The sequence below is a fragment of the Amblyomma americanum genome, chromosome 2 (genome assembly GCF_052857255.1).
Source record: "Amblyomma americanum isolate KBUSLIRL-KWMA chromosome 2, ASM5285725v1, whole genome shotgun sequence".
In the NCBI taxonomy this organism is placed as follows: Eukaryota; Metazoa; Arthropoda; class Arachnida; order Ixodida; family Ixodidae; genus Amblyomma; species Amblyomma americanum.
Window position 1 is genome coordinate 189,054,468 of NC_135498.1, and position 144,179 is coordinate 189,198,646.

General features: G+C 48.0%; 1 protein-coding gene, 1 long non-coding RNA gene and 1 pseudogene across 2 annotated transcripts in view; 1 reads left to right on the forward strand and 2 right to left on the reverse strand.

Annotated features, from left to right (window-relative positions):
• The window catches only part of LOC144122097 (myeloid leukemia factor 2-like), a gene marked incomplete in the record, with an annotated part of 42,345 nt that extends 41,334 nt beyond the window's left edge, over positions 1–1,011 (reverse strand). Inside the window, 1 exon segment of the mRNA XM_077655620.1 lies at positions 756–1,011. Coding sequence (XP_077511746.1) covers positions 756–808 — 53 coding nt within the window.
• A 22,034-nt stretch (positions 1,012–23,045) lies between these two features.
• LOC144119382 (uncharacterized) lies at positions 23,046–116,396 on the forward strand. The gene is made up of 3 exons (XR_013312344.1): positions 23,046–23,187; positions 32,591–32,872; positions 113,057–116,396. It is a non-coding gene; the product is annotated as an uncharacterized LOC144119382 (long non-coding RNA).
• LOC144119380 (uncharacterized) lies at positions 61,121–65,052 on the reverse strand (annotated as a pseudogene).
• Positions 116,397–144,179: the final 27,783 nt, after the last annotated feature.

A 144,179-nucleotide genomic window follows, 5' to 3' on the forward strand; every position in this document is an offset into this window, starting at 1 on the left:
CGCTCAGCTGGGAGCTGTGCAGACGTGGCGCCAGCAGATTGCGCTCGGCGCATCGCATATCAGTGAAAACGATCGCGAACAGAATCCATCCACACACACACAGGCACGCCGCGTTTTTGGCGAGCGTTGTAGCCGCGCGAAATAGTCCGCAGAGTTTCTGGACCAAACGCAATGATAGTAACGGAGGAAGCATAAAACTACGCCAAATCAATGAAGGGCGTTCGACCAACTCGCATGGAGAAAGATAACCCGGGAACTTAAAAAGTACCTGTTGCGGGGCTCATTCGAGGGTGCAAGCGACACTTGGAAGGCGCACAGTGTACCCGCATCATGACTTGCGTGACAGCGAGGCTGACGCATGGATCACACAAATTCCGACTAAATGGAAAACAGCTCGGGGTGGCTCGCACGGGCAGCAAGTGACAAGAACGAAAAGCCATTTGCTGCAGCCACCTCGTAGAACGTAAGGAAAACGAAGGAGAGCCGGCACGCTCCACCGAGGACGCGATCACGAAACTCCGCCGTTCAGGGTCGGAGCCCGCGCGCGTGCCAAGATGACGCCAAGGTTGGGAACGTGAAGCGAGCGATTCGAGAAGCTTCGCTGCTGGCAGAGAGCTCGCACCCGGGCCGCAACGCTTCGGCCGTCTCTCGTCGCGTGGGGAGCGGAGGCGGACTCGAAATAACGCCGACCGTGACGACTACGGCGCTCGGACAACAACAATGCTCGATCCCCGAGAGTGGGAGACGTCGCTTACCCGAAGAAGGGGTCGCTGTCCAGGTCCCTCATGAGCGATCCGAAGAGGGCCATCCTTGCGCTCGTTCGGCCAGGGAACCGTGCGACGACGCCCCGTAATCCAATGCACGACAACCGCACCGACGACGACTAAGCGCGTAGGCCTAACGCACCCTGACGCACAACGACGCACAGCAGCCACCGAGTGGAAAAGTGATGACGCGATGGCGACGCTGCCGCTGGGGCTGACCCACATCCCAAGAGGGGGGGACTCGGCCTCTCCCTCTCGCGGCTGCTCCGGGAGGAGCTGATGACGACAGCTGGCACGCTTCTCTTCTCTTTCGCGCGCTGCGCTTTTTTTCCTTCTTGGTTACTTCTTCCTCGCCGCTGTCTGCCGGGTCAGTGGCGGCCTGCGAACAGGCCAGGTGCGGGCTGCCCCTCTCTGCCGACAGGTGTGATAGCGGCGCGCAACAACATGCTGATCACGATCACGGCTGCTGCGATAAATCGTCTGGCGCCGCCCGGACGATGCTGGAGAAGCACCGTGCTCTCCACCAGTGCTCGGAGCTGTTACTCAACTCAGAACGGCAGTGCGAAGGAAATGCACTGCTAATTAGCAGTCAAGCGAAGTCCGCTTGTCCCACAGACGGTCGCCGTCGCCCTGGGCCTGCGCTGTCGGGAGCTGCTGCGGCGCAGTACCAGTCCTGGCACCCGTGGCACGAAAGCGGCTCGTCTGTGCTCTCGATAGCGGCGTCCGACTGTGGCCGCGGAAATCGCATCGACCCTGGCCTTCTGCGCACGGCCAAGCTCGAGCACTGAAACGTGTCAAGGTTCACCAGTGGTAGTGAGCGTGGCCTCAGGTCCACGAGCCACAGGCATTAGTCGCCGGAAAGTTCCTTCTGAAGCCACGCTCCTTGCCTATGTTATTTAGACGTGAGGTCAACCTTGACAGCAAAAGCATGGACAAAAGAAAAAAGAAACATTAAAAGCAAGGGTAGCGCTTCGAACATGTGCTGTCGTTCCTTTTTTCTTTCTTCAGTCGTAAAATCCTACTACGTTGGAGTAAACGTAGCGGAAAAAGGGGTTGTTAACGGGCTGTTCGGCGGTGGACTAGCGGTGTACTGTTCGTTTGTTGCTTGTATCCGATCGTTGTCTGCTTTCAAGATGAGTACCGTGAAGGCATGCTTAGGAAACGCGAATTGCTCTCAACCCGAGAGCTGATAAACATTCTTGAACAAAGGCCCCCTTGTTGTACAATAAAACAGCACCTTTGTTTTCGGATAAAACCCAGCGTCATGCGATTTTTGCACTGCAAAAAGATTTCGTAAAGATAGAGTTAACGCGATTTGTGCCCTCCACTGCGTCCTCAAGAAATTGTAGTCTCCCAGGGAACAAAACTGGTCACCGCACGCAAATCAGCATATGCCCTGTACTTATTCGACAACAGCGTTTTCGCGTACTTGCTGTTAAAATTTGTGCTCTTCATAAATATGATCATCCGTGGCATGGCTTAATCTGAGTGTAAGTGCATCATCATCATTCATAAGCTTCAGGTCGGAAAACAGGTATTTTCCAAAGTCTTTAGTGGCATCGCTGTACGCAGCGCTACACCCACGCTAACGACGTCCCGGCCGCTCCAAGGCTGTTGTGTGTTTCGGATGGCACTGTGACATTGACCATTTGCGGAGCGTGCAAACATATATCTAGATGAGTCTGGCAGAGGCGTGGCAATTCTGAACTGTGAATGGTAATGTACGCGGCGAGGTAATTTCACAAATGAAAAAGAAAGCATCTAATTTGGCAAACAGTTCAATAATAATAATAATAATAATAATAATAATAATAATAATAATAATAATAATAATAATAATAATAATAATAATAATAATAATAATAATAATAATAATAATAATAATAATAATAATAATAATAATAATGATAATGTTTAATTCACCACCAAAATGCACATGGTGGCAGGATGGCCACAGTAAAAGCTGCCTCTTGGACAGCCTGACTCAGCCGTGGACACCCAGCCGCTAACTTTGGCAGCAAAACAGTCGGTCACATTGTTGGTCACAGTGGGTCACACAGTGGGTCAAACTGTTGTTTAATAAATATGTATTAAACAATATTACACGCGACTACGACAGGCACGTGCCTTTGTTGTGCGACCTGCCATTTCTGGCGCATTTACGAGAAAAATCAGGAAGAATTAAGTAGAGCACTGCATGTTCCGCACGAAAATGAGCGCTAATAATTATTTATTTTTGCCCAATAAAAAAAGTCGAATTGCAGAATGTTTATCACGTGATCTGTGCCTTAATTTGAGCTCACAAGATAGAGCCTGACATCGAAAAGGTTTCCCGATTTTATGTACCCTGACATATGCTGCTTAAAATGGTGTGCGGCGATCTGGCATAGCTTTGATCAAGAAGCTTCCTGAGGCCTTTCGATCTCAAGCCTGATACCGCCTAAAATATGAAAGATGGTGTCCGGTAGCGAGCTGCGCTGCACGAAGGGCTCGGACTGCTGAAGTTGGGTCCATTTCGATGCTTACTTTTGAATTGGGTGACTTGTGCCTTGTGGGAAACAATACGTGTCAGAGCTCGAACACAGTGTCGCGACCGGAGTTTTAAATAAGGAAGGTGATTACGATGAACATTAACGCAGCTACATAAAGTACTCGCGGGTGTTCATATAGGCTTGTCATGGAGCAACTTTGCAAATTGTCAGCCCTTTGCTATTATTCAAAAGGTGTATTGGCGCGTGTGATCACGTTGTAATATGCCATGAGAGCTACCTCTTTTGAATTTTAGCTATTCTTGTTAGTTTGAACGAGCGTCGCGGCATTCAAACAGCCGGCATCAAAAAGTATTCGCGGATATAAGTGTCTGAGTTTATTCTTTTAAGGCTTATGTAAGACGATTTGATTTGGCTTTACTCAGAAACAATCTGAAGCTGTTCAGCTTCCGTCGGACAAAACATAGAATTCGGAGTCTAGAAGCAGATGGCCTCAGGTTAGAAGATCAGGTTGTTTCTGTCAAGTCCATGTGTAATGCTTTCAAATTAATGTCTCGTAGCGTTGTGCGAATATGGGGACTGGAGTTTGCACATAGGGTTATAACGTGGGTTCAGAACCTTTAGTGTTTGCGTACTGATTTTAATAAATGTGCTCGTTTTAAAACTATAGAAAATATATTAGTATGAATGAACAACTTCACGCATGATAACTATTCGTACTTTTATTACAACAACTATTGGCGACTTCTTTTCGGAGTTCTTTCATTCACACTTCTGTAATATGCGTGTCGATGGATTGCCAGGATTCTATCTGTGGGATACAACTGCAGAAATGAGGCTTCGCTTTTGAGGCACGAAACTTCCCTTTTAAAGATACTACAAGATATCACCAACTTATTTCATTTTTGCGAAAAAAATGGTGTTTAATTTTGTCCACTTCTGTCCTACGAAAAAGCGCTTTTGTATGGACCTCATCAAGGAAGCAGCTCATAACGGTAGATATAAATGGTAAATATGGTGGCTGTAGCATTTTGCGACGCTGCCAGTCACTGCTACGCTGCTGCGTCGGCCGATTGTCCTGATATCGCAGTTAATTTTCCCCGCACCTCCCAGAGTCACATCGCAGGGGGCCGCCAGGTTCAAGAGGATTAACCACGGATTAACAGGATTAGCCGCGATGTCATATCAATCGGCTGACGCCACTGGCTTGAGAGCCTCCTCTGAGGAGCGTTTGCATCTGTCCTGTGAGGATGTGCTGTACTCATTTTAAGGAATCAATTTTCCTATTTTACCAGTATAAGCGATGATTTGCGTTACCTCAAGCAGCTTGCTTTTGCGATTCATTTTCTTCCTCAAAATGCTATGAAACCGTGTAAAATTTTTTTCGCGATGAGCTAGGTCAAAGGATGTTAAGCGACATCAGTTAGAGGGGGAAGTAAAATAAAGATAAACTAAGAGTCCTCACGACGCTAGTACAGACACTAAATTGCAATGATGAAAACTAGAACAGCCCCCATCAATGCATTCGTTAGGACGGGCAATAAAAATCAAAGAGAAACTCCCTCACAGATACAGTCAAAGAGAGAGAGATTGGGGGGGGGGGGGGGGGGCAGAGTCTTGCACACGGCGCCGAGTGATGTAATTCCGGCTCAGAACCTAGCCGCTATGCCCACATTTCAGCGGACGCGAAACGCATGGGCCATATTTACCCCAGGGGGTCGAATAAGATCGAAGTGCTCCAGTCCTTCATAGCCCGTACTCTTGCATCTAATTCATTTAACTTTCCCCAGTTCCCAGGTTAGTCTGCCTGTAACAGCTTTTATTTCTGTGGTCGCATGAAAAACTAATTATACGGCACTGAAGAATACTATCGCATGCTTTGACAGCAGCGGTGTTTGGTAAATCAAGCAAATACAAGCAAAGAAAAGTGAGGCTGTAGTTGCAGGGTATGGACGAATGTGGTTCAGCATATCAATGGTGCTGTATTTATAGCATGCCACACATACAGCACACCAGCGAACAAGCCGGCATAAAGACGACGTCAAGAATCCGGGGTCACGTGAGGTGGCACGCTCACGTTTTTTCCCCTGTTGTCACGAGTAGCCTGTCAGAAAGTAAACATCATGACAGAATTGCACTTCTGGAATTGTGTTTTGCCTTATGCCCAAACAGGTTGTTGTGTAAACCAAAGCTTTCCTCACTTTCTTTAAAGCAGGGAGAGACATATCCCTGGTGTAAACAGTGTAACGTCAAAGGGGAAAGGCCGATGGGCAAAATGGGCAACTTTTTCTTCTAAACTAACTTTGCACGTGACGAGCCCTTGCTGCCCATGCCGGTCACAAGGCGCATGCTTTGCGAGCCAGCCCAGAGACACGTGCGCCGGTGACGTATTCAGGGAGAGGTCTATTGAAAGTTGACGTTTCCCAGCACACAAGGGCGGCTCTGGAGGTATCTAAGAAAGGATGGATCGCCTTTTTTTCACGACGTGACTGCGCATGCGCCCATCCCCTGGCGGCGGTGTCGCGAAACATATTGGAAGGGTCGCGCGCTCCACTCGAGACCGGCCGTGGGAGTGTAAACAAACCGGCTTCCTACGCGGGGTGCGTTGCTGCAGCCGTCGGGCGTTCAGCGCGACGCATTTGGCGATACCTACGAAATGTGTTGCATACGGCAGCAATGACCAATATGTAAAGGGGAGCAAACTCTGATTTTTTCGCTTTCCGAGCGCTTCCCGGGACAGCCTTCGACGCGAAGCGTGGATAAAAGCAGTTCGCCGGCTCGACGATCGTGGCCGCCCTTGGGCACCGTCAAGCACGTCAATACAGTGCGGGAATCACTTTGTGACAGGTACGGACGAGGTACTGGGTTTAAATGCGTGTGCAGTCTATCACGAAGTGTTTTATTCATGGGCAGGAAGGCCTCGAATGTCACCGCGGCACCCAGACTTCGTTCCGACGCTTTTTGCTTTCTCAAGCAAGAAGGCCGAATGGGCAAGTGCTGTGAGCCGCTTTCAACGCGCGATGGAGCGGACAACGAAAAAGAAGCTACGAGAGCATTCACGCATGGTGCTAAAATTTTGTCATAATCTCCTATGGATATTTTCTTGTTTACGCCACTACACCCTGACCAATCCCCCGGTGTGGGTATGTGCCATGTATTAAGAGGCAGAAGAAGAAGATGCGTTATGCGTGTGTTCGAATCATATCCATGATGAAGAGCTCTGTGCGGTATCTCCGGAATGGATCAATGTGCGCCTCTCACGCTCGTCTTTATGGACGCGCATGCTTGTTTAACCTATGCAGCGGTGTGTTGTGGGAAAATACAGTGAAATGCTAGCAGAGCTGCTTTGTTGCGAGAACGCTTGTGCTTTGATAGCTCGTGTAGCTATTCGGCAGCGCTTGAGCACAACGATTGCTTGTGAAAACTTTGTCCCCAGTCGTTTTCTGTACTACGGCGTGCACGATGTAGTATCCACCTTTCATGAATGGCAGGCATATACAGCGGAAAACGCCAACCTCACTGATCGGGGATATTTCATTGAACATTATGTTCCGAATGTAGCCTTCATCTCTGAAGCGGCGGCCCTTGCTCAGCTGGTGTTCGCATCGCATGCCGGATGATCGGAGATACTGAAGAATTTGCTCTTCGGTGGGCACAGCAGCCTGCCTCGGACTTCGCACCCAGCCATCAGTCAACCCTAGAAATCCTCCAGGTACCAGGTGCTGCCCAGGACACGCCATCGTTGACAGATTCCAACAAAACGTGCTCCGCAGCGGCACTCAGTCCGGCCGGGTTGGGCGCGCAGTACCCTACCAGTGAGCTTCCAGCGTTGTACGCGAGGTGGCAGCACAGGAAAATGAAAAAGGCGGAATACGCGGTGCGGGGACGACCGGTTGCGAGAGGGCGGGGAAGAGGCTCTTGAAGGAGCCTGGCGATGTCTAGTGCTGTCGCGTGTCATACAATGCATTTAATTGTTATCTACATTTTCGCTTCTTGGAGTATACGGCAGAGAAAAAAAAACTGTGAGGTGGGTTTGACGATTGTATTAATCGGAATTTCGCTCAGCGCCTGTGTTTTGAGAATGCTTATAAGTGGATTGCAAACGTGGAAGCCTTGGACTGAAATTTTGGTGTTTAGGAAAAGAAGCGCGTCCATTGCTCTAGAAAATGCGGTAAATAGCTTGCTAATTGCTTTTTTGTAATTTCTAGAAGAGTGCGGTTAACTTCACAGGAACGTTTTATTGTAAACTTAAGAACACACACCACTCACGTCCAGAAAAGTGCAGCCTACACTTAAACAAACGAAGTATTTTGTTTCAGCAAAACACAGTAATCGGAAAATGTCGTGCGGGAATATTGAATAAACTTGAAATCTTTACAATGTATTTTTACGGTTTTGGTTTTTTTTCTCTTTTACTTCGGGCTAGTATAATTGAACAAAGAAGCGCAAACAACGGTACATGGATTTGTTTGATAACTACGTAAAATAACCAAGAAAAAATCCTACTCATGCTCGATGCAGCTAGTTGGGAGAGCAGTGGTGATGGTTTCCATGTAGAGGCGGGATTACTCGTACTGTGATCAGTCGGCAATTGCTCCATCTGAGCCCCTTAATTTAAACAATGTGTTTCCACCACCGTCCCGAAAAGCCAGCGTTCTCGAAAAACTTCAAGTGTCTTCATCACTGTTGGCCGCTCAGTTCGTGAACGCTAAGGGTACATGATGTGAGGGACGGCGTCCAATAGAACGTTCAGTCTCCTCAGATTGCACAGGAGTGTCTCACTACCATCAGAAAAAAAACCTGGAGTGCACCGCTGTTTGTGGTCGCGCCAGTTGATGTTAGATACGCCAAGTTCCGGATACAAAGTTATTTATTTATTTGTTTATATATTTACACAATACTGCAGACCTTTTGCATAGTTCCGAGCAGGAAGGGCACAAAGATATAACATACAAGTGCAATCATTCAGGAATAAAAGTATGCACGACAAATAAAATTGAAGAATATGCCTCTACTGTTTCTAAAATACAATGAAGGCCTTCAGAAAGTCACCAACGGATATCACACGCTTAGGGAGCGCATTCCAGTCGTTAACCGTCCTCGGAAAAAAAGAGAAGATTTAAAAGCGTTAGTTTTCGTGAAATATGGCGATAAACTGTGATCGTGGGGATGCGTTCGACGCATTTCTGAAAACTGTACATAGCATTACGCCGATAAAAGAGCTGATTCATTGATCCGCCCCAAAGACAGGCGACAGCAATTACAGAACCAGGACGGCACCTTGCAACTCCCCAGATGATTGTTGAGATTGGCCTTTTGGACGCTTCCATTGCTTTCGCCCAAAAAATTCTTCTCCAAGCATCCGATATCCTGCTTTCGGCGTCCTTGATTCTTTATTTCTTTTTTTTATAAATTTTAATTTGATTTCTAATCACGAGTCTAAATCCTGGAGTTCACTAAGGTGGCATTTTGGGCTGGTTGGTATGACAGCGAAAAGTAACGGCGCTGGAGAGACATGGCACACTGTGTACCACTGCATCCTGTTTCTCCCGGGATGTATCTCTTCTCTACCTGACAACTCGTAAAAAAACAAACAAACACGGAAAGCATCAACAAGCCCTGCAACCATCTTGCCGTTTCCGTCCCCTCTTTCTTTTCTCACTGGGTGCCTTTCTCAATATCCTGCTACTGAACATGCGTTCCTCAGGCGCACAGAAGGCTTCACGCCACGTTGATAGTTTTCTTTCGCCCACAAAAGCCTTTCCTGCTCCCACAGTGTGGAAGTTGTGGGGTCACTCTGCGTCCAGCCGGCCGGGAAGGCGAGCTTCCGTGCAAGCTACACGCAGGCGTTATTCAAGTACGCAACACGTTTCCCCAACCCGTGGCGCAGAGTCGCAGCCACGGCAGGTCCGGACGAAATAGGCAACGGCAGGGCACGCTAGGAAATAGTTTATTATCCTAATGCGAGGTAAAGCACATTGCGGAAGAATGTTCTATCCGTAAAATAGATGTTCAGTAGCTCACCAAGTCGTTGACGTCGACAGGCGTTGGTGTTCGGGTGCCGGCGGGCAGCGGAAGGGGTCCGTGGGGCACTTAGGTAAGGTCCGGCAGCGAGAGTCCCTTCCCGCCGCGCGTTCCCCCTTTCATCCCTTCGGGCATTGCCTCCCTGGCAGCAAATCGTTGCCGTCAAGCTTGCCGTCAACTGCGCCTCTCTATTTCACTATTAAAACCATTGTTTCCCTTCAGTATATTCATATCTTGGTGGTTCTTCTCCCCCGTTGTAGCATAGACCTTGTACGCGAGGTCCGAGATGGAACTTTGCCGGAGACAAAAAGCTGATCTTGGAGACGATCGAAGGTTCTTTCAGTAAAGAAAAGTTTATGTAAACTTATACACTAAACATAGAAACATAAAACGAGGAACAATACTTTGGAACTAACTTTGGAGAGCCTCCCCGATCGGCAGAGCACCTAACCTTAGACCAGAACCCTGACCAGGCTCTGGGGCTCAGTTTTTAAAGCCCCAGGACCCAGCCCACATTCCCACTGTACTCAATCAAATTAATTCAAAATAATGATTGGCCCAGCGACACGAGTTACGCCCCTTGCACTTTTAGAATGTGCCAAATTCTCTTTTCACATAGCGAAAGCATAAAAAAACCAGGAACTCACCTTTCTAATTTGGCCTGCAGGTTTTTTCGTGTCACGTAAGCATTACAAGTGTAGAGCATTTAGAACTGCTGACAGCCTGACTGTTCTCAAAATTGCACTACACGCCGATTAGTAATTAACGTTGCCTGCACCCGTCATGTTTGCTTTGTCACCTGCTCGTCCAGTTGCGCATTATCCTCGCGACGTTGGTGTGGTGACCTAACTTTGTCGTACACTGTGCTCCTCGCCTACCTCAAGAAGGTCGTTACTGCTCGTTAAGGGAAAGATGTCCTTTATAGATGGATTGATCTCCGCTGTAATGTGCTATCTGACCTAACCCGTCGTCCATTGTGTTCCTTTTCTGCCTCAAGCAGGAAGCTCGACAGAGCGATCTGACCTAGATGTCCTTTGTTAGTGTGCCCTTTCTTTCAAAACACAGAAACCGCCATCCTCGCGAGCACAACTCTCTTTTGTAAGGTGTCCTTGGAGATCAGCTCATGTGAAAGTTTTCACAGCTAAGTACGTGTAAGGTTTCTTGCTACTTACACGCGTGCTTTTCCCGGCCGGACTTGATGAGGGACGCGCAACTAAAGTTTGCCCCCCCCCCCCCCCCCCTCCGCACCAGCGCCGCCTCTTCCCTGGCGGTCATTTCCGAACTTCTGTCCGAGCACGTCGCCGGCGGAGCTCATTGAGTCAGCAACATGGATGAAGGAAAACTGGGGAGAGATCCTCGCCATCCGAGGTGCACTAAGATGCACGTCAAAAAATGTGCCGGAAGTCATGTGTTTTTGCAAAGACTACTGGGAGTCTTTGGCCGACGGCACAGCCAGTAGTACCGCTGGACGCAGAGGCGTCGTCTGCTACATTGTCTGCTGCGCATGCGCAAGCGCGCTTAGACGGCGGCCAAGTAGAGGGGGGGGGGGGAAGCAGTGGAGAGCCGGCTTCAAAAAATGGACGTAACCGCTTCTCCTCTTCCCTTCCTGGATGGCCAGCAACGCCTCGACTGCCGGTACGCGTGCTGCTCGTACTGCTGGCACTCTTTCATTGCGAGCACGTGCAGTCCTGCTCGCAAGTGCACAAAAGAGGGGTTGCCGCTCGTTGTGAGTCATGAACCCCGCCGCAGAGCTCGCGCACGGGCGCTCCACAGACACTATGGCACGGAACCGGATGCCGTGTGGGCGGATGCCGCCTGCACAGGCGAGGACGCGGTTGCAGCCATCACGAACCCCACCATAAAACCGATTGCCACCCTTCACCTATCCCCCACTGCCACTTCGGAGGAGGCTGAAGAGGCCGCCATTGCCCCATCCATCACGCGCACGGAGGCCCGGTATATACTATCAGACTCTAAAACGGCCATACTAAATTTTGCTCGCGGGAGAGTTCACGTCCTTGCATTTCGCATACTGAACTCCCTCGCCGCACACCCGCCCCGCCACACGGAGCTCATATGGGTGCCTGCCCACTACGGGAATCCTGGAAACGAGGCTGCCAACGCTTTAGCCCGAGGTTCTCTCAACTTGGCACTGGCGGCCTCCGATCTAGGGTTCTCACGGAAGCGCATGCATTAATTCAGTGAACTGACGCAGGCCTGCAAAGCCGAGCATCGGGTCTATCCCCCACCCCATCCTCCCCTTGACAATTATCACCAGACACTTTGGAGGCGGCTCCCAACACGCACCTTACCCTTCCCTTATATACGCTCGCGCTATCACCAAGTCCACACACACCCCACCTGTACCCTCTGCCACCATCCCAAAGCCACTCTCGATCATATCCTTTTCCTCTGTCCGGCGGATCCTCCCCCGCGGTGCCTGGAGCCCCTTACCACTTGGGAGACCGTAGTGCGCTCCGAGGACCCGGCCAAGCAAGCCATCGATCGCCACAGGCCGGGCTGCCAGCGTCGGGAGCCTCCGGGACATGAACGTTTGAGTGCAGTGGGGCCGAGCGGGGGCCCGGGGAGCTGCGTGTCCTGAACTCCCCTGTATCTATTGAAGTTTTCACCCCCACCACCAGGCTGGAATTCCGCGGCGTTCAGAGAGTGGAGAAACTTAATATTATGTGAGGGCTGTCGCAATAGTTCTCTGAATACCAAGGGCCAACAGCTGCCTGTGGAATTCTACAGATTTCCTGGGCATGTACTGCATGCTTGGAAAAAAATTGAATATTGGTATATTGTAAGGCCCTGTGATGGAAATATTGAAGGTAATGGTTCATACTTTCAATGTGCTGCATCGCCCGCACTGAGCAGTTGACGATAGCAAAAATGTTAGTACGAAAAAAAATGCAAGCCAGTAGATAGGAGATTGCTATAGTCGCAAAGCAGGCAGCCGGCACGGATGCTCTGCAGATAGGAAATGAAAAGGACCTTGAAAAGATCTGCTAGGCAACGTTTAGAGGAGCGCAGCGATACCGCGCATCTATCGAAAATGCGCCATCACGAGTTTTTGCGTTTCCCCAAAACATAAAATTTGAACAATCCATACAAAACCCTGTTTTACATATCAACACACGTTCTGCTTGTAACAAGGATGAGTGCATTAGTAGTTTTCTAGATGAATTTAATTAAGTTTAAAATAATATTGTTGACAGAAACTTGGTACTATGAGCAATGTAATATATATGCTTTACCTAGAGGGGTATAGCAACTTTTTCTATTTTTTGGTTTGTTAAATGCGGCGGTGGTATTTCTATGTATGTCGATTCTGCCCATGACTATACGAGATAGTTTCAGGATTTTCAAAATCATGTTTTATTTAGAAATTAAATTTGAAATATATGCAGGAAGCGGTTACAGTTGTGTACCGGCCCCGGATTGCAATGTCTCAAATTTTCTTACCTTCTTTGACATAGTTCTTGACTACATGGGTGTTGATAACCTCACACTAAATAGCGGAGGTGATATTAATATAAACACTTTTCAACATATTAGTGCTGCAAATAACCTTATCACAACGTTTAACAGCTCTGGCTTCACAAATGTAATTGAAAGATCAACTCGCGCCACGTCATCTAGTACGGTATACTTGATTTACTGATAACAAACATAGAGGCGGTCATTTCAGACGTTGGTACTATTACATCAGATATTAGTGACCACTGCCCGGTCTTTATGATCTACAACTCAGAAACAAGAGCTAAAACTGATGCTTCTTGCCCGATTACATTGCAGTACATAACAGACCTGGCTTTGCAGTCATTCAAACATGATATCGCCATTTATGATTGGTCGTTCATACTTCACATTAAAGATGCAAGTGATGCCTATATGTACCGCATTCATTGAAAACTTCGTACAGATACACATAAAACCCTTTCCATTTAGGAGCTTTAAGAAACCAAAAAAGATTAGGAAAGCATGGATTAAAAGGGCTCACCTAGGCATGATCACAAAAAAAAAATATTCTTTACCATGTCTTTCTGCGCACGCGCTCACCTGCCGACCTAGATCGTTTTAAAGCAGCCAGAAACAGGTTGAATGCTGAATTGAGGCGGGTTAAGAAAGTGTACTTCCAGGAATTATTCGCTGATATCACGCGAAAGAGCCCAAATATCATTTTGAAAGTAGTTTATAAACTCTTAGGTCGCGGAAAGAACACAGAGCCAAATAGAATTTCTTTTAACAACTGCTAATTGACTGGAAAAGCACTGGCGGAACATTTTAATGGACATCTTATTAAATATGTACCAAGAGACAATAACCCAGTAAGTTTAGATATGACTCTTCATGGTGTTCCCGAAATTATGTTTTTGCAGCCAACGAATAAATCAGAGGTATACACAACATTTATTCATTTGAATAACAGTACAGCATTAGATGTAGATAATACGCAAGTAATATTAAGTCTGTTAAATATGTTTTGGAGCATATTCTTCCGGTTCTAATTCATATCTATACCATGGTCCTTGAAACGGGTGTATTTCCAGTTGCCATGAAGAAAGCTAGATTAACTGCATTTCATAAAGCAGGCGATAAAATTAGTTTCAAATTACAGACCAATATCTAATTTATGATCGAGTAATTCTTTTTCTAGATAAGCTTAAACTGCTAGCCAATGCCCAACATGAATTTCGGAAAAGTAGATCAACAGAGACAGCCTTATTGACTCTGAATGAAAAATACTACAAAATATAGAAAATAACAATTATACCTTAGGTTTATTTGTTGAAGAGTACAGTTAGTTCTTGGGCTAGTTGGCATTCTTGATTGAAGCTCATTTGCTGACTTCACGAAGATCTTTGTTTTTCTTAATAACGATATACTACTGCATAAACTTTCACTCTACAGAATTCGGGGCATACCACTGGAAATGTTTCGATAATATGTGAGTGGTAGAACTCAGTGGGTATTCGTCGATAGGGAACAGTCAAATTTCTTAACAGTTACACATGGTGTGCAGCAAGGAAGTGTTTTGGGGCTTTATTGTTTAATTTATATATAAATGATATTGTTACACTAGACCAAACGGCGAAGTTCATGATATATGCAGTGTGGGGTTGGCTAGGGGAGATAAGTACGTTCTCCCCAATCAATCACGGCTGACACGGTTCAAAGCCGCCCAGACCCCACCCCGTGATTGCGTACGCTACCGAGCGCACGCCGACCACGGCGGGCCTTGCTCTGCGGGAACAAAGGAACGACACATTGGCTGACACAAACAGGCATTTATTGCTACAGAAACAATAACGCCAGCTAGCAACAAGGTACGCTAATGAATCGAGGACGTCCCACTCACCAGCAAAGTTCCGAGCGAATGTTCGCCCGCGCTAGGGCAAGGGATATATCCTCCGAAGACCGGACGGGACGAGTACGGGAGCGAGGCTCCCCGTCACTTCCTTGCCCCGCCGTCGAAGAGCGGAGCCGCGAGCGACGCGTCCGCTCGAGCGGACGATCCCAGCCGAAGCGCCCCATCAATATCACCTAGACTATCTAGGTGGTATTGGCCCCATGCCCCCTCTCCTGCGCGAGGCTTTGGCAGTCTCCCGCGCAGCGATGCTGGTGCCCTCTCTTGCCAGTTCATGTAACTGACAAGGGAATGCGTTCATCCTCGAGGTGAGACTGCCGCTGCACGGTGCCTCGCGGTGAAGCAAACACAGGGGGTTGCAGGGCAGGTCCCCACAGCAGATGACGGCACAGTCTTTATTTCTGGTCGAAGTGTACCCAAATTAGTATTAAAATGCAATGATGTGCCTGTCAAGCTCTTGCTCTGGTCGCAGCGCAACAAGATAAATAAATATTAATGCAGCAAAAACGAAAGGAATTATCTTCTGAGTAAAAAATAAACCAATTAAAATTAAACACGCAATTAGATATGCTGATAATGAAATGGAAGTTGTGCATGAGCGCACAATTCTGGGAGTTGTTTTCTCATCTAATCGCAGCTGGGATACGGAGGTGAATAACATCTGTAAAAAGCTAGCTGCGAGAACAGGAGCACTGTCACGATGCCGAACGCTGCTACCGTCAAAGGTTAAGCGACAAATTTATTATGCACTCTTCGAATCTCATATTAAAACTGTAGCTTAATATGGGCAACCACTACGTACACAAATATCGCGAAGATACTTCGCCTCCAAACGAAAACCCTTCATCAAATCGCAAACGTACACTACTTATCCCCAACAAACGTTTGTTCCCATTGTGTCACATTATCGGCATTGACCACATGTATGACTTCCGGAAGCTACGTTTGCTTTCCTTTTCTAATAGTTCTTACAAGTCCTTTACAACTGAAACAGCGTCCCTAAAAATTAAACATATTTCTGCTAATACCCGCAGCACGGATAGATGGTTTGTTCCTCATTTTAGAACTAATTTTAAGCTCCAAACATTGCAACACAATCTTCCGAATGTACTCAACAATTATAAACATACCACAGATTTCAGATTCAAAGAAATGCGACGGTATTTTGTCGAGTTGTGAGGTATTTTTTTGATTCATTACTTCTGGTTCTCTTGGTGCACTATGATGTACACAGACAATTTTGTGCATTTCTTTAAAATTTAGATTATTTCATATAAACCTGATGTGTATATTCTGCTTTTCATGTATGTACATATGTTTAAAATTTGTATTAGTGAACATTAAATACATCTTTGTGATTCTATTACATGTGTATTTCTTGATTACGTATTATTTTGCACTAGACGAGCCTAGAAGCTACAATTTTAACCATACAGTTGTATTTATTAACTGTATTCATTGTTTGTGTTTTACAGTGTGTACATTTGTTGTCCTTTGTTGTATCTTTCTTAAGTTTATTTCCATCACCTGAAATGTCGAAGCCACTGCTATCTAAAAGTATTCCGGGCCCAGTCAAGCTGCAAAAGCAGCTTTTTGCCTGGAAATCCTTCCGGTTGTTCTGGAGAAAATAAATTCAATTCGATTCATTTGAATTCAAAATCTTTGAATATATGAAAAAATGCGTTCATAGACTCTTTCCTGTTCAAAAATGCTTTTGTCCGGAATCGTTGAGTGTGAAATGGTTGAGAACGAGAGACCTGCCAAGCGTGGATAACTGCTGTGCGCAGGGCCAAGGGAGTTTCCTGTCTCTTGCTAAACATGTTTGGTACGTTGCACGTGTAATATTATTTCTGACCAGTTTTCAATGCACGAGGCGAATCAGAAAGACTTTGCTCCTATTTTTTATCAGGCATAATATACATACAGCAATTACAAATATACGTACTATTCAACGTGCTTTGCACTCACTATTTTTCTATATAGTCCCCACACCGCTCCAGACATTTCTCCCATCGAAGCACTAAATCTGAGACGCACCTGCGGCAGAACTCGCCCGGCTGACTGTGGAATCACCGTCGGACTGCTGTCCTGGCTTTATCGTTGCGCGTGAATCGCTGTCCTGCAAGGAACTTCCTCAGCGGTCAGAAAGCGTGGAAATCACTAGGGTCGGAGGTTCAGACTGTGTGGTGGGTGGTCCAGACTCTCCCATAAAATGACCGTAGCTTGTCGGCGGATCTGATTGCCACATGTGGCCTCACATTGTTTTGGAGATAACCGCGTTGTCCACACCGAGAACATTTCGCTGTTTTCGCTTGATGACAGCCAGCAGACGTGACAGTGCGGAACAACTGTCGGCATTGATGGCTGCACCTTGCGGCATGAAATCCAGCACTAATGGTTCTCGGCTAGCACAGAAGACCGTTAACATCACTTTCCGAACAAATGGCACTGAACGGAATTTTTTCGTCACAGGCGAACCCGGATGTTTCGACAACATGCTCTGCTGCTTCGATTTAGGCGTGAAATGCAGTATCTACGTTTCATCGCCAGTAACATTGCGGTCCAGGAAATTTTCACCCTCTTTGGCATGGTGACAGGCAATCATTCGCTTGCCTATCACCATGTCATCTAACTGCTTAGGCACCCACCGACATAAAACCTTCCGGTACCCTCACTACCCGTGAACAATGTCGTAAACACACTCCCGTACGAAATGCCTGCCGATCCGCTTTCAACATTGCATCCACGTGGGAGATGTCCTGAGTCAGCGACGCACCCCCCCCCCCCCCCCCCGCCCCTCCCCGAACGCTCATTGCCAAGCAAGTCTTCACGAACTCATAACAGCACCACCTTACACTTCTCAATTCGAGACTTTTTTCCCCATACGTACGCGGCATTTCTTGTGGACTTCGATGGGCGTTCGGCCCTTGCTCCATAGAAAACGAATCACACTTCGTAGATCGTATGCCGTGGACGTGTGGAGCACAGCCACCATCTTCGGGTGGATGGATGGAAGGTCCCCTTTGAAACGGAGTGGTCGCAGTTGCCACCAAGCTCGGCTTTTTTTCTTGATTTTTGTGCAACTATGTGGCAATTCGTTATTAAGATTCGCCATTTTCTTTAAAGATGTTTTCCTATCCCTTTAACCTTATGTCACCTCTCTGCTTTTGAGCCACCAAACTTGCAATCGCCTTTTGCTACTTTCCACCGCAGATTTATTTACGTGACCATGGTTATCTCCAAACCCTATAGGGCCTCAGGAAGAGCGGCTGTGCCTGCATCGACATCAGGATGGACACCATCACATTCGCGTTTGAGGTGTTCGATTGTTTCTACAGATTTATCGCACACTGCACATGTGTCATCTATTTCGTTAAATTTCTTTTTGTAGCAGCGCGTTCTAAGACGCACTGACCAAGCCGAGTTTTCGCCGCAAGGCGGGGTTGGCGCAGTCCGTTGTCTGCAGAAGAAAGCGCGACAATGCGAAAGGTTTAGAGGCGAGCTTTGCAAGATGCGCAGATCCTTTGATGGCCAATCGGCTGCAACCCAGTACTGACGGCTTTCAGTTAGTTGACCTTGGCGCAGACGATTACGTGTTTCCATCATGCGCGGTTGAACTAAGTACCGCTGCCAAACTTTCTAGGAGAGAAAAGTTATACTGCAGTACGCAAGCTCTGTGCGTAGTTTCACCGCAAATACGTGCCGGCGGTTGAGGCAAGAACATTTTTTACAAATCTTCATTGTAACGTGCCGGCGGTTGAGGCAAGAACATTTTTTACAAATCTTCATTGTAAAGATGCACCATACTGTATATACACAGCCTGCCCACAACCCAGAGGGCAGGTTTCTCCCTGCCAGAACCAGGCTCCAGACAAACGCACAGCGGCTAAATGCAGGGAGTGGCCACTGCAAGTGCTACCGCAATGAAAAAATACCTCCTGGGATTAGCTGCTTGTGTGCACGCTTACTCTGAGGACTACCTGATGACGAGAACCCCCTGCTTCTATGATTACTATAATTCTCCAACATGCACTGCTGTGTACAAGGGCTATCTGTGAGGGTCTTAAAGTATCTTCTGCGAAGTTCTGCATATTGAGCAGTCTGTTTTGCCAGTCCGCCACAGGTGACAGCTTCCCATCAGAAATAGAGGCTTGAAAGCGTATGATGGGGATATCAAGCTTCGAGTTGTCGAGCACGTAAAGCAGGCAGCTGGCCACAACTTCGGCCGGCTTCCCGAGAGTAGCAGGAAGCAGTTTTCCCAGAATATTGCTTGAAAATTGAACTGAAAAATGCTGCTTTGGGGTAAGGGCCGCACAGCGCCAAAATTTCTAAAAAACAAAAACAGAGTGCGGTCCTTACATCGGAAGTTACGTATACTAGTCTTACCGACTGTTTCCAGGTGATGAGCGAAACTCTCTGGAAAACCAGAGATTTCACAACGCAGCGGCGCGATGAGTGGCAATGGTTCCGCGGGGGTCCTCATCGCGCGATGCCATCGAGCAGCTTCTCGCCGCCGCCAATAATCGCCACGTTCGTTTACCTCTTTGGGACCCCTCAGGCGCCCAGATCCCCTTCTCGTCCCCGGGTGTCATCTTGCTTTCCCGCCCTGGCGCCGGTTCTGTCCGTCAAGACGGCTGATGATGGACAACATTTAGGCGAGGACTTTGTTCGTTAATTGCATAGCGCATTGATTGAATATATAGTGACGCGGACAGGGGAATTGGTTGCTTCAACTTGCGTGCGCACTAGTGGTCAAGAGATGCACTAGTAGTTAAGAGAACAGTCGGGGCACGTGCTCATCGCATGTGTGGTTCTTGGGGACGATGAGGGGATGTTTGGAGAAAAAGGGGGATGCGCAGCCCGTTAATTGCCTCCTGTCTTGTACGGCTCACAGCAACTGGGCTGCGCTGGGTAAGGGAGTGAAAAAGAATAGGGGAGCAGAGGCGGGAAAGAGGACAGGGGAATGGCAAAGGAGCGTTGATGAAGCTGCCGTTGAGGTACGTGAAAAAATACGGACGCGGAAAAGCGTGCACAAGTGGAGAATGCGGGAGCAATTGGGTGCGCGTAGGGTGGAGATTATGTCGAGTGAAGGAGACATGCATGGACCCCCTTGCGTTAAGATTACCGTATGAGCGAATGCGCTCATTGCGTTGACGTTTTGACAAATTGCGCGCATAAGTGCGTTTCTGCCAATCTGTCAAAAAATGCAGATATACTGTTCGTTGCGTCGTTCAGAGTAAATCAACCTAACATTCGTTTGATCGGGGCTGAAATTTCGCAAAGAGGTGGCATTTAATGCTGAGTATTGTTTTAAGCTACTTTCGGTTGTCTTAATTCAATAAAGCGTGTTACTTGCCTAGTTATGTCAGAATTTACCGTTAAATCCTCATCATCTGAGGCGACGGTGGACGAAAAAGGCAAAATTTTGCCGCAATGGCAATGGTAGCGCTATCTCGCGCCTATCGGAGGAAGAGTGCAACCGTAGGGGATTTGTTCCTCCGGTGACCGCGAGGTGCCGCTGCCAGTACTAGTGCTCATATTGGTCTACATTGGGTGCGTTCCAATATTCAGACGTAAACGGCTACTTAAACTATAGTGTTCTAGAAGGGGGTAGTGGGTTCAGCAGCCGGCGCGCCCCATGCATTGCGGGGAGGCGGCGAGTGCGGACGGGACCCGGATGTTAGCGGCGGCGCTGTAGTCGCGTGGGCTGGCTGTTGGTGGCGCCCATGTGCTGCCTTTCGCACGTTTGTTCACGCATGGTTTGCGGCTTAATAATAATAATAATAATAATTGTTTTTTGGGGAAAGGAATTGGCGCAGTATCTGTCTCATAGATCATTGGACACGTGAACCACGCCGTAAGGGAAGGGATAAAGGAGGGAGTGAAAGAAGAAAGGAAGAAGAGGTGCCGTAGTGGAGGGCTCTGGAATAATTTCGACTACCTGGGAATTTTTTACGTGCACTGACACCGCACAGCACACGGGCGCCTTAGCGTTTTTCCTAAAAAAAAAAAACGCAGCCGCCGTTGTTCTCTGTTTTTTTCAGCGCATCATTTTAGTTTGTTTCGCCGGCTGCCTTCTTCATTCGTGAAAAGTTGGAACCGTCAGCGGCAACGAAAATGCTTTGCTCCCGGGTGTCAAACCGGCTACAAGTGGACTAAAGGAAAGCAGTCGTCGTTGTTTACCGTGCCGAAAGATGAGGAAAGACGCCCAATTTGCCAGTACATCATGACATCCAGATTGAGCCAGGATCCACTGGAAAATTTATTTCGCACATTCAGGCAGTCGTGCTGGTCCAACGACCACCCAACACCGACACAGTTTCTAATTGTCGTCAACTGCTTGTCGTTTTATAATCTGGCCAAGACAGTGCGCTCAGGCAATGCTGACCTTAATGGAGGTAGTGGAGAAATAATTTCTCTCCTGGGTGCGTGCGATGCTCCTGCTCAAGAACACAGGGTTGCTGCAATCGTCAGGCTCATCGAGAAAGGCAACCTAGCTTCAGCCGAGCGCATGCTTCAGAGTATTCCTGCTGAGCACAGAGAGTATCTAGAGCAGAAGAGCGACGACCGCCTTATACATTATATGGCAAGATATGTTGCCTGAAAGTTTGACACGTTATCACTGCACGCACTGCAAAGCCTATTGGAAAGCTCCAATAAGGAAGGCAGAAATTCTGAGTTCAATGATATGTGGCAAGGGAGGGTTGTTGTATCCTTCGCAAGAACCTTTTCGGGGAAGTGAAGAAGTTAGAAGATATATATTCACTGTTTTCTTCAGTCGCGAGGAACTCTGCAGTGAGAGCAAAGTAGATGTTGTGCTGCTTGTGAAGGCAAATTTTGGTTATGCCTTAGGTTACAGCCAGCACGCAGATGAGCTCACAACTGCAGAGTTGATGAAGTTCTATGTGCTGACAAGGCTGCACTTTTATGTGAAAGGGCTGAACCAATCGCGACAAGAACGGCGGAAAAAGAAATTACACACGAAGATAAGCCGTAGTTCATAGTGCCTCTCTCGTAGCAGCCGTAAGCAGTGCCTTGAGAAGGAGGTGGCTGCCCGTTTGTTGTACCAACAAAATTGTTTGGTACAGTCCCAGTGGAAAGCAATATTAAGGTTGAAACGTTTAAATAAACCTCTCAAGAAATCGTGCCCACAATATTAAAACTCCGCAGCATTCCATCATACGGCACGATTCAAATTCCTTTGTTCACGTGGCCATGGCCGTGCAAAATAAATAGCCACCAGCCCGCGGTTGCAACAAATGGAATCACACCTCATTAAAAGTCGAACGAGCACTGGACTGTTTATATCCAGGAAAAGTACCAGGCAGCAGAATGTTATTGGCCCAAGCAAGGCAAATCATCAGTGGCCAATGCTTGCATGATTGGAGAAAGGCCAGATACCACATCTGAAGAAAAGCTGCAACCAATTAAAACCAACTGGTTTACCATTTGGTTTGCTTGGGCAACCACTTGAAACCAACTGGTGTACCGTTTGGTCTGCTTGGGCAACCAGTTAAAACCAACTGGTGCAACATTTGACCTCAGTTGGTGAACCAATTCATTCCAACTGGTTGGGGCCCAATGGGTGGCGAAAACACAATTGGATGACCAATTGGTTTCAATGGGAAAATTTCCAATTCAACCCATTGGTTATTTTTGACTGGGGTTCCCCTACTTTTTTTTTTGCAGGTGTATTACGAAATTTCGCGCATTTTAGGAACCACCATGACCGCCTACTAATTGCATCACCGTGGCAGGAATTATCTTTCTAGATTTCAGTGAATGTGTACTTTGGAAAACAAACGCTGAATTTGATGAAATAAAGCCTCGTCGATTCGGGATATCTCTGTTCAGGATGCGTGAGTGCGCGTGCCGCAATTATTTGGCTAACTTTAACAGTGAATGTGATCGCGCCTGGACGTGCATCGAAAATTTTGATTGAAAATAAGCGATTTACTCATCCACAATTTTACTTCTGCCCTGTTTGTGAGCTCTGCGTTTAGAAATGCAACCGGATCGTCGTACGGCGGTTCTGTCTCTTCGTCGGGTCGGCTTTATCTTCGCCCTCACTTGTGGCATGTCCGCCTTTCCACCTTTTCTGGGCTCTTTGCCTTGAGAGGTAGGTTTTAAGAAAGTATGCATTAGAGCTGCAGACGTCCGATTTTCGGTGTTGCACCAGATGCACACAGCTTTCTCGGCGCTGCGAATGCAGCGCGTATCGCGGGTATGTTGCGGGTTCTTTACAGCCAGTGCTCCGGTGGCGCCATCTCACGCTGTCGACGTGAGATGCCGCACCCGCGGGCTCTCCCTGACCCCACTACCCCCTTCTAGAACACTATACTTAAACGTCTAGCCGGACAGCCGCCACCTTGGGACGCGTTCCATTTCTCACGAAGCCGTCTAAGATGACTGCTTCGCCGAAGTCTACATCGATGCACGCTAACTTGCTGTCTGAAGATGGCGGAGCTGATGTACGCGGATGAGCGAGTCGTGCTCTTGCGGGCGTCGGACTGTACACGGAGTATAGGAAAGGAAAAATGTGAGTCATTCCATTATTTTACATGGTACGCAAACTAGTGGCTAATTAACATTCGTGGACGTGCGATTCCTAGCAGTGAATCACGCAGGAGAAAATCGTGCATTTGAGAACTTCGCTACAGCAGCTGACGATGTAGGTCTGTTTACGTGGTCTGTTTACGTGACCTTAATTAGCACCTTTATTTTAGAGATTAATACTCGTCGCTGTCGTTGGGCTCCTTGACGGGCGTTAAGACGGCTGGCGTGACGGTTAACAAATGTGTTCTTCTGTTGCTGTATTAGTTGCACCAACTCTTTCGCGTACATTCTTTTTTATTATCTCTACAGTCTCAGAACAAACACACCGGCATGTTGCGAATTGATTTTAGTCTTTGCAGGATTAAAGCTCGCTGCTATCTTTAGGTTTCTCGCCGTCTCCGACTACCACGTACGGCAGACAGCAGGTTTAAATGGCACGCATGTGTTTTCCTGTTGCAGTGTATATTAGCCGTATTTCATTTCGCGCATATTGATTACAGTCTTTCGTATTCTTTGTTATGTTAACAGGACCGTCTGGACGAGCACGTTCGAGGAGAATGTACAGTTTAGCATCAATAATAAAAGAATAATCGCATATCTCTTTAGCGTCGTCTGCGGAGAGCGGCCCCGCCTGCTACAAGTAGACTGACCGATAGGCGCATCCACGAGTCCGGTTTACGCGCAAAGTCATTGCAGAAAAAATGTGCAAACTTGTTGAAAACACGTTTGTAATGATCGTTATTGCTCAGTTTGAGAAAAACTATAGTACAGCTGTTAATAAACTTTTGTTACGTTATGCCGCGAGGCGGCGTGAGCAGTAGACAAGTTTCGATACATGGACATGTAGACGGCTTCCAAGACGTCACACTAGACGTCTTGTTAGATGGTCTAGAGTATTGGAACGCAGCCATTGCTGCAGAAGTTTGCCGTGTTGGTCCACCGTCAACGCTGACAATAAGGCATTAATGATGAATTCTCACCGAATAAGGCAAGCAGCTCACCCAATGGGTTATTAAGCAAAAATTGCCGCTAATTGCCATGTATATGCAAATGTTGAACCCAAATAAATGAGCGGTTAGGCAGAGAAATTTCTTTTAGAGTTTCTCTGAACGTGGATTATGGATCAATCTGTTATCTTACTGCTGCGAGCATTGCCTTTGGTGTTGAGGGTTACTGCTCCAGCCTTGAAATAAGTTCAGAGTTCCGGCCAGCGTTAATTGAACAGTCCAGTTTCACAGCTCCGCCAGAAACGTTGCCACTGCGCGAACTGCGGTGCAGTCGAGTCTTGCTTCCGGCAGACCATATATCGTCTGCTACACGTGGAGAGGAGCGGATATGCGCTGCGCATATGTGCTTTATTGTGATATCACTGTAATTTTGAACGAAGCAGGCAAGTCACAACTACTTGATAATGCTGTGTGACGCGAAACTGGTGCGGTGTCCTTTTTTACGTGTATGCACTGTGCCGCATACAACGTGAAGGTGATCACTTTCGCGAGGCTGACGAGAAGCAATATATATATATATATATATATATATATATATATATATATATATATATATATATATATATATATATATATATATATATATATATATATATATATATATATATATATATTCTGGTAAGGCAATCCTCCGTTCTCGTAAAAACAGAGGAGTTGAAGGATGCAAGGACGAAGGAGTGAACCAATTCTGATATTTCGTTCGGGCGTTTCGCAAATAGAAACTCCGGCAGGGAACTTCAGCATTGAGTGTGACGTGACTGACGGTTGCTGAATTCCGCAGTCCCTTTTATTTTCTCTTTGCTGGCTGAGCAGATGTACGACATGGTGCGCTGCCCAAGAAGCCTGTTCCTCATCATCAACAACAACTTTAAAAACGGCGAAGAGTGGCGGATTGGCCTGGAGCTTGATTTCGAGCATATGGACAAGCTGTTCAGTGCGTTGCACTTGGAGTGTGTTGTGCATGGAGATCTTAGTGCGGAGGAGAGTAATCGCCTTGGATGTAACTGGGCATGTCATATTGGCATATATCGCTGAGATGAACTTCCGAAACTGGCACTGGTGTCAAATCAAATCAAATTTATTTCAAAATCACAACGTATACATTGCAATAACGCTGCGGGTGCAGGCAAAAAACCCTTCAGGAGGCTTGACGAGACCGGCGCCCTACTAACATAGACTTGGCAGAAATAGCAGTGGTGTTCACTATATCAGGAATGAACACAAAATAATACGAAAATTCGGGAGAACACGAAAGAAACAAAAAAAAATCGAATGACGTGCAATCTGCTTTCAGAGTGAGGAGATACATCCCGAGTTAAGAGTGGCTGGCAAACAGTATTTTAACATTTGACGCCCGTGATTTGTTCGAGTGCGAGGAACTGCCCAGCGGTCAGTGCTACGCGTGTTGGATACATTTGATCGCAATGTTTATGAAGCAGGCTCTTTGAGGTATGTGTCATTTTTGGATATGCCTTGGTGGTAGCGTGAAGTAAGCATTGAATTTTGCAATGCGGTGACGGGTAGATGCTGAAATTCATCAAATATTGGTTTTGTGTGGGCGTTAAAGTTGGCATTTTTAATGACACGTATTGCTTTTTCCTGTAGCCTAAAAAAAAAATGTTAATGTTAGTTTGTGTGGTAGTGCCCCGAATCAGAAAACAGTTTCTCAGCGTGAAAAAACAAAACAAAAACGTTGAATTATAGAGTATAAGTTCAATGTTTTGTGGAAAAAGAAACCGTAGTCGCGACAACAAGTCTACAGTGCGAGCGAGTTTAGAACGAATGTGGGTGGTCGGTGAGTTCCAACACATATCAGAGTGGCTGTTCGGGCGAGTTGGTTTGCCGTGACGGAAGATATAGCGCTACGACACCAGGACGAACAAAGAAAGAGACAACACGAGCGCTAACTTTCAACTGAAGTTTATTCATTGCATGTGAAGTTCTTATACAGGCTGAATATCGCAGAAATACTACCAGGCTATCAAGCCGTGAGTCACCACATAACACGCACTTACTTTTTATTTACATCATCAAGGAAATCAATTTATTTCTTTGAGAGCGAGATAGATGCTGCACTAACACATTTATCGTTCAGTTTTCGTGTCTGTCTGGCTTCTACAATCTCACGCGTTAGTTGCTGTTTATTTTTACTTATGATTCGGCATTGTTTGAAAACTGGATGGCATCCCACCGGCTTGCAATGCAAACAGTGTTCGGCAAGGTTTCCTTTGCCGTTCTCCAAGTCCCTCTTATGTTCTCAGAGTCCTTCATTAACACACCTACCGGTCTGACCAATGTAATATTTTCCACACGACAAGGTCAGGGAATATACGACGCCTTCTGCACATTCTACACGCTTATTTTGGTGCTTTATTGTGCACGTTTCTTTTTTAACAGCAAAGGGATCGGTCATCCTACCAAGTTTTGCCAGTTTATCGGGTGCTGAAAACATTACTTTGACTTCAGCACGCTGCCCGATTTTTTTGAGATTATGCGAAATCTTGTGGATATGCGGAAGCACCGCTACTCGTTTATATTTCTCGGGTAGGCTTTGACCTGGTGACTGTTTTCTTCCGATCAAACTTTCAGCTACTGCTACAAGGAGAGCACTAAGATAGCCTGCTTCTTGTAACCGTTCAACCTGCTGGCAGAAACTATTGCTCATCATGTGCTGGCATGACTTGTCCAGCGCTTTCTTAAAGGTGGTTTTGATTACGCTTCGCTTGACTAGTTTTGAATGAGATGAAGTGTACGGAAGCAATGGTTTGCTAGTCCTAGGCGCATAGATCCATCATGTGCATGCGATCTTCTGCAAATGTTAACTTGATGTCCAAAGAACGAATTTCATTGTTAGCTGGCATTTCATACGTCAGCTGAAGCGGGTTCAAACATTCATTGAATACTGAGATTATCTCGGAGCTTGCGTTCCGAAGGTCGTCTATGGTACCGTCGATGAGGACCAGAAAATCATCAACATATCGAAACACTTTTCTTACTCTTGTACATTTAAGGCGATCATTAAGAGTCCTGTCAAGATGAGATAAGAACAAATTGCTTAGTACTGGTGCCAAGCAAGACCCGATACATATATACCCTTCTTTTTACGGTAGGGTTTTGCCTGCCAGTTAATAAATGTGGACCGGAGATACAAAACTAAGAGATCTATAACTCCTTGTACCGACACACCAGTAGCGTTCTGAAATTCAACGGCCCCGAATTCGTCAATGCTTTTTTCTATGCAGTTTACTAAGCCTGTCTGGGGTAGTGAGTAGTACAGATCTTTAATGTCGACAGACAAGGTGTGGACACCCTTGTCATGCTGTGCTGTGAATAATTCTAAGATTTTCTCCGAGTTTTTTTTACAAGGAATGGATCTTTGAGAGTCAAAAGGTTTAGTTTATCTCTTAGAAAGGAAGCGACTGACTTCTGCGAGGTGTAATTTTCCGATGCAATTACCCTTAAAGGCATGTCATGTGTGTGCGTTTTCGCGCTAAAAAAGCGCTCGTGGTGTTTCTTTCTTTGTTTGTCCTGGTTTCTTAGCGCTATATGTTCCGTCATGGCAATCCAACTCGGCCGAAAAGCCACCCTGATTGAACAATGATACGATTTGTGCTATGTCGTGATGCTGTGCCCATGTGAGACATGCTTCAGCACATACTTAAAAAAGGACATTGAGATCACGCCTCGCACTATAAGATTCCAAGCTTTGATAAGAGACGTTACAATTCCGTGTGAACTTTTCGTGTTAATAGATCCGTTCAGCGTGTAGAAAAGACGGATGATGGATAAACAACAAGATCAGCCGCGTTCAGTGTTCAGAGAACAGGGCATCTTAAAGCTCGGGAGGTATATGCTGTGTAAGTTTAACCTCCTGTCTAGTTGCCTTTTCTCGACGCGTGGGGTTTTAGGAATTTCGTTGTGCGACTTAAGTAAGGGAGTGGTGCTGGCGTGAGGCCGTATGACGACATCGCTCAATTTGACCCGGTCAAGGAGAGCACGGAAAGGGTCAGGATTGTTTCGAATATTCCATGGAACAACAATTAAGAAGAGGCTTCGGAAATGGCCGAGTAGCCTAAGACACGGTAAACTGAAGCTTATCTATTGCGCCGTCACTATTTCGAATCACACTGGGGTTTGGATTATGGCGCAGTTAATTCTTTATTGCGTGAACCCTAAAGAGAGAGAGAGAATAAACTTCAATTTGAGAAGAGGATGATGCTGGAGGCGTCAGGGAAGAGCCTTCAGTCCAGGCCCCCTGTGGCCCGACCTGTCAGCTGGGCCACAGCTATCAGCATCCAGGCCGAGCTATCAATCAACTGCACCTCCCATTGATCCCGAAGTGGAGGGCGTATGGGATCAATAGCCCTACGGAGTGGCGTCGCGAGGAGGGTGCGGTCGGCACCGGGTCTGCACTCAGGGGGTGTATAGGCGGGCACAAGGAAGGAAGGGAGGGGGCATTGTGGCGAAATGAATTATTGCACGAAAACGGGAGAAGCCGCGGGATGCATGATGCCGCTGAGACGCAGAGTGGCAAGTCTGAGCTTTACGTACAACGAATTACACCCTTGTGAGACTGATGTAGAATGCATGCTTTTAGTCAGAGCTTCTACGCCATTGTATTAAAGTCGGCCCGGGCATGTGTTCATGCGCGTACCCCGGAAACGCGAGCACTAACCCGATACTCATCGGAGGCCCCAGCGCGGGAGCGGGCCGCGCCGCCGCATCGCCTCTCTTTTGTGTATGTGCAGTTCACTCCCTTTTCCAAAGCGAGGCCCGCTGGCAGGATCACTCCGGCAGTTTTTAGAGTCTCTCTAGTTCATTTATCGTCTGTGCTTTTCTTGGACCTCGACCCAGCCCCACATCTTCCTCACACTTTGAAAGCGCGAAAAGGCGCGGAATGCCTGTAGCTGTCTCGAAGAATGGCAAGTGTCAGATCACTGCGCGATGACAACAAAAATAAACAAAGTGGTCGGGTGCTTTAAAAAGAGGCATTGAGAGGAAATATACCCAAGGGTATTCACATACTGCTTAATGTGGTTCTTGCCTTTTTCTCTCTCTAAACAAGACAGACTTTGGTAAAACGAGAAATACAACTGAACACGCTAAAACAAAAACCGAGCCTGGGGATGACCACATACACCAGCTATAGGTCACTTGTTTACCCACCGCCTTCTCATCGTCACGGAGACTTGGGAGCGCCTCGTGCAAGACCGCGAGTAGTGGTTGCATCATAGCAGAGCGCAGTTTAGAAATTCACCTGCGCTTGCTGTTCCCACTGCAACCCAAGAGCTGAACGCAGGACTCCTCAGCGGGAAGAGTGACCTCCATGAATTGACTAGGTAAAGCTGAGAGTGGGACTTGAGATGCGGGGCACCAGTTGTCTCAATAGACTAGTCGAAAAAGAATATGAACAGAAGAATTCAGAGCCATAAATTTAAATATTAAGAACTAGCCCTAGCTGGCAACGACTTATCAGTGAACATGCATGTATTTCGCCGTTTCCTATGTTTTTAAGGCATGATTCTGCGAGTGTAGGAAGGAAAACATTCTGAATTTATCAGTTTGTAGAGGCGCTCAGTCAAGCCGTAGCGGCGAGGAGTGCGCAAAACAGAAAGGCCAAGTAAGTCTCAGCAGCGGAATGCACGAAAGGCGAAATGGAAGGATATGGAGGAACACCTGGCTCATCTAAAGACTCTACTCGATGCTCTCCAGCTGAAGATGATTCTTGTGATAGTACCTTGCAATAAGATACGGAACAACTGCAAAGAACGGAGGAAGCTGGAGAGACAGCTGAAAGTGAATCCAGCTACGACACTACGCATCGTATAAGTGACTTTCAGGCAGAAAGTTCCGAAATGTTTCGTGATGTCTCTTTCTGGCAGATACCACTAACGGATAGTTGTCCCATTGAAATCGCGAAAAGGGAAGGGCTTAAAGAGGGGGCTTTTGGATCAGTGTCGAAACAAGGGACGAAAGCCGAAGGAGGATTGCGCCAGCTTTCCAAGGATTGGTTTCACAAAGCAATGCCTCATGGCCAGAAAATGTTGGGATCGTGGATGGTGCAGTCACCTGTCAGCGAGAAGTTGTTCTGTTTTTGCTGCCGCCTCTTCGCCAGTCACGCTACAGAAACGACTTCTAAATTTGTGAGTGGGTATCAGACGTGGTGGAAGCTTAGCCCAAAAGTTGAAGTTCATGAAAATTCTGGTAAGCACCTGCGTTGTCTGAAACAGTGGAAAACTTTACAGACAACGTTGAGGCAGCAGAAAAGCATTGACACTGAAAGCATCCATTCTTTGGAAACTGAGCAAAAGAAGTGGAGGGATATCTTGAGTCGACTGCTTGATATTACTCTTTATTTCGAAATAGGATGTGGCATTACGCGGGCACAAGGAAGATGAATCGGCGTGAGCAAGGGAAACTTCTTGGAAATCGTCGAAATGTGCTCTTCACGAGGCTACGACAACGCTGCCAATATGGCTAGTACCTGAGTGGGCGTGCAAGCCATTATTAAGGAGAAGAACAAAAAAGCTATCTTCAATGGTAGCATTGACCATTCTCTTGACCTGTGTGGTCACCATTCCTTTGCTCAGAATTCATCTTGCGTGAAATTTTTGGATATACTGAGGCACTCTTTTCTTTCTTCGCGACGTCAACTCACCGATGGGACTTCATCAGCCATGCCAGAGAGGCTCCGAAAAGGCTGTCAGCAGCACGCTGTAGCGCCCATTATGCTGCAGTAAAGCCAGTGGAGGAACAGTATGGTAGCAGCCATGGAAACGTTATGTGAGCCACAGCAAAATGTGGTTACAAGGGGTGCAACGCAATGCATTGCAGTAGCTGTGTGTGACTTCATTTTTCTGTTACTTGCACCTGTTGTGCGCAGTACTTGATGACGGCGGTGCTGCGCAATTGTATTTGCAGACAAAAGCACTATCTCTTGACAAAGTGGTGGTAAAGCTGGAGCTACTAAAGCATTTCTTCAAAGAGGAACGTGGTCACCTAGTGCACGATGCTATTGAGCAGGCACTGATAAAATCAAATGACCTCGGAATTGCAGTCGAGAGACGCCCCAGGTTAAAGAAGATGGTAGATGAAAAAGCAACAGATTCTGGACTTTCACTGAAGCAAGAAAATAACAGAGCAGTGCTGGAGTGCATTGATAGATTTTATGCCTAGGTCTGCATAAGACCAAAAGCAATTGTAGAACTGGCAACTTCGTTTGAGCCTCTTGAAGCGAAAAGCTTTCTTTATTCAACTGAGAAGGAAATCAAAGCTCTTATTCCGAAACTGACAGCATCCTGCGACGAGCTGTCAGACAGCGCACTTTTTATCAAAATTCTTAGGATGAGTTGACACCTCAAAGCAGCCGGCACTGGCCTAAAAGTTTTCCTATCTCATTGCTAACAAGCACAAGCTAAAGTTTTAGGCCGCCTGCACCACTGATGGTTTTTCTCGTTTTTATAATTCACTATAAAACAATTTTCTACATCTTGAGATTGTCGCATGACTGTCTTAGATGCCTATGCGCCATTAAACCCAACACAGCACGCATTGGTTTCGAAGAAGCGAATAGTTGGGCAGCAATGGACTTCTTAACAGTCATTACGGAGTGGAATTCTGTAGACTCTCTTCACACCGTTGCACTTATTTTTCACAGTATGTGTGTCTGTGACATTGTGTGAGGGTAGTTTTTCCAAGCCGAAACTAATCAAACAATACTTGAGATCAAAAATGGGTCAGTCCAGGCTTTCAGAAGCGTGAATTGTTGGGCGAGTTGGTACATGTTCACGTGAAAAAAAACCAGCGAAAAAAGACGCAAGACCAGAGGAAGACGCACACAGACTGTCACACAGACGCACACAGGCTTTAAGATCTTGAATTATTTTCGATTAAAGGTAAACTGGCAAAAAGCACTGATTTTGATCAAGTGATTAGTAGCTTTGCTGTTCTCAAAGCCAGAAAAGGAAAACTTTGATTTGAATTTTGTCGGATGCTTCGAGTGATATATGCTACCTGTTTCGTACCTCCATCAGGCTGATTTGTTCTTAGTGATTATTGCAAGTTTCCTGTTCCCTGGTATATCTATTATTATCTTGAATGACGCTTGTTTGTTTCATGACTTTAGTTGTTTGCAGTCTGTTCGAATTGTGCTTGGGAAATAGGCTTGTATTTTTAGTTCTCACGACGGGACGAGGCGCCTCGTCCCGTCGTACTTCTTGTTATTGTGCCTCGTCCTTAGTGCGCTGCTAGCATGCATGAAACCTTGAGAATGTCCTTGAGAACTCCTGCTTAAGCTTAAGAAAATCTGCTCGCATATCATCCTGAAGGGGGCACGACGCCGTATTGGCAATGGAGCGCTTACCTCTCACACTGTTCCAGGCTGCCCTACTCCTTGGCTCATCGCTACCTTGTTTGACATCGGACGTGGTCTTCACCTGCCCAGTTGAGAACGCGAATCAACCCGCGGATTGGACGCAACAGCCTTGCCTACAGATCCATCTGGAAGGAAACCTGTTCTTCGGCTGGCAACCACGGTCGTTCATCACCAGCGATACCACTATCAGCGCCGGCCACACGGAATATAAGCTGCTGCCCGTGAACGCCCCTCTGGGGCACGACGCCGTATTGGCAATGGAGCGCTTACCTCTCACACTGTTCCAGGTGAGTTACCTTGATCATTGCACTTGCCTAAGAAGCAAGAATCGCTGCTTGTTTTTGGTGTCGTGCCCCAGAGAGTGGTTATTTGCCCTAGAAGCATGCGAGGAAACTGTGCAACATTGCTTAAGTAGTTTATTCTTAATTCTTTCCGGGGATGTGGAAACAAACCCCGGACCTGATTCTAATGACATCCTGGCTACTGTGCTGGAGACTGTACAAAGGATCGAATCCGGCCAAGATGGAATTCGAAGTGATTTGAGAGAGTTGAAGCAGTGGCAAGCGTCAGTAGACATTGAACTGAAGCAGTTGTCTTCTAGACTTCGCAGTGTTGAAGTGGACGTTTCAGATCTAAAAAACAATCCCGCTGCGTCTTCGGCTGATTCTCCTGGTGCAGTTTCCGGCGTCATCTCTGACCAGCTCAGAATTATTGAATCGCGTTGTAATGACGCGGAAAACAGGCTGAGACGCTGCAACTTGGTTTTTTTTCGGCCTTTCCGATGACATATCTGAGACATGGCCAAGTGCTGAAACAAAAGTGATTGACCTGTGCAAGAAGGAATTGGACATTACAGTAGATTCATCGCAAATAGAACGGGCACACCGCATTGGTAAATACGACCCGGAAAAGTGCAGGCCAGTGATGGTAAAATTCACATTGTTTAAGGACAAACAACAGATCATTGGGAACGGCATCAAGCTGAAAGGAACTAACTATGCTGTGCGCGAAGATTTTTCCTTTCAGACACGACTGGCTAGAAAGAAGTTGATCGAATTTGCCAAACCACAAAAAGTTCCGTACAAGCTAAATGTCGATAAGCTGAGAATAAACGATAGTGTTTACGTGTACGACGCCGCTACTGACACCGTAAAACTATCTTCCGCATAGGTAAGGTGTTGCTCGGCTACACGTGTCATCAGGAAAGAACAAACATCTTACCGCAATAACACCGCGCAATCGCAGCTCTCCTTACTTTTCACTAACATACGCAGGATTCTTCCTAAGCGCATCGAACTTTGTTCATACCTTGACAATTGTGAATGCGACATTTTAATACTAACCGAAACGTGGCTCCATAAAGATATTAGGAACGATGAAGTCTTGCCTGATATGGACAGTTTTACTATCTACAGAAACGATAGGAGCGACAGAAGGGGAGGAGGGGTGTTGATTGCTGCTAAAAAGCATATAACTTCTTTTCCCGTTGATATTCCTAGTAAATTAGAAATTTTGTGGGTTTGCATCACATCGCCATCTTCCAAGCATCTTCTTGGAGTTTGTTACAGACCACCATATAGTCCGCAATCATTCGTCTCAGATCTACATGATAACCTAACTGAAGCAAAAGCTAAATTTCCAAAAGCAAGTATTTGTCTACTTGGTGACTTCAACTTTCCCGAAATTGACTGGCCGAGCTTAAGTTCGAGAACACGTGATGGCACTAATTTTGTTCAACTAACTCTCGATTTCTCTTTGGTCCAATTAGTCGAAAAACCTACCCGAGGAAACAATAAGCTTGACCTCGTCTTCTCGTCAGTCCCAGACAATATAAGCCCTATCTCTTATTCTGATGGCTTCAGTGATCACGAACTGCTTAATTTCACGATTTCAAGTCATGTCAAGTCAAGTCAGTTTTATTTACATCATTATGATGTGGGCAGGCTCAGGCAAAAAGCGAACGATTTTCGCTTGAGGGAGCCCGAGCCCCCCTACATGGCGTAGAGCAAGGGCAAAATTTTTTTTTTTTAAAAAGTACAAAATCCACACACGCTACCTAACAGAATATAATACAGGAATTTCAGAACAATCGATATAAACTCTTGGTACATGTTCATTAATACGCAATACATTGGTGTTAACATAGATGCAAAAGTCATTCGTGTCACACTTTTCACACAAAGGGAATACAGTGGCTTACAAAAAATGATTTCTTAGAGTTTGTGTACTAGATGTTTCAAGAGAAAAACGTTCAAAGATGAATTTGTTTAGTAACCTTGGAACTGCATGACGCATCATCTGTCGACCATGTTCTGTACGGCAAAAGGGAATGGTCCAACGTTCGTGTTTTCGAAACGAGTATGGCGTTGAGTTTGTTTCGAGGGATGACAATGTTGTCAAGAAATTGTCACCGTGAGAAATGGATTTTTTATATCTTATGGCTAAGAAAAATTCGTATAGCTTATGAGCGGGTATGATTTTGAATCTCTTAGACAGTTCTTCGGTATGAGCGAGGTAGTCAACATTTGCTATATAACGTACTGCTTTCTTTTGCAGCATGTATATCTTGTGCAGGTTAGTTTCAGTAGTAGAGCCCCAGACAAGGAAACAGTAGTTAACATACGACATGAATAATGTGTTGTATATTATTAATTTAATCGATACGGGTAGATAGGAGCGAAATTTCGCGAGAATTCCGACGCACTTTGATAAATTGGTTAAAGAGAAGCTAATGTGAGGGTCCCAGGTCATGTTCTTGTTAAAGAAAATTCCTAGTGTTTTTACTGTGTCAACCACCTCTATAATAGAGTTGTCTATTTTTAGCCTAAGATCTGATGTAACGGCACTCTGCCGGTAATGAAAAAGTACCGCTTTTGTTTTTTTACTATTTATTATCAAGGAATTTGCTGCGCTCCACGATTTCAACTTTTCTAACACACTGTTTGTGTTTGAAATGAGCAATGGAATATTATTGCCACTAAATAAGAGACTGGTATCGTCTGCATACAGAACATATTTTGGAAGGTTACTGATATTTGTTATGTCGTTTATGTATACAATAAACAGTAGCGGTCCTAAAATGCTTCCTTGTGGAACTCCAGTGGTTATAGGTTGAAGAGTTGAAACAGCTGATCTATTGTTACACATTGATATCGATGCTGTAGGTAGGACTTTAGTAGACAAGCTGCAGTGCCACGGATTCCATATTTTTCTAGCTTGTTGAGTAGTATTTGATGGTTTAGACGATCAAAAGCCTTCGAGAAATCCACAAAAACACCTTTGCACATCTCCCTATTTTCAAGTGCCTCCAGGATTATCTCTTTTTGCATTAGTAAGGCTGTTTCAGTAGACCTGTTTGGGCGGAAACCATGCTGTGACGGATTAATGAGGTTAAGTTTATTGCAAAAGTTCATGAGTCTTTTATGAATTACTCTTTCTAGGCCCTTAGAAAAAATCGGCAGAATAGAAATCGGTCGATAGTTGGACATATCGTTTTTATCGCCACTCTTGAAAAGTACAATCACTCTGGAGATCTGCATTAATTTGGGAAAGCAACCTGTTGATAACGCCAGATTATATATATAAGTCATTAGGGGGGCCATTACGTTCAGCACATATTTAACTGGAATAATTTGTATGCCATCAATATCACGTGATTTGCTATTTTGCAACGAGTTGTATATATTACATACCTCGCATTCATCTGTCGGATCAAAATAAATGCTGCGGCTATTCCTAGGAATTGTGCTGCTCAGAGATTGAGGGTTTTGAGAACTGCTGACAACATCTTTAAAAAATTTGTTAAATTCTTCGGCAAGTTCTCTACCATGTATGCGGCGGCCCTGAAAAACGAGATCTTTGATAACTGGCGACGATGGTGTTCTGTTTAGCAACTTGTTTAGTTTTTTCCATACGTCTGCACTATCTTTACAGGATTCCTGTTGGAACTGATGCTGCAAGAAACGCCTCTTTTCATTTCTCAGGAAGGAATTCAGCTTATTTCTATATTGCTTAAATATTTTTAAATCTAAAAGTGACCTCGTTTTGACAAACTTTTTATATAATCTAGCCTTCTTTTTTATTCGTCTTAAACATTCACGGCTGATCCAGGGCTTTCGGTTGTTATGATGTGGCTTTAAAATAATTTCTCTAAAATGTTCACAGTAAATTCGCTTAAAAATGCATATGAATGTTTCATACGCCTCATCTGCAGTGTCACAGTGGAATACAACATCCCAGTTTTCATTCACAAGACTCGAGTAGAAAGATTCCAAGGTTACAGGGGTGATGTTCTGGACAATTACTGTCGTCGAAGTTTGCGCATGCGTTCTTTTATCTTCACATTCAACAAAAAGGTATATGGGAAAGTGGTCGCTCATGTCGTTACATACAACTCCTGATATTACTTTTTTTGCATCAATGTTAGTGATAAAAAGGTCTATCAAAGTTTCTGTGTACATTGTAACACGTGTTGCAGTTTTAGTAAAGATAGCATGACCATTTGCTTCTACTGTCAAAAGAAAGGTCTCCTGCGCAGGGCAAGATTTTAGCACATCAACGTTGAAATCACCCGCAAGTAATAATTCCAAATCATTTACATTCACGTAGTTGAATAGCAATTCAATGTGGGAAATGAAATTATTGAAATGACCGTTTGGTGGTCGGTAGATCACGCAGTAAATGTAGTTTCTCGATTTCAAGCATAGGCATTCAAAATCTTCAGTCAACAGAGACAGTTCAGGAATTATTTCACATTCTAGATTATTTTTGCTAAGGATTTCAATCCCCCCACCTTGTTTATTAGGGCTGTTTAGGAAGAAACTATTATATCCATCACGCCTGTAAACCTCTGTATCCGTTGAATACCACGTTTCTGTCAACATTATTACGTCGAAGTCAAAAACAAATTCATTTAGAAGGATAGTAAGCTCATCTTCTTTATGCCTTGCTGATCTAATGTTCAGATGAAAGGAACTCAAGCCAATTTTTCTCGATGTATTAAACGTGGTGTTTATGTCGAATGGAGACTCTGCCATTTTACAGGCGAGATGCCAAATGTAAACAAGTGAAGACGCTTAAACCATTTTTTCCACGTCCTGAGCATTGCGAAGGTACAGAATCGATGACGACTCTTCCTTCCTAGCAAGAACCATACCATTGCTTGTCCAGACAAATTTCCACCCGTTTGCTTTCTTTTGTTCAATAGCCATGCCAAGTACTCGCTTTAGCGCTGGACAAAGATGCTCGTTGATGAAAAGGGGCGAGCTCGGTGAAAAACCCAGGTCCTTAGTTGACAAGCGCATTTTACGTGCTTTTTGGAGCACAGCGTCTCGCTTCTCGCACAGCGTCTCCATGCCTTCATGCGCACGTGCACAAACACATAAACGTATTTTTGATTATAACCGCGCTGACTACAATGCCATTAATATCGGGTTACAATCCTTTTGTGACACATATCTTCCGACTTTTTCTCAGCGTTCGGCCAACGATAACTGGGTTTTGTTCAAAAATAGTTTACTGGAATTAGTACAACGTCATATACCACTGCTCACCCTCCGCACGAACGCGTCTAAACCATGGTTCAACAGGATGTTACATGCATTAAAAAAACAAGAAAAAGCGACTATTCAAAGCTGCCAAACGCCTTGGCACACCGGCTTCATGGCAGAAACACAAAACCGCCGAAAAAACATATTGTAGTGCCATCCGCAAAGCAAAGCTTAAATATTATTCCCATGACCTTCAATCCCTTATGACACACAACCCTAAAAAATTTTGGAAAACGATATCACCTATTGACACTCCGGTTCTTGTTTCGTTGTTGGATAACACTGGTGCTCCAGTTATAGAAGAAGAATGCCCACTTATATTTAATAATTATTTTTCTTCAGTGTTCACACAGGAAGACCATTCCACTACTCCACCATTAGTAGATGCCGATTACCAGTACATGAGTCTCATAGAAATAAGTGTCTCCGGTATTGCAGCATTAATAAACAATCTTAAGATTTCGACTTCTGCTGGCATTGATGATATTAATACAAAAATTCTCAAAAGCACAGTGATCCATTCAAGCAATATTCTCTTCCATATATTTCGTCAGTCGCTATCAACTGGTGAAATTCCAAGGGATTGGAAAATTGGTAAAATTATCCCCATTTTCAAATCAGGTGATAAAACGAACGCGCAAAATTATCGCCCCATATCATTGACATCTGTCCCATGTAAGATCCTCGAACACATCATCGTATCAGCAGTGGCGCAGCATCTAGATAGTAATAATTTCTTTTTTTCTAACCAGCACGGGTTCAGGAAAGGCTTCTCTTGTGAGACTCAACTACTGGAATTTACTAACGAGCTACTACACAACATGGACGAGAACTTCCAAACAGACTGCATATTCTTAGATTTCTCAAAAGCATTCGACCGCGTTGCGCACTCACGCTTAATAGGTGAAATTACTTCCCTCAACCTAGACTCACTAACAACCTCATGGCTAAGGAATTTCTTGTCTTTTCGTAAACAGTTCACGGTTGTTAACGGCCACTCATCTCCGTTTGGCGATGTTCTATCTGGTGTTCCTCAAGGAAGCGTCCTGGGCCCGTTGCTGTTCCTGATTTACATTAATGATCTGCCATCTAACATTACATCAACCATTCGCTTGTTCGCAGATGACTGCATAATTTACCGCAAAATCCGATCACCTGCAGACCTTCTTGCACTTCAAAGAGACCTCGATCATGTAACCGCTTGGTGTTCATCATGGCAAATGTCACTTAACACTGAAAAATGCAAGTTAATGACATTCAGCCGCAAAAAATCTAACTCTTCGTTCAATTACATGCTCGATAACAGCTTAGTCTCTCAGGTGTCTTCTTACAAATACCTCGGTGTCCATTTTTCATGTAACTTGTCCTGGTCCACTCATATACAGAAAATAACAGCTAAAGCATCCCGGACCTTATGATACCTAAAACGGAATCATCATGGAACTCCTGCTACTACCCGTAAGCTCGCCTATCAAACATTTGTTCGTCCGCAACTCGAGTATGCATCATCCATTTGGTCACCTCACCAGGCTTATTTAATTAACTCCCTTGAATCAGTCCAAAATCGTGCTGCGCGTTTCATCTCCAGAAACTATGACCGTCACTCAAGCGTCACAAACATTAAATTATCGCTCTCTCTTTGTACCTTGCAATCACGAAGATTAATTGCCCTAATCTGCTTATTTCACAAGATAGTCTATAGCACTAATCTTTCGACTCTCCCTCTTGGCCAACCTCACCGCACCTCGAGCCGTTTAAACAACCATCTCAGCTTCAAACGCCTTTCAGGTAAAACCGTTGCATTCAATTCATGCGCTTTGCCGCAGGCTATTGTTCACTGGAATGGTCTTCCGGAACACATCGTCAATATTCTTGATCCAGCTTCTTTTAGGACCGAAATAACAGCCATTTTTTCTAATTACTGACGCGTCAATAACTATTGTATAATGATGTTCTTACTGTTTAATGAGTACTAACAGTCAATCAGCATTATATAATCGTGTCATTCATGCACCTGTTATTACCCCTATTTATGTAATCCCCCCCTCACACAATACTCCATGCTTGGAGCCTGTGAGGCAACGTGAATAAATAAATAAATAAATAAATAAATAAATAAATAAATAAATAAATAAATAAATAAATAAATAAATAAATAAATAAATAAATCTTAGCCAGCTCTTTCGTCAGTTTTCAATAACGACAAATTTCAACTTCAACTTGGCAGTCGTGTCAACAATAAGCTGCAAGAACTAACCTGCGGCAGAGACAGAAGTAGTGGGTTTAGGCAACGCACTCTAGACAGACATATCCAGAACAGTGGTCCCGTGACGAAAGCAGAGTGGTCACGGAAGACTCTTATGGAGTGCCTTTTAATGCCTGAAAGAACTGGACGCCGAAACCTTCCTCATTGTCATCGAAGAATGACTGCCTGTTCCGGTGCTAGGCCACAGATGTAGCTGTGCTAGGTCACACATCTGTGCGCAAATTATTGCAACCAATATTTAAGTGTCGCTAGCGTGGAGCAATTGCCGGCAGGATAATTGCAAGTCTGACCCAACGAGCAGCTAAAAACAACTCAACTAAAACTGTCTTGGCTCTCGATAGGAGGGTAGAACTCTCGGATGCTTTGTAAGATGAAGGTTGATTTGATATGAAATTTAGGTAGCGTATCGTTGCGCGTGGGTTCTGTGTAGAGAGAAAATGAATCACGGTCCTGTTCGCGGTTAGCATGTCTGGAAACGAAAGGCCGATACTTGTTTCGTATTCCAGGGAGGAATTGATGGCCGCTTCAATAAAGTTCAGGTATGCGAGGAATTCTTCCGCGGCGGATTTCTCGCGGATGGCAAAACAAATCTCCCGGCACGGGAGATATACCTCGGCCCCGTTCATGAGCGAGTGGAGTGCCCGTCGGTGATTCCCCTCCAAAGTCACGTTCGCCGCAGTCATCGAGTTTGCCGCTAATCTGGCTGAAGAGTTCCCCTAAAGCTGTGGCTCTGACCCTTTTGTCGGAAGCCTCCAATGGTGGATGCATGAGAAAAGATGTCCGCTTTGAAATGAAATGGTTCTCGCTGAAACCAGGCCCAGTTTTACCCCTTTGTTTCCAAGCTATTTCTGTCGCCCCCCAAAATGTATTCTTCTACACCCTCAAAAAATCGTCACTCTCAAATAGCTAAACGCAGAACGCTGCGCCAAGCATCGGCTGCCGAAAGAACATATTGTCACCGACAAACGTAGCAGAACATGGGAAGCACAGCCGTTTACTGGGGCGAGGCTTGCCGAACAACCGCGCTCATTCGGAGGCAAAGAAGATGTTCGGTCACGCGCTGGGAGAAAGGTTCGGCTGCCAGGTGCGGCGCGGGGGCAGGTCGGAGCAGGGCATCGCTGTAAGACGTGACGTGCGGCTCCGATAGTGGTGCTGGTGGTGGCTGCACCGTTCGCCGGATTTGGTCATGGAGGACATCGCCTGTAGAAGGTATGCTTGCCGACGGAGCATCCAAGTGGAGGTGTCGCAGTTATTCGTGGACAATGCTCCGCACAAGCTCTCGCAGCGCCTCATCACCGGGGGCTGGCAAGGACGCGCAGTAGTGAAAGCCGCTACATTTGCTTGACAGCCGTATTGGGCACTCCGTTCAGGCAATGAACGTTCCATGCTCGTAGCTTCCTTGGCAAAGGCGGCGACGGTTCCCGTAGGGTCGCGCATGAGGCCAGCAAACAGCTGCTCCTTTACCCCACGCATAAGGTATCGTACCTTTGTAGCTTCGGGCATGGCCGGGTCGGCCCGATTGAAGAGGCGGGTGATGTCCTCAATAAGCATGGCCACGCTCTCGTTCGACTGCTGTGAACTGGAGCGAGGGGAAATTTCAGCATTTTCCTTTCGCTCGCTCGAGCTGAATGTGGCGAGCAACTCACGGCGAAAAGCTGTCCAGTTGGAGAAGGACTCCTCGTGGTTCTCGAACCACGTTTTCGCCGAGTCTTGCAGTGCGAAATACACATTCATCAGCTTCCGCTCGTCATTCCACTGCTTGAATGCAGCCACACGGTCAAAACTGGCCAACCAATCTTCTACATCCTCGAACCGGTCACCGTGGCAGGATCTAGGTCACCGAGGTGCGAGAAGGACGAACGGCGGGGCACTGCCGGAGTACTGACCTGTCTGGCTGCCAGTGGTGGAAGTCATGCTCGCACAGGCCTTGTCGGTGGCTCAAACTCGGGTTGCAAGCCTCGCAGGCGAGGGCTCGCTCTGTGGACAGGTGTGGCGTCCGCCCGTCGGGGAGAAGCGTCAAGGATATCATCGGGGTCAGCGTATATGGGATGGTACCCAGCACGGCTCCACCAAATGTCACCGACAAACGTTGTAGGACGCGGGAAGCACAGCCGTTTACTGGGGCGAGGCTTGCCGAACAGCTGCGCTCAGTCGAGACAAAGAGGACGTTCGGCCACGCGCTGGGAGACAGGTTCGGCTACCAGGTGGCGCCGGCAGAATGTCAGCAGTGTGGCAATATGGTTGCAGGATGTGCGCGATAGTTTTGATCGCATTCCCAATTTTAGCACTTCGGGCAGCTTTCAAATCAAACAAAATAAAAAGCATTTATTACTTAGACCCTCAGACATTCACCTCACAACGAAGCGGTAGCGCAGCAGTAGAGGCCGGCTAACAACAGCTGTACGTGTCTGTCAGCGCCGAAAAGTCGACGTACGTGTAATAGACTTGCACGTGTACTTACATTGCCGTGTACGTATAGGCGTGCACATACACCGGTTAGGGCCGTTGTACGATCGTTTTGGAGCGCCTTCCGCCTCGTCCGTTTCGGGAGCGGTCCGCCAGTTTTCGGCCGCCAGGCGGACGTGAGGCGGAAAGGTGTTGTACGATCACTTTGGCGCTTGCGAGCCAGGCGGATGGTCCCAGCATGCCGATTGGCGCGCCGGGCATATCCGTCTGTCCAATAGCCTTCTCCGGCTGGTGGCAACCTAGCCGGCGCGAGCGCACCGCCAGCACACACGCACACACACACACACACACACACACACACACACACACACACACACACACACACACACACACACACACACACACACACACACACACACACACACACACACACACACACACACACACACACACACACACACACACACACACACACACACACACACACACACACACACACACACACACACACACACACACACACACACACACACACACACACACACACACACACACACACACACACACACACACACACACACACACACACACACACACACACACACACACACACACACACACACACACACACACACACACACACACACACACACACACACACACACACACACACACACACACACACACACACACACACACACACACACACACACACACACACACACACACACACACACACACACACACACACACACACACACACACACACACACACACACACACACACACACACAAAAAAAAGGTTTGCCGGCTCGTTGTGCATCAGGGCTGGAATTCCGCGACGTTCAAAGAGTGCAGAAACGTATTGTTGCGTCGAGGGCTGCCACAATATTTCTATGAACAGCAATGGCCAAGAGCTGCCATTAGAATTATAGATATTCCGGACATGTCCTGTATTCTTGGGGAAAAATTAATATTGGTAAAATGCACGGTACTCTAATGGAAATGTTGAAGGTGATGGTCTATCCCTTCAGTGTCTTGTAAGTTTTCCATCGCTCGCATCGGCCAGTTGGCGATACCAAAACGTTAATAGCAAGCCTGTAGATGCGTGATTGTTATAGCCAAATATTCCAATATAAGAAAAAATGTGTCTATGCACCCCTCCTCGTTAGAAACGAAACACTTTTTTTGCCAGTAAAGCCCTGCGCCAGTCCAGTCCGGGAATGCGAAATATTGTTTTGGAGACTGACATCAACAGCTGCGTTATGCAGACGCATGTGAGACAAGGGCAATGATCGGCTTATTGTTCCGGCGTGTGATGCCCGGCTTAATTTCCGAAGTTACTTAACTACATCTAAACAATTACTAAAAGTAAAAGTAGTCGAAATGTCTGCTTGCACTTGAATGAGCATTTGCATATCAGCGACGGCTCTGCACATTCATCGTTTTGGGGATACGCGTACGCTGTGATCGGCATTAAAATAAAAACACCAGCCGTTTATCTCAGTGGTAGATTAACTTTAGATCATTTTTCCGTTAGCCATAAGCGAGCAGCTGCTAGGCGCATTTCGTGAGTGTTTTAGTTTTTCTCCTCAGCCTCGCGTATCGCCTTATGGGCACTTCATTTTATGCTGAAATAAAAAAATATTGCAATTCTTATGCAGCGAAGAACGAAACGAAATGCCAACTATTTCGCCAACAGAGTTGCGTGCACCGACCTGCTCAGCCACACCTACAAAATTAAGTATTTTGCGAAAATGACCGCCCCAAAACAGAAAAGGTATTCACTTTGAATTCCACATTCCCTTTACTTTTTCTCTCCTTTTTTTTCCCTTTTCTTTTTTTCAAGTTTGCGCTGGGAAAAGAAATGCGAAGCTGCGTTCTCTCCCTCGCGTGCTCGCGAGGGACCGATGCATAGGCGCCCCCCCCCCCCCCCTCCGCTCCCCAAGAGTGATGCCCAAAGGAACGACATGCGTCGGGACCAGATCCCCCTCCCCCCCTTCATAGCAACAACCACCACCACCACCACCATCGCTGCCACTGCCCAGGCCGCGCTCCCCAGTTCAGTCGACGGATGGCCATTTTGCCCCGGCAGGCCGGGGCAGAGCAGAACCGAGGCGGAGGGAGGAGGGGCTCGGACGTCACTGACGTCACGGGAAAAGCAGCCAATAGCTGCAATCCGGTCCCCGGCCGGATGCGCTCGTCCGCCAGAAAGTTGAAGTTCACCAACTTTCCATCCGTTCGCCGAACGAGGCGGATCCGCCAGCTCCGCTCGCGAAACGGACGAGGCGGAAGGCGCTCCAAAACGATCGTACAACGGCCCTTAGGCAGACGCGGGCTGCTCACACACAGTGGCCGTGCCTGACCGGAATCCTACCACTTCGCGTGGGCTGTCGGCGGCCAGTAAACCAGTCGTACACGTTAGTACGTGTCCGCTCTGCTAAATGCCTGTAAAAAAGCACGAAGACTAGAAACGAAAATTCAGGCATGTTGTCTTAATGTACTGCCGCATATCGACCCCTTGGGCATGTGGTCTTGCGGGCGAAGAAGAGGAAGCTTTATTCCTGGAGTGAAAGAAGTTTCCTGTCAAATGGGGTGAAGAAGAAGAAGATCGGATCCACTTGTTTTCGTAGGAATGTCCTCTTAGGGATTGCAAGAATTGCTTGGGCACTCCGCGGCACACAAGACATGTTCCTTTTCCTTCCTCGTAGACTGGAAAATCAGGATCTTCTATCGAGCGAAGAATTCGACTGTTACGACGGCTTCGGACAAGGCACCTTCCAGCTGCGCTTGCTACTTCTCTGCGCCCTCGCGATATTTCTCAAGAACAGTCATGTTTACGCCCTCCTGCTTAGAACAGAGGACATTGACCACTGGTGCAAGCGACCACAGCATTGGAACATGTCCACACAGCAATGGAAGGACATGGCCATTCCCCTCGAAGCAGACGGTAGCTACAGCAAGTGTCATCAGTATGCAAACCCGTCCGTTGACAATGGCACCAGGACGATACCGTGCATCGCGTGGGAATACGAGGAAGAGCAGGCGGCGACTTCCGTGGTAAGCCAATGGGACATGGTGTGTGACCGGCAGTTCCTGCGTGCTGCACTTGCTTTCTTGCACGTGGCCGGCTTGATTCTTGTCGGCCTTGCCGCTGGATTTGTCGCTGACGTTGCAGGCCGCAGACCCGTCCTTCTGGCAAGTGCAGTAACCTTGCTGGCATCGACTATTGTCCTCTTTCTTGGAAGGACCTATCTCGTACATGCTGTGGCCCTATTCTTCGCTTCAGGAAGCGCGGCAGCCCAATACATTGTCGCCGGCACCCTGTTCTTCGAAGTCACAACCCACGAGAACCGGCCGCTACACGTTGTGATCGCCTGTATTGTGGCGGTGAGTGGATCCGAGCTGTGGTTCGCAGTCATGAGACTCGTGAGAATGGACTGGACGTTAAAGCAGGCAGTGTTCTTGGCGCCCACGTTCCTATCAGTCGCAGCTTTCTGTGTGGGCGTGGAGTCTCCACGTTGGCTGATCGCCAAGGCCCGGTTTCGCGAGGCCGAGGACGCCATGTTCGCCGCTGCCAAGACCGACAAGTTTCCGCTGTGCAACACGGCGTGCCTATTAGACAAGCTTAAGAGTAAAGCTGCCAACAGCTGCAATCCAGACCAGCGTACGGTCGCCTTGGAGATGCTCCAGGGCACCTCAATTCGCAAGAGAGCTATGGCTGCGTTGTGCACCTACTTCTCCGCATATTTCGTTTTGCGGATCGTAGTCTCATCCTCGCTAGTTCCGCTGGCTCTCATGCTGCCCTTGGTCTCGTTAGCGCTGGTCGCGCTGAGTTCTGCGGGGACACTGTTTGTCATCACTAGAGTCACCTTGCTGCAGTTTATTAGCGCGTGCTTCGCAGTGATCGGTGTCCTCCTGTGCATGTCGAGCCTGGCCATCGCCTTCGATTCCCTGGTTGTGAAACAGGGCCTTGTTGTGTCCTCCAAGGGCCTTGTCATTGTAGGATACATTGTGCTCGCCACATATAGCCTTGAGCTCTTCCCGACGGCCATTCGCGGTACCACTCTTGGCTGGATCCACGGATTCGGCGGTCTGGGCGCCGTCATGTCTTCCGTTTGCATGCGTTTGCAAAATGTTGGTCGCGAGGACTTGACTTTCGCCATCGCAGGATCTCTGATGTTTGCCTCCCTCCTCGTTCTGCGAGCGTTGCCTCGGTAATACCACGGCTGAATGTGCCAAGATCGCTGTCAAACGCGCATCGCTCTTCAAAGAAGAAAACGTCGAGCGGATGAAGAAAACACTGGAACAGCGGGAATGCAGGGAGAACAGAGAACCCAGCTGCCAAAGCAGAAGATCCAAGTCCAGTACCATAACGGAGAAGTCGGTAGCGAGCACTCGCAGCCGCCAACGGTAGCTCGTCGACTTCTCAAGGGCTTCTAAAGAGGGAAGCGCCTTCAGTTTGTCTCGTCTCGTCCTCGGTCTGTGTTCGCAAGCGCTAGGTTTTGATACGATGGATCACCACCAACTCGCCGAATCCCCAGTTATTCTACAGTCTATCGCTTCTAGCAAGGTGTACGTTAAGTCAACTTTAACTGCCCTTGAGCTGTGCAGCGTTTTTTTTCTCCCGATCAGTGATCTTGCAGGGCGTGTATTTGGGCAGCGTCTGGACACAAGCGCGTACACGTTTTTCTCGAGTGGTACTGACTGTGACCTGTTGCTGAAAATGAATGGCTCTTGAGATGGTACATTTTTTGAGCTCGTGTGCAACTGGGGATATTGTCGTGCGAGTAGTTGTCCGTAATAGATGGTTTAGGCACTTGAAAAGTGACTAGCAACTTCCTTGAGCTCGCTAGGATGTATAAAGAATATAGAAGTTCTGCGCCATCCCTGTCACGTTGGCCAGCAAAGTGAAAATATTTAGCAGAACTCCCATCGAAGAAGATATGAATGTATGTTTGCGCGTGCCATGTATAACTCAACGATGATTACTTATTTTACGCATTCTCGTACATTTTAACTTTTTATCGGTTATTCCTCACCTTAAACTGCATTAAGGCTATTGTTTGAAATATTTGTTGCTGCACTGCGATGTTTTTCACTACGCGTCGAACTGTGGTGCGGCACAGCATAATAAAACACCTTCGCATGGATCTTTTTCGGGGCTGTCAGATTGTTATGTACTATCCGTGCTCTGCCACAGGACTTAGCGCTCGTCCTGTCTACTTCTATGTCTGTGTCTTTGTTATATGCGCTAGTCTTTTAATTCATGATGAAACACCAACTAGCCCAGCTTTCCGCCTTGTCTGCCACAAAGCATGTAGAGAAAGGGTTGTGAAATTGAAAATTATTACTGAAGATGAATAAATCACGTAAAATGTAATGCTGTTGACAAAATTTCTAACGCATTGCTGGCGATATGCATTTTTATTTGCTTTCCGCTTTTGCAGGAGCATCAGTCTTTGTCGCCGCAGATTCATTTACGAAGGAAGAGAATGAAAACGGCATGTGACAAAACTAGAAATTGGCAAAGAGGAGAGGATGGCAAGTGCGAGTGCGGGAAATACAATAACTTTTATTGAAGAAAAGAAAGCGACTAAGATGCCCTCGTGCAGAGGGCCTCGTACTGAAGCAGCCCATTTGAGGTAGCCTTAGACCGGTTCCTGAAAACCGGGGCGACATGTCTCGATGCCCGCGGCCTTCAGGGCCTTCTTCCAAGCGGGAAGGGAATGGGGTGTCCGCCCTGGGTTCTGGGCACAACCAGACGCAGGAATAGATGTCCGTCTCTGGATGGCGACACTGGCTTCATTTTGCACGGGATGTCGGATGGAAAATGCTGACAAGTGTGGGCGAGATGGTGGAGTTATTATGGATTCGCACGCTGATTAAGCTTCCCTAAGGTGTAAGCCGTTTGTGAGGTGGGGCATACTCCGTCCTGGCTTGTCTATAATACTTAATTATGTCGCTGTATACCAAACGTAGCTCACTTCTGCAAGTGGGATAGGGTGAGGATTCCACCGGTTGCCGATCGATGCACATGAACGCGCACTTTATAGTATATGTGTCCGGGGATACCTTGATGCCCTGGTCCCCACATGACAGAAATTTTATGAGAGGGGGTGGGAGCTGCTGAAAGGAGGCTTCGTCCCTGCACTGGGGCCATTTCGCAAAGCAGGAACAGGGAACAGGTAGGCGGTTGTGAATCGGTGCAAGTTGTTCTGATGTCCTGATAGCGGCAACTTGTATCGAGTGCTAAGTTTATGACTGCTATTTCCGCCTTGCCGGAGTGAAGTGCAGGTTACCCTTATTGTTTCTCCTTCGGATCGCATGGTTACCGTAGCGATCGCTGCTATGCCCCTTTCAAGAATGTGCGGGCTAAGATTTTTGCTTCGCTTTCTGCGCCCCGTGATGAGGTCGGGATGAATACTGTGCGTTAGGAGAGTTAAACTGACCTGCTTTAAAATCGTTACCAGGATGGGCTGCGTCTCCGCTTGCCTTGTTTCCGGGCGGGGGTAGCGTCCGCTGTAGAGCAAGTGGTAACCCGTTCGGGCAGTGCCAAGTCTCTTCTACTGCGTTGTGTATATTAAGCAGTGATGCGGTTGTCGATGAACGGTGGGGCCGGCGCCTAGGCTACGCGAAGAAGGAATGCTCCTTTCAAGCACAGCCATACGGCTACAAAGGAAAGCTGTGCAGCTTTCTCAGAAACTTTGTAGTTAAAGAAAAATTCGCCCTGGCCCGGTGTCCGAACACGGGACAACCACTTCGTCGGAGCAGTCGCTCTACCAACTGAGCTAACCGGGAGGGTAAGCTTACGATAGGGCAAGAGCAAATTTATCAATAACTCGATGTGGGAACAGTGTTAATCAGATGCTTAGGGGAATCCCCCAAGGCGGAGCAGATTTGTAATAAGGTAGAAAATACTCGTTGGAATCCACGCCAGCGCAGCCGTACGGCTACAAAGCAAAGCTATGCAGCTTTCTTTAATTACTGCATTTTTACAAATTTACTCTACCCTCGGGAACTCCCCAAAACATTTGACCAACACCAAGGAATGCTCCGAGACCTTCTTGACGGAAGAACAACGATATGTTTATATACATTATGCATAAGTGGTTGAAAGTACTGAGAGTAGACAAACATGTCTTAACACCAGAGGCCCCCACAACACGAGACCTGACGGGTCCACGCAACGCGAGTCCGCTGCAAGTTGTTGCGACTGAAGGAAGAATGAATAGGAAAGCCTTCTGACTGGCTCGATTTAAGCCACAATCGCTGCCACGTGCAGGCAGTAGAAGAGTCAAGAGATGTGAGACGAAAGACTGAAAGAATAGACGCGAGCCGCAGCAACCAGGCACGTCGAAGAGACGAAGACCGGCTTACCAACAGGTACCCCAGGTGGCAAGGAGCCCTAACCACATTGTTGGCAATCCCTAACCCCGTAGGGCTAGTCCGTTTGTTTGTTGTTGGAGTAGGAGAAAAAACCTCCAGTAAAATTTAATAACTGACTTAATTGGCCAAAAGGCGAAATAAGAAGTCTGTACAAAGAAACCGGTAGACACGAGTATTCGTTTCGTGCGTCTCGCAAGCGACAGCCACTGGTGCGTACATCCAGCCATTCGTCGTTGATCGTGGTAGCGATCGGAGGCACACTTTCGGCTCTCGCACCTGTCTCTTGGTTAGTTTTGCCCAGGCTCGATGTGCCTTTTGGCGGCGCTGTTATTCGGTTTTATTTTGTTTTTCTTGGGGGTTCGTCTATGTTCTTCCCTGTCCTCGACACATTCCCCGCCGAAATGACGACGTCATTGGTTAATCAGAGAGTTCTAAAGAATATATCAGCTGAATTAGCCGACGGAGGCTCGATTCCTCTGGCATTCGAATGTGAAAGTTCTTGCCCGGTGGTCTCGTCCAGTGAATGCTTTTATAATTATTTCAGTGTTGCACATTTGTCGTGGCGGTAGGGATTCGGTAGGGAAACGTTGATGACGTTGGAAAAAGGTGAGCTGTAACTTCAGATATTCTGTCGACCAGCGTCACCACAACCATTCCAGTGCCTTCTTACGCTTGGGGATCATTTGTTGCAGGTGGGAACAGGACAGGGCTGCGACTTTTTTTCCTTGTAAAGTTATAAACTTGAATGTCGCAAGGGAACGAACGCAGGAAGACACTGAGACAGAAAGAGCGCCTAAGCACTCTTTCTGTCTCTGTGTCTTTCTGTGTTCGATCCCTTGCGCCAATCAACATTATGATGAACCAACTAGCCTAACAGCAAGTACTTCCATTGTAAAGTGCGTAGAGAAGTCAGTCGTCTTCCTGTAATAAATATAGCGGGATAAAGTGCTCCGGTTTGGTGGGTTCTATGTACACGTGCGTCAGTGGACAATAATTTAACACTGCTTCCACTTCAGTTAGCGTTGTTGACATTTCTTCGAAGGCTAAGTAGATTTCTCCGTGAGTGTTTTCATAGCTAGCTTCGTTAGTTGACGAGACGCTCATAGAGGCCACCACACCGAGGTCCGCGTTCAACAATGAAATTCCACTGAACTCGAGAGTTGGCATTTTAGTTTCGTACACGTAGCCCAAATACGGAAGAATATGCCAGCCCTCACAACTGAAGGCAGAAGAATAGCCCGGATAGACTACATCCGCCGAACAGTGGGACGGAGAGCTAAGGCAGTCTACGTAGAGAGACCAAGAAAGAGGCAGAGAAACCCTTTGATGAAAAAACAGAATTTAGCCGGCGTTTAAAAACCACTGGCATGGTACTCTGCTTGGGGAAAAGAATTTAGGAGATAAAGGTTGAAGGAGAGTGGCGCATAAAAGGTAAAATGACATTATTAAAAAGGGGAGAAGATAGAATGCGGCCAATAATTGCGTACTAAGGCGCATCGGCGAGTAATGTCGTTACGTATGAAATGATGAAGTGCATAGTCTGACAGATGGGCTAACGAAGTACCCTGCGTGAACAATGTATGAGGATAACATGCAAGGTGAAATTATAGCTGGTCAAGATGCCCAATGTCCTTTAAATATGCACACAAAATGTTCATTGCATCTATCTTGCCTATTAGTAAGCTAAGGGATCTAAAACACTGTATATTGTTAGAGGATCTGGGGAGAGCTTCTCCATGCAATGTTCATAGTACGCAGGCTCGGCAGCATACACAGGGCACTCAAGCAGGGCATGTTCCACAGTTTCGATCAAGCCGCAGTTGTCACAAATCGGACTGTTCATTTGACCTAAACAGTACGGGGAGCCGTTTGTAAATGCGGTGTTCAGGCGAAGTCAGTGATACAGTGTTACGAGATGGCAAGGAATTGTGGGTGTGAGTCTTGATCTGAGATGTGGAAACGCTGATTAAAGAAGCTGGGAAGCTCCAGAGCCGATACGGTTCTTCAGAAGCGAAACTTTTAGCCGTCTGGGACGCATCAGGGTTCGTGAAGAAAGTCCAAATGTATCTCCGATGTTGGTGGGCTCTACGGGCCGCTTCACCTGCTTTTGTAGTGATAGCTACATTACGGTAGCATTTCGAGCCTTCAGCGTGGTGGTGGCACGTGACCGTGGCGGCGGAACGATGATGGCGGCGCAGCCACATGGTCACGTGGTTAGTCATGTGACCATCCACGTGGTGCGGAGCAGCTGCTGCTGCCGGCGGTGCGGCGCGCCGGTGAAACCGAGCAGCAACAGCTGTGCGCATGCGCCGTGTCAAGTCAAGTGGAACGAAGACGAAGGAACGCCCAGGGAAACGGAGTGGCGAAAGACTGACTTTGCAGTTCAACTGAGCAAGTTCCACTCGGCCAGCTGCAGCTATCGCGTCACTCCAGGTTCAACCAGAGCTAAACCATTACCAATTTTTTCGTTGCCCAGAATGCCACAGTGTGCTGGTATCTACACTGAAGAGTTGTGCAGTGGGCTACGACAATAGCGAAATGATGTCCGATGTCAAGGGAAATGGCCTGATGATTGGTGTTTTTCAGCAGGCTGGACTGTATCTGCAGGGATGCTTTGAAGTCGTTAAATATAACCCAACGGCCGCGGGTTTAGCGCAGGATATAGGAAACAGCTTCTTTAATGTGGTGAAGCCCAGCTGTAGTAGAGGATGTCTTCAGCTGCAGCCGGTAGTAAAGGGCATGGCTTGCTGAGGGCACATAGAGGACACAGGAAAAGGCTTCTTGAGTAGTTGGACCATCGGTGAAAATGTGGGTATGCTGCGTATATTCCTGTGTTAAGTAGGCTAGAATAGCTTGCAGAAGCGCTGCCTGTGGCATGTGGCTCTTTGCATTCACACCTGGAATAAACTTTTTCATCATAAAGGCAAGAATGCCCAGGTGCCCAGGGTCTGTATTGGGTCCGGTTTTGTTTCCTATTTTCGTGAATGACCTCCCGCAGCTATTGTACAGGATGTCTTCAGCTGCAGCCGGTAGTAAAGGACATGGCTTGCTGAGGGCACATAGAGGACACAGGAAAAGGTTTCTTGAGTAGTTGGGTCATCGGTGAAAATGTGGGTATGCTTCGTATATTCCTCTGTTAAGTAGGCTAGAATAGCTTGCAGAAGCGCTGCCTGTGGCATGTTGCTCTTTGCATTCACACCTGGAATAAACTTCATCATAGAGGCAAGAATGCCCAGGTTCCTAGGGTCTGTATTGGGTCCGGTTTTGTTTTCTATTTTCGTGAATGATCTCCCGCAAGCTGTTCGATTTTCAAAGGTTCTAACGTACGCGGATGACACTGCTCTTTTGTTCTCAGCTGAATCGCTGGTTGTCCTGCAAAGCAGGATAACATCCGAACTGTTGAACATTTCCTCATGGTTTTCTGCAAATAAATTACAATAAATGTAGAAAAGACTAAATATGCCGTATTCCTTTGTAGGAGAAGAAACATTGACAATGATTCGATTCACATATTATTAAACAACCGTAGGATTCAGCAGGTGTATTCTTACAAATACCTTGCCGCCATCTTTGAACAACACCTGCATTGGTAAGAACATATCGAAAAGGTGTGCAAACAGATAGCTTTCGGCTGCTACGCCCTTATTCAGGCAAAGCAGTATTTTCCGTACAATGTACGCCGTTCCTTGTACTTTTCGCTTTTTCACTGTCACATCAGCTACTGCTGCGAATCGTGGGGCCAAACATACAAAACCTTTTTGGTTCCCATACAATCCCTACAGAAGAGAGAATTGGAGGTAATTGGCCATGCGTCTTCAAACAATAGCTGCAGTAGTAGCAAACAATAGCTGCAATAGCTGCAAACAATAGCATGCAATAAATTTTTTTAAATTGGTTTTTTGGGGAAAGGAAATGGCGCAGTATCTGTCTCATATATCTTTGGACACCTGAACCGCGCCGTAAGGGAAGGGATAAAAAAGGGAGTGAAAGAAGAAAGGAAGAATAGGTGCCGTAGTGGAGGGCTCCGGAATAATTTCGACCACCTGGGGATCTTTAACGTGCACTGACATCACACAGCACACGGGCGCCTTAGCGTTTTTCCTCCATAAAAACGCAGCCGCCGCGGTCGGGTTCGAACCCGGGAACTCCGGATCAGTAGTCGAGCGCCCTAACCACTGAGCCACCGCGGCGGGGCATGCAATAAATGGAAACTTCAGTTTGCCTGCCTGTCGCAATGTATACGGGGAACACTTAGTTCAATTCTCCGGCGCAACAGTCTGGAATACAGTGCCTATTAATGTGAAGCTTGCAAGTAACTTTTAGTTGTGCTGCCAGTTTTTCTTTATTAACAACCAGGAAGGGTCCTCACCTCCACCTTTTTTTTAACGGTGTGTGGACCTTTATGAACTATTCTTTTCTGTCCTTATCGCTCTGTGTTTTTTTAAGTGTTACTTTAAGTGCGAATTTTGTTCTAAGCCATTCTTAATTACAGTTCGTGTTTATTTATTTTTTAAATTTTTGCTCATTACGGCTGCCTGGTGTATTTTATTTTATTTTTGTACTGGACCATTTCACTAGCCGCACGACTATCGGTCCGGATATTTTTTATATAATGCCTTGCACTTTCAAAATAAAGAATGCTTTGACTTTGACTTGGACTTTGACAGAGGTCCAAGTCTGCGGCTGAATAATAGTAGGGAGGGGCAGGAACTGCATAGCTTGGCCAAAGCCAGAGTTGCAGTGAGTTAGGTGGACACGGTGCAGGATGTGGTTCTTACCTTGGATGACATTGCGGCAATAGGTACGCATTGTTTCCTGAGCGGCAGCCACATTTAGCGGGAGAGAGCCTGCTTTCGCCACGGTTCCTGATGCAGAGGAACCCTTTGGAAGGCCAACGCATATCAGCAGGCAGTTGTTCCGCGCAGCCTCGAGAGACTTCTTGCTTGCAGGAGATACTCTTTGAAGCGCCGGTAGACGATAGGGCAAGGTCATTCAAGGCAGACTTTTTCAAGCAGAAGCATTGATCGGCAGCTGCCGCCCCACGTCACTGCCATGAACCTGAAAACTCGCGATGCTGCAGTGATCCTCTCGCAAAGTTTTTGACCTGAGGTGACGATTTGAAGTGAGGTTGGCGACAGATTATTCTCTATGACAACACCTAGGAATCGCTAAGATCGTACATAAGGTAGTGACGGTCCACCTTGGAGGAGCGGATACCGAGTCATATTTTTTTTTCTGTTAAAAGCTGTGGCAACACTCTTTTCTGGCGAGAGACGAAGACCTCGGGGGGCCAGGTGCATCGGGATGTGCAGCAACGCTCTCTGAAGACGTTGCCGGGTAATATAGTGCGAACGTGACGCGTTCCAAAGGTAGATGTCATTCTCATAAATCGTTATGCGTACTCCTCGCGGAAGGATTCTTGGTATATGTATAAGGAAAATATTGAACAGGAGAGGGCTGAGCACTGCTCCCTGAGGTACTCACCTCTCCATTTTGTGAAAGGTTGTTGGACCATTTAGAGTGCTCATAAAAACTTGTTCAATCCATTTTCAGCTTTCCTGTAAGGCCAAGTCTGGCCAAGGCTGCGAGAATTGCACGGTCAACAACAGAGTCAAAAGCGGCCTTGACCTGAAGGAAAACGGCTATCGGGATGTGCCCAGCATGAAGGCACTCTTAAAGTGATGAGACGAGGGCGATGACATTATCACTCGCGGACCTGTTTTGATGGAACCCCTTCATTTCGAGGGGGTTCGGCTTTCGAGGAACCTGGTGATGTGTTTGCAGATCATTTGCTCCATAAGCTTACTTGCGCAGCTCAGTAGGGAGACGGGCCGGAAGGATACGCAATTTGTTGGCGGCGCACAAAATCTGAAAACAGGCACAGTTTTCGCCAGCTTCCATTCTGCGGAGAACTCACCAGTCGTCCAGGAAGACTTGTACTCCAGGAGTCGAAGACGGCAGTTGTGGGGTAGCTTTGCGATGTAGTCATAGGTCATTTCATCGTGACCATGAGATGTGCGTCTGTTTGATTCTGCGGTAGCTGTGGATAGCACTTCAATTGTGAAAAGCAGGTGCAAAGCTGGTTTTGCCGCCTGTGGGATGCCTAATGGACCATCTTTGGAGAGTGTCGAATGCCCTGACCCCGCTGACAGTAGTCGTCAATATCCTTCTGAGATTTCTTTTAGGGATTTTTGTTCATGCAAAGAGAGTGCTGTGAAGGGGCGAAGCTCTTGGAGTGGCGTACGCATACCTCTAACGATCCGCCAAATCTTGGTCACTGGTTAGCCTACATCTAGCATAGAACAAAAGTCATGCCATGTTTCCCGACTGAGTATATCCAGACAGCCGACTGTGACGTTGTGCCCGTCGACACGCACGAAGGTCTTGAATAATTTTTGAGCGCAATGCTTTCGTTTCAGCTCTCCTGCGAATAGCGCACAGCCTTTCAAATACCCCATCATTTGAAGGTTGCCTATGATTTACAGCTCTAATTCATGTACTTTCTCTCAGGCCATTGTCGATACTAATTCTTCATTCCAGGTTGAGGCAGCAATTCCTCTGCTTGCAGCGTCCTTGTATGCATCTTAGCCTTTAGATTTTATAAGGAATTTCTTTGGCACCGTCTGTGCGCGGACGGATTATTTGAGGTCTGAGTAATAGTCACTTCCATGCATTTCCAAATCGCTGCACCATGCAAAGTTGTGGGCAACTGAACTTGTTACTAAAGTCACGTCGATGCGGCTGGCAGCTAGGTTAGAATGCCATCGTTTAGCGGCACAGCTGAATGGGCTGAGAGAAGTTCTGCAAGCTTGGCAACTCGGGCACATGTATGTGAGCTGCCCTAAATTTTATTCTGAGCATTGAAGTGTCCACAAATAATATGCAAAGAGGGCGTCCTTGCTATCCAGTTTTCAAGCCTAGGATCGTCGAATGGTTTGCCTGGTTCAAGATGTACTCCAATGAGAGTGTACTCTTGTCTGCCAATTAGTGTTACGGTGGACACGTATTCGCTGTCACTGCGAGGCGGGACATCAACCAAGGCGGCCGGGATATCCTTGCGGAAGCCTATTAGCAATATGCTGACGTCATCTGCTCGTTGTGAATGGTGAAAGTGATATCCGTGCAGTCGGAAATTTTCCTCTACGCATGAGTGAGCGATGGGTATGAAAGGGAAGCGGTACGCTCGCAAGAGCTGCCGGAAATCGGAGAGTTTCGAGCGTAGACCGCGAGCGTTCCACTGGAGAATGGTGCATGTGCGAAAGATTATGATGAAGGTCAGCCGTGGTGAAGCTGTATTTTTTGAAAATAATTGATCTAGGACGTACCTCTCTGATCTTGCCACTATCTTCAGGAACGTGAGCCTCGTTGCTGCGATGACTCCTCGGTCGCGTAGGTACTCTTTTAGGTCTTCGTTTGAGTACGTGATTGAAACATCCTGAATTTTTCCATAAACAGCCAAGTATGAGTAAGATACACGGTCCTTCACAGCTACTTTGGACCAGTTGAGTGACGACGAGCAGGCGGTTCGCGGCGTGTTGTGTTGAAACTGTAACCATGAGGCTTCCATCCTTGATAATTCGATGTCTGAGAACTTTTTCTTGAGTCGACATTACAGCCGCCGACGCTACGACGTTGGAGTTCACTTTCCTTAAGCTTCCTCCTTAAAAGGTTGGCCTGTAGACCACAGGAACACCAGCAGCTCTTTTTATATTACAGGATACAACCGTGAAGGATGCCTGGTCCATCTCCGCTGCATTATCGCCCAAGGGCTCGCAGCTGGCTTGTTCATCCCGCAGCCTCTTGTTTGCTGGGTCTTGTTCTATGGCGTGAGCTACAGTGGCCACCGAAGCAGTGGTTGCCACTGCTTTCATCAGTGCAGCATGGAGCGCAGCGAAGCTCCACGTCGGGACGGGTAGGGCGCCGAGCGCCCAGAGGATCGCTTGACATGCTTCTCCCCGCGAGCGGATAGCCCCAGGTCATCGCATGGCGAATACACAAACCAGAAAATATCTAAGAGTACTCACACTGAGAAGAAACGCTGAAAGTTAGGGACTGGGCTTGGAAAGCCGCTCCGCTAATCGCCGTCTTCCTCTTCTCTCGTCTACATAGACACAGCTATGTACCCAACAAATCTAGACCTACAGCAGTGGCGGCCATAGTGAATGTCGATCTCCAAGAAATCACGCGCATGGCACTCACTAAATACACAGTAGCCGAGGCAGAAACCGCAGCTTTTGCACTAGCCATTCATTCATAACATGTGTGCCACAAACCAGGAACTACACATAATAACGAACTCTCAGGCGGCATGTCGGCTCCTGTTAGCAGGACGAATACATAAGAGGCTGCGCAAACTAGCAAACTGCAGCAGCTCCTCTAACCCATCGCTCAAACACAAAATCTCATCGATACCATCGCACTGAGGACTCGAGGGCAACGAAGTCATGAATAGCATAGCTCGAGGACCTATATACGGAGCAGGCTACACACAGACTCTCGCCGCCCAACCACACAAATACTTACGCCTACAACACCAGATTACAATGTTTCGGTCAATGTGTCAACTGCTCCCGCACCTCGCAAGGGGCTGAGACGACAGGAGGCTAGGGACTGGAGGCAACTCCAAACAAACTCTTCCCAAATTTGCATGAAATCGGTAGACTATACGCGACCGATTCCGCACATTTCCCGAACTTGTCCTCATGCCTCTTCTTTGTGGAGAACCTGTTTCCCCCCTCCGTTTCGATGCGGCCCATCTTCATCGTCGGCCGTCGGGACGGACCAACACCCCTACGGACAACCCCCGGCTGGGCGAGGAGGGAAGTCTCCCTCATGGGGGAAAGGGAACGGCGACGGGAGCGCCACCTCGTAGGTTACGCGGAATTCTGCGGAACCGGAGAAAAGCCCTTCGGTATCCGGCCAGCGTCGTGAGCGGTTGGAGCCGCAGGCTCCCGTCACCTTCCGTGGCAGGCGCACGGGGATCCGTTGTGCCTTGCCGCTGGACTTCTGGTTCCAGGCAGCGAAGCGAGCGCAGCAGCGCGCGCTCTGGTCGCCTTCCCCGGCAAATGCTAGGGAATGGCTTTGCCTCAAGAATGCAGCGCGCACGGGAAAACCCGGCCGCCATTATCGGCGCATACAAACGTTCGCCGCCGATACCTCCGAAGTCGCGCCCCTGCCCCAGCCGGTAAGTCGGAGGTCCTTCTTACGTAGCCTTCTATTTCCGAGGAATGCCTCGTTGATGTTTTGTAGCTAGCTGGCCCACTCTGTGTATTAATTGCAAGTGTAATAAATAGCATATGAGTGTTAACGCTGTGTCGTCCCTTCCCTTTGTCCCTCGAGCACGAACCCCTCCGCGGTTAGCGAGCGGGAACGCTGCATCCGCGGAGTGGGAGTGCGGGCGGGGCGAAAGGCTTTGTTGTCCCCCATTATTTCCACAATGGCGTCCCAACGTGTGGCAAGCTCTTGGGACGAGGGACGGCAGTCAGTTCGGTTCGTGGAATGCCCGCCCGGATTTGGAACAGCGTTAGGCCTGAACCGAATTCGGAGTTGCTAGCAAGGCGAAGATGCTTTCTTGACAGCGAGATGAGCGTAATAGCAGCATGGGAGGATTGCCGTGCATGCTAAGCTTTTGATGAGCACTTCATCGGTACACCTGTGGAAGGTGAACCTACGAGGTCCGCTCATGGAGAGCGAGACCGAGACGTCCACGGAGAACAGCAAGCCAGAAGCGAGTGAATGCGGAAGCCTGGAGGGTGGCCCGATTTTTCTTGTACATAGTTGTAAATATTCTCTGTTCTGTCTCTTTGGCTCTGGGAGCCGGGTGCCGTAGTCAGCTGTTTTGGAATGCAGTCGTGATTACAGGAAAAGCACCGGGGCGCTGCGACACCGCGGGAAGCGGTAGGCGCCGTTCGCGTTAGGGTCACCTTGGCAGAAACGTATCTCCTCGTGGCGTTGTGTTCTAGCTATTGTCCTTGGCCCTTTGTTGGCACCCGGAAGTGTAAGAGCGAGTAGGCCTAAGGCTCTTCGGGAGCTGCCTGTCGCTTTTGGGAGGACACAGTCGTACCGTGGCACAAGCACGCCCAAACGGGCTTGCTTGTTGTATATTTAACCTCGCTAGAGCCGAGAGGTCTCGCTCAACTACAGAAAGCTGACTTTGTTCGAACGAACTTATTTTTTTGGGCTGCGAAGCGAATTTATAATTTCGCGGAACCAGAGACGCTACTGCAGCTCAAGTGAGCTTAACCATCACCATGCCGGAAAGCGAACCGCGAATGTGCTTCGTCCGAAGAGAGCCAGCTACGTTCAAATGAACCGAGCGTTTGGGCGGTGCCGGATAGGATTGTTTGGCACTTGCATTGCTCCGCACTTTACCAAATGGTGAGTTTATGCGGTCTCCATTGTTTTTGATGCAAACTTTTGGAGATCCTAGGAGCGATATGCAGAGTTCAAGAGAAGCTGCCCCGGCCTGCTGTCCATTGTATGGGTCTCTGCCTGCTGCCTTGCGGCCATGAGTCATCGAGCTGCAGAGTCTCCGGCGAGCAGTTTGCAGCGGCTACGAGCAACACCCCCTAGACTTTGAAGGCCGTAGTGCTCCCTCCGTGACGTCACGAGGTGGAGGCGGGTGCGCGGCGCGTCGCTGGTATGCGAGCAGGAAGGATGACCTGAGCGGGTCTCGTAAGTCCGACTCTGTAAGAAGTGAAAGCGCACACTAATTTGCACCCATATCTGCGCAAGAGATCTGAACACATTATTGCCTTTCGTGATAGCTACTACGAATAACACCGCTACGAGCCAATGACTGCGAAGGCTTTGTTGGGGTCTCTTTGGGCATTTTAAGGTTGATGTGCCTGATCAGACGCGTTTGTTTTTGGAGTTGGTTTTTGCTGCTGTTTAAGCAGCGATAATTTATAACACAAAACACACGGTTTGAGTAATCCAAGAACGAAATTTTATTTCATTATGGGGCCCGCCCACCTACTTGCTACTTAGTGTCTTCAGTTTTCTCTCCTTAGATTTGGTACTGGCATCAGCAATCTTGTCATTTAACCTGCAGCAAAAATTTTTTAGCAGGATATTGGTGCTGCACCATAGCACGTGCTTCAGTACCAGTTCACTAGTGTGTCCGCTGTCACAGGTGTCGAACTCTTGGCTGTCTTCGCTCGTGAGGAGCTCCACCGTCAGGTCTGTGACCACTTTGCGCTGGCATGGCATACTGAGGAAGTCGCTGTTCTTTGACAGCTGCTCAACTACTGCGTAGTTGTGGGCAACAGCATTAACCACAAACATCGCTGGATGTACCAGACCGCCTCGATCCATCTCTCTAATAAGTTGATAGTGCTTTTCCTCCACGCCGACTGTTAATTCCTTGTCCACAGTCAAGGCGGCACGGCAACTCTCACACTTGAGTTTTTTTAGCGTGGCGTAAACGGCATATCCTGCGACGTACACCAATACTGGAATGAGGTCTTTGATTTTGGTCAGTGTCTGTTCAGAGACTACCACATTGCAGCTAGGTCGCGATCTTTCATTTTCCTTAAGAAGTCCATCCCACTGCTGGTCCTCGTCGGTGCAGTCTCTAGATCTTGTGGCCACCAGAGGCAAAGTGTTCTGAAGGCGGAGCTTGTTTTCGCATTCGTACACTTGCCGAATGGACACATAATATTGAGCACCTGCAAGCTGCCTGTACTTCCCAAAGCGGTCCTCCAGGCCATCCATCTGTATTTTCCCGAGCAGTACATAAGAGAGTTTGAGCTCATCAAGGCAGTACCTGGAAAGTTCGATGAGGCCGTAGGTAGTCTGATGAAGGGCTCCGTGAGTTTCTTTGGTAAGCTTACCGGAGTTGTAATGTTCTGTTTTTTCTTTCCATTCGTCCAACCAGTTGAGCAGGTTGGAAAGAAAAACTATCTTTGCATCGTCCATAGAAAACACTGGCCCTTGAAACGGATCCCTTAGTCTGGTGCCTTTGAACGGAGTTTTGACGTTTACAATCTTCCACCACTTCACAATTATTTCTATGAAACTGGCAGTCCTTTCAATGTGGTTCAAAGTATGTTTCTCTGAAATGACTCGGAGGGCCGGGGGCCGGATGTCATTAAATACTTGCAAAGCAAGCTTCACATTTTGTTTCTCGATATCAGAGGGGAAAAGGCCTTTTCTGGACAGCGTATACGCATGCCTAAGGAGCTGGCCGAGCTCGATGTTGTAGACGTCCCTTAAGGTGTCGAAAGATGCAGAGAGCATGCGCCGTTCTTGCAACATCCCTTCATCGAATTCCGGGAATGAGAAGCAGTGTTGGTCATTGCGTTGCCGAATCCAGTTGTTTCGGATGCATTTTAGCAAGTGCACAGTGTCGATAATGAAGAACAGTGGCCTCTCGGCTGAGCATGGATGCGGGTAAAGAAAAGCGGGGTGATCGCTGCCTAGGCAAGGGGCAGAGTTCCTGAAATTTTCCATTGCCTTCCCGTTAACCTTGTTGTTGTCGGTTACGACACATATTATTTTATAACCGATCTTCTCAAGTCCACATATGATGCGCTTCAGCAATCTATGCAAGACGTCACCGTCGGCGCCACGTACGGGCACTATGTGGGCCACTTCTTTGAATTTGCATGTTAGGCTCTGCACCATAAAAACCAGGGCACTGTTAGCAGCTTCAGCCGAATTGTGGGCGACGTTTTATACCACCGCCTTTATAATCAAAAAAAGGTTTAATATGGATTTCATCTACCATCAGGGTGACAGTGCGTTGGTAGAGATCCAAGTCGGAAATCCGTGTGGCCACGTATTTCAGGAACGCAGATTCATCGTGTTCTAGCAGAGGGTTCATGCCGTAGGATGAGCATATAGACCTAATTGTCATTTGGTGTGGCAAGATGACGTTCCCGTAGCTGCGCATGTATTTGTAGGCATGGTGCGAAATTGTGAATAAAAGGCAGCAAAACACCATAAATTCAGCTGAATAACGCCTCCGAATCTTGTTCACTAGGAGCAACTTCAACTGCTCGCGAATGAATCGGACAGCACGACCTCTGTTTCTGTGTCGCAAAGCTTATCGAGCTGGAAAAGGATGGCTGTAAAGGTTTCCTCTTCCGATCTCTCGGAGGCTGAGCCCAGTTTGCTGTCCCATGTTTGGACGCTGTCGAGAAATCCTTCTAGCTCTCTCTTGCTCTTTGCGGTCGCTGGAACGACTAAGCAAGATCCAAGCTTCGTCGTCAAGCACTTCATGAAGTGGAACGTAACGGCCAAGTCCGCTTTGATGGTCACAGAATACTTAATCCATGGGGCCTCATCTTCAACGATGTGGAGGAGAATAATCCGCTCATTGCCCTCAATAGTGTGCCAGAATGAGGAATTCTTTAGCCGCAAGTGAGCAATTATGTCCTGAATTCGCGAAATTTTGTCTTCGTCTTCCTCTTCATGAAATGTCTCCACAGATTCCGCAAGAGCTTTCTGCATAGCTGAAGCCTCTAAGCGGATCCTCTTGGCCTCTGGGCTCTCCCTGGTTGCATTCTCAGTCGAGAGATACATCGGACAGGCGGGGAATTTGGATGGCACTGCACCTTGACGAAGGCGCGGATATGGCAAAGGAGCCGTGATTGTTCTCCCAGAGGCATCATCGAGGTATGAAGTTTCCTTCAGGATATCCTCTGAGCGGAAATGGGCCTCGCATACCTAAGGAAGATATCACCGGACATGAGTAATTTTTTCCTCTATGCACTGTAAATGCAAATATACCATGCGGAGGTTCTCCCAAAACAGCATATTTCTTAACTATTTCCTTACCGCATGCAAAAGCCTGATTTCGTCGCATAAAAGGCAAATTATAAAGATTAGATTTACATTGTAACGGTTAAGTGAATATCAAATTATTGTTCACTGAAGCATATCAAAATACATACCTTAATAGGAGTACAATAAAAGGATACGCGGGCGTTACTTAATGAATTTAGTCGTCAGACTTATTACCGTCACTGTTACCACAGAATTTAGTTCTCGAAGAAACAGAATTACAAGTATAACCGCCGTTTTTAAATTAAGCCGGCGCGCAACGGCGACATAGATAAAGATCCCAATGACATTTTAAAAAAATGCCTGCTCCACAGGTCAAGAAATTAGTCTCTTATAATTAGTCAAGAAAAGATGTCAACCACTGCGTCGATTTCACAGAATAAAATATTAGGAATCTGCAGATTGCTTACCCTGGAGTTCTGCGTACAGACGAAGCCCTGACGCGGTATTGCACGAATCCATTTCTTTCGCAGTTCGTCATCTTGTGGGAACCTGAATACATGGGCTTTGCACTCTGCCGTGTAGTTTGCGCGGCAGCGCGGTACACAACACTTGTTCGGCATAGCGGCGTCACAGTTATTCCATCGCTGCGCCGACACCTCGTATAAGGACTCAAAGTTGCAGTAGGGGCACAAAATCTCGCAAAAGGTGAAGCACAACCAAGAAGCAAGTATAGGCCCACAGCGCTCTGCTACGAAAAGAAAAACCGAAATACCAGCAAAAAGAAGTGCGGCAGACGCTGCCGCAGAACTCTCATCCGCGTGACGAAGTGGTGCTAAGAAGGCGTAGAAACAAGAAGTTTTGTGCGTAACAACAAACTTTTATTGTGAAGACATAAGGCGATCTCGGACAATCCTGACATTTAGCAAGCGTTATTTTCGAAATAAGAATGCAGGATTGCCATGTAACTCGGCTGCGGATGAATATCCCGCGAACGCGGCTTTTCGGGTCAATGACCACGACCGGACTCGAGCGGCGGCGGCGGCATAGCGGCAGCTCGCGCTTCCTCGGCCCCCCGCAGCCGCCTCCAGATGATGACGCGCATCACGTGATCAGCAGGAGCGCTGCGGCCTGGAAGTCTAGGGGGTGTTGCTACGAGAGGGGGGGCCAGCCCCTCTACCTTCCAACAAAGGCGCGTCGGCGCGAACAACACCCTCCCGACACGCTAATTTTGGATGCCTGCCGCGGGACAAGGACGGGTGCCTGGTGACCTTGCTGCTCATCGGATGACCCCGGCACCCCGCCTGTACGAGCTGTCTTGCAGTCATCATCGCAACGCTCGTGGCCCCTTCGTCGATGGCATCCATGGACGGGTTCAACCGTAGGCCGACATTTAAGGAGGGAGGGATGTGGAGAACCTGTTTCCCCCCTCCGTTTCGATGCGGCCCATCTTCATCGTCGGCCGTCGGGACGGACAACCCCCGGCTGGGCGAGGAGGGAAGTCTCCCTCATGGGGGAAAGGGAACGGCGACGGGAGCGCCACCTCGTAGGTTACGCGGAATTCTGCGGAACAGGAGAGAAGCCCCTTCGGGATCCGGCCAGCGTCGTGAGCGGTTGGAGCCGCACGCTCCCGTCACCTTCCGCGGCAGGCGCACGGGGATCCGTTGTGCCTTGCCGCTGGACTTCTGGTTCCAGGCAACGAAGCGAGCGCAGCAAACGCGCGCTCTGGTCGCCTTCCCCGGCAAATGCTAGGGAATGGCTTTGCCTCAAGAATGCAGCGCGCACGGGAAAACCCGGCCGCCATTATCGGCGCATACAAACGTTCGCTGCCGATACCTCTGAAGTCGCGCCCCTGCCCCAGCCGGTAAGTCGGAAGTCCTTCTTACGTAGCCTTCTATTTCCGAGGAATGCCTCGTTGATGTTTTGTAGCTAGCTGGCCCGCTCTGTGTATTGATTGCAACTGTAATAAATAGCATATGAGTGTTCACGCTGTGTCGTCCCTTCCCTTTGTCCCTCGAGCACGAACCCCTCCGCGGTTAGCGAGCGGGAACGCTGCATCCGCGGAGTGGGAGTGCGGGCGGGGCGAAAGGCCTTTGTTTCCCCCGTATTTCCACATCTTGTACCAAAGATTGTGACAGGCACCGGAATTAGTTAATCTGCACTGTTTTTGGAGCTTGTCAGGAGCGTGAAAAACCACTAGAACTTTCGCCCTATGCCCAATCTTTTTTAGCCGATCGGACAAGCCGTGAATGTGCGGAATCACAAAAATCTTATGCTTTCCACCAAGAACCTGGGAGGCGTTAGGCTGTTTTTAGAACTTCTGTTTCAGTATACCTTAAGCAGCCCTGACTATTACATGATTGAGATAACCAGAAGCAGCCAACCGGAGGGTCTGTTCCTTGAAACGGACAGCCATTAGTTCTGGGCAAGACTTGTTCAAGGCGTTCGAAAGGCGTAATTTAGCTCTGCCCCTCTTAACAAGTTTGGAGTGAGCAGAATCGTACGGGAGCAGCGGCTTATTGGCGCGTGGTTCATACTTCCAGTAACTTCGTTCATCCTGAAATAAAATTCTAATATCAAGGAATCTGGTGCTCTTGTCCGAAGGCATCTAGTGGGCTATTTCTAGCGGCGCTAAACCTGCGCGTACGAAGGTTAGTGTGTTATTAGTGTTTCAAATGGGCCAGAGCTGCAGTAAATAAATAGTAAGAAGTCATCTACTTACCTAAAAACCTTTGTTACATTAAATTCGACGAGACGGGAGCTAAGGTTCCTGACAAGTTGCGCTAAAAACAAATCACTGAGAATGGGGGCGATACGGGATCCTTTACATAGTCACTTTTTGTAGGTATGTCCGGCCATCCCACTGTATAAAATTAGGTCGAAGGTAAAGGCTAAGAAGCTCCGAAAAGCCACTGCTCGACGTCCCGGACGCGTTCTGGAGAGCAACATTACCAAAGCTATCGATATAGTCTTCAACATACGAAAGCATATCTGATTTCGGCAAAGAATGGAACAAATTCATGTTATCCATGGAAAAGGCTCTGAGGCGCTTTTCGGTTGACGACTTGACATAATTCAAGACAGCGGCGGAATTCTTCACCTGCAACGGGTCATCAGTGTGCAACAGGCTGAACTTTTATTCTTGAAAAAAGAGGGCAACTTATTTTTTCCACGTACCATTTTCTGAGCCAATTGCCCTGAATGGGGCGTCAATCTTGTGGGTTCTGAGGCTAAAGAAGATATCTAAGCAATTCCGATTACTCGTTTCTATGGTTTTGGCAACCCTACCTGGCTCTACTTGAAAAAAGATGTATATAGCGCAAAAGAGACGAGCACGGGAGGGAGACACGACAAGGACGAACGCTGCTAACAACTGGCTTTATTTCCCGTAACAGATGTCAATATATACTTGTACACATCGCACGCGTACATGACATTAGGGCGGCTCTGGGTTTCTTGACAGAAAAAGAAAAAAGAAAACAGGGAAAATTGATTACATATCTACAATCGAAGAAAGAACGAGTACTAAAATGAATCATCTGCGAAAAAGGAGAAGGGAGAGGGGGAGAATCAGGCAATTAAGATGAAGATTTTCTCCTTTTTTCTTTTTTCTTTTTCTGTCAAGAAGCCCAGAGCCGCCCTAGTGTCATGTGCGCATGCGATGTGTACACGTATATATTGACATCTGTTACGGAAAATAAAGCCAGTTGTTAGTAGCGTTCGTCCTTGTTGTCTCCCTCCCATGCTCGTCTCTTTTGCGCTACATCTTTTTTCAAGTATGTGCCACCAACTCACCCAGCAACAAGTTTTATTGAACCATATATCTACCTAGCTCTAGCCTGTTGCACAGTTTCTTTTGCGTCAGATTTCGCTCCGGATACGGACACGTTTTTTCTAGGAGTAAAGCCTTTTAATACCACCTCTAAGTCTTTATAGTTGAATAGCCCCCCTCCTTTTCGGCGGGTAAAACAAAGCGAATTATCCTTCAAAAAGATGCAACGCCTTTCACCAGTACCTGTGCTACTGGAACCTTGTCATGGTTTAAAACGTCCAGACCATCCGAGACAGCCGGCAGAGTCCTCACCCGCGGCACGCCGAGAAACTTGTCCAACAAGGGACAGAAGTTCAGGTGCAGTCCTCCTCTTCTCGACGGCGAACTTCGGACCCCGGCAGAGCACCAGTTGCGTATCTTGAGGTAGGTACACTTGCTCAAGGAAGTGGATGGACCTTCGGGACGCTGTATGCTTCACTCGAGTGCAACGACGAAGCTGCTTCAGTTGAAGCTTCCACAGGATATCGGTTGTTCGATTGACGAGCGCCGACAACTGAAATCTCTCCTAGCCGAAGACGGGTCCAAGGTGAGGCCTGTAGTTGCACGGCCAGAAGTTTCCTGTACAGCCGGGCCAAACGAAGCCAATCCGACCGCTGGTTCTTGCATATGCGAGAACCATGTCCGATAAAGGGAGTGAACCCCCGAACAAGGCTCGAAAATCTTGCGCTAAAATCTTCTTGCGCACGCAGAACGCAAGTGAACGGGCTCTGCAAACTGCGCTTGTGATGAGGGCAACGGTTGCTGGTGGAAGACGAGGAACACATAAAAATGGGTTCACTGTACTAGAAGTATAGTTCAGCAAAGTGGTTGTTTGGGCGCGTTCGTCAGCCATTCCAAAAACTTGAAGCGCACAAACAGACGAGGGCGAAGGACGACGACGTGACACACGCGAGCGCTAACTTGTAACAAATTTATTGTGAACCGCGAAGCGGAATAAAAACGAATCGTTGCCGGACATCATGCAGGCGCAGCCGGTGAACCAATCAGTGGCGACGCAAGTGTCGCAGTTCCTTTGATGATAAAGCGATCGAGGGCTTGGGCACACAACGAACGGAATAAAAACGGATCGTTGCCGGACATCATGCAGGCGCAGCCGGTGAACCAATCAGTGGCGACGCAAGTGTCGCAGTTCCTTTGATGATAAAGCGATCGAGGGCTTGGGCACACAGCCATCTCCTAAACTATCTATCAACAGTGCCTCGATAATCTTGCGGGTTAGTTGGCATCTGTTTCTCGCGACAATGGTGCATTCATCGTAAAATGTCTCGCACTCCAGTTCGCACATGAATCTGCGCTTTGGCCGGAACTCGATACATTACTGGTGTCATCACTAGGATCATCAATGCCTTCGCGCTACCTAGAGTGGGCATCAAGGAACCCTCCTCACTTTTCCCTCACATTTCTACAATTCTCACGGAGGTGGTCGTACACACACCAACCACGTTGTCCCACATATGTCTTTCCACATGAAATCGGTAGACCGTACACGACCGATTCCGCACATTTCATGATCTTGTCCGTGTGCCTCTTTTTGCACCCAACATTGTGAGAGGCGCCGGGATTAGTTATTCTACAATGTTTTGGGAGCTTGTCGGGGGCGTGAAATACCACTCGAACATTCGCCCTATGCCCAATCTTTTTTAGTCGATGGGACAAGCCGTGGATGTACGGAATCAGAGTAATCTTATGCTTTCCAGCGCCAGTTCTTCAGTAGTGAGAGCTCCGACTTCATAACTTTGTCGTCTCGCCCTTGAGACAGAAAGAAGAACGAAAGTTGTAACTTTGATCAATCTCGTGTAGGAGCTCTAGCGGTGGATTTTCATTAATACAGCTGTAGTAACGTGAGATGACATGACTGGCAGCACCTTCGTTCGCTGCCTCTGCCCCAATTCCGCAATCGCGAACGTTATCTGCAGAGACCTTTGCGGCCCCTCGCTCTCAGTTGTGCGGAGTAACGGGGGTTCCGTATTCCGCATTTCACCGGTGGCAAGGGGGGAAAAGGCATCGCCATGCGTAAGTAGGTCTGCAGGGAGCCCCTTCCCTGGACTGTGTCTCCATTCATAGCCTCCGGTGTTGCGCTGTACTTCACAGACTCGGTTTCGTACCAACTGTTGCCCGCGTTCAGCGTACTCACGAATCCAATGGAGAACGATCGAGGAATCTGTCCAAAGAATGATGCGCTCAGCGTGTTCTCCGCGTGTGGCCAATATATAGCTGCACAGTCGAGCAGCAAGCAAACATACCATGAGCTCCAGCCTCGTTAGAATGCGTTCCTTCAGAGGGGCAACCTTAGATTTGCTCATGACGACCGTTGATGTTAGGCCGTGCTCCGAAGCGGGGATGTGCGGTAAACAACCGCCCCATAAGCCGCGGGACTGGCGTCTGCAAAGATGTGCATCTCGTCTTTGTTGCCTGCTCGTTGACGTCCGCTCCGTAGTAGCTTGACACTTGAATCTCTGGGAGGTGCTGCAACTCGTATTCACGTTTTCCATTCTTCGGTCCAGTCATGCGTAGGGGATCATCCCATTCGACGTTTTGAAGCCACAGTTTCTGGAATAGGATCTTAGCACGAACATTAAAGGGCAACAGCCATCCCAGTGGATATTAGATTCATGCAGTGGTTCGCAGCATGTAGTTTGGTGTGTTGCGCGAAAGTCTGGCGGTCTGTTATGGGATCCCAAGTCATCCCTAAAACCTTTAGTACTCCGGATTGAAATCAGAGAGTCTTGGCTCCGTTGTAGTCTTGCCCAAATCGCAGGCGCAGCCTGTCGTTGACCGAAGGCCACTTGTGCAGCTTCATAGAGGCGAAGCGGAAGATTGCGCTGGCCTCAATGCAGAGATTCAGGGCTTCCTCGTTGTCGGTTGCACCCGTTAGCAGTTCGTCTACACAAAGGATTTTCTGCAGCTGGCTCACGGTGTAAGAAAAGTCTTACTCGCACGATTTCTGGTAGTGTCGAAGGGTAGCGGAAGGCAGAAACGGGCTTGCAGTAGTTCCAAAGGGTACAGGTTTGATACGACCGATTTCAACGGGAGGCAAAGAAGCACCGCGCATGGGGGCCTTTCGAAGGGCATCTCTGTCTTGCTCTCGGACTCCAATTTGTAAGAGATGCTCTTTGATGTCCTCAGTAAGTGCAACTCGATACTTGCAGAAATTAAGTAGAAGCTCCACGAGGTCCGCCGTTAAATTGGGTCTAGTGTCTAGGTTATTATTAAGACTTCTGGAATCTTTTCCGTGGGAAGAAGTGTCAAATGCGTCCCTCAGTTTTCTGGACTCGCAAATGACAGCTTGGTGAGGCATGTAATACACGCAGTGGTTGTTGTTCTCATCTTCTACATTTTCTGCCATGTTGAGCGCGCCGTATTACCTGACGGTCGTGTCGTACTTTTGGAGAAGTTCAAGACCCTTTCAGAGCGAGTTCGCAAGCTGATTGAGTCGTTTTACCACGATATTCCTGTTGTACTTGAGTGAGATCTAGGATTTTCAAGGCAACGCAACCTCATATTATAAAAAAATTACGGATCATCGAAAATATAGAACACGCAGCACCAACTTCTCATATATTTTATCACTTGATATGCTAAAAATAAAGAACTTGTACCAGTGCAAATTATGTCGGCAGTACCGTTTAAGGAACCAACGACAGAGTTCAACTTTGAATGAAATTACGGAGTTCTGCCCTAACAGTTCTATTTAGAGCACTCGAATTCCAGAACGGTGGAAAATCCCCAAATGCCGAACAACCTTTTGACAACAAATGCTCTGTAATGCTCTTCCACGACTATTGAATGCTCTAGCAAAAGATGGCATTGATATCTTCAATATGCCCCTCTCATCCATGTACAAATATTTCGCTGCGTTATCTCTTCTCTGTGAATATGCATCCACATTCTTATTCATGCTTAATTTCAAATGCAAATTCTATGGTACGTCATACGTTGTTTTATTCTTGCAAAATGTTAAAAAACAATAGACATAGGTCTGAAAACCGTTTTATTGATCTTGTTATTTCTGCTGTTTTGTCAGATGCGCAATGATCGTTTCTTCCTTTTTTAGTTTTAAACTTCTGTCACTTTTTCCTTTTATTCTTTTTTCTTCGTTTTGCTTGTCTCACTCAGCTGCTGTGCATACCTTAAAGGGGCCGAGGATTTCTCACGCCGCAGACACAGGGCCTCCTTCGGCATCTTTGTGAAAAATACAATATCCATGAATAAATGAACCCCGACCATCAACTCCCTTGATGTTATCCTCAAATAACTCCATGACTTCACGCATTTTCCAATTGCCTTTCATTTCGTTTGCCCCACTGATACCAAGGTCCAGGATTTGGTCAGAATATTTGTCGTCTCTCTATCAATTACTGCGGTACGCAAGGCCATGGTTTGGAAGCATTGGGTCTGCTCGACACCGTCCTCAAGAGCCCCTCGAACAGTCCGTCCAGCGGTAGTTTCTACTGCCCGCAGTCGGCTCCCTAGATTTACAGATCTACCTGCCGCGAGATGCTATATGTGGTCAGATATGACGAGCAGGTCGACACATTCATGACCAGCGTTGTTGGAGAGGTCGGCTGGTCCGAAGCCGAGGGACTTGAGCCTTCCCATTACATGTTTCGGCGGCGAGAGAATTAACTGATCGCAAATGACATCTGTTTCCGAGTTGCCGTTCGAACCCTCACTGTTCGGAACTCCGGTTATTCTTTGGTGGCCTCCGAACACCCCAACCGTGAACCTTTCATGACCGAGAAGTGCGCATCCTAATTTCCGCGAGGCGTCAGCGGCGATGTAAAACCGCTGACACCTCCGTCGAGCAGAACTCGCCCGTGCGCTTCGAAATTCTATCCTCTACGCCTCGAAGTTGCGTCCTGCAGGAAGACAATTCTTTCGAGAGTGGGGCCGTTTTCGGTGGTAGTAGTTGCGATGCTTATACACATGCGCGTTGCTTGGCTCTCGGTTCCCTTAGGGTGTCCTGTTGCTGGTTTACGATGGGTCACATATAGTGCTGGCGTGCTCCATGGGCATTTTTTGCATTGCAGGCTTACACAGCATGCTCCTGTTTTAATGACTTGAAGCGAAGGCCGGAAGACTGCCTTATCGTTTATACCTTATTGTGGCGTCACACGTCTGCTAATGATGTTCGTTATAGCCACAGAAGAAGCAGGTCTGTGGGGACGCGCTCTGATGCAGCACTGCGGCGGATCGGACATGCTTCTCATGCATTTTAAGGCGAAAGCCTTTAATGGCTCAGGCTCACGCACGTCCGTCCGTCCGTTGCGCTCTTCAACTTGTTAAGAAAAAATATTTGTGCACGGTGGGATTCGAACCATCCTACCGTTCCTCAGCCGAGCGTGCTACGCTCCTTCCTGCCAACGCATATGTAGTTATCCTTCTCTAGGACGCTGGAGAGTGTTTGCAGAAAGGCGTCGAATCAAATGGATGCCTGCCAAGCGCCCTCCAGTGTCTCCAGCATTTAAGATTTGCAAACAATTGCGTAATCAATTAACATCTTAACCACACGTCAGTGACACAAGCAGCAACACCGTGCTAAAGGCTTTCGCCTCACCGCACTTTAGGTCAACAAAGTGTCACCCTGAATTTTTTCACATGCGGCTTTTGGTTGTCTTTACGGCCTCCACTGGGACGCTGCTTGAGATCCAGGCTTCACAACGGTGCCAGGTTCTCTCTGCTCTCGATCTCCGTTCTCAAAGGGAGAGCAACCGCGAAAAGGAAGTGACGGTCGTGGTCTGCGACGAAGCGTCGGTAACGGAGCCTTGCTCGTGTGCAATTATATCTGTGTAGACAACGCGATGTGGATGTATTCCTTTGCCACTTACAGCACCTCTTCACCAGTCGTAAACTGCTGTTGGCTTCTGAGACTGTCGAACATTACTTTTTTTTCTGCATATTGATTTTCAGGACCACCGTTCTGCTTTGCCTGTTTAACTGAATAATCATGCTTTGCAGTTCATCTCCTGAGTGACTTATCAAGGTAATGTTACCACTGAATCGTAGATTACTAAGCTATTCTCCATTAATTAACTTCTATCCCCAAGTGTTCCCTATCCCATCCTCTGGGTGCACCCTGTAAACAGGCGGTGAATAGCATTGGGGATATCGTGTCTCCGTGCCTGACACCCTTCCTTATTGGAAGTTTGTTCCTTACTTTATTGAGGACTATGGTAGCTTTTCAGTCCTTATAGATATATTTTAGTATTTTTACATGAATCTTCTAGATACTGACTTCGCAATGATTGCATGACTGCTGAGTTTTCCACCGAGTCAAATGCTTGTTCGTAATCGGTGGCTACAGTACATAGTGGTTGATTATATTGCTACGGTTGTGCTTGTGCTTGGAACGCTCGTGCTTGGTGCGCTCGCGCTTGGAACGCGAAGAGGACGAAGTGCGTTTCTGCTGCTGGGCTTCGCGTGCCCGGTTGTTCGGCTGCGTGGCTGTAAGCTGTTTCCCTGTAAATATATTTTTTCCCTTTTGGTGTGCACATCTTCACGTTACATTATTGGTGTGAGGTGCGGGGTACAGCCACAGCAAGCACGGAACTTCGCAGCGGTCGTCAGCTCGCCGGCTCTTCAACCATGACCAGCGAAGGGGCCGCTCCGTCGGCGTCCGCCAACCCGGCGTTCATCATTGCCCATCCGAGAGATCCTGGGACCTTCAACGGAACGGACGGCGTCGACGTGGAGGACTGGCTCGCAATGTACGAGCGCGTGAGCACACACAACAGGTGGGACCCGACCCTAAAGTTGGCCAACGTCATCTTCTACCTGACGGGCACTGCCAGGGTATGGTTCGAGACCCACGAGGATGAACTCACCAGCTGGGATCTCTGCAAGCCCAAGCTTTGTGACCTGTTTGGTAAGCCATTCGGGCGTCAGCTCGCTGCGAAGAAGGAGCTCGCATGCCGTGCACAAACGTCCACAGAGTCCTATGTATCATACATTCAGGACATATTAGCTCTCTGCATGAAAGTCGACGCCACTATGTCAGAGTGCGACAAAGTAGGTCACGTGCTCAAAGGCATCGCAGATGACGCCTTTAACCTTCTTGTATACAAGGACTGCGGAACGGTTGACGCAATCATCAAGGAATGCCGCCGGTTCGAACAAGCGAAGAGCCGCCGAATTTCTCCGCAGTTCACGCGGTTGCCGAATACGACTGCGACGTCGTCCTGTGTAGACTCGACTCCACCGAGCCGTCTGCCGACATCTGAGAGCCTGACACGACTTGTGCGCCAAGAAGTAGAGGCAATGTCCCCCGTTGCGTTTCATCCACCCGCAACAGACAGTACTCCAGCAGTATCCCTTATACAGGCTGTCGTTCGCAAAGAATTTGCCAATCTTGGGATTCAACCTGTTTGCTCAGTTAGTGCCCCATATGCTCGCCGCATGTCCCCGGAGCTCGGTTCTGAACGTGCATACTACCCTCGACGCAGCCGCAATCCAGATGAATGGAGAACACCTGATGACAGGCCCATCTGCTTTAACTGCTCCCGAGTTGGCCACATATCTCGACACTGCCGAAGCCGTCCGTCCTCGACCTACAGCCGCTACCCGCCGGGTTCTGCATATTCCCGCCGCTCTCCCTCGCCCTCGGAAACGACCTCTTCTGGCCACAACGCTCAGACCCCGCTTACCAACCGTTCGTCGTCACCTCAGCGCCGTCGATCTCCATCGCCCCGACCTCGCCGCCCTTCGTCGCCGGCCCCATATGCCCGCTCCCGGTCGGAAAACTGATGGCTGCAGCGTCTGGGGGTGATGCTGCTCTGACGACCCGACCAGAAAACCCTCCTTTAACTCTTCATGCTCATCGGAACATCCTTAACGTCGACGTGGACGGGGTCCCTGTTACCGCTCTGATCGACACTGGAGCGCACGTCTCAGTCATGAATGCTCGTCTTCGCCGTCGCCTAAGGAAAGTGCTCACTCCTGCCCCCTCAACTGTGGTCCGTGTTGCAGATGGCGGTATGTCTATTGTCGTCGGAATGTGTACTGCTCGTGTTTCAATAGCCGGCCGCCATACTTCTGTGCTCTTCACTGTCCTCGAACACTGCCCTCATGACATCATTCTCGGCCTTGACTTTCTCACCGACCATTCCGCCCTTATAGATTGCGCCACAAGCATCGTTCAACTCGCTCTACCTGTTCCTTCAGAGCCACCGGATCCAATTGTTCACCGACTGTGCACCGCCGACTTTGTCCGCCTGGACCCCGATGCCGCCACTTATGTCCGTTTCTCCTCGGTCCCGCCAGTTCCCGATGGTGACTACATCATTACTCCGGTTCCTGATGTGCCCTTTACACGCAGTGTTGCCCTTGCGCATACAGTTGTCACCATGTCGGCAAATCAAGCGTCCCTTCCGGTTCTCAACTTTGCCTCTTACGTTCAGCCGCTCCCACAAGGTATGTCGCTCGCCACGCTGTGCCCTGCTGCCGAATGCGTCGTATCGGCGGTGAGAAGCGTCCCACCCTCGTCGAACTGCCGCGACTCTGACGTCCCACCACCTGATGAATATGCAAAAATGATTGCTGCTGACCTCTTACCAGGGCAAGCTCACGACCTTCGGTATCTTCTGTCGTCTTTTCGCGACATCTTTGACTTCGATGACCGCCCTTTGGCTCGAACATCTGTGGTCACGCATCGCATCAACACCGGTGACGCAGCTCCTATTCACAGACGACCCTACAGAGTGTCCAGTACAGAACGCACAATCATACAGCAAGAGGTGGACAAGATGCTCAGTAAAGACATCATAGAGCCCTCGTCGAGCCCTTGGGCCTCACCAGTTATGCTGGTTAAAAAGAAGGACGGCAGCTGGCGCTTTTGCGTTGATTACCGGCACCTAAACAACATAACAAAAAAAGACGTCTATCCACTCCCAAGAATAGACGATGCTTTGGACTGCCTTCACGGAGCCAAATTTTTCTCTTCAATTGACCTTCGGTCCGGGTATTGGCAAATCTCTGTTGATGACAATGACCGCGAAAAGACGGCATTCGTCACACCGGACGGCTTATATCAGTTTAAAGTTATGCCATTCGGTCTCTGTAATGCGCCAGCTACCTTCGAAAGAATGATGGACTCCTTGCTTCGCGGCTTTAAATGGTCCACATGTCTATGTTACCTCGACGATGTTGTGGTTTTTTCGCCCACGTTTACCACGCACCTCGAAAGACTGGCGAGCATTCTTTCTGTCTTCCGTCGAGCCGGGCTACAGCTCAATTCGTCGAAATGTCAATTCGGTCGCCGCCAACTCACCATTCTCGGACATCTAGTCGACGCTTCTGGTGTCCGCCCGGATCCTGTTAAAGTTAAAGCCGTCAAGGACTTCCCTATTCCCCAGTCGTCTACGGATGTGCGCAGCTTCGTCGGCCTCTGCTCATACTTCCGCCGTTTCATCAAAAATTTTGCCGGCACCGCTCGCCCCCTGACCGACCTTCTAAAGAAAGACACCCCTTTTACCTGGGGCCCTGCCCAAGAGGAGGCCTTTTCTTCGCTAGTCGACTTACTCACCTCCCCACCTATTCTGGCCCATTTTGATCCGTCGGCTCCGACTGAAGTTCGCACAGACGCCTGCGGTTATGGGATTGGCGCCGTGCTAGCCCAACGTCACCAAGGGCAAGAACGCGTTATTGCATATGCCAGCCGCCTCCTTTCTACAGCTGAGCGAAATTACTCAATTACAGAGCGCGAGTGTCTAGCTCTTGTTTGGGCCGTGGCTAAGTTCCGACCGTACCTGTTTGGCCGTCCATTCTCCGTAGTGACCGATCACCACGCCCTTTGTTGGCTGTCTTCACTGAAAGACCCCACAGGCCGGCTCGGACGTTAGACGTTGCGCCTCCAAGAGTATTCTTACACTGTTCATTACAAGTCAGGGCGTCTCCATCAAGACGCCGACTGCCTGTCTCGGCACCCTGTAGAGCCGCCTGATCCTGGAGACAACGACCTCGGCCCGTGCCTCTTCGCTATCTCCGATCTGGTTAACATCGCGGACGAGCAGCGACAAGACTCTTCCTTGCATATTCTCATTGATCGCCTCAACTGTGCCAGCCGAGATCCTTCATTGCAACTGTTCGTCATTCAGGATGGCGTCCTATACCGCCGCAACCTTCGTCCTGACGGACCTCCGCTCCTGCTAGTCGTTCCCCAGCGTCTCCGTTCATCTGTCCTAGCGGAACTACACGACCTACCGACCGCAGGCCACCTCGGCGTCTCCCGCACATACGATCGGGTCCGACGCCGCTTCTTTTGGCCTGGTCTGTACCGCTCTGTTCGGCGTTACGTTGCCTCCTGCGACCTCTGTCAACGCAGGAAGAGACCATCAACGTTGCCTGCTGGCCTTCTACAGCCTATTGACGTACCTCTCGAACCATTCTACCGTGTTGGACTCGACCTTCTCGGACCTTTCCCGACGTCCTGCTCCGGCAACCGTTGGATTGCTGTCGCGACCGACTATGCGACCCGGTACGCTATCACGCGTGCGTTACCAACAAGTTGCGCAACCGATGTCGCCGACTTCCTATTGCAGAACGTAATCCTTCACCACGGCGCTCCACACCAATTGCTGACGGACCGCGGCCGCTACTTTTTGTCCCGAGTAGTTGACGATATCCTCCGGTCCTGTGGCACGCAGCATAAGCTCACTACAGCTTACCATCCCCAGACGAACGGGCTTACCGAGCGCCTCAACAGGACTCTGACCGATATGCTATCCATGTATGTCTCGCCCGACCACCGCGATTGGGACGTTGCCTTGCCTTATGTAACATTTGCTTATAATTCGTCGCGGCATGATACCACCGGCTATTCTCCTTTCTACCTTCTGTTTGGTCGGCATCCTGCGCTGCCATTGGATACATTACTACCGAGTTCTACTGCCTCGACCACAGAGTATGCACGTGACGCCATCTCCCGAGCAACTATGGCCCGTGAAATCGCCCGAGACCGGCTCACCGCATCTCAGACCTACCAGAAGTCAGTTTACGACCGCCGGCATCGCCCAGTACACTATCCGCCGGTCTCACTCGTCCTCCTTTGGTCTCCTTCTCGCCATGTCGGTCTCTCTGAGAAACTTCTACGTCAGTACAGTGGCCCTTATCGAGTTCTCCGTCAGGTGACCGACGTGACCTACGAGATTACACCTCTTCATGCTCCGACGTCGTCCACTAGCCCTTTGACTGACGTCGTTCATGTAGTCCGTCTCAAACCGTACCACACGCCTGCTACATCATCCACTTAGCACCGGGACGGTGCTTTTGCCGCCGGGAGTTATGCTACGGTTGTGCTTGTGCTTGGAACGCTCGTGCTTGGTGCGCTCGCGCTTGGAACGCGAAGAGGACGAAGTGCGTTTCTGCTGCTGGGCTTCGCGTGCCCGGTTGTTCGGCTGCGTGGCTGTAAGCTGTTTCCCTGTAAATATATTTTTTCCCTTTTGGTTTGCACATCTTCACGTTACAATATTCTGCACATTTCTCTGTCATCTGATTGATAGGGTGGATATGGTATGTTGTCGAGCATCGTTTATGAAAACCTACCTTGTTATTTGGCTGATTGAAGTCTTGTCCATACTCGATTAGCGATTATCTTAGTACTTACCTTTTAGGGAACGTACAGTAAACTGATGGGTGTGTAATTTTTCTAGACGTGGACGTCTCCTTTCTTGCCGATTAGGATGATCTTAGATTTCTGCCAAGCTTCTGGTACGTTCGAGGTGATGAGGCATTGCGTTTACAGGGTGGGTAGTTTTTCAAGCAGATTCTCCCCTCCTTTCAACAGATCTGCTGTTACCTGATCCTTCCAAGCTGCTTTTCCCCTTTGCATTGTCCTTAAGGCTTTATTTAGTTCCTCTTTCGCTTCTGGCGGGATGACGCATTGCTGTGCGATACTGCCTATATAATTTACGTCCTGATTACATTGCCTACTGTATAGATTTGTGTAGAACTCTTCGGCTCGTGCTTGGTGCGCTCGCGCTTGGAACGCGAAGAGGACGAAGTGCGTTTCTGCTGCTGGGCTTCGCGTGCCCGGTTGTTCGGCTGCGTGGCTGTAAGCTGTTTCCCTGTAAATATATTTTTTCCCTTTTGGTTTGCACATCTTCACGTTACAATATTCTGCACATTTCTCTGTCATATCTGATTGATAGGGTGGATATGGTATGTTGTCGAGCATCGTTTATGAAAACCTACCTGGTTATTTGGCTGATTGAAGTCTTGTCCATACTCGATTAGCGATTATCTTAGTACTTACCTTGTAGGCAACGTACAGTAAACTGATGGGTGTGTAATTTTTCTAGACGTGGACGTCTCCTTTCTTGCCGATTAGGATGATCTTAGATTTCTGCCAAGCTTCTGGTACGTTCGAGGTGATGAGGCATTGCGTTTACAGGGTGGGTAGTTTTTCAAGCAGATTCTCCCCTCCTTTCAACAGATCTGCTGTTACCTGATCCTTCCAAGCTGCTTTTCCCCTTTGCATTGTCCTTAAGGCTTTATTTAGTTCCTCTTTCGCTTCTGGCGGGATGACGCATTGCTGTGCGATACTGCCTATATAATTTACGTCCTGATTACATTGCCTACTGTATAGATTTGTGTAGAACTCTTCGGCTACTTTAAGTATCTTATTGATATTGCTAATGACAATGCACTCTTAACGCATACATCTGATTTTTGCCTATGCCTAGTTTCCTATTCACCGCTTTTAGGCTATCCCCGCATTTTAAAGCACGCTCGATTCTCTCCATATTCAACTTCCTTATGATCAGTGAACTTGAGCCTATTGAATAACTTTGATAGCTTCCCAAGTTCTATCCTTGTGTGCCACCTTTGAAGTTATTTTAAATTGGCTCTTGAAAGAAATACGGCGACCTTTAGGTTTGTGGATTGTGCATGCACTGTGAAGCTGTTTATCTCATGCATGCATTTGAAAAATGATATAGTGCCATTTTTTGCATTTTGATGTGTATGGTGACGAAAGTACCGTATATGCACGAATTTAGCGCTTGTTTTTCTCTGCTCACACCGGTTGGTTCAGAACGCATAATCTGAGGCGAAAGTGCGCGATTACAGCGTTTTTTCCCCGCTGTTAGACGTACAGTAACCTCAACCACTAGGCTTCGTAGGTAGGAGCCGAAAACAACCTTTCGGGCAAAGTTGAACAAGTGGGTGGGCGCCACGCGATGGCAAGTGTGGCTACGATCGTTAAGAAACGCACCATTAAGAAATAAGAAGCAGTAAGAACAAGAGCTGCGTAAGGAAGGGAAGGAAAAAAACTCAGCAGATACACTTAAGATTGCTTACGTGTGACAAGATTGCTTACGTGTGTGTGTGAGCCCACCCGCTCACTTTGCGAACGCAGTTGCCGCCCTCTCCGGAGTGATGCAACCCGGTACCACGCAGCTGGTAATTACACCTCTGCATGGCTCTATGTTGCCGCCGCCGCGACGTTGCCGCGCTCCTTTTGATCTGCCCGCTAACTTTGTGAAGGCAGTCGCCACTGTACCGCGGCTGCTTAAGGGTATGCATGACGCGATAGCTAATGGGTTAATGCCCATGGCAGGTGCTGCCACCAGTGGGACTTGTGTGCGATTCGGGTTGTCCCCAGTAACCTTGCTGTTGCTGGAGGAATGATTAATTTGAGTGCCACCCGCCAGCAGGTTTCATGAGGACTCCATCGTTCTCACACACACACACACACACACACACACACACACACACACACACACACACACACACACACACACACACACACACACACACACACACACACACACACACACACACACACACACACACACACACACACACACACACACACACACACACACACACACACACACACACACACACACACACACACACACACACACACACACACACACACACACACACACACACACACACACACACACACACACACACACACACACACACACACACACACACACACACACACACACACACACACACACACACACACACGCACACACGCACACACGCACACACACACACACACACACACACACACACACACACACACACACACACACACACACACACACACACACGCACACGCACACATTAAGGAGCCTAAATTAAATTTTAAAGTAAAGAGGTGTGAAGAAGACGACGTGGATTAACCGAAGAATAAAAAGGAAGAAGCATTCGGTGAGGTGGAGGGAGATGATTGGTGGAGAAGCATTCGGTGAGGTGGAGAGAGATGATTGGTGGAGAAGCATTCGGAGAGGTGGAGAGAGATGATTGGTGGAGAAGCATTAGGTGAGGTGGAGAGAGATGATTGGTGGGGAAGCATTCGGTGAGGTGGAGAGAGATGATTGGTGGAGAAGCATTCGGTGAGGTGGAGAGAGATTATTGGTGGAGAAGAGAAGAATACGACGACAAGGATTACGTGTACTAACGCGAAGGCTATAAAAGGGCGAGTGAGAGCGAGGCACGGGGGGGGGGGCAGCAGAGAAGCGGAGGCTCCGGCGGGTCAGGGACACATCGGCTGGAAGAGAGTGACGCCGGTTGCTGCTCCGGTGAGCTCGCGTTCTATGGCATCGCATCGTGGACTGCCTGCCGTGCCTGAGCCCGTTCCGGGGAGTCAACGGAGGACGCTACCACCTGCTACGGTCAGGGGTGTCTCCAGCGCTGTTGCCACCCATGCGGGTGGTGCCCCCAACGCCAACAACACCGGCATCACCTCCACGGGCGCTTGGACCGGGAGCTTGTTTATTTATTTATTTAGTCCTCAAATGCCCCTTGAACAGGGGTTTTACATGAGGGGTGGGCGGCTTCACAGATGATTTCAAGGGTGGATCGCTTCATAAAAGAAAATTTGCAATGGCTGTCCTGAAATTTGTCGCACTGGAGTGGTGAACCAGTTCTTTAGGCAGATCATTCCAGTCTTTCGCTGTTTGTGGAAAAAAAACGAGTGAAGGTGCGATGATGTGCGCGCGTGCGGCGGGTATATATACTTGGAATGACTGGTACGGGATGAATGCCGGTGAGCGGGAGATATAACGCTGTTATCAATTGGAAAATGATAGAACTTATGGTAGAGAACGATCCTGCCTATTTTACATCGAGTTTCTAGATTGCGAAGATTTGCATTAGATTTTAGAGCTGACACTAGTATAGGAAGAATAGTCATTAAAAATAAACCGAGTTGCCCGGTTTTGGATAGATTGAATGGAGTTAGAAAGATTAGTCTGATGAACATGCTAGCTTGGGCCTTAGAAGTGTTTTGTAAGCAAGGGTTTTTACGAAAGAGGAGCAGAATTTAAGATTTCACCTTAGAAAGCCGAGAGTGCGGTTAGCCTGGTTAGATATTTGCGCTATGTAAGAGGGCCATGAAGGATTGTGTTAAAATAAGACCTAGATATTTATAAGATGTCACAGAGGATATTGCTGTGCTACCAAAGAAATACGTGGACACTACGTGAAAACGGCGGCGGTGAAAAGTAATTAATGACGTTTTGCTGACATTTAAAGACATTAACCAAGTTTTACAACATTTTTCTAATGTTTGTAAGTCGCGTTGAAGAATGAGGGCATCTGAACAATCGTTAATCGCTCGGTATATAACACAATCATCAGCAAACAGGCGGATGTTAGAAGATATATCGTTAGGGAGGTCATTGATGTAGATTAAGAAGAACAGGGGCCGAGAACGGAACCCTGAGGCACACCAGAAATCACAGGAGACAGCGGAGAGGAATGGTTATTTGCGAAAACGAACTGATACGGCCGATTAAGAAACTACGTAACCAGTTAAATACTAGGGGATGAAGATTTAGGCATAAAAGTTTCAAGAAACATCGATTATGAGGAACCTTGTCAAAAACTTTCTCGAAGTCTAAAAACAGTGAATCTACAGGTATGTTGAAGTCTAGGTGGGAGCTGATGATTCTTAAGGAAGCCATGCTGACTGGAATGGAAAAAGTTGTTACAAATAAGGAAATTCATGATTTGGCTAAAAACGATATGCTCCATCAATTTAGAACAAACGCTAGTAATGGAAATTGGCCGGTAGTCAAGACATGAGGATGATGATCCTTTTTTAGAAACTGGAATGACCTTACCTGTTTTCCAATCCGGCAGCGCCACTCCAGAAGAAAGAGACTGTTGAAAAATGTACGACAGGATGACATTGGTAATTACTTTGGTGTTTCTGAGTACTTTGGCGTTGATGTCGTCAATTCCAGCAGATGAGGTTAGCTTCAATGATTCGATTAATTTGCAAATGCTGTGAGGTTCAAAAGTGATTTCAGGCATGCCAGGATGTTGAGGTTAGGAAAAAAAGGGAAATTGCCTTCGGGTTCATTGGTGAAAACTGAACAAAACGCAGAGCTTAGAGTGGTTGCAACTTCGGTATCAGGAATAGGAATGTCGTTTTGGTCAAGTAATCGTATGGATTTCTTCGGGCTTGGATTTATAACCTTTCAAAATTGACGGAGGTTAGTACGCAGCATATCAGGAAGCAAGGTAGAAAAGAAAGATCGCTTAGTTTTTGCAGCTAAAGACTGGAACATTTTATCAGCGCTGCCGTACTTTTCCCATTCGCGTGAAGTGTTACTTTCTTAGGCGATGCGATAGAGTCGTTTCTTTTTATTGGTTTAAGTTTATGGGGGTTTAACGTCCCAAAGCGACTCAGCTATGAGAGACGCCGTAGTGAAGGGCTCCAGAAATTTCGACCACCTAGGGTTCTTTAACGTGCACTGACATCGCACAGCACACGGGCCTCTTGAATTTCGCCTCCATCGAAATTCGACCGCCGCGGCCGGGATCGAACCCGCGTCTTTCGGGCCAGCAGCCGGGCGCCATAACCACTCAGCCACCGCGGCGGCTTTTCTTTTTATTGTTAAGGCGCCTAAGGATGTTATTGAACCAAGGGGAAGACGGCAGCTCGGTTACGGTAATTGTGGGAATATGGGCTTTGATTATTTCCTGCATTCTTGATTTGAAAATTAGCCAGTGATCTTCAACTGAACGACACGAAAACGTACCAAGAAAAGAGAAACTAAACTGAGTTAACTTTACAATGAAAGCGATGTAATCACCTATGTCGTAGAGGGTTATTTTCTTCTTCATTTTTTTCGGGTACCCTATACGAGATTGATAAGTGGCCTGAATTACGGCATGATCGCTTAGCTCGGGCAAAAAAGTTAGCGCAGAAAGGTTATCAGGATGTGTGGTGAACAAAAGATCGAGCAGACTGGAAGACTGATTATTATGCCTTGTTGGGGCGGAGATAAGCTGTGAAAAGCCAAACGTAAGGCACGTGTAAAGAAATTCACTTTCGGTGTTGTTTTTCGATATTGTTGGTGCTATGTCCGACGAAGTTATTGCTGGAAAGTTGAAATCCCCGAACAAAAGGATTGGTGTGCTGGGAAAGAGATGTGCCAGAGTGCAAAGTGCCTCGTGGAAAAATGCGACAAAGCTTGGATGGGCGTCTGGGAGTCGGTAACATGCTCCTAGTATTAAAGGTGGGTGGCAAATTTTAGTGCAAACGAACAGTATTGCCAACGGAGAGGAGATATCAATTTTAAAACAGTGTAGACTACAGTTAGTTGCTATTAACTCCTTTCCACCACGCCTCTCATCGCGATCGCAGCGGAAGATATCAAAGTTCGGTAAAGCAATCTCAAGTTCAGGATTGGCGATAGAAGAATTTAACCAGGTTTCAGTAATAATGACAACGTTGCTATCAGTAGTGTAAACAAGGTGAGCAACGGAGTCAAGATTTGGCAGAATGCTTGTAATGTTAGTATATAAAACGGAAAAAGGACATTTTGGTGGTTGCTCTTCGGACCTAACTCTGAGGTATGCAGGACGTTCAACAACTTTCTTTGTAGAGTGATCATAAACATAGGTAGTGTGTTCCATGGTCAGCCTGTCATGTCAAAGTCTATCACATTTACCTTTTGATTTCGCAAATTCAACAAGCTTTTTGCGGGCGAGCCGAGTGTTCGGTGAATAGTCAGATGACACACTGAAATTGGTGCCTTTCAGTTTACCCGCGTTTGCCAGAATACGCTCCTTAACTTTGAAATGTGCGAATTTAACAATTATTGGTCTATTCTTATTGACGGCGAAACAGCCAATCCTGTGTGCACGTTCAGTGTCGACAGTGTGTGAATCGGTGTCAAGCTTTGTTTTGCAGAGATCAATCACCAAACCCTCGGCTTCATTCCAAGTTTCTTCTTGTCTATCTGATATATCGTATAAGAGAAGATTTGACCTACGGGCCCTATCCTCGAACGCATCCACTTTTGACGATAGGTGGAAAAGTTTGCGCCATCTAACTTTTCTTTCAATGCGGGAAAGGAGGAACAATCTTGTTCAATTTTTAGAAGCCGGTTCCGAATTTCTTCGAATTCCTATCATTTTGCAATAACTTTGCGTGCATTGCTTTCACTTCATTGAGTAATGATAGCTGCCCTGATTTCAGTTCTTCGAGTGCAGACAGTATGTCACCAGTAGTTTCAGTGGAACGAAGATTAGGACCCGGGTTTAACTCGACACCGCCCGACAAAACTAACAAAGATTGAGCAATTCGGCACAGTCATACGCAATGGATAAACAACAGCGTGGGCTAGGCAACGCTAAGAGCGCCCGGTAGCGCGTACGGGGAGCATATAACGAGAAGCAGTTGGTTACCTGCGCGGCAAACAGGCGATGAATATGAGCGAAGCCCATCGCCGCTGCGTTGCCGAGCCCACTGAAGAGCAGCATAAGAGCGCCGCACCTTTTATCTTCACGGGCTGATTTCGTTGGTGATATGACAGCTTGCGAACCGAGAGGCCCATCCGGTGCTCAGATGGGATGCTCCGTACTGCACAGTACAGGACAGGAGTTCACCGGCGCGGCCATACTTTCTGCTGGCGAAGGATCCGGAGAGGTTGGAAGCGGGTCCGAGGAACTTGTACGGTGTAGGTACGGTATGTCGGATCCACTCAGGGCGTTGGTGGACGAGGAGCAGGCCAGGGCAAGGGTGATTACCTGCGCGGCAAAGAGGCGATGAATGCGAGCGAAGCCCATCGCTGCAGTGTTGCCGAGCCCACTGAAGAGCAGTACAAGAGCGCCGCGCCTTTTATCTTCACGGGCTGATTTCGTTGGTGATCTGACAGCTTGCGAACCGAGAGGCCCATTCGGTGCGCAGATGGGATGCTGCGTAGTGCACAGAAAAGGGCAGGAGTGCACGGGCGCGGCGACACTTTCTGGTGGCGAAGGATCCGGCGAGGTTGGAAGCGGGTCCGAGGAACTTGTACGGTGTAGGTACGGTATGTCGGATCCACTCAGGGCGTTGGTGGACGAGAAGAAGGCCAGGGCAAGGGTGATTACCTGCGCGGCAAAGACGCGATGAATGCGAGCGAAGCCCATCGCTGCAGCGTTGCCGAGCCCACTGAAGAGCACTACAAGAGCTCCGCGCCTTTTATCTTCACGGGCTGATTTCGTTGGTGATCTGACAGCTTGCGAACCGAGAGGCCCATGCGGTGCGCAGATGGGATGCTCCGTAGTGCACAGTACAGGACAGGAGTTCACCGGCGCGGCCATACTTTCTGCTGGCGAAGGATCCAGAGAGGTTGGAAGCGGGTCCGAGGAACTTGTACGGTGTAGGTACGGTATGTCGGATCCACTCAGGGCGTTGGTGGACGAGGAGCAGGCCAGGGCAAGGGTGATTACCTGCGCGGCAAAGAGGCGATGAATGCGAGCGAAGCCCATCGCTGCAGTGTTGCCGAGCCCACTGAAGAGCAGTACAAGAGCTCCGCGCCTTTTATCTTCACGGGCTGATTTCGTTGGTGATCTGACAGCTTGCGAACCGAGAGGCCCATGCGGTGCGCAGATGGGATGCTCCGTAGTGCACAGTAGAGGGCAGGAGTGCACGGGCGCGGCCACACTTTCTGCTGGCGAAGGATCCGACGAGGTAGGAAGCGGGTCCAAGGAACTCGTACGGTGTAGGTACGGTATGTCGGATCCACTCAGGGCTTTGGTGGACGAGAAGCAGGCCAGGGCAAGGGTGATTACCTGCGCGGAAAAGAGGCGATGAATGCGAGCGAAGCCCATCGCTGGTGCGTTGCCGAGCCCACTGAAGAGCAGTACAAGAGCGCCGCGCCTTTTATCTTCACGGGCTGATTTCGTTGGTGATCTGACAGCTTGCGAACCGAGAGGCCCATCCGGTGCGCAGATGGGATGCTCCGTACTGCACAGTACAGGACAGGAGTTCACCGGCGCGGCCATACTTTCTGCTGGCGAAGGATCCGGAGAGGTTGGAAGCGGGTCCGAGGAACTTGTACGGTGTAGGTACGGTATGTCGGATCCACTCAGGGCGTTGGTGGACGAGGAGCAGGCCAGGGCAAGGGTGATTACCTGCGCGGCAAAGAGGCGATGAATGCGAGCGAAGCCCATCGCTGCAGTGTTGCCGAGCCCACTGAAGAGCAGTACAAGAGCGCCGCGCCTTTTATCTTCACGGGCTGATTTCGTTGGTGATCTGACAGCTTGCGAACCGAGAGGCCCATTCGGTGCGCAGATGGGATGCTGCGTAGTGCACAGAAAAGGGCAGGAGTGCACGGGCGCGGCGACACTTTCTGGTGGCGAAGGATCCGGCGAGGTTGGAAGCGGGTCCGAGGAACTTGTACGGTGTAGGTACGGTATGTCGGATCCACTCAGGGCGTTGGTGGACGAGAAGAAGGCCAGGGCAAGGGTGATTACCTGCGCGGCAAAGATGCGATGAATGCGAGCGAAGCCCATCGCTGCAGCGTTGCCGAGCCCACTGAAGAGCACTACAAGAGCTCCGCGCCTTTTATCTTCACGGGCTGATTTCGTTGGTGATCTGACAGCTTGCGAACCGAGAGGCCCATGCGGTGCGCAGATGGGATGCTCCGTAGTGCACAGTACAGGACAGGAGTTCACCGGCGCGGCCATACTTTCTGCTGGCGAAGGATCCGGAGAGGTTGGAAGCGGGTCCGAGGAACTTGTACGGTGTAGGTACGGTATGTCGGATCCACTCAGGGCGTTGGTGGACGAGGAGCAGGCCAGGGCAAGGGTGATTACCTGCGCGGCAAAGAGGCGATGAATGCGAGCGAAGCCCATCGCTGCAGTGTTGCCGAGTCCACTGAAGAGCAGTACAAAAGCGCCGCGCCTTTTATCTTCACGGGCTGATTTCGTTGGTGATCTGACAGCTTGCGAACCGAGAGGCCCATTCGGTGCGCAGATGGGATGCTGCGTAGTGCACAGAAAAGGGCAGGAGTGCACGGGCGCGGCGACACTTTCTGCTGGCGAAGGATCCGACGAGGTAGGAAGCGGGTCCGAGGAACTCGTACGGTGTAGGTACGGTATGTCGGATCCACTAAGGGCGTTGGTGGACGAGAAGAAGGCCAGGGCAAGGGTGATTACCTGCGCGGCAAAGATGCGATGAATGCGAGCGAAGCCCATCGCTGGTGCGTTGCCGAGCCCACTGAAGAGCAGTACAAGAGCGCCGCGCCTTTTATCTTCACGGGCTGATTTCGTTGGTGATCTGACAGCTTGCGAACCGAGAGGCCCATGCGGTGCGCAGATGGGATGCTCCGTAGTGCACAGTAGAGGGCAGGAGTGCACGGGCGCGGCGACACTTTCTGCTGGCGAAGGATCCGACGAGGTAGGAAGCGAGTCCGAGGAACTCGTACGGTGTAGGTACGGTATGTCGGATCCACTCAGGGCGTTGGTGGACGAGAAGAAGGCCAGGGCAAGGGTGATTACCTGCGCGGCAAAGATGCGATGAATGCGAGCGAAGCCCATCGCTGGTGCGTTGCCGAGCCCACTGAAGAGCAGTACAAGAGCGCCGCGTCTTTTATCTTCACGGGCTGATTTCGTTGGTGATCTGACAGCTTGCGAACCGAGAGGCCCATGCGGTGCGCAGATGGGATGCTCCGTAGTGCACAGTAGAGGGCAGGAGTGCACGGGCGCGGCCACACTTTCTGCTGGCGAAGGATCCGACGAGGTAGGAAGCGGGTCCGAGGAACTCGTACGGTGTAGGTACGGTATGTCGGATCCACTCAGGGCTTTGGTGGACGAGAAGCAGGCCAGGGCAAGGGTGATTACCTGCGCGGAAAAGAGGCGATGAATGCGAGCGAAGCCCATCGCTGGTGCGTTGCCGAGCCCACTGAAGAGCAGTACAAGAGCGCCGCGCCTTTTATCTTCACGGGCTGATTTCGTTGGTGATCTGACAGCTTGCGAACCGAGAGGCCCATCCGGTGCGCAGATGGGATGCTCCGTAGTGCACAGTACAGGGCAGGATTGCACGGGCGCGGCAACACTTTCTGCTGGCGAAGGATCCGGCGAGGTTGGAGGCGGGTCCGAGGAACTTGTACCGTGCAGGTACGGTATGTCGGATCCACTCAGGGCGTTGGTGGACGAGAAGCAGGCCAGGGCAAGGGTGATTACCTGCGCGGCAAAGATGCGATGAATGCGAGCGAAGCCGATCGCTGCAGTGTTGCCGAGCCCACTGAAGAGCAGTACAAGAGCGCCGCGCCTTTTATCTTCACGGGCTGATTTCGTTGGTGATCTGACAGCTTGCGAACCGAGAGGCCCATCCGGTGCGCAGATGGGATGCTCCGTAGTGCACAGTACAGGGCAGGATTGCACGGGCGCGGCAACACTTTCTGCTGGCGGAGGATCCGGCGAGGTTGGAGGCGGGTCCGAGGAACTTGTACCGTGCAGGTACGGTATGTCGGATCCACTCAGGGCGTTGGTGGACGAGAAGCAGGCCAGGGCAAGGGTGATTACCTGCGCGGCAAAGATGCGATGAATGCGAGCGAAGCCCATCGCTGCAGTGTTGCCGAGCCCACTGAAGAGCAGTACAAGAGCGCCGCGCCTTTTATCTTCACGGGCTGATTTCGTTGGTGATCTGACAGCTTGCGAACCGAGAGGCCCATAAGGTGCGCATATGGGATGCTGCGTAGTGCGCAGAAAAGGGCAGGAGTGCACGGGCGCGGCGACACTTTCTGCTGGTGAAGGATCCGGCGAGGTTGGAAGCGGGTACGAGGAACTTGTACGGTTCAGGAACGGTGTGTCTGATCCACTCAGGGCGTTGGTGAACGAGAAGCAGGCCAGGGCAAGGGTGATTATCTGCGCGGCAAAGATGCGATGAATGTGAGCGAAGCCCATCGCTGCAGCGTTGCTGATCGCAGTGAAGAGCAGTACAAGAGCGCCGCGCCTTTTATCTTCACGGGTTGATTTCGTTGGTGAACTGACAGCTTGCGAACCGAGAGGCCCATCCCGTGCGTAGATGCGATGCTCCGTAGTGCATAGTACAGGAGAGGAGTGCACGGGCGCGGCCACACTTTCTGCTGGCGAAGGATCCGGCGAGGTTGGAAGCGGGTCCGAGGAACATGTACGGTGTAGGTACGGTATGTCGGATCCACTCAGGGCGTTGGTGGATGAGAAGCCCGACGCAGCCAGCGACGCCGTTATCGACGCCAGCCCAAGCACGTCGAACGCCGCCTCGACGCCGGCTACTGGATCCATACAACGCCGCAGATGCACCGAACCAACCGTGAGCACAACGCCGACCAATAATAGTAGAACGCTAGTAGCAGTAGTAGAAGCTGGTAGAAGTGTGTCCTGGTCGTGTGTATTCATAGTCTGTGTTTTGTGTTAGTTTTGTTAGTTTTGTGTTCTAGTGTGTGTATGTCGCGTAGGGTGTATTAAATGTGCGTCTGTGTGTGTACTCCTGTCGCCTAGTCCATTCTTTCGGTCCGAGTGTTCTCCGGGGAGATCCGTGACAAAGATAAATGGCGAGGCTGTGCCAGGATTAATTTCCTTTTCTCTTTTTGCTTCGTCTCGGATCTTTCCGATTTCTCGACGGCAGAAAGAATGGATTTGGCAAAAAAAAATTAGAACTGGCGCTCAAGCTGGGGTTAAGCAAGGGAGAGGCGATGCGTCTCTATGAGGAGGAGGCAAAGAGGCAGACAGCGGAGGCAGATAGGCAGAGAGAGGAAAGGGCGCAAGCACGCGCTCACGCTCGCGAGGAAGAAGAGCGAGAAGAGAAAAGAGCTCGTGAAGCAGAAGAGCGCGAGGTGAAAAGAGCTCGCGAAGCAGAAGAGCGAGAAGAGAAAAGAGCTCGCTAATAATAATAATAATTGGTTTTGGGGGAAAGGAAATGGCGCAGTATCTGTCTCATATATCGTTGCACACCTGAACCGCGCCGTAAGGAAAGGGTAAAGGAGGGAGTGAAAGAAGAAAGGAAGAGAGAGGTGCCGTAGTGGAGGGCTCCAGAATAATTTCGACCACCTGGGGAACTTTAACGTGCACTGACATCGCACAGCACACGGGCACCTTAGCGTTTTTCCTCCATAAAAACGCAGCCGCCGCGGTCGGGTTCGAACTCGGGAACTCCGGATCAGTAGTCGAGCGCCCTAACCACTGAGCCACCGCGGCGGGATCTCGCTAGGAAAAAGAGCAGGAGAAAAGAAGGATAGAACGGGCGAAGGAGTTTATTTTGTGGAAACAGGCGCATGTCGCGGGAGGATATGAGGAGATCACGGACAATGATCAGCGTTCCTTATCGGGCACAGAATCTCATAGACCGGCCAGAGCTTGCCAAATAAAGCTGATGGCTCCTTTCGAGGACAAAAGACATGATCTGGACGCATATCTGCAACAATTCGAGCGGATAGCTTTGGGGCAAGGCTGGGAGCGCAGTGAATTGACCACGGCATTGAGCATGTGTTTAGTCGGAGAGGCACTGAATGTGTTTGGAAGAATGCCTGCTGCTGATTCCATGGACTACGAGAAAGTCAAAAAGGCGCTCCTCCAAAGATTCAGGCTTTCAGTAGATGGTTTTCGTGAGAGATTTCGCACTGCGAAACCTGAGGATTAGGAAACCACTATACAGTTTTAGTGCAGGCTTACCAACTATTTTGATAGGTGGCTTGATATGTCAAACACAGAAAAGAGTTTTGAAAGTGTGCATGACAAGCTGGTCACAGAGCAATTTTTAGCGTGTTGCAGCTCAATGCTGGCGCTATTCCTTAATGAAAGAAAGTTTTGTTCATTGGAAGTGTTCGCCGACACTGCAGACCAATTCCTCGAGGCTCAAGGGCTAAGAAATTTGAGTAAGGCAAAGGAGGAAACCCAGAAGATCCTTGAGACAGATGCGGCAAAACCAAGATCATATGGCGGTGCATCTAAGGCGCGAGTACGGTGTTTTCTCTGTGGCAAGGTGGGACACCGTGCAGCTGACTGTCGAACTAGTAGCGCTGCCCAAAAAACACAGGTTGTGTGTCAAGGTTGTAAGAGGAGGGGTCATACTCTGGATGAGTGCCGATACAGAACGCAGTGCCGCGCTGCATGCGTTGTCGACTCTAGGCTAGAACTTGTCATGCCACCCGAAGTCCCACAGCTGTAAGGAGAGCAAACGCCGCTGGAACATGAGGCAGTGAGTAGAACACCCAAGTGGAAAGCAGCAATGCCGGTGGTGGTTGGGCAAATAGGGGACCATCCTATATTGGTGCTGGGAGACAGCGGAGCCAACACAGTCTTGGTTCGGAGAAGCCTGGTGAAGGACGAGGATCTTACAGGGGAAGCGTCGGGCGTCACTCTTGTAGATAGCACAGTAAGGTACCTTCCTGAAGCGAGGATTCTAGTGTCCACGACATATTATGCTGGGCAGGTAGTTGGAAAATGCGTAGACCAACCCATCTACGATCTAATCTTGGGAAACATTACGGGTGCAAGAAGTGTCGAAGACCCCGATCCCGAGTGGGGGATGCTCGACGTTGAAGTACATCGAAAGGAGGAAAGGCCCGCGACAGCTCAGACGGGTGCAGTCAGTTTCTCGTCGGCAGTGCAGACAAGAGCTCAAGCGACAGCCCGAGCAACGCAGAGTCCGCTCTCTACTCGTGTTACGATGTGCCTGAGCGTAACACCGGGCGAAATTGCAATTAGGCAAAAAGAAGACCCTAGCCTGAAGACCTGCTTCGAAAGAGTCGGGGAAAGAGTGAAAAGAAAGAAGTGTCGTACGTCATTCGAATATCAATTGGTAAATGGTCTTCTGCACAGGGAATGCAGATTTAGTTCAGGAAGGCGGGTCCAACAGCTGGTGTTACCGAGAGATATGAGAGAGATCGTGCTACGCTTAGGACATGATGCCATTATGGCCGTACACCAGGGTGTTCAAAGAACGGTGTCTAGGATCACCGAGGAGTTCTTTTGGCCGCGTGCTCAGAGTGACGTTAAGCGCTTTGTTCGTTCATTTGACGTGCCAGCGCACAGTTCCGAAGGGAAGAGTTGGTCCCGTACCTCTGGGCAAGATGCCAGCCATCGACCTACCGTTTCAGCCAGTGGCTACTGACATTGTGGGGCCAATCTCTCCAGTATCCGCCAAAGGCAATAGATATGTGCTTACTCTGGTTGCCGTGGTCTCTCGTTATCCTGACGCTATTCCACTGAGAACTATTGACAGTGTCCAAGTGGCGGAGGGTCTTGTGGAAATGTTTTCGCGTTATGGGTTCCCGAGGGAAGATTTGAGTGACCGGGGCTCGAACTTCACATCCGAACTGATGAAGGAGGTTAACCGCCTTTTATCAGCAAGGCAGTTACTGACAACGCCTTACCATCCCATGTGTAATGGGCTTGTAGAGTGGTTTAACGGCACCCTCAAAAATATGATCAAGAAAATGTGCCAGGAGAGACCTACTGATTGGGATAGATATCTCCCAGCTCTTTTGTTCGCTTACCTCGAAGTACCACAAACGAGTCTTGGTTTCTCGCCCTTCGAGATGTTATATGGGAGAACCGTTAGAAGTCCACTTGCAATACTCAAGGAGCTGTGGGCTAGTACACAGATTGCACCAGATCTCAAGACAATATACACATACGTTCTTGAGTTGCGGGACAGGTTGAAGGAAACATGCAGACTTGCACATCAGGGCCTGGAAAAGGCGCGAGAACCGCATAAGGGATATTATCACAAGAAAGCCATTCACAGAAACCTGTATCCGAAGGAAAGGGTTCTCGTCCTGCTACCCGCGGATCATAATAAGTTACTGATGCAATGGAAGGGCCCGTGCCTTGTGAAGGGGATGAAAAAGGACATGGAATATGAATTATTGATAGATGACAGTAAGGAGGCTTTTCATGTAAATATGTTGAAGAAGTACGAAGAAAGAGGTCCGGTACGGTACGCCTCCAAGATAGCATGTGCGGTAGTGGCTGAGGAGACAGGTGGTGCTGCCGAGGGGCCCATGTGCAGTGGGAAGAAAAATGCAGGAGGGGATGAGGTGCTAATGAAGCCCAATGTGAACGAAGACATACGATCACAGCTCCACTCCAAATCAAGGGGGAGACGTTTTCGGATGGGCCAGGAAAAACCGAGGTCATATGTTAAAAATTAGTTTGTATACAGATAAGCTAACTGAACAGCTCTAGGTATATCTGGGATGTATCTTCTTGTTGTTGCTGTGTTAATTTATCTGTGGGATTTATCTTGTTGTTGTTGCAGTTAGTATTATGCGATTATACAAGGTGGTCTGTTGTGAACATCGACATGTGTACTAAGGACTCTACAGACAGCGGCACTGGTGTGTTAGTGTTCTGAAAACGCAGTCTGGTGTGCTAAGTTAGGTTAGTTGGATATCGGCGGTGTGTTGTGTGCTGGACATCTGCGGTGTGTTGTGTGCTGGGTCCAGAATCGCCACAGAAGATAGTCGGTTAACTGGATGGCTTGAAGATGAGTATGACGTGAGCATTTTTTCGTAGAAAAACTCTTGAAAAGCCCTTGTCACATATATTAAGGAGCCTAAATTAAATTTTAAAGGAAAGAGGTGTGAAGAAGACGACGTGGATTAACCGAAGAATAAAGAGGAAGAAGAAGCATTCGGTGAGGTGGAGAGATATGATTGGTGGAGAAGCATTCGGTGAGGTGGAGAGAGATTATTGGTGGAGAAGAGAAGACGACGACAAGGATTACGTGTACTAATGCGACGGCTATAAAAGGGCGAGTGAGAGCGAGGCACGGGGGGGGGGGCAGCAGAGAAGCGGAGGCTCCGGTGGGTCAGGGACACATCGGCTGGAAGAGAGTGACGCCGGTTGCTGCTCCGGTGAGCTCGCGTTCTATGGCATCGCATCGTGGACTTCCTGCCGTGCCTGAGCCCGTTCCTGGGAGTCAACGGAGGACGCTACCACCTGCTACGGTCAGGGGTGTCTACAGCGCTGTTGCCACCCATCCGGGTGGTGCCCCCAACGTCAACAACACCGGCATCACCTCCACGGGCGCTTGGACCGGGAGCTTGTACGACGCAACCAGCGACGCCGTTAGCGACGCCAGCCCAAGCACGTCGAACGCCGCCTCGACGCCGGCTACTGGATCCATACAACGCCGCAGCCGCACCGAACCAACCGTGAGCACGAACGCCGACCAATAATAGTAGAACGCTGGTAGCAGTAGTAGACGCTGGTAGCAGTGTGCCCGGGTCGTTTGTATATATAGTCTGCGTTTTGTGTTAGTTTCGTTAGTTTTGTGTTCCAATGTGTGTGTGTGTCGCGTAGCGTGTATTAAATGTGCGTCTGTGTGTGTACACCTGTAGCCTAGTCCATTCTTTCGGTCTGAGTGTTCTCCGGGGAGATCTGTGACAAAGATAAGTTGGCGAGCCTGTGCCAGGATTCATTTCCTTTTCTCTTTTTGCTTTGTCTCGGATCTTTCCGATTTCTCGATGGCAGAAAGGACGGATTTGGCAAAAACATTAGAACTGGCGCTCAAGCTGGGGTTAAGCAAGGAAGAGGCAAAGAGGCAGAGAGAGGAGGCAGATAGGCAGAGAGAGGAAAGGGCGCAAGCACGCGGAGACGCTCGCACACACACTAGGACAGAAAACTAAAACTAACACAAAACACAAAGAATATAAATACACACGACCCGGGCACACTGCTACCAGCGTCTACTACTGCTACCAGCGTTCTACTATTATTTGTCGGCGTTCGTGCTCACGGTTGGTTCGGTGCGGCTGCGGCTTTGTATGGATCCAGAAGCCGGCGTGGAGGCGGCGTTCGACGTGCTTGGGCTGGCGTTGCTGGAGGCGTTGCTGGCTGCGTCGTATAAGCTCCCGGTCCAAGCGCCCGTGGAGGTGATGCCGGTGTTGTTGGCGTTGGGGGCACCACCCGGATGGGTGGCAACAGCTCTGGAGACACCCCTGGCCGTAGCAGGTGGTAGCGTCCTCCGTTGACTCCGCGGAATGGACTCAGGCACGGTAGGAAGTCCACGATGCGATGGCGTAGAACGCGAGCTCACCGGAGCAGTAGCGGGCGTCGCTCTCTTCCAGCCGATGTGTCCCTGACCCGCCGGAGCCTCTGCTTCTCTGCTGTCCCCCCCCCCCCCCCCCCGCGTGCCTCGCTCTCACTCGCCCTTTTATAGCCTTCGCATTAGTACACGTAATCCTTGTCGTCGTCTTCTCTTCTCCACACCAATAACCTCTCTCCACCTCACCGAATGCTTCTCCACCAATCATCTCTCCATCTCACCGAATGCTTCTTCCTTTTTATTCTTCGGTTAATCCACGTCGTCTTCTTCACACCTCTTTCCTTTAAAATTTAATTTAGGCTCCTTTATATATGTGACACACACACACACACACACACACACACACACACACACACACACACACACACACACACACACACACACACACACACACACACACACACACACACACACACACACACACACACACACACACACACACACACACACACACACACACACACACACACACACACACACACACACACACACACACACACGCACACACACACGCGCACGCGCACGCGCACACGCACACGCACACGCGCACGCGCACACGCACACGCACACACGCACACGCACACGCGCACGCACGCACGCACGCACATGCAAACGCGCACGCGCACACGCGCGCACGCGCATTGGCGGGTTTTCGCTCAATGGGACAAATAATTTTCACCCTTTAAAAATGCTGCAAAGGGCCCCAGCACATGCGGTCGGTCGATTGAACTGTACGACATCTACGCATGCAACGGCTGTCGCGGCGGCTACCACTGCTTGGGAGGCTGTGGGCGTTAACGCAAGGGAGTCTTGGCCTCGGTAGATTTGATGCACGAAGTGTTTCGTCAGAAATAACTATGCTTCCACTTTTTCCGTACCATCTCCGGCACGAAGAAATACCACAGCCTACCATTTTCAGCTGAAAATTTGCACTTGATGCAACTGGAATTCCAAAAGATAATAACTGGAACTAGTTATAGCCATAAAACATAACCAGCTGCTGGCGGTTTCATTAAATTTCACCAGAAAAAATCCAGTTTGAACCTTTGCGCTAGCTGTGGCTGCATCATAACTGTGGGTAATAATATTTACTTGCTCGTTGAGTCTCGAACTATTGCTTCGGGTTATTTTCGTGGTCACATTATATGCACAAATACGGTAATTGCGTTATACCCTGTGCGGTGGCTCAGTGGTTAGGGCGCTCGACTACTGATCCGGAGTTCCCGGGTTCGAACCCGACCGCGGCGGCTGCGTTTTTATAGAGGAAAAACGCTAAGGCGCCCGTGTGCTGTGCGATGTCAGTGCACGTTAAAGGTCCCCAGGTGGTCGAAATTATTCCGGAGCCCTCCACTACGGCACCTATTCTTCCTCTCTTTCACTCCCTCCTTTATCCCTTCCCTTACGGCGCGGTTCAGGTGTCTAAAGATATATGAGACAGATACTGCGCCATTTTCTTTCCCCAAAAACCAATTATTATTATTATACCCTGTCCTTTTACTTTAGCAGGCCCGAAGTTCTGACGGCACTAGGGTCTTCCGCACAAAAAAATGCCATGTGGGATTATATTGCAGGGGATGTGAACGCAGAGTTTCCAGCAAACAATGTCACTCCTTTCCAGGCTGAAAAAAATTGGAATACCTTAGAGCGTGCGTACCGCAGGACGAAGGGCCGTAACAAAAAGTCTGGAAGAGAAAGGCAAACGTGCAGCTACGAGCAATACGCGCAAAGCACGTGCAAACATGAGAAAATGCTGGCACCCTGCACAGAATGTTCGTTTTTAAGCATTGAACTGGAGCAAATCCTCGACAAGCAGCACAGTGTGCGGCCGTTCTTTTTGATTGGGCCTGGCCGCATGCAGTAAAGCACAGAGTATATATATTTCAGTTTGTAATACTGTTGGGCTTTATGCGGGGCCCGTGCATCTCGACCTGCTGGCACTGCTGAGCAGATCTCAGCAGTGAAGGTGACGGTGAGTTGAAGAAACATTTCTAAAATACATACAATGGCGTTGCACAGTCGGCATAGGTGCCGACAGCGCAACGAGATCGCACAAATGAGCGTCTCTCTTCGCTTGCTATCGCCGTAGGCCTTCCTGCCCAGCGCAGCTCAGTTTTTATAGCCTTGGGAACGGTTGCAACAGCCAGCAGTTCGAACCCTCAAATAAGGAAACGCCCTGTTCTCCGTTTGAACTGGACGAATGGACGAGGTGACTCAGCCGTTTAAAGTTTGGTGCTGGTAAAGGGCTGCCAGTGAAGCGTCAGTTGAGTCTCAAGCCGGGCCTAGCGAGGGGGGACGGGATTCAGCTCGGCCAGCCTGCTTTATGGTGACTTCCAATCGCAGAGTTGGAGCACTTCGGGAGCAACGATTTCTGCTCTTTTCGGAGCAACTGTATTCCAAACGCAGATCTGAGGCACGGATCACGTCTTAAAATCGTAGACAGGGAGCGGTTGCCGAGCCGAGATTGCTCCGTGGAGCAGTCGGGACTGCTCCGCCGAAATCGGCGGATCCGACCGGAAGTTTGCGTGACGTTCTTTTTCAGCGGCGATAGCGGCGCCGTACATGCTCTGGCCTGCATGCTCTGGCCAGAGCAAGTGTACTCCAATCGCAATTCCAGGTCGCGCGCTCTGCGCCGGATTCAGGCGCTCTGTCACAGAGCGTGCAGACCGCTCCGGGCATGCGATTGGAATTCACCATTAGTCATTCTGCAAGCCGCGACATGTCCGAGAGTCATTACATGACCGTGCTTGCTTTGCGTGATGCCGGGCGCAAGGCGCCGATTTCCACGTGGTGCCAGCGGAACGCGTGCGCTGCTACAACAGCCGCCACGACGACGAGGGAAATGTGCCACGAAGACGAGCTGCTTCAACGTGGCTCTGGTGTGGGGCGCACTTGTACGCCACACGCCTCCAAGTTCTCGTCGGTGTTCAGCCACATGTGGCTCCACGCTCCTTCCCGGGAGCAGGTCCCGCTCGTCAGGCCAGGCTCACTGCTTCACCGCCTTGTCGCTCAGGTGTGTCGACCAGCTTCGCATGGTTGTTCTGACGATCTTGCTTCTCAGCATCGGTCGTTGATCGTTGCGCACCTTGCCAAGAACCGACCGACAACAGGCAACACCCAGCACAAGCAAGTGCCTTCTGTTAGCGTCAAGACACATGACTTAAGCAGCATAATAATTTCCCTGCCTACGTGTACATTCCCGAATTTGTCCCTCTGCATAAAAAGGCACATGTGAAACAAAATTCATTAGACCAGAACAAAACAAAGTGCCAAACACATATAACACACGGAATAAAATGAGTTCATAATATTGTCACGGTGTTGGTGACAAGACAGGGACCCGGAAAGAAAGGGCTCGGCAGCACGTCCTTCAGTGGGAGAAAACGGCGAACCTCAACGTCCTTCAATCCGCGCGACAGCAGCGTCAACGTCTTTTTTGCTTCAGCGCCACATGGCAATATATATTGTACCTTGAAATCTCTATATTTGTTGAACGTCTAGGTTGTGTTGTTGGAGTGACGTGCTCCACCTCAGCAACCTTCCGCGTTTAGACGACATGTTATCCAACCAAGTTAAAGGGTATGATGAGCTCGCGTTCAGGACCCGTTTTGATAACGATCGGCTAAGTTTAGTGTGGCTGGTTGTGGCCTTTTCTTCCTGTGCCTTAACGCTTCAAATAAGATAGAACTTTGGGCTTGTTGGTGCATCACTCTGCACTGTCCTGTCTTCATGCGCTGTCTTTTTAAAAAATTACCTCTCCTAGTTTTGTGGGTACAACACACGCGGTAAGGTCGTACTACTCAGTCTGCCGGCCAGGGGAGCTCGTCCTGGTCGGCTTCCCTTTCCCCTGATCTCCTGCTTTTGGGAGTTTGGTAGCATCCATGTTGCGCTGGTGCCCAAGGATGGTGGTGCAATCAAGATGACCAACCCTGGGGCTGTTTGGGCTGCGCTTCAGTCAGCCACATCTCGATATGAAACAGTCTCTGAGGTCCACCAGTTTGTACGCGGCGGGATCCTGTGCAGACCTTCGCACCTCTACTGTGTCAAAGATTTACTAAAGGCGTCATCCTTTGCCTCGCTTCGGGTAAGTTCCTTTTTACCCCTTCACATCTGGCTTGCACGAAAGGTATTGTTCGAGGCGTTGACTCTTCCCTGTCTCCAGCAGAGACTCTTGAACTTCTGTCCGCAGCAGGCGTCGTTGCTGTGCACCGCTGTAGCCGGGAAGTAAACAACATCCGGATGTCTACTGAATCTCTAATTGCCACCTTTGCCGGCACTTCCTGCCCCACTGAAATCAAGGCAGGGCCTCTAATTTTCCGGGTGGACCCATTATTGTCTGTCTGTGCAGTGCAACAGCTGCTGGCGCTATGGCCCTAGCGCCGGCGGTTGGAAGTCCAGCTCGCGGTGTTGCAACTGTGGGGACGCACATGAAACGAACAACTGCACTGAGCAGAACGAGAAGCGTTGCCTTTGCAGTGTGGACCACGCCGCAAACTCCTCAAACTGCCCCTCTCGAGCGCAGGAAACTGAAATCCTTGATGTCATTGACCGGAAACAATGTTCGCCCTGAGACGCTCTGTCAGAGTTAAAATAATGAACATACAGTTATGCAGGCCTGACCATTCGTCAGTGATTCATGTGAGACTTGACGCTTTCCCAGGTAATTGCGGCTGCTGTGGGAGTTTTCACGGCTACAGTGGCTGAGGGGTTTGTCGCAAGTGTCTCGAAGTGCTTTATGAACGTTCTAGCGGCTCAGCTTCCCATGCCGTGTAGGCTGGTTTGGCCGCAATCTCGACTGTTGCCTTTCCAGTTACCGACCCTGCAATACTTGAAACATCTCAACCCGAGGAACGAACGACTGCACCTACCGCTGTACTTACCTCAGTACTTCAAGTCATGTTGGAAACACCTATGATTCTGAGAACATTGAGCATGATGCGCGGTGTATATGCCGCCTTTCCGCCCACATTCCCCCAAGACGCATCCATAAAGTGGCGAAGAGGCTCCGACTCCTCTACTTGTTCACTGTGTCCGGTCACAGCGCGTTGACGTCATGCAGAAGTTCTCCCCCACCTTTGCCGCGCTGCTTTGAGACGTGTTTTTCTTCTGTCCTGCTTTTGCGTTGAGTTTGAGGCAACGAATGGAGCTGCGAAAACGCGCGCTGACACGCACTCGTCCTCGTTAACTTTTTGTCACACAATATTTTGCGCATTTCCTCGTGTTTACTTGATCAGTCCACGATAGATGACGACAGCGCCATCCTACGCGTACGTTAAGTGCAAGGATGGTGGAAACCTATCTTCCCTGTTGCAGTAATGAACTTCACTCCGAAAGACGTGAGTGGTGAGCAATAACATTTACTCACGGTTGAGCGGTGAAGGCCACGACGGTGAAGAAGGATTTTATGACGGCGACGTCGTGGTGTTAGGACGCAAGTACACATTTGAAATCACTGTGTTGTCTAACTACTGGCTCCGGCTCGGTTATATGCTTGGCGTCAAAGGAAACTTTCAAACAGTTCAGCGTCTTTCTTCAACCAGCCATTTATAGATTATACAGCGTAGAGGGCGTCTCAGCGTCCCAGACGGACAAAATATCGGAAATTTCCTTTTTCAGTTACATACCTAAATCTTTTGTCCTTCACGCTAACATGACTGGAATTAGTTTTACGGTTTGTATTCTTTCTTCACAGACGCACATCGTGTATACGCGAGAGAGCAATCAGCGAGAAGCGTACTGAGGGGGAGCGGCTGAAGGCGCTGAACAAACATCTCGCATTAATGCTGCGAAATGTGCCGTAAATAAAGGAGGATGATCGCGCAAGAATTGCAATCGTCCGAACAAAAAGTTTATAGTAGCAGCCTCTTTACACTCTAGTGGTGGAACAGCGTTACGATCCAGATTTGCAAAACATTATTGATTCAAATACCAAAGGGGTGGGGTACATTCACAATACTGAGCATTGCCCATGCATAGGGCCAGGCGTCATGTGACGCCTGGTTTGCCCGTGTCATCTCGTTCCTCCGGTCTTCTTTTGTGCGCCATTATTTCTTTTTAAGTTATGTGATGTTCAACTTCCGCTCCATGATATTCTCGGTGGCACCTTCTCTTCCTTTCTCATTTTTCCTTTTCTTTCTTATTTCTCAGCGATTACCAATCCGCAATCACATTACTGATCACCATTGTCGAATAGAACTCAATTATCGATTAGCAATCACCAATCACAATCTAGGTTAGAGTGCACAATTTCGTGCGCCACTTCATACACATAGACACAATTTGTTTCAGTACAGTGAAGCACCATAATACGCCTTTTAGTTCGCCGTAATTTCTGACGCCTAATTAGCATATTCATTTGTTTTTATTTTCCTTTCTATAAGATCAGAACGCATCCCAAACACACGTTACTAAGTTATACATTCCCCAACGGGTTCAGTGGGTGCCCCTCAGACACGCCTGAACCAGCGATCCTTCGTGACCTATGAATTACGTGCCCACTTGGCATTCAGTGGGCCTGGGTTCGAACCACAAGTACCGGTATTTTCATTTTCTGTTTTGGAATTGCGGGATTTTTTCCGACTCACGACGACTCACGCCTGACGAGAAGAACGAGCCACTTACGCTTAAAGCCTCTAAATAAGCTTTGCTATGTACCGAAAACGTTTGCAGCGCCACCGGGAATAATATTCGACAGTGCCCACTTCCAGTTTGGGAGCTGCTTCCGTCTGCCATTTTCTTCCTAAAGCAGTCCGGCTCAAAGTCTCGTAGTCGTTTTATGTACGCGAGCTCTCATATTTTATGCTTTTTTATGTTAGAAAGTGTTGTCCGCCGAAACTGTCCTTATTGTCATCAACTTCTAAGTGTACAGTGTATCTTTAGGGGCCACCTGTTTTAAAATTTCGACGCGAATTTTCCCACCGCAGGCGTCAAAGCGATCAGGCATTAGACCTATTTCACACCGAGGGAAGCTGAGGTGTGTTGTGTGCGAGTGAGTCGCTATGAGGGAGCAGAAATGAAATGGAATATGTGCTCTGGTGTAATACCGGCCTCTCTGGTGAGGACACAAGCAATTCACCTTCCAGGCTACCAATATCTGTGCGATAGAAGAACTTGATTGTCAAGAGTTTGAGAGAGCCCGCCCGCGCCGGCGTCTGCCCATTGGTCTCAGTTGGCGTCGGTCACGAACAAGTTTATCGGCGAGTTCCTAGGGTGTGAATTGCATTCCCTGTTAGTGTCGCTGGGTTGTGCGCAGTGCTTACGTATTCGAGATCACCCTGAGATATTTTTCAACAACGTAACGAGATTCACCAGCAACCACTGTGTTCTCCTGTGCGCTCTGCTTGATATTGTGCCGTATGTTGCTTTGGGATATGCAAAACTCGTGAGGTCATTTTCGCTATCCTCTTTCAGAAACATGTGAATGAAGTTCGCCGCTACAATAATTGAGACTGACCCGAGTCTCGCCCGAGTTATGCTAATTCTAGGAAGTCGAATACTTTTCTGCAAACTCGCTTGCGGGTGCTGCTCTTTGATATTTTTTGTGCTTGCGATCTGAACTTCCCTCGCAATATGCATATCTGCAAAAACCACGTAGTGGCAATAACGCAAACGCTGTTCGCTATTAGTAAATAAATCAATTCTTCCAGTGAATTATGGCTGGTCGTTCGTATAGTGATCTTAAAAAACGCATCTGCCTGCCTTCTAAAGGCACCTCTACTCATCATGCATGTAGTTCGTTGCACAGTCTTTAGTGTAAGCGTCCTTTTTGAGCCGATGTTTACCTTCTGAATGTTTAAGAAGCGCGGCAGGGTGGTGTTAATTCTATCAGTTGTGTACCTTGTCGATGTGCTGTGGTTCAAACAGAAGCAGAAGATTTTTTTTTCGCACGTCTTTTCGTTCTGTGTTCTTTCGTACACATTTCTGTTCACGCTGCAGCTAAGTCTATTAGAAAGAAAAGGGTGACTTGCGTGAACTACACCGCACGAGATCGGAATGTCGCGCCACGCCCTCCTGGCATCGGGCCTCGTGTTTCGTTAGGCAGCCTCAATCTTGTCATAAGAATTCGGTTGACTGTATAATCTAGCAAGCTTGTTCACGGTCTTGCTGCCATCTGCCATCTGATGAACGATAATCTGACAGCCATCATTACGGAGTGCGCAGTAGAAGTAGGCGGTATAGGAGGGTTCGACAGAGTGCCAGCAAGCTATCTCAGGAGACAAAAGATCTGAGTAAGAAACGCCAAAACATGAGGGCGCCTAACACTATACCGACAGGATGGAACTGGCAGAGCTATCGAAGTTAGTAAATAAGCGCAAGGTAGCCGACATAAGGAAGTTTGATATGGAGAGAACCGAGCATGCTCTAAAGAACGAAGGCAGCCTGAAAGCGGTGAAGAGGAAACTCGACATAGGTAAAAACCAGATGTATGCGCTATGAGACAAGGAGGGCAATGACATTAGCAATATGAATAAGGTAGTTAAAGTAGCCGAAGAGTTCTACACAAATCTTTACAGTAGCCAATGTAATCAGAACATTAATGAGAGAGACAGTAGCGCACAGCAACGCGTCATCCCGCCAGTAACGAAAGAGGAAGTAAAGAAAGCCTTAGGAGCAATGGAAATGGGAAAAGCAGCTGGAAGGATTAGGTAACAGCAGATCTGTTGAAGGACGGAGGGGAGATCGTGCTAGGAAAACTAGGCACCCTGTATGCGCAATGCTTTATGACCTCGACCGTTCCAGAAGTTTGGAAGAATGCAAACATTATCTTAATTCACAAGAAAGGAGAAGCCAAGGACTTTAAAAAATACAGACCGATCAACTTACTATCCGTTGCCTACAAGGTATTTGCTAAGATAATCGCTAATAGAGTCACGGCAGCCTTAGACTTTAATCAAGCAAATGATTAGGCAGGCTTTCGTAAAAGATATTTCACAATAGATCACATTCACACTATCAGTCAGGTGATAGAGAAATGCGCAGAACACAACCAACCTCTATATATAGCATTCATTGATTACGAGAAAGCATTCGACTCAGTGGAAAACTCAGCCTTCACACAGTCATTGCGTAATCAGGGTGTAGAAGAGCCTTATGTCAAAATACTGGTATATATATATATATATATATATATATATATATATATATATATATATATATATATATATATATATATATATATATATATATATATATATATATATATATATATATATATATATATATATATATATATATATAGCAACTGCACAGCTACCATAGTCCACCATGAAGTCAGCTACAAAATTCCAGTAAGGAAGGGCGTCAGGCAAGGAGACACGATCTCGTCAGTGCTATTCAGCGCCTGTTTACAGGAAGTATTCCGAGGTCTGAAATGGAAACAGTTTGGAATAAGAGTAAATGGAGAATACCTAAATAATCTGCGATTCGCTGATTACTTGGCCTTGCTGAGTAACTCAGGAGGTGAAGTGGAAATTATGATCAATGAGTTAGACAGGCCGAGCAGAACGCTAGGTCTAAAAATTAACATGCAGCAAACCAAAGTAATGTTCAAGAGTCTAGCAAGGGAACAGCAGTGCACAATTGGCAGTGAGGTGCTGAAAGTGGTAAAATAATACGTCTACATAGGGCAGGCAGTGACAGCTGATCCGGATCACGAGAGGGAAATAACTAGAAGGATAAGAATGGGGTGGAGCGCATATGGCAGGTTCTCTCAGATCATGAATGGCAGTTTACCAATATCCCTCAAGAGAAAAGTGTACAACAGCTGTGCCTTACTGGTACTCACCTATGGGGCAGAAACGTGGAGGGTAACGAAAAATATGAAGAGCCAGTAGTTTCGTCGACGTCAGAACGATTAGGGCAAGTAGTTCTTGGTGTCACTAGATTCGAGTGGAAATGCCTTTATTTTGTGTGTGCGCGTGTTTGCATTTACTTGTCTTGAACCACATGGCGAAAGGCATAGCCAAACTTAGAGGAACTGAAGGCTGAACTATCCAAGATGAAAGAAGAGTACAAACAAGAAATGAAAGCTTCGCGGGAGCGTATCGAAAGAGAGCTTCAAAATGAAATCAGAGATCTAAAGACTTGCCCATGACTATTTAGATGAGCTAAAGCACAAACTTGAGGCTGAAATTTTGAAAAATGTAAAACTTGAAGAACATAATCAGGAGCTTCACGCGAGGTGCGCATCACTAGAGAAAAATAAAGATGAACTTGTCCAAAGCATGGTCCTCATGGAGCAATACTCTAGAAACATGGACGTAGAAATTCATGGCTTTGAGAAACACGATGATGAGAATGTGTTGCGGATTGTCACTAAAATTGGAGAGAAGGTTGATGAGCCAATCAGTGAAAATTTCATTGAATGTTGCCACAAAATTCGTACTAAAAATCCTGACAAGAGCATTCTTGTTCAGTTCAAGTCTCGAGGGAAACGTGATAGCGCACTGAGGAAAGAGAAAAAGGCCCGTCTAAGAAATGAGGACATTGGGATTGAAAACTCGGCGCCAATATACATTAATGAGCACCTTTGTCCGGCCCTAAAAAGACCCCTGGGTATGGCTGTAAGGAGGAAGTATGCTCACAACTGGAAGTCAGTATGGACTTTCAATGGGAAAATCTTTGTTAAGCAGTCAGACACCTCGGATGCTATACAAATAACTTGTGAGGCTGATCTTGCAAAGATTGAGTGAAATTCGTGATTTTTCGTTATTGCCTAGATACACTTTAACCAAATTAAAATGGAATATCACGGCTTTGCCCTACCAAAATGCATTAGACCACAGCAACGTTCTCTGAAAACAGTGTTACACTTTAATGCTCGTTCTTCTCATGGAAAGCACGATGACATTTGTTTATTAAGTCAGTTTTCTTTTAAATTGAGTGTAATCATGATGAATGAGACCTGGTATTATGGCGGCTGCGCTATGCGCCATCTTGATGGGTATAATAATTTTTTCATGAATCGTGAAGTTCGACGTGGTGTTGGTGTTGCGATTTATATAGAGATGTGTACAAAGTGTGAACTTCTTCCGGAATTTTGCAAGGTTACGAATGAATATGAGTTTCTCACGGTAAAAAATAACTTGGAAATTATAACTGTTATCTATCGTCCACCAGAGGGAAACTTGTTATCGTTTTTTGAATATCTTTGATCGGCTCCTGGAGTATGTTCGTAGCATTAATCTTCAGTTAACTTGTGGAGGAGACTTCAACATATATACTTTGCTTAATACTCCAACTCTTGTGGACTTTGCAACTCGTATTCATTCTCTGGGTTTTATAAGTGGGATTAATACACCAACCCGTGTCACTTTATCCACTTCATCTCCACTGCATTTGTTCATTGTAAACTCTGAAACCTCGATTCACAGTGCTGACACAGTAACATCTGGCATCAGTGATCATTGCCCAATTTTTATGTTTTGTGACCTGTAATGAAAGTTAGAAGTTGCTCCGAGGAGATAACTGTCCAGCATGTGACTGATGATTCCCTGAGGCTGTTTCAGCACGACATTAGCCAACAAAACTGGTTCTCGGTATATAGCAAAGCGAATACAAGTGAGGCGTATTTAAGATTTTCTTGAAATGATTTCTCAAATATATTGCAAATACTTCCCGATAATAACCTTTAAGCCATCAAAAAGATAAGAAAACCTTGGGTGACCCACAAACATTTAAAAGCTATAAAGCGGAAAAATGCTTTTTTTTATTCAATTCTAAAAACGCGAAGTCCTGATGTGTTAAAAAATTTGAAAGTGCCAGAAATAAATTAAATGCTGAACTCCGACGAGAAAAGGTTGCTCACTATGAAAAACTTTTTGTAAACAACTATAGACACCAACCATCTGCAGCGTGTAGAGTAATAAATAGTGCACTAGGAAGAGATAAAAAAGATGCAGTCCCTGATCAGCTGATTTATAGAAACCAACAAATTACCGGTCGTGCTCTGGCCGAGTTTTTCAATAAACATTTTATTGGATCTTCAGCACACACTAGGAGTTACTAACTAGCAAAGATTTAGGACGCTCACGGGCTGAAAATATATTTCTTGAACCGACAGATCAGGCAGAAGTCTACAGAACATTTATGTATCTGAACAATAGTAAGACGCTTGATATTGATAACATCCAAATCAAACCCATTAAGTATATTTTAGAGTACATAGCTGCTCCACTTACATATATTTTCAACCTATCTATTGAATCTGGAGAATTTCCCACTGCAATGAAAAAGTCTAGGGTGTCAGTTGTATATAAAGGAGGCGATAAAAACTTGCCAAAAAATTACCGTCCAATATCAATAATACCTACATTTGCTAAACGTTTCGAAAAGATATTGCACTGTCGCTTTAACCGATGCTTTGAGAAGAATCACCTCATTTTTGGTGCACAGTTCGGCTTCAGAAAAGGATATTCAACTGAGCTAGCTTTATTGGGGTTGAAGGAACATGTGCTGCAAAATATAGAAAAGAAACTGATAACCCTTAGCCTCTTCATAGACTTTAATAAGGCTTTCCATTCCCTTGATCATTGTATTCTAACTCATACGCTCTCAGTCTCTGGGATTCGTGGCAACCCTTTATCTTTGATAAAATCTTACTTAGTTGACAGGCAACAGTGTGTGTGTCGTAGAAATCATCAATCATCTCTACTACCTATAACCAGAGGCGTACCTCAGGGAAGTGTCCTAGGCCCTCTCCTATTTAATGCCTATATAAACAGCATTGTTAACATTGGCAAATGTCTAAAATTGGTTATTTACGCTGACGACTGCACGATTTTGTTCTCTGGTCCTCATGTGAATGAACTAGTCACCAAGCATAATCAACTTCATTATCGGCTCCATGAATGGTCTGATGTTAATCTACTAAAAATTAATCCTGCAAAAACGAAAGTTATGTTATTTAAGAAACAAAAATTTTCGCGTAGAAAAAACATCACTTGTGGTGGTGAAGAAATTGAAATTGTTCACGAACACACCATACTTGGAGTAACATTTTCATCACACCTTACATGGAATTCGCAAGTCGAGAAGTTAATAAAAAATCTCTCCTTGGTGACAGGTGCAATTGCTCGTTGCCGCGCATTCCTTCCTGCTAAAATAAAGCTTCAAATATTTAATGCACTAGTTGTGTCGCAAATAAGTTATTGCTCATTAGTTTGGTGGACAACTACTAAAAACAACCTAGAAAAAATTTACCTTCGTCAAAAGAAAGACCTACTTCACAATGCCAATCTTGATTACCTAAGCCACACACTACGAGCTTTTGAAACGTTCAGAGTGTAAAATTCGAAGTATGTATGAATTCCGTATATTGCTTGCATTTCATCTGTCGTTATCCTTTAGGTCAGTGATAGAAGGCACTGAGCATTTGAAACAGAACGACCACACAGTTAATACTCGCAACACAGACACTTCGTTAATTCCCCCTTTTCGCACCGACTATAAGTTCCAAGCATTAGAGCACAATCTTCCAATAATTTTAAATAGATATAGAGATATAAATAACCCTACTAAGAAAGCATTGCGTGAATTATTTCTTCAGAAATAATTCCTGACTTCTCATTCGCGCCCAAGTACAGCTGTTCCCTTGTATGTAACGATTTTGAACTGAGTCTGCCCCTGTTCCTTGTAACGGCTGCCTGGGCCTCGGCAAGCTGTATACCTACAGCTTTTAGTCCAGGCAGCCAGCCAGAATTTTCTGGAAAATAAATGGAATTGAATTGAAAATTGAAAAAGAACACTATATTAAATTATTTTGCCCTCAGCTCTTGCGACTGAAACATGCTGGAAAGGCTATGAAACAAGTCATACCGTTTTTGTTTGCGCTCGAAATTTGGTGTCAGTACCTCTTTAATGACAGCGATCAAAGCCGTAGCGGAGCAAACGACGCGTGTAAGGTGGAATACTGGCAGACGCGTGTCTGGCAGTATTCAAGGATCGAGTAGGGAACGCCGCTGCGCTACCTGAAGCATGTGATTTACGTGGACGACATCATCTTGTGGGCAAAGAACAACTTTATTGAACAGGCGCGAGCCACTCTGCTGGAGGTTGCGAATGTAACGGACAGAATGGTACGCGACATGCATGCTCACTACAGAAACGAACTATTAATCGTTATACCTGTTCCTGGCGACCCGAACATATACATTTACCCAGGGTAATGAGAGCACAGGTGCTCGGTCTACAGGTCAAAGAAAGTGCGGATTCATCATGCACCTTAATTCCCTGCATAAGCAGATCATGCATCTGACCCATCTATTCAGGAGGGTAACTTAATGCATCCATGGTATCAAGAAGCCGACACCCTCTATAATAGAGCGTTTTTTTTGCTTACAGTTCGCGCAGGCTTGCGTAGACGATAGGAAGGAAGGGCTTATGCGATCGGCGCTACCACTCCGCTCGGCTGCCCACCTTGCAGCACATCGGATGAAACCGCGTGTCATCTTCTGCACGAGCAGACGACAGCGACTGAATTATAGAGCTTTTGAAAGAAAGCAAGAAGTAAATTGACGTGTAAAATAAGTTTTCCTGTTGAATCAATAAATAAAACACTCATCACACATAATTCTGCATTTCATACACGGCGACTTCGTCGTCGTGCATCGTCTACGTTAGGCTGTGTGCAACATGGACGTTGGGAAGACGCTCGGCGCCGAGCTTTTGCTCGAATATGTTTCTTCGGGTGAAGAATCAGATGATGAAATAAAGTGAATGATGCTGAAACTAGCGCTGCATTTTCACAGAAGAGAAAGGAACCCCAGTACGTGGAAAATACTGTGTCACGGTATATCAACGTGGAGATTCGGCGGCTGTTCCGCCTGTCCAGGAAGTACCGAGCAGCCTGACTGGAAGGCTCGAGGCGTCGCGTTTCTACCCGCAAGATACGCACAGCAGGTCAAGAATGTCGGCAGACAAGACAGTCTTGACTACCTTAACCTGCCTCAATACGCAGACCATTATGGTGCAAATTGTGGACAAATTTGTTATGGCAGAGTAATCTGTACAGAACAATGCGAATCGGGTCCTGAATTTCTTTTTCAGCATATCACAACAAGTAATCCGATGGCCAAACGACGAGGTACGGATGCGCAGCCAGTAGCGATTTGAGGAAATGGGTAACAAAAGAAGAAAAGAAGAACAAAGAAAATACAATTCGGTGATTTTGCAAAGAGTCTGCAATGAGGTAAGAGAGTTTATCGACGTGTCCGCCTGGTATCCAGGATCCGTTCACGACACCCGGGTCCTCAGAAAGAGTTTCTTTATCAGGATGCAGAAGTGCCGAGGTACGAATAATTCCTTATATGGGCCAAAACAAAAAAAAAGAAATAGAGCCCGTTGTTGTGATCGGAGGCCCCGACAGCGGGAACAGACGAGCCCGGCAGGCGCCATCGAACTATGTTTGACCAAAGGTGCTGTCGTCCTGAGAAGAGGATTAGGAATGGCTCCTGGCGACGGCGAGCTGTGACGAAAGGCCTCTAATCCCTTCGTCCGGAGTATGGAATGCGGCGTTTCTCCCGAAATGCGCCCTCACGTGGACCGGCAGAAAGACCCGAACAAAGGCGCCGGACCCTCCTCGCTTGCTTGCACCTGCGCGGCCAGACAAAGCGGTGGCGGACACGGCTGATTCATCTTACCCTCTGGAATTCACCGGGACCGTCAGGACGCATCTTTCCACGGAGGGGATCACCGCCTACAAAGCCAACGACCTTATGCACCTGTTCAACCCGCCGGAAACCGCATTCCAGGACCTCAAGGCGCCAAGATTCCCTATCGCCTGTGCACGTGTTTGTGAGGGCGGAGCGGTCACGGGGTTAGGGCGGAGACTATGAAGAGTGTGTCGGCCTATTGGACGCTTGATCAGCCACCGGTTTCTCTAGCTAGGTGCCTAGGCAATATCCATTGTATTTAAGCCGCAATTTGGCTGGTTTCACAGCACTTCATCTCTGACTTTGGTCTCCCTGCTTCTGTTGTAAATATGTAAATAAACCTTCAAGTTTACCAACCCTCCTGAAAGCTTCCCTCCGTCTTCTGCAGAGTTCATCGTCATGCGGTGAAGACCTCGGTCCCGATACCCAAGCATATCAACTGGTGGCAGCGGTGCGATGGTCTGCGTCTGGTATGGTAAGTGCGTGGTCTTTCTCTTGGAGCATTGCCAGGTTTTACAACTTTGGAAAATTGTTAGCCTAGGTAATCGAAGGTTGGTATAAGAGGCAGCCGGGGCTACTCTGACCACGTGAGTAGAGACCTGCCGTTGCTTAAATAGTCATGGACTGGAAGAAGCTGCGCAAGCCAGACCTAGTTCTCGTATGCGGGGAATTGGGCATTGATTGTGGGTCGATCTGTAGAAAACCTGAATTGATTAGGGCAATTGAGGATTTCGGTGCGGACGAGGAGATAGAAGAATGTTGGGAGCTAATTAAGGAGGAGTTGGAGAAGGAAAGGGAACAAAAGAAGCGAGAGGATGAAGAAAAAAGGAAGCGCGAAGAGCAGGAAAGGGAGCACGAAAGGAAGCGCGAAGAGCATGAAAGAGAGATCGAGAAAAAACGGCTCGATCTAGAGATAGCTCAGGCTGCACAGGCAGAACGCACTAGGCTAGAGGTGCCGAACACAGTGGCAAGCCAGGCAGCATCAAAAATAAAAATAAAGGATCTCTTGCAACCGTACAAACTTGGAGAGGACATAGGGTTCTTTCTCGTGAACTTTGAGCGGGCATGTAAATGTTGCGAGTTCCCGACCGAGTCTTGGCCGCAGAAACTTCTGACCATTCTTCCATGTGAGGCGGCCCAAGTACTCGCTCGTCTGGCAAAAGAAGAGGCTGCAGACTATACTAAAGTAAAGGCAGCACTCCTAAAAAAGTATCGCCTGCCCGCAGAGGCCTTTCGGCGCCGCTTCAGGGAAGCCAGAAAACAGCCTAACCAGTCATTTCCGGATTTTGCGTATAACCTTAAGGCAGACCTGAAGGAATGGCTAAAGGGAGAACAGGCTTACGGAATTCACGATAAAGTAATAGAGGTGATCTGCCTGGAGCAGTTTTTTGGCTCTTTGAGGGAAGAAATGCGCGTGTGGGTGCAGGACAGGCCGGGAAATAAAACCCTAGAAAGTGCAGCAGAGCTGGCCGAAGAGTTCCATGCCAAGCGCGTAGCAGAGAGTGAGCGTACCCCCGTAAGCCCCAAAGTAGAAAAAAAATTTCCACGGATCCAGACAGGAGGGGCAGCAAGCCGTAACTGGGAGCGGAACGAGGGCCACAAAGCAGAATCAAGCAACCCCACAAAGGGGGCGACCGAAAAAAAGAGGGATAAGGCTTTTGAAGCCAGAAAGAAACCAGTGTGTTTCCGTTGTCACGAGCCCGGTCACTTCGCCCACGTTTGAAGGAAGCAGGAAATCTTTCTCTCCTTGGTGGAGGCGGGCGATGAGAACATGCGCCTGCTAGAGCCATACCTGAAAGACTTGCAGGTTAATGGAAAACCATGCCGGGTTCTGAGGGACTCCGCGGCCACCATGGACGTAATCCACCCCACGTACGTGAACGCAGCTGATTTTACTGGGGAATATGCAGGGATTAGGCAGGTGGCCGAAGAGAATAGCGCATGCTTGCCGATCGCACGAGTTCGAATAGAGGGCCCGTTTGGCGTTCTGGAAACGGAGGCAGCGGTATCACGGAATCTGCCGGAAAAATTTCCGTACCTCTTTTCAAATCGATCGGAGCAGATGCTCCAGGAAGAGGGTCGTAGTTTCGGCGATCGAACCGTCCAGGCGCTCACTCCTGCGAAGGCTCGCGAGATTGCAGCTGAAGTAAATCGTAGGAAGAACGAAGGCTCTCCCACGACGGGTCAGGCAGGGGCAAACCCAGGAGGCGATGCTTCTGAGACGAGCGGAGAGGCTCGCGGCAGGAACAGATGCGACGCCGAGTACAAGGACTCAAAGGAGGTCCAGTTTGATCAGCTCGTGGTGCCGCAGAAATACCGCGCAGGCATCCTTAAATTGTACCATGGTGGGGGTTGGTCTTGCCACCTTGGAGTGAAGAAAACTAAAGCTAGGCTTCTACAGGAGTTTTATTGGCCTGGCTGATTCAAGGATGTCGGGCAGTTTGTAAAGTCCTGCGACACCTGTCGGCGTGTCGGAAAGCCAGGGGATTTAAGGAAGGCTCCGATGAAGCTGGTGCCCGTGATTAGCGAACCCTTCCGTCGTTTGGTGGTGGACGTAGTCGGTCCTCTGCCAGTGACTCAGTCGGGCTACCGCTACCGAAAAGGGCGGGAAAACGAGAATGCCGACGGTCTCAGTCGTAGCTTTCCTGCACAATCTGGCGTGAAATGCCCTAATGCTCGAGAAAAGCTACCGTCTGTCATTTTTGTTTTTTTGTTTTTTTCTTGCTTCTCCGTACCTACCTCATTGCTGAAAAAAAATAGTTTCTTACCAAATTTCCGACGCATGTCTTTTGCGAAAAAAGGAAAAACAAAAAGAGGAACTAGTTTTGGTTCAGCAGACTTCCGGGCGTGAGCTGTTGGCGAGGGTTAAGTCATCCAAAATTTGCAGCCATATTGCTCTGTATTAGAGACCTGGCAATGTTCTGAGGCTGGCCGCGTATGCCTAGCCGGAGGTAGGGGCTGAGCTCAGATCTGATCGCTAATGCTCCGTTGAGGACACTTGTCAGCTGTGCAGGTCAAGTGGGCTGACTACTACGAGGCCGACTGGGACTCTGACGCCCATTCATGGTGCACCGACCAGCTGCAACCACTTCGTGGCGTCTTCTTGGCGGCGGACGGATTGTTGTGATCGGAGGCCCCGACAGCGGGAACAGACGAGCCCGGCAGGCGCCATCGAACTATGTTTGACCAAAGGTGCTGTCGTCCTGAGAAGAGGATTAGGAACGGCTCCTGGCGACGGCGAGCTGTGACGAAAGGCCTCTAATCCCTTCGTCCGGAGTATGGAATGCGGCGTTTCTCCCGAACTGCGCCCTCACGTGGACCGGCAGAAAGACCCGAACAAAGGCGCCGGACCCTCCTCGCTTGCTTGCACCTGCGCGGCCAGACAAAGCGGTGGCGGACACGGCTGATTCATCTTACCCTCTGGAATTCACCGGGACCGTCAGGACGCATCTTTCCACGGAGGGGATCACCGCCTACAAAGCCAACGACCTTATGCACCTGGTCAACCCGCCGGAAACCGCATTCCAGGACCTCAAGGCGCCAAGATTCCCTATCGCCTGTCACGTGTTTGTGAGGGCGGAGCGGTCACGGGGTTAGGGCGGAGACTATGAAGAGTGTGTCTGCCCATTGGACGCTTGATCAGCCACTGGTTTCCCTAGCTAGGTGCCTAGGGAATATTCATTGTATTTAAGCCGCAATTTGGCTGGTTTCACAGCACTTCATCTCGGACTTTTGGTCTCCCTGCTTTTGTTGTAAATGTATGTAAATAAACCTTCAAGTTTACCAACCCTCCTGAAGGCTTCTCTCCGTCGTCTGCAGAGTTCATCGTCAAGCGGTGAAGACCTCGGTCCCGACACCCAAGCATATCACCGTGTAAAAGTGGAAAGTGTACAAAGAAATCACCAAAGAAATGATTTAGAAAAAACGAGCATGCATTTCTTTTGGTATCTAAACATTTTATATTTCGTTTGCAATTACTATGACAAAATTTATATGTCAAATAGTTTCCAGAATTTTATTGTTGTCTAATTGAAGCATGGTGTGTAGACACCAAGAGTGCATATGCATAATTCAGCATGCGGATACTTGTTTGTGATGTATACCCCTTGCTTTCCTGGCTGCTTACACCATACAAGAGTTTTTCGAAAGGAATGGCTGAATACCAAGCGAACTACAACCGGACCACAGGCTACATAATTCTGTAGTTCGAGGGGCCTTCGGGCTGCTGAAGAACCGCTTCAGACGGCTGTTTTATGTAAATTCCGTCTCCACCAAGCATGTCGTCCTCCTCATCATTGGAGCTTGCGTTCTGCACAAATGGTGCATACGCTACAAAGTTCTGCCAAACGTGCGTCTGTGTGTTCTTTTTCTTTCTTGTTCTATTTGCTCAGCCTGTTTAAATGTACTGTCACATGAAGTGCGCACACCGAAAATGTGTGTTTCTTTCCCCTTTTAGGGGTAATTGTAACGGAACACCTCTTTACTCTGTCTTTAATCTACTTGAGGCATATAATATTGTAAAGAAGCAAATCAGACGCACAAGAAATGTGGACAGGCAAAATGTTTGTTGACACAGCGTAGCTCCAAGCTAAGAGTTCGAGAGCGTCAGCTTCGTCTTCTTCGCATATTGAACTGCGTCAGCTTCGTCTTCTTCAGCTTTCTCTCCTTCGGCGGCACTGGCCGCTGGGGCAGCAAACCCCTATTGTATGTCTTACAATACCCCCGGGGTGAAAAGGCGCCATCCTGGCGGCCTAAGGGCACGAGATGATAGCGGGGTCGTAGTAGGGTTTCAGGCGGTCGAAGTGGACGATTTCGCGGCCACGACGTCGATGATCAGGCGAAGGCGTGGGGGGCTCGACGATGTAGTTAACTGGAGATGTCTGCTGAACTACGCGATAGGGGCCGTGGTATTTGCTTAGTTTTGTCGACAAGCCCGGGCTGGAAGAGGGCACCAAAAGCCAAACTAAGGAGTCAGGAAGGTAAGCCGGCGGCAGACAGGTAGAAGTGGCGCGGGCACTTTTTTGACGGTACTGATCGTGGGCAGTAAAGGAACGGGCGAGTTGACGGCATTCTTCGGCATGCGCAGCGGCTTGAGAGACGGTTGTAAATTCCGAAGAATCTGGGCGGTAAGGGAGTATGGTGTCCATAATTGAAGATGGCTCCCGACTGTAGAGAAGAAAATACGGGGAAAAACCAGTAGTTGCTTGCATTGCAGAATTGTAAGCATAGGTAACAAATGGTAGAATGCGGTCCCAGTTAGAGTGATCGGATGAAATGTACTTGGCCATCATGTCGCCGAGGGTCCGGTTAAAGCTCTCGGTCATGCCGTTCGTTTGGGGATGGTAAGAGGAAGCTGTACGGTGGACGATGTTACACTCCCGAAGAAGGGCTTCCAGGACGCCGGACAAGAAGACGCGACCTCGGTCGCTGAGCAATTCCTGAGGCGCACCGTGGCGAAGAATGATGTTTTGAAGTATGAAACCGGCGACGTCGGAGGCCGTTGCAGCTGGTAACGGTGAAGTTTCCGCAGAGCGCGTGAGATGATCTATGGCGACAATGATCCAACGGTGCCCAGCAGAAGTGCTAGGAAGAGGGCCATAAAGGTCGATTCCAACACGGTCGAAAGGGCGGGCCGGACAAGGTAAAGGTTGCAGAGGACCCGGTGAGTGGTGTGGTGGATCCTTGCGCCGCTGACATTCGAAGCAAGAGCGGACGTACTGACGGACAAAGCGGTACATGCCTCGCCAATAATACCGAAGACGTAGGCGGGTAAAAGTTTTCAGTAGATCGTCATGAGCGCATTGCGGGTCGTCATGATAACTGACACAAATAGCGGAGCGGAGATGCCGGGGAATCACGAGCAGCCATTTGCGACCATCTGGTAGGTAGTTGCGACGGTACAGCAGCTGGTGACGCACGACAAAGTGACGGGCTTGACGACGGAGTGCTCTAGAAGGGGGGCTGGTAGAGCGGTTGGCTAATATATCTAGAATAGAAGCTATCCAATGATCATTGCGCTGCTCAGAAGCCATATCAATGGTACTGAAAGAAGGCGTGAGGCTGGAAATAGAGGGTTGGTCGAGTTCAGAGGACACGGGAGCGGGAGAGGGCGTCAGCATCGGAGTGTTGGCGTCCGGAGCGACGCTGTGATGACAGCGAATGGGCGCCCATATAAGTAAGAGCGAAATTTTGTGATCGCCCAAATAATTGCCAAACATTCTTTTTTCGTGACGGAATAATTAGTCTCCGCTTTTGTGAGTGCACGGCTTGCGTAAGCAACGACGTACTCATTACAGCGAGGTTTCCGCTGAGCAAGAACGGCACCCAGACCGATGCCGCTGGCGTCCGTGTGGAGTTCTGTAGGGGCGGAAGGGTCGAAATGGCGCAAGATCGGAGGGGAGGTGAGAAGATGGCGCACCATGGCAAAAGCTTCGTCGCATGCAGTGGACCACGCCGGTAAGACGGGGCCGCCGGCGAGAAGTTGTGTCAGTGGGGCGATAATTGCAGCAAAATTCTTGACGAACCGACGAAAGTACGAGCAAAGTCCAATAAAGCTAAGTTTTTCAGGGAGGTGGGCTTCGGGAAATCAGCAACTGCTCGTAGCTTGGCAGGGTCTGGGAGGACACCATCCTAGGACACGACGTGGCCTAAGATAGTCAGCTGTCGGGCGCCAAAGTGACACTTCTTCAAATTAAGCTGCAGGCCAGCGTCATTGAGATACTGAAGGACACTCTCAAGACGAAGAAGATGAGACGGAAAATCCGGGGAGAATACGACAACATCGTCCAAGTAGCAGAGGCATGTTTGCCATTTCAGCACGCGTAGGATGTTGTCCATCATGCGCTCGAAAGTTGCAGGCGCGTTGCAGAGACCGAAGGGCATCACATTAAATTCATACAGCCCATCAGGCGTGATGAAAGCTGTTTTCGGGCGATCAGCTTCGGCCATCGGCACCTGCCAGTGTCCAGAGCTCAGATCTAACGAAAAAAGTACTCTGCCCCCTGCAGGCAGTCAAGCGCGTCATCTATACGAGGCAGGGGGTAGGCGTCTTTCCGAGTAATTTTGTTTAGCCGGCGGTAGTCTACGCAGAATCTAATGGAACCGTCCTTTTTCTTGACGAGTACAACGGGAGAAGCCCACGGGCTGTGAGAGGGCTGGATCCCTCCACGGTGTAGCATGTCGCTCACCTGATCATCAATTATGCGGCGCTCAGCGGAGGAAACGCGGTAAGGGCGCTGGCGCAAAGGTCGATGTGTTCCAGTGTCGATATGGTGGCGAACCGCTGTTGCACGACCCAAGGTGTCTTGATGAGAATCGAAGGACGCACGGAAGCGCTGAAGCAAGGCGACAAGCTGGGCGCGTTAGAGAGGTGGCAGAGCGGCATCGACGGAATCGGCAAGCCGGTCGGGTGAGGTCTGATCGGTTGCGACGATGGGAGGAGTGAGGGCATTGATGTCATACGCGGGAGGGTCATCCGGAACAGGTGAAGCGTCGTCGAGATCGATGACATCAACCGTGCCAAGCGATACTCCCCGAAATAAAGTGATCGGGATAGGCAACGGGTTCGCAACGTACAAGGCGCTACAACCACCAGAAATTGTGATCACAGCATGTGGGAGCATGAGTGATTTGCGGTGCGCACAACGGGGTGAGGGCGAAAAAAAGACAGTGGCGTCAGAGAGTGCAGCACAAGTAAGGGGCACAAGAACGGAAGAGAAAGCCGGCACGTCGGTGTCGTCAGTGGCGAGAATATGCGCGGCAGTAGCAGGGGAGGCGTCCACAAGAGTACCACACAGCGGCGACAAATCAGTTTGAGCATGTGCACAGTCGATGATTGCGTGATGCGCGGACAGAAAGTCCCAACCGAGGATGATGTCGTGAGAGGAGCGGGCAAGAACGAAGAACTCAATGGTGTAGGAGAGGCCTTGGATGATGAGGTGAGCGGTGCATGCTGCGAGAGGTCGAATGCATGGGGTCAGCGCTGGCGCTTCGAAGGGAAATTTCAGAAAGCGGCGTCGTCACTTTTTTTTAGTTTGCGTCACAAGTTGCGGCTAATGATGGACACGGCAGCACCAGTGTCAATGAGCGCATGAACTGGAACACCTTCAACCAGCACTTCTAGAATGTTCACAGGAGCGGCAATAGGACTTGAGACGGTCGGTGACGGCGCAGTTCTTGCCTCCGAAACTGCGGCGCCTAGTTTTCCGCTTGCGGCGCATAGGACAGACCGAACGGCGGCGAGGAGACGGCGACCGGGGGTTTGGTGGTAGGAGTCTGAGCGATAGGTAGATGGATGCTGGGACAGATGCGGAGTCAGGTGCGGAGGGCACGGGAACGTCGTACGTAGGCGCTCGCCCGTAGTCGTGAGAACGGGATCCGCGGGTGCGGCACCAACGGGCCACATGACCAGCGAGGCCGCAGGTATAGCAAATCGGGCGGTTATCTTGCATGCGCCACGAATTCAGAGGGCGTGTAGCGGTGCGAGGCAAAGGCCGGTGAGGGTGAGGCATTGTAGGAGCGAGTGGCGGGTCAGGAAAGACGGTGCAAGGTGGCGCATAGGCAGGAACAACCGGCTGAGGTCGTGGCCGGACGACAGCTTCAGCATAGGTCAGCGGTGCAGTGACTACAGGAGGTGGATTAGCGGGCGGCAGGACCTCTGCAACCTGCTCCTGGATGACACGCTGAATGGAAGGCGACAGCGTTGGCGTTGGAGCGGGTGGGCAGGTAACCAGCGATAGCTGGCGGGCGACCTCCTCCCGCACAAACTGCTGGATCTTCTGAAGAAGGGTCGACTGATCGTGAGCAGGACCGCTGACAGCCAAGCTCGAAAGGGTGTCGTCCGGTGAAATGGTACGGCGGGTGACAAGACGCTGTTTCCGGAGCTCGTCATAGCTCTGACACAAAGAAACGACGTCGGAGATGGTTTGAGGATTTTTGGACTATAACATCTGAAATGCGTCGTCCTCAATCCCTTTAAGAATGTGTTTGATTTTGTCCGCGTCGCTCATGGATAGATTCAGGCGCTTGCATAAATCAACGACATCCTTGATATTGCTTGTGAAATTTTCGCCGCTCTGCTGGGCCCGACTGCGCAACCGTTGTTCGGCACGAAGTTTTCGGACAGCGGGGCGGCCGAAGACATCGGTAAGGCTGGTATTGAGGGCCGCCCGGGTAGAAAAATCGGCTTCGTGGTTGCGAAACCACAAGTTGGCGACGTAGGTCACATAAAAAGATGACGTTTGTTTGCTTGACGCTATCGTCCCACTTATTATAGGCGCTTACGCGTTCATAGGAGGCGAGCCAGTGTTCGACGTCGGTGTCGTCCGTGCCGCTGAAGATCGCAGGGTCGCGCTTACGCACGGGACCGGAACAGACGACGGCGGCGGGAACAGTGGAGTCAGGCTGGGGCTGGGTGTCAGTCATCGTGGTACAGGTTGGTAAGGGGTGTAGATCTTCAGGTCCGTAGAACCGTAAGGTCTGTAGCTTTAGGGTGGGAACAGGCAGCACCTCCACCAAATGTAAAGACGCAAATCAGACGCGCAAGAAATGTGGACAGGCAAAATCTTTGTTGACACAGCGTAGCTCCAAGCCAAGAGTTCGAGAGCGTCAGCTGCGTCTTCGCAAACTGAACTGCGTCAGCTTCGTCTTCTTCAGCTTTCTCTCCTTCGGCGGCACTGGCCGCTGGGGCAGCAAACCCCAATTGTATGTCTTACATATGTGTTTGTAGACTTGTTTCAAATGCTGACACATACCTTGCGAAGGGTGCTATGTATATATTGTCACGCGCTACCTTTCGACGCCGACGGTAAAAAAAACAAGTGGGGACGGTGACGAAGAAGCTCGGCATCTCCACGCATCAAGCTCTGGTCAATTCGCCTCTGTAAATCGAACCTGTAGCAGTGTGGTGCTGGGACGATCACCACGGACGCCTTTCGACGTCGCTGGAGCCGAAGATTCGTCGAACTGCCCCGCTGCCAATGGTCCAGGAAAGAGACGCACGTCAGACAGGAGCAGCACCGCCCGCTTGGCAGCACCACCCCGAGCCGCGGAACTTCTTTCGTGGCCCGTATTAGATAAACAAAAATGGCAAACAAGGAAACGTGGCTATCTGAAAAGATATAAAAGAAACAGATTTTCGCACTTTCATGCAGGTGCAATCAACATGACGCTTTGAAATTAACCTAATAGGTTGTAGGTGTGCTGTATTTTGCTACGCTATCTAATTAATATTACACTAACATGAAAGAAGCGGAATCAGGGTGAGAAGCAACTTAAGTAAAAATACTGAAAGATACTTATAGCGGCTGCACAGCTGCCGTATCTCTTCATAAAATCAGCAATAAAACTCAAATAAAGAAGGGTGCCGGGCATGGAGACACGATCTTGCCAAGGCTATTCAACTCCTGTTTACGAGAGGTATTCAAAGGCTTCGATTGGGAATCGCGGATGACATTATTTTGCTAATTCACTCAGGGGATGAATTGCAAAGCATAATGAATGACTTACAGATGCAGAGCAGAACCATGGGTCTAAAAATTACTATGCAGAAAATCAAAGTAATGTTCAACAGACTCGCAAGGGAACAGCAATTTACAATTGGTAGAGAGGCTCTGGAAGTGGTTAGGGAATATGTCTACTTAGGGCAGGTAGTGACCGCAGATAGAGATCACAAGAGGCAAATAACTAGAAGGATAAGAATGAGGTGGAGTGCATTTGTCGGTTATCTAAGATCGTGAATTGCTGTTAAGCAATATCCCTCAGGAGAAAAGTATATAACAGCTGTATCTTACCGCTACTCACCTACGGGGCTGAAACGTGTAGGGTAACGTAAAGGGTACAACTAAAATTGAGGACAACGCAGCGAGCTATTGAAAGGAAAATGATAGGTGTAACGTAAAGGGACAGGATGAGGCCAGAGTGGGTCAGATAATAAAGGCTGCGTAATGAGTTGAAATCAGTCATTATTACTGCTTGCTACCGCGCGCCTGATTGTGATCGCTCTTTTATTGACGAGCTTAACAGTGTGCTTTTGAACTTGCATTCCCTCTTTCCAAACGCTGAACACGTGGTTTGTGGAGATTTCAATTTCCCAGACATTGAATGGAATCATCTGCATGCACCTTCTCAACAGTCGAACGAATTTCTTGATATCACTCTCTCATTGAACCTTACCCAAACAGTTAAAACAGCAACCCGTGGAAAAAACATTCTTGACCTTATCTTTGCCTCAGATCCCGAACTCATCCAGTCATTGTCATGTGTTGATTTCCTGAGTGATCATAAAATGTTGCTTTTCGATCTCTTGATTTCAATTCTCGTCAGTGAACCTTCCATAAAATACATCCGCAGTTACAAGAAAGCCGATTTCGCTAAGATCAACATCGAGCTGAGCCAGTTCTTTTCGTACTTCCGATTATCGCCATGTAGCCGAACAGTGGATGATAACTGGCTACTTTATAAAAACAAACTATTATCACTCGTTGACACGTACGTTCCCCTCATTCGTATACGTGGTGATGCTCGAAGACCGTGGTACACTAGCGCGCTAAGAAGACTATCACAAAGAAAAAAACGCCTTTACCATGAGGCAAAAAATTCGAATTTTCCTTCAAAATGGAAAAAATACTTTGCATGTCTTCACCAATATATAGGTTTGTTACGGAGCACTAAAAAATAGTTCTTCCACCAAGACCTGATGAATATTATTCACACAAACCCGAAGAAGTTTTGGACCTTACTGACACCAAGCACCAGTCGTTCACAAAGCATCACCTTGGTCAACCAAGATGGATCATCTGTTCCCACTGAACACAGTTCAGACGTCATGAATTCATATTTTTCGTCAGTTTTCACCCACGAACCTCCCTTGAACATACCAACATTTCCAGACTCAAATTTTTCTCAGATGCCCCCAGTTTGCATTACAACAGATGGTATTACAAAATTAATTGACAATCTTAAAACATCGAGCGCACCTGGGCCTGATGGAATACCCGCGAAATTACTTAAAAGTACCAAGGACATTTCCAGTCAATTCCTGAAAGTAATCTTTGAACAGTCTATATCAACGGGTGAACTACCTAAAGACTGGAAAATAAGTAAAGTTGTGCCAGTGTTTAAGGCTGGTAACCGATCAGACCCATCCAATTATCGCCCCATTTCCTTGACATGCATTGCCTGTAAACTTCTCGAACACATAATATACTCACAAGTCGCATCGCATCTCGATCATAACTCTTTCTTTTTCACTAAACAGCATGGTTTCCGCTTCGGTCTCTCCTGCGAAACTCAGCTTTTTGAATTGAATACTGATCTTCACTTAAATCTGGACTCTTCATTCCAAACTGACATCATTTTTTTAGACTTTTCTAAGGCTTTCGATCGCGTACCCCACCATCGTCTCATGTCTAAACTTTCCGGTCTGTCCATTGACCCTCTAATTGTAGCATGGATACACTGTTTTCTAATAGATCGTTCTCAGTACACGGAAATAGACAACCATTGTTCAGGTCCTACTAAAGCGCTGTCTGGTGTACCACAAGGTTCGGTCCTTGGCCCTCTTCTTTTCCTCACCTTCATTAATGATCTTCCCTCTGGTATTTCTTCCACAATTCGCCTCTTTGCAGATGATTGCATTCTTTATCGCCGCATTGCTACTAACAGGGACCAATTATTACTCCAGAACGACTTGAACGTAATTGAACGATGGTGCTCTGAGTGGCTTATGTCGCTAAACATTTCAAAATGCCAATACATGCAAGTATCTCGCAAACATTCCAGCCTCACTTACGCTTATTCATTGCTTTCAAACACATTAACAAACGTGCAATCCTACCGATACCTCGGAGTCATCATTTCCAGCAATTTAACCTGGTCCGAACACATCTTGAAATTAGCGGCCAATTCATCCAAATCACTCGGCTTCATCAGACGATCGTTATACTTGGCTCCTCCTTCTGTCCGTAAATTGGCATATGAAACCTTCATCCGTAGGAAACTTGAATATGCATCTTCTATATGGAACCCTCATCAGGCGTACTTAATTAACACCCTAGAAGCTATTCAGAACCGCGCAGCACGTTACATAACCTCAAATTATGACAGATACTACAGCATCACCAGGATTAAATCAACACTCAATCTGCTACCACTTGAGAACCGTCGAAAAATCTCACGACTTTGCCTTCTTCATAAATTGTATTACAACTTTCCTTACCTCCGTGACTCATTACTCCTACCTCCCATCCAAACATCGCGTCGCCTCTTCAATTCCCTGAGTGTTCAGCGTTTACATGGTTCTACAATAGCCTTCAATAAATCATTTCTACCTACAGCAATAGAAAATTTAAGCCAGTTACCAGGTCACATCGTAAACAAGCGTGACGCTAGTAAATTTAGAGACGCACTAATCGAACATTACATCAAATGAAAAAAAACAACCTCATGCTTTGATTTTTACCATTTATTTTTTCTTGTTACTATTCCCTATTTAGCCTATCCGCCACCATGTATTGATTAGAACTGCATTTTAACATTTCACAGTGTATTCCAGATCCTTTTTGCATTGTGTTGTATTTTACTGTATTAACATTGTTATTCTCTTTACTTTGTATTTCAACTGTCCCCCCCCCCCTTATGTAATGCCCGAAAAGGGCCTTTAAGGGTACAATAAATGAATAAATGAATGAAGAAGAAATGGGCTTGGCCAGGGCTTGTAATGCGAAGGCAAAACAACCGACGGTCGTTAAGGCTAAGGGACTAGACACCAAGAGAAGGCAAGCGCAGCTGGGGGGTGGGGGGGTCAGGAAGTTAAGAAAAAATAATATGAAAATAGTGTTTTAGTTTTTATGAACTTTTGGTCCAGTGAAAACAGCCTAAAGCACCGATAAAAATGGCTATAAACACGCACGCGCAGTCCCCATTGGCTGTTGGGAAACGTGTACCAAAAGATGTCCCATTCTGCATCAAAAGAATAGGGCTTGCCTTCTCGCTTTCACTAGAAAATTTCGTGACATGGTCATCAAAGACGATGAAATATTGGCTTCCTTGTATGCGAAGGCGCCTATCACAAGCGTGTCAATTCATCTCGCCGTCAAGGTTTGCGCCGATGCGTTCGAAACAAACCCAACTAATCCGGAAAGAACACCAGTCGACATTCCGGACATCAGCACACTTCTGCAGTTCTGTCTGGCCAATGCCTATTTCCAGAAAAACATCTTTAATCATGAGCTTGGAACGGCTTTTGTGAATCATTTATACAGAAGAAAATAAATCAGTCTCGAAACTTTTCGGACAAAGGTTGTATATTGCTCACATGCGCTAGGGGAGCTGGCGGCTAGCTTGCGACAGGGATTCAAACAGACGACATATGCACTCAATTGTATGCTTTTCCAGACATTTACTTTTTCTGTATGGAGCAATGTAGGTACCCATCGAAGTTTGAGACAGTTACTGCGCTATTTTATTTCCGCAAAAACCAAAATTTTTTCACTGAAATTGTCACGCAGCCATCCGTCGTACATAGTTGCGGATGGTGTCATACAATTTCTCGTTGCATAATTCTCTCATTCAGGCTGGAGGCTAGCTCAAGACAGGTATTCGAACCGAGTGTCCGATGTTTCAGTCAGACATTTGTGCATTCAGCGTTTGTGGAATCAGCGTTCGGAGGCGTTTCATTTCTCAGTGAGCAACGTGCGTCCTTGTCGAACGCTCACTATGGCGCACTAATGCTTTCGCCTTCACAGCACATAAGATGTCTTAGGTGCCCTCTGAAATTTTTCGTTGCTTGCAGCATAGATACCACTGCAAGGTGTAGCCCTATCTAAACATGTATATGAATTAAACACGAAGAAATCTTATTTAAGACCAACAGTGAATCTTCTCAACCCTTTAAAAACACACATTTTGCAACACAACATAGCAGCTAAATGCATTCCAGCAGGTTTCGGCTCGTCCTCGTTAATTATGTAAACCACTTGACAAAGAGAAACTGCTTCGAAAATTGCAAAGTGAAACCAACATTAAGACACCACCACGATACTGTTCTTGTCACAATTGTGTGATGAGAAATATACCCGGCATCAGTCAGCTTTTGTTTTCACTACAGAAAGCCCTCAGATACTGAAGGAAATGTGCTTTTATGACAACGAAAACCCTGCCTGTCTCATATGTACTCATTAAGTGCTACTCTAGTTACTAGTCAGGCTATCTAGCTAAATCTGTGAATGCACTGTAGGAATTGCGGACACCACCAGTGACATCTCTTTTCAAAGAAGCTGCTTTCTTAGAACCCACGACCGTGTTGCGCATGAACTAAAAGAGGATTTATTGGTCAGGAAAAGGGGCATCTACTCTCTCATTCATGTTTTCTTCTGGCTGTATAGAAAAAAGGCCGATTTATACAGTGTTTTTGTTGAATAGAGATTACATATACATATTTGGGTGCCTGCAGACCTCTGAACTGTTTGTTCCATATTGTGACCTCCGAAGGCTTTAGGCAGCTTCATGCTTTGTGTCTTGCCTTTTAATGCATCTATTTTTGTCACTTTGCCACTTTCAGGCTCTCATCGCAAACAATACGCTGCGTGTCTTTTTACATTACATGGCATTTTACTTTTCATTACCTTTAAAACATTTTCTTCTTCCATCGCTTTTAGACTCGGAGCGAGTCAAAACAGGTTCTTTCTTTACCTTTTTGTGACCACTTTTATGACCTTTTACAACTTCTCGAAGTCAGTTTACTACAGGTGACAGTGCTGTGCCTATATAAAGTGGGTTTTAAATAAACAACCAGTTGTCAGTAACACATTTTCCTGTGCCCCTGCCGCATCATGCTTCATGCTTTGTGTCTTGCCTTTTAATGCATCTATTTTTGTCACTTTGCCACTTTCAGGCTCTCATCGTAAACAATACGCTTCGTGCCTCTTTACATTACATGGCATTTTACTTTTCATTACCTTTAAAACATTTTCTTCTTCCATCGCTTTTAGATTCTGAGCGAGTCAAAACAGGTTCTTTCTTTACCTTTTGTGACCACTTTTATGACCTTTTACAACTTCTCGAAGTCAGTTTACTGCAGGTGACAGTGCTGTGCCTATATAAAGTGAGTTTTAAATAAACAACCAATTGTCAGTAACACATTTTCCTGTGCCCCTGCCGCATGAACATTTCCATAGCACCACTAACATTTAACTAACAAGGATAAATGACCAAATAGCCCTGCAGAAAGTTTTATAGAGTAGTTCCTATTACTAATCCGATTGACTCCTGGCTTTTATGTGCAATATTCAGAATGTACGCGACTGGCTTTGTCCATTTATTTCTTTTTTAATGGAATTTCACCAGCACCAAGCTATAAGGCTGTGAAGACACCATGAAAGCCTAACAAGGAAAGAACCCACTGTATATAATGAGCAATGAAGACAGCACACGTCAGGGTCCACGAAGCGTGATGAATGGAATGATTAAAGTACTGGTGTAAAACTGCAAAACAGGCGAAATGAATGCACGCCATGCAGAAGGGGCGATGTACCCTAGTGTCACTGTGCAGAGAGGAATGTAATGAGGCATGCAAAGGTGAGCCCATCGCACGGACGAGCTAATGATGGCTGGAGCGAATGACGTTCGGCATGTCGAATGGTACTGCACTTGTGAAGAACAGGTGACTGAAATATTGTGCTGGAAATTCTCTCGGGTGAATATGCACAACTTTTCTATAGCCTCACTAACAGGGCATAAGCAGTGCACTACGATGCAAAGCACCACCTGTGCTCTCTCAGTAGTAGGGACCGCAGTCAGAAGAATACTCATGTCGGTCGTCGTTAGATGAACACAAATAACTGAAATATGATTTCACTAACTGCCTTTGTCTAACCACACGCACAATGCAAAATGTCCATAGAATATTTTTCATAATACACCTATGAGTCACTTGCAGCAACAATTATTAGTTCGAATAAAGAAACGTGATGCCCCAAGTGCTCCCTTACCTGGACAGGCTGGGAGGGCTAATGAAAATTTTGCGATACTGCCCAGCGGTGTAAAATGCAGACAGATGTTTCTTGCTGAATGTTACATGAAAAAAAAATGGGCACGTGACGAATGGAAGAATGCAAGACGAATTATTCATGATTTAGCGGTATGATCACAAGACATGCAATGTGCACAAAGCAAATGGTAGTTAGGTACAAACTCACAGGTGTTTATACACTCTACCCTTAGGGCAGGCGACAGCTCAGGTGCAGTGTTTGGCGCGTCAAACTGCCTTTTGCCTGGGCAACCACTGCAAAATGCGCAAAAATGAGAGCGCTCACACAGTCACACAACATAAACACATACAAAAGAAGTGTACAGTGAAGCTACGCAAACTGTCAGGTTTGTGTGTACTTGTCTGCTATCACTAGGCCAAAGCGCTGCACGTGATGCCAAGCAGTGCACTCTCATAGCCAGCACCGTAGGTGCGGTGTCGAAAATATTTACCATTTGTGAATGTGTTACAGTGAAAGCCTTTAATGGCTCATATTCCCGCCCGTCCGTCCGGTGTTGCATCCGGCGCCTGGGGTGACTGAACGACCAGCGCAGGTGCTAAAACATTAAGGCGAAAGCCTTTAATGGCTCTTGCTCGCGTCCGGCCGTCCGTCCGTTACGCTCTTCAACTTCATAATAAAAGCAACCTTTGTGCACGATGAGATTCGAACCACCATCCTTCCACTCCACGGCCCTGTGGGCTAACGACTACGCTACTTCCTGCCAACGCACACGTAGTTCTTGTCTAGGACGCTGGAGAGTGTTGGCAGAAAGGCGTTGAATCAGACGGATGCTCCCCAATTGCCCTCCAGTGTCTCCAGCATTTAAGATTTACAAACAATTGTGTACTTAATTCCCATCTTCACCACACATCAGTGGCACAAGAAGCAACACCTAAAGCGCTAAATGCTTTCGCCTCACCGCACTTTAGGTCAACAAAGGGCCCCTCTGAATTTTTTATATTTGCCAGGCAAGATGTTGCTTATATTGCCACATAGGCTATTTACGTAGGTAAACAGCCTTGCCGGTGGATCAAGGACGCAGCCCGAAGACTAGGCACCCCAGCGGTCAACAAGAATGGCCGAGGAGAAAACATGAGCCGCTTTTCTTCCTTCGAAATCTTCGTTTCCCTCTTCAGCGCTGGCGGAATTAGCCCCCCCCCCCCCCCCATTTGGGAAGCTCCGATGCTAAAGAGGACTTGCCGTGTCATAAGGTCAGTGCGTCCTGGCGTGGTAAGGTTTGAGGTGGACCACGTGGACCACCTCAGATGGCTTGCGTCGTCGTTGTGCGGGCATCTTGTGAGGGACAACCTCATAGTTGAGCTCGCCGAAACGACGAAGGACCCTATAGGGATCGAAATAGCGGCGTCGGATCGGGTACCAATCCCAGACAAGGTCACCTGCCAGAAATTCGGCATCTCCTCGGCTTACGTTGTTGCGGCGCCAATCCCGGTCTTGCAGTTCTCGGATATGCACCCTGGTGAGCTGGCGAGCATCTTCGGCGCGTTCGAGAAAAGCGGCAACGTCGCCACTTATCTGGTCGTCTAAATAGGGAAGCATGCTGTCGAGCGTGGTCGTTACTGTGCGTCCGTAAACTAAAGGGAATAGTGTCATATTGGTGGTTTCTTGGACGGCGGTATTGTACGCGAACGTCACATATGGTAAGATGTCGTCCCACTTTCTATGCTTTTCGTCCACGTACATCGACAGCATGTCAGCAAGAGTCGTGTTGAGACGTTCTGTTAGTCCGTTTGTCTGGGGGTGGTAGGCGGTCGTCCTGGGGTGCTGTGTCCGACTAAGAACAAGAATGTGCTGCATTAACTCAGCCGAGAAGGCAGGCTCTCGGTCCGTAATCAGAACCTGTGGTGCGCCGCGCCGCAAGGCAATTTGATGAATGAAGAAATTGCCGATCTCAACGGCAGTGCCACTGGGGAGAGCTGCCGTTTCCGCGTAGCGCGCCAGGTAGTCAGTAGCTACTAGATTACCCTGTTTCCAGAGCATGATGTAGCGAACGGTCCAAGCAAGTATATACCAATTTGTTGGAATGAGCTGGACGGGGGTGGAATGGGCTTGAGGATACCAGAAGGTTTCAGAGGTGAAAACTTGCGCCGCTGCCGGTTCCGGCTTGTAGGGGACGTCCGGCACATGAAAGGCGTACCCAGTGCCCTCCACCGGATGTAACGTAGGTAAATAGCCTGCGAGTGGATCAAGGACGAAGCCCGAATAATTAGGCACCGCAGCGGTCAGCAAGAATGGCCGAGGAGAGAACGTGAGCCGCACACTTCTTCCTCCGAAAACTTCGCTGCCCTCCACAGCGCTGGCGGCAATATATATGGCTGGGTGAACATGCATTACCCCTGAAAATGAAAGCATGCACATATCTTCCGGCTGCACAATGTTGATGTCGCCCATTGCTCTGCGGCACTTCGGTAAACGGTTGCGCCGTCGACGTTTTATTTATGGGAGATTCCTGAAGCCTCAGTGGTTAATGAGACCCGATCCAACACAAGCACTAGCATGGCATCCCTTGCTCTTCACATTAAATAGTTGCAGTTTCTGGGCCAAACACAACTGCTACTGTTATTAAATGACCAAAGGCCTGACTTTATTCGCTTTCCTTTGTTCAGTGAAGTCTTCTGCAGATGCTTGCCATCCGTTAAAGTATCCCCACTGAGTCATCCCCCCCCCCCCCCCTGGATTCTCTTCAGAACTGTCACGAGTACTCTTTTAAGACATGCAGGGCACGTATATTGCTTTTCTTTGGTCGGAAGGCTTTTCGACAGTGGTCACTGGCAATGTTGTAGTTAATTTTTCTGCTCTTTAGACTACCGCGTGCTACTCCATTCCTAACAGATTGATGAGCAAAGTGATACATTATCTGCCGACAAAAATGGAGCGGAAAAATGTGCGAACATTTAATGAAATCAATACGAAAAGCGCATGTCACTTTTGAAGTAAGGATGGCATAGAAGACGATAACACGATAACATTGCCATCATAACGCTGATGCTATATTATTGCAAGGATAAATGTTGCTGTTACTGCCAAGCAAACGCCTTGGCATTAAAAGCAGCTTAAAGAATTCTCTCTAATTAATGTTTATTTAACGGTTCGAGCTCCAAAAGCAATGTAATGGGGGGGGGTACACAATGATTCTGAAATGGCCAGTTGAAGTCCTGAAAAAAAAACACCCTTGCCCTGGGAGCCTCAGCAATAAAAACAACGCAAAAGAACTTAAGCTCAGTCTAAAAGCAATTATAAACGTACAGTTAGAAGCCATACAAAAGCTATTAGCCATGCTATGAGATAACATATAGCAGACCCCCTGCAAGATACGTTTGCACAGAAGCCTGTAAATGATTTCCAGCACCCTAAATGAGTTTAAAACCAACCTTTTGGTTGCATGCTTGTTCCCTTGCATCGACGAGTAATACATTAGTGTCCACAGGTGACTGCATGGTGTTGTTCTGAGACTGAAAAACAATTTATGATGAAATGTTTCGCTGATGATGTTTCCGTTTAAACCGCTGTTTATTGTATGCCACATCAGGTATCAAAAAACAGCGATAATCGCCGCCTCATTTTATTTAATAGGAGGCTAAAGTCAGTTTGCCTCAAGAGTCGGAATGACAATGAATGAGTTATTATACGGCTTTTTTTTCATGCCTCAAGTTACCTATACTAAACTTTAACGTTAATCACAGAATTCGTTGGGCTGTTCAAAAGCAAAACCAAATGACAGGAAAAATTGCAACTATTATTTATTTAGCAGTTTCAGATGAATACCACATGGTGGTCTATGTACATTGAATGCTTTGGGCAGCATTAAACAGAAGAAAATACGGAACAGAATTTTGACGCCTTTGCTCGTTTGATATTACGTCCACCAGTCTACCTGTTTTAAGGCGAAATTTGTTCAAGCGAATAGTTACATTTTTAAACGACACTTTACACAAAGATAATCAACATCGTATACCCACGTAACACAAAATGTGCTTGTAGAAATCTAAGTCACCGACACTAATACGTTTTAATGTTAAATACGATGATGATGACTATGGATGTTTACGGCGCAAGGGCATCTAGGCCGAAGAACGCCATGACACAAGGTATTTTCGATTACTGAAGGCGGGGTCAAAGTTCCATTTTCCAAGCATTTCACTCCTGTCAAGCCTTGCACGCGGTCAGGTGAAAGCTTGTACGCACTTTATCACCGGTGGGTACGCGAAGGCACTGAAGATCGAACCCCGCACCTCCCGTATGCGAGACGGATGCACAAGCACTTGACCACCGCTGCGGTTCTGTTTAAAAAAAGTATAGGTAAGATTTTACATAGCCGTCCGAATTCTCGACCTCCTGCTGCCTAGGCTAATGCAGCACTACCGTGATTAGGCGATACCTTGATTAGCTGCAATGAAGTCTTTTAGATGTTTTGCAGCTATGGTATAAGGTATAACGCTCGTAGCTTGCTAAGGGACGGCTTACCTAGCTGTGAAGATGTGTTTTATCTGTTTTGTGTTTGTCGTAATCTAATCCTATTGAATGAAAGACAATTACAAATAAACCATGCTTGATTTCGCAAAAGCAATAAAAGCTGTGAAGAATATGCAAATGTCTTGAATGCTGGGGAGAAAAATATGTGTATTGAGGGTGCATGAGAAAGCTTGTTGCTTTGCTGTCTTACTCCTCTTGCGTGACATTGGCCTGTTGTCTGCAGATTAAAGGCGTGTTTGCCCTGAGCAGAGGTCTAGGTACCAGGTAAATGGTGCACGAACACAGCATTTTCTCCTGAAATAAAATTTTGCACATCAAGAATGCAAAAGAAACTGCTTTGTTATCTGATGAAACAATTCCGTGGTACCCAGGCCTCTGCTAAGCGCAAACACGCCTTTAATATATAGACAGCAGGCCAAATGTGAGGCAAGAGGTACAAGACATCACAGCAAAAGTTTTCTTACGCGCCTTCAATACTCCCATTTGTCCTCCCAATTGCGCAAGACGTCTGTATTATCTCGAAACGGAGCTTTCATTGCTCGTGCGACATCAAGATGGGCTCTTCGTAAAGTGGCTATCACTTTTACTTCTGCGTAAAATAAGTGAATTGTGCAAATCTGGCATATTCCTGCAATTCCGATTGTGAGATGGAAGCTTTCGGAGTGCACACTCTGTTAATTGAATGCAGTAATAGTGTAACATCAAGTAAAATTCACGCTAAAAATAAAAAAAAGCGGTGTGGTTGGTTCTCAATGCAGGTACTTTTCTCTGTGCAAAAGGAAACCATGAAATGACTTCAATTAAAGAATTGAGCATTTTATTGCCCAAGCAAAACGTACGTTCTACTACAGTTAGAAGAAATTGAAATGCTGAATAAAAACACGCGACAAATGACCCCAAGATAACAAAAGCGCCACTTGGAAGGGAAGTTGATGTGCGTCTGCTGTAGATATTGGGTGAAGAAAGTGATATGCTGAATCAAAATACATCACTAATATCCTCAAGATAACAAAAGCGTCACTTGGAAGGAACAGGTGATGTGCGGCTGCTATACATGGTAGGCAGCAGGTCCATATCTCTTATAAAGACTCCATCACAAATGCTGCCTGCAGTCGCGCTCCACAGAGGGTCATGGAAAAGGGTCATGATTAATAGGCGAACAAAGAAACTAATGTAAATTTTTAGCACTCATTATTTGGTTCTGAGTACGTGCATGTAAAGAGAAGCAAATACAAAGGACAGCGTGCAAGTGATAACTGTTAATAATGTTTCATTCATGATTCTTATGCATGCTGCTGTAAGCAGAGTGAAAGAAAAATAACAAATATTGTTACGACCGGGGGTTTATTCAGACCACGACGGGCGACTGAAATCAGATGGCGTTTGCTTGACGAGCACGAGACGTTCTCCTCATCTTCTGCGTAGTCGGCGATACCGACCAAATAGAATAGGCACCGCCTCATCATGGGCGCCACACTTCCCCCTACGCAGCCGAAGCCCGCAGGGTGATTTAAAAAGCACCGCGCGAATGATGGGATTTAGCCGGACAACATGAGTCACTTCAGTTCGTGCAGAACGACGGCCGCTTGCCGTGAGACGCACTATGGGGTAATTGGGCTCACTAATTGGCTCAATAACAACATAGGGTCCACCGTAGTGGCAAAGCAGCTTCTGGGACAATTCGGGCTTTCAGCCAGGCCGCCACAACAAGACCAGATCACCAGGGCTGTAAGTGACGCGACGGTGATCGGCATCGTAGCGCGCTTTGGATCGATCTTGGGAGGCGAGGACACGAAGGCGGGCAAGGCGCCGGGCCTCTTCGGCGAGACAAAGTGTCTCGGCGATGGAGGGATCTTCATAAGGCTCGGCAGAAAATGCTAGTGTGGTGTCCCGGGTGTGGCGTGGAGGGCGAGCATATAGTAAAAAGCTGAAGCCAGTAGTCTCATGGCGCGCGGTATTGAAAGTGTAGGTGATGAATGGCAGGACGCTGTCACAGTTTTTGTGCTTTGAATCAATGTATTGAGAGCATGTTAGTGATCTTTCGGTTCGTGCGCGCAGTTAGCCCATTCGTCTGGGGATGGTAAGGCCAGGAATGGCGAAAATGCGATGCGCAAGAACGGAGAAGCTGCTCCACGACGTCAGCGGTGAACTACCGAGCACGGTCAATTATGATAATTTTTCGGGGTCCATGGCAGAGAACATGGAGCGCAGCATAATAGAGGGCACATGATACGCTGTAGACGAGGGTAGGGCTGCCGTTTCACAATAATGAGCAAGGTAATCCACTCAAACCACTATCCAGCGGTTCCCATGATAGGGTTTGGGAAATGGGCCCTGGAGATCTATGCCCACTTGCTCGAACGGTGCGGCAGTTTGTATCACAGGGTGATGCTGACCAGATGCAACGCTAGTTGGCCGCTTGTATTGTTGACACTGAGTGCAGCTGGCGACGTAACCCTCAGTCGTAGCCCGCCTTTTCGGCCAATAGAAGCGTGCCTGAGACAGTGAAGCGTGCGCGCCGACCCAAGATGTCCAGATGTGGGGTTGTCATGCATGGCCTGTAAGAGAGAGGTGTACAGGCTCTTCGGAACTATCAGTAGGAAGCGCTGGCCTGCAGAAGAACAGTTTTTCTTCCATTGGAGACCATCTCACATAAAGAAGTGGTGTGCACCGGAGAGGTCTTCAACCTCCGCAAGGAGAGACCGCAGGGTTGAATCTTTCTGCTGTTCCGCTTTGAATGTGGTGAAATCAGGAAAAAATGGTGACACTGATGTGACACAGTGGTCGAAGTTATGTATGTTAGACTCCGTCTCAGGAAGGGGCAACCGCGAAAGACAGTCCGCGTCAGCGTGCCGGCAACCGCTCTTGTAGGCGACTGTGTAGTCAAACTCTTGTAGCCGGAGAGCCCACCGTGCAAGGCGCCCACATGGGTCACGAAGGTTAACGAGCCAGCAGAGGGCGTGATGGTCGGTGACGACAGTGAACTGGCGTCCGTAAAGATATGAACGGAAATACTGCGTGGCGAAAACGACGGCGAGACATTCCTGCTCGGTGACCGTATAATTACGCTGCGGCTTACTGCGCGAGCGACTTGCTTGCGCAACAACGTGCTCTTTGATGTCGCAGCGCTGGTTCAGCACAGAGTCCAGACCTACACCGCTGTAGTCGGTATGAATCTCTGTGGGCGCAGAGGGATCGCAGTGGTGAAGTACAGCGTGAGACGTGAGAAGGAAGTTTAGTTGGCGGAAGGCGGAGTCACACTCTGGGGTCCATTTGAAAGCCTCATCTTTCTGAAGCAGGCCTTTCAGGAGGTATGCGATGTCCGCAAAGCGATGAATAAAGAGGCGAGCGAAAGTATGAGCATAAGCCCAAGAAACTTCGCAGCTCTTTGGCAGACATTGGTGGCTTGAACGACTCGACAGCTGCAGTCTTGGCTGGATCAGGTCTGACGCCGTCTTTGTTCTTTGTCAACGAGGTGTCCAAGCCCTAACGCTTGACGCGCAACAAAGTGGCACTTTTTAGAGTTAAGCACAAGACGAGCTTTGCGCATACAGTGCAGGACGAGAGGTAACCGGTCGTTGTGCTCACTGAACGTCTTACCGAAAATGACAACATCGTCTAAGTAGCACATGCATATTTTCCATTTCAAAGCGCGGACTATAGTGTCCATAAGTCTCTCGAAAGTGGCGGGCGCATTACAATGGTCGAATGGCATTACATAAAATTCATAAAGGCCGTCATAAACGCTGTTTTCCCCTTGTCTGCAGGATGCATGGGGATTTGCAAATAGCCAGACCGGAGGTCAGTAAAAGAGAAGAAGGAGGCTGAAATATTCAGTTGATAGCATCGTCGATTCGAGGGAGGGGTAATACGTCTTTTCTTGTGACGGCATTTAGACAATGATAATCCACGCAGAAACGCCATGATCCACCCTTCTTTCGAACAAGAATTACAGGAGCAGCCCAGGGACTCGAGGACTTTTGTATAACACTTTTGGTTAACACCTGCTTCAGTTGTGCATTGATCACTTATCGTTCAGACGGTGACATTTGGCAAGACTTTTGTCGGATCGGATGCGAGGCGCCAGGGTCAATCCTGTGCAGGGTTCGTGACGAGGGCACCGAAGGTGACCCATCGGGCTGTTAAAAGTCAAACACAGTGGAGTGTCGCCGGAGAACGGCCAACAGAGCACGGCGCTCATGGGGAAAGCGAGTTGTCGATCACAGGAAGTAGCTGCGACTCGTAAAGCTCTGGTGCTGCTGCACCGAAGGCGTTGGTGATCAAAGCAACGGATATCGGCGAGTCGTGGCTGCATGACGAAAGCTTCAGGCCTTCAGGCTGAGCTACAGATTCTGTCGAACAATTCACTTTCCACAGTTCAGCGCGTCCGTTGGTAACGGAAACCATGGCATGAGGCACCAAGATATTCTTCTTCATGCAGGCCAAATGGTTCGTCTCCACAGTCGCAACAGACACGTCGAGAGTGGTATCAAGGGCAGGAAACCGGTACACATACAGCCGAAGAAAGAGGCACGACAGTCTCTCGGATAACACCGAGAAAACTCTTTACTGCACGAGCTTTCCACAAGGCCTGTGGTGAAACATTTGCCGACACCGAGCTCATCGATGTGACAGTCGACGTTAGCGCCACACGTCTGCAAAAAGTCGAGGCCAAGAATAACGTCGTGCGTCAAACGGGCCAGCACCGCCAATTCCGTGCTGAACACTTCACCACTCAAGGAAACCTTAACACTACACACTCCAACTGAAGGCAATGGTTCGCCACTCACACCACAAAACTGGACATTTTTGTCCTACCGAAACTAAACTTAACGTGCAAGGCGACACCTAAATGCAGCACTCATAACTGAAACAGTAGCACCGGTATCCACTAATGCCATCACACGTACTCCATCCACTAGCACATTCACTTTGTTCCGTAACATGACTACAGGCATGGGTATCTCTTTCCGGCAGCTGACTTCCAGCGACCTCGCCGCCATTGGTCGTGCCGAGTAGTTTTCCGGCGGGGGTGAGAAGAAGCTGCGTCGGGGTGATGCAGATCGACGAGTGCGGAAAGCTGGAGGCGGTGTCACACTTCTATCAGATGCCGGCGAACGATTCCGCAATTGTGCAGGCCACGGGTTGCCCGAATCAGGCGTGTAGGATGGGTAGCGAGAAGAAATGGGTTGGTAATCCGGCCGCGGAGGATAGGTAGAGGAACCGTAACGGGATGGCTGTCGTCGGCGGGGACAAAATCGCGAGGTGTGACTGGGTTGACCGCAGCGGTAACGCTCAAGAGAGAAACCAGCAGCAGGCTGCGCCGGCAAGTAGTCATCATACGAAGGACTGGGCCGAAAGTTCTCGTCGTTTGTGGCCGGCGTAGGCTGGCAAAAGCGGGACCGGTGTTCCGGGGGCGATCGCGGTATGTTGCTCGGCCGCAGCCCTCGGGGTACCCGGTGCTCCTCAAAGTCCGCTGTGTTAAAGACGGCTGGCGCAGGAGGGCGCATTGGATACACAGGAGGGAGAGCTGAGGAATTCTGAGTGAGCTCCAGGGGCCTCGTCAACTCTTCGCGAATGATCTGGCGGATTGTGGAAGCCAGATCACATGACGTTGGTGCGTCTACAGCTGCCACCGTCGTTACCCCTGCCAAACGGCCAAATTTAGGTGTGATGCGACACATTTAGTTCAGTTTTGAAACTTGGATGAGTTAAGTCCAATATCCCTCGCTTTATAATAATAATAATAATAATAATAATAATAATAATAATAATAATAATAATAATAATAATAATAATAATAATAATAATAATAATAATTGGTTTTTGGGGAAAAGAAATGGCGCAGTATCTGTCTCATATATCGTTGGACACCTGAACCGCGCCGTAAGGGAAGGGATAAAGGAGGGAGTGAAAGAAGAAAAGGTGCCGTAATGGAGGGCTGCGGAATAATTTCGACCACCTGGGGATCTTTAACGTGCACTGACATCGCACAGCATACGGGCGCCTTAGCGTTTTTCCTCCATAAAAACGCAGCCGCCGCGGTCGGGTTCGAACCCGGGAAGTCCGGATCAGTAGTCGAGCGCCCTAACCACTGAGCCACCGCGGCGGGTCCTCGCTTTATGCGCCACTTCTGTTTCTGAAAGGCTTACAGATCTGCTATTTTTCTTTTTAGTTTTCCAATTACTAATGTCTTCAAAAATCGGCATGTATCACTATCTTGAACAACGTGTGTTAACTTCCCCCAGTGTTCGTAATCTTCTGGCTTGCATAGCTGTGCTCATGCCGTAATTGATTCAGGCAGGTGGCTTTTTACCCAAAATAATTTCTCGCAGGAAATTGGTACACGGATCTCTGCATATTCTTTACTATCTGCACATAATTTTTGTGTGATGCCACAACTTTCCGCTTTCTTTTCCGAAGCGTCTGTTCACCATCTTGTTAACTCTTGAAGCGAAGAATTCCAACAAAGCCACTGCGTATCGCATTCGGCATCTGTCTATTTAAGCACATGCGGCAAATTCCGAACAAACAACAAAAGTATTCTTGGTGGCTCGTAATTTTTCTTTTTTTATTTAGAGATACTGCTGTCTTAGTGTGATACATTGCAGGAGTGATTACATAGAAAAAAATAAAGAAATCACAACACAAGAGAAGGCACTTGTTTGACAAACTTCTCAGTTGGTAGGTGTCGCAGCGAGCCATCAAGTTTATTATTTATTATACACTCGGGGCCACTACGGCATTAGAGAGGAGAGCGGTTACAAAATGAAATCAATTTAACAAAGTGCAGTCAATGAAACAGACGAGGTACAAACATGACTCCTACACATACATTGGTAGCTAAGGCGTTCAGGAGAGAAAGAAAAATATTACACAATATAAAATGTATCCTAGTTAAGCAATGTTAGCTATAACGTTCTTGAATAATTGATGACCGGTGATGGTGGCTGTCGAAGAAGGAAGGTGATCCCACTCATTCGATGTGCGTGATACGAATGACTGGAAAAAAGTTTTTGATCTGCAGGAAGGGATGCCAACCTTATGAATGTGGTCTAGTCTTGGCGATACGTACTGACATGGTGAGATAAGCTCGGCACGAAACCTCGGGTGATAGAATAATTTGTGAAAAAGGCACATGCGAAAAATTTTGCCACGTGATGACAAGTATGGTAAGTTAAGGCTAGATTTCATGGCGCTGATGCTTCCTGTGCTTGTATAGTTAGAAAAAATAAAGCTAGCACAATTATACTGAACCATTTACAATGCCTGTTATGTTTGTTTGACCTGGATCCCAAATCGACGCGGCGTACTCGAGCTTGGGCCGTATTGGAGTTTTATAAAGAGTAATTTTAAAGAGGAAGGTGTTTTGGAAAAGTTGTGTCGTAAGTACCCAAGCTTTCGGTTAGCATTGGATATCATATGCGCGATGTGAACGTTCCAAGTTAGACTAGAGGTGATGTGAAGGCCAAGATACTTGTAAGTATTTACCGGACCTGACGGTGCGTTATTAAGAGAATACACCAGAAGTTCGTTAGCATTTCTTGACACGCACATAAATTTACACTTGTTAATGTTCAGTTCCATAAACCATAATTTACAACATGCAGAAACAGCGTAAAGGCCGGATTGGAGCCTGGTTATGTCGTCATCTTTAGTTATTTCGGTGAAAATTACACAGTCATCAGCAAATACGTTAATGTGGGAGGGGACGCAGAAAGGTAAGTCGTTAATGTAAATGACAAATAAAAGAAGCCCAAGCACACAGCCTTGCGGGATACCCGACTAAACTGGACATTGCTGCTAGGTTAAGTCATTAACGGAGACAAACTGTGAAAACCTCAAGCCAGTACAGAATTTTGGAATCAAGGTTTAGTTGATGCAGTTTGTAGATTAATAAGCTATTACACACGTTATCGAATGCCTTTGTAAAATCTAAAAATATTACGTCAGCTACTGAAGAGTGATCTAGTATCTGGTGCAGTTTATTCATGAATGATGCTAGTTGGGTTTCCAGTGAGTATGTTTTGCACAAGCCGTGCTGAAATTGTGAGAAAAATGAGTTCACTTCTAAAAAATTGGCAATCTGAGAAAAGAGAATATGATCAAAAAGTTTTCATGGTATCCTGGTTAAACAAATGGGCCGATAGTTCAGTGGGCAATGTTTTGTACCTGATTTGTGGAGTGGAATTACTTTCACCACCTTCCATTCAGCGGGAAGGGAGCATTTCTCAAGTGATTGCTGAAAAATCTTTGAAAGTAGAACGGAAGAATGGCGAGTTAGTGTTTTTCAGAAACTTGGATTAATTTTGTCACAGCCAGGTGTAGATGAGAGTTTCAGTGGGGTGATTACTTTTTCTACACCAACTGGTGATAAAGGGTACATTACAGCAAAGTCGTAAGGATGTGTACTTGGATGAGTGGCATGGTTGTGTTTCGAAAAGTTGCGTGTAAAAACCTCATTGAAAACTAAACTTTTTGACAGATTTGCCTGTCTGGTTGGGTTTGAAGTATATTCCCAGGGACTTCGCTCTTCAACTCAACGAAAAAAAGTCGCGTCACTACCTCCCTGCAATGCGCCAGCGTAGCTAACAGCCTAAGCCCCCCTCCCCCTCCTCCACGCCTTTCGCGTCACAGCTGTCGTTCCTTCGACCCCACCCCCCTCCTCCCCTCCATACTTAAAGACGCTTAGCTACTGCCCTCAGTCACCCCTGATGAAGGAGCCGAGTCCGCTTCGAAACGTTGGGTTAAAGTTAAAATTTTTGGTTGGAGTTGAGCAGTTTATTATAAAAAACCACATTGAAGATGGATGCAGAATCGGCAAGCGGGATGACGTTTTCAGCGTCATCAGCAAAGGTTATTGCGTCGTCATGCCTCGGGTTAATGGTGCGCCAAAACGTTTTCGTGCCAGTAGATAGCATACATGGCAATGCGTTTTTTAAAAAAAGTTATCTCTTGCATCATTAAGGGCTGTGATGTAGTCATTAGATGCACGTTTGTAGGCTGCCAATTTTGCACTGTTACAGTATGTTTTAGCTGATATGTGTAAACGTTTTCTTGTTAGATAAGCGCTTGATGTGAATGCTGTACCAGGGAGCGTGACCGTTAGAGGAAACAGTGTATGCAGGGATGAAATGTTTTGTTAATTCAGTGGTTTTAGCAATAAACATGTCCCAGTTCGTTTGCACACTGCGGTCGTCGAAATAAGGGAGGAAAGTATCAAGAAATATACACAGCTCTTTGTTAATGGAATCAAAATCTGCTTTCTTGTAGTCCCGAATGGTTTTGGTTTTCTTTCTGCTTTTTGGCCGTAAAATGTTGATGTTGAAATTAATAAGAGAGTGGTCGTTCAGGGGAGGTAAGTAACTAATGTTCGAAATAAATTCGGGCCGAGTTGCTAGCAGTAGGCCAAGAGTACTAGCAACTTGAGATGTGGTTCCGGTAGGCTGTGTTACGAGTTAACTGAAAGTGAATAATGCGCACAAGTCAAGAAAATCTTTTGCTAACGTAGAAAAAGGGTGCATTATAATGGGTTCGTTATTCCATGCAATGTTTGGAATATTGAAATCGCCAAGAAAAACAGACAAGAAAGGATGGCGTGTTCTGACGATGTCGGTCGCATCTTGTAATTCGTCAACAAAGGAGGCAGAGTGAGCAGGAGAAGGATGGCGTGCGCCAATTATAATTTTTCGGAAACTTATTTCAATAATTGCCCACATTATCTCCAAGTTAGTAGTAATACTAATATGCTGAGAGCGTAAGTGTTTGTTAATAGCCAGTAGACCACCGCCACCTTCTTTTATCGTACGGTCGCAGCGATAATTAGAGAAGTGATGAGCGTTCAATAAAAAGACACCTGCGAAGTGCAGAGAGGCGGAATGTAGACCATGTTGACTTTGCTACTCCGGTGCCCACTGGAGACGGTGCCGCACGGCCAGGAATTTAAATAGGCGCTGGCAGTCGACGTCATCGTAGGTGACGTATATGCGCCGT